Source organism: Peromyscus eremicus, chromosome 1, assembly GCF_949786415.1.
Source record: "Peromyscus eremicus chromosome 1, PerEre_H2_v1, whole genome shotgun sequence".
Lineage (NCBI taxonomy): Eukaryota > Metazoa > Chordata > Mammalia > Rodentia > Cricetidae > Peromyscus > Peromyscus eremicus.
In genome coordinates, this window is record NC_081416.1 from 102468867 (window position 1) to 102613045 (window position 144179).

A 144179-nucleotide genomic window follows, 5' to 3' on the forward strand; every position below is an offset into this window, starting at 1 on the left:
ATGGGCACTGAATACATGTGTGTTTACAGTAATTCTTTAAACGATGCACATTTTGTTGTTGTTTGGTTTTTGCCAAGTGCTTTGATATATATTTAAACTAAAAATGTTTTTTACAAAGAAAAGACAGCAAATGGAAGTCTATAATGGTAAAGGGGTATCCTATCTGCAATTTACTTTCAAATGGCTCATGAGGAATCATAATTTCATGAGAAAGGGGGGAAAAACAGAAAAGAAGGGAGAAAAAAGACACACTCCATGTAGCATATTTTCATTTCCTTTTATTGAAGGAAATAGAAACTTGTGCTGCTGAGGCAATAGTACCTCTGAGCATGACAAAGTAGTCAGTGGGGCTGACATGACAAGCCACAATGCTGGCCAAGCATCCTACCACAGTGGGAGAACCAAAACCACAAAGAAAGCAGGAGGTAGCAAATATCCCCAACACCCAGAGAAAGCATGTCCATTTGCAGAGAGCTTGGTCATGCATTTAAAAAGAGGGTCCCCTTGTCACTAGTAGCACATCATCTCAGATTTGGAGACCTTTTCTTTTGACTGAAATAGTTAAGCTACCGGAAGATCTGAGTTCATCTTTCAGCTCCTTATCCCAGGTAGAAACAGAGGCTGAGATCTTGAAATACCACATAGTATAGCTGGACAGGTGCTGAAGCCCAGCCACATGCTAAAAGTAGCTGCACTTGCCCTCTCACTTCTCACTCTGCTCTTCCTCAGCATGTGCTCTAGGAATCTCTCAATGCTATAAATAAGATTTATAACAGAATGCAGGCAGCAGCCTAGGGGATGCAGGGAATCAAAAGCTGCTACATAGCTAAGACCATTTCACTAGAAATAGCACAGGGAACACTACTGGATCATGGTTCTCCCAAACAGCTGCTAGAAGCACACAGAGAAAAACATGGCAGTTCTCCCATGTCAGGATCAGCTGCACCAAGGTCTGGTTCAGGAAACAGAGCCACTTCATGTCCCTGGCAGATTATCAGGCCCCATGGCATTCCAAAGCTGTTACGGTTTTCAGATACAATGAAGTGTTTGGGCAATTTGGTCACAGAAAGAAAGCACTAAAGAAATTTCAACTGATTGCAAATTGATAATGCTATCAAACCATAAATTTATGTAGTCAAGAATTGCTTGTGAGGGGTAAGGAAGGGGATGGTTGAGATCTCTGTTTCGTAGAAACAGGTTTATTCAGGTAACCCTTGCTCGTAAGTCACCTCCCCATGCCCACGAACTGGAAGGGGTTCCTATTTAGAAACAGCCAGTGCTGGATAGGTCATCCAGTCTGCAGTTCTCGTCAGTGCTTGACACATGGTTTCCAAGGATCGAAGTCTTGAGAGCACTAGATCAGGAAATGGGAGAAGCAAGGCCAGGAGAGGAGGACATGAGGGGTGGGAGTTCCCGAAACAAGTGTTTCTTTCCTAGAAGGCTTGGCACGATGATGCTGGGGTGAGCGTGGTTTCAGTGACTGTTCTTGGTTGCCTCCTTTGCTGCCGCAATCAGTGGCGTGAGGCTGGAGAGGGGCTTGGCAATCTTCAGGAACTGATGCTGGAAGGAGAAAAAGCAAAAAGAATACGATTATTTACCATTCTTACTTAGCAACCATTTTAAGACAATAAGGGCATCATGTCAGATCATCCTCAAACTGAAGGAAAAAATGTACTGTGTGTGTGTGTGTGTGTGTGTGTGTGTGTGTGTGTGTGTGTGTATGCATGCATGCCATGATGTGTGTGTGTGTGTGTGTGTGTGCATGCATGCCATGATGTGTGTGTGTGTGTGTGCATGCATGCCATGATGTGTGTGTGTGTGTGTGTGTGTATGCATGCATGCCATGATATGTGTGTGTGTGTGTGTGTGTGTGTGTGTGTGTGTGTGTGTGTGTGTGAGAGAGAGAGAGAGAGAGACAAGACAACTTACCAGATCAGTTCTCTTCACTATTACAGTAGAGGGTAAATGACCTCAGGCTGTCAGAGCTGGCAGCAGGTACTCATACCCAGTAAGCTATCACACTAAGTACACAAGTTTTACTTACAATAGTCAATACTTAGAAAAAATCCAAAGGAAGAGTTAATAGTTTTATGTTCATATGACATTATACAGAATAGTAACACAGTAACTGACACACTAAAAGCAGGATGAATCCATAGACCCCCTTTTTTTTTTTTTTTTTTTTTGAGATAGGGTTTCTCTGTGTAACAGCTCTGGCTGTCCTGGAATGCGCTCTATAGACCACGTTGGCCTCAAACTCACAGAGATCTGCTTCCCTCTGCTAGGATTAAAGGTGTAAACCTCCAGGCCCAGCTCTTATCCATAGAGATTCTGAGTGAGAGAAGTAAGGCAAAAAGAGTTCATTTTGCATGATTTTGTTTTTTCCTAGGTAAAATTAAACTATTGGTAACTATTATTTCTGGAGAAGACACTGAGGTTTAGTTTTAAAACTACAGCCTCAGCCTATTAGCCAGGACTATAAGCATACACCATACCTAGCTGAGAATCTCTTGTTAAATCCTTGACTCCAGCAAGGCTAAGTGTTCCAGTAAGGATTTCAGTAGTCTGGTCCTTTCCAAAATTACTTTTACTAAAATAGACTTTGAGCCATGCTTTCAACTAAAAAAATACCAAAAAATACTAAATAAATCATTTAAGAGAAAATACCATATGAAAATGTTATCGAAAACAATTCTTTATGTAACACAGAGTCTCTTACCTAAAATGGCGGGTTGTTTCTGTTTTTTTGTTTTGTTTTTTACAATTGTCTTGAGGATATAGACTGTTTCTTCCATTTGATAATAAATATCAGAGCTACATTTCTTTTTCTGAGCAAATGTGATATTTACAATTATCTAACATATCTGGTTCTTCTACCATGCTTATAATAACTTTAATTAGTATTATTATATATATGTACAGACACATACATAGAGGCATATACATATATCTTCTTGGCTGAAAGTTGATTCAACTCTTATTGGGATAAATACAGGATATACAGAGGAACTGAGAACTATGAATGATCTTGGCTAAAGCTTGAAGCTATGAATCCCATATTGGGATTCTACATTTCTGTCTCATCCTATATATTTCTGTCCATATGTGTATTCTCACAGGAGAAACAGATGTGAACCTTGGTGATTTAAGATTCTGAAAAGTCTAGGTTTTGAATATTTACCAGATAACAATGACAAGTTAAAGAGCTAGGGTTGAGGGCCTATTTTTCTGACTCTTCTGCAGTAAGAAAGCAGTATCATCCAATACTCAACTAAGAAGCCTCCATTTAATTCTCTCAACAAAGTAAACTAAGTAAGCCCTATAAACCTTCCAGCTCTGACATGTTTTGAATCTATAGAAGCAGTGATCAAGAGCATGTACACTTGGGAGGCAAACAGACATGCTGAAACCCTACATCCTCTATTTGTCTACGGTATAATCATACTAGTAAATTTCCTCACCTGCAAAAATGGTAATAACCAATCCTGTAATTCACAAGGTTGCTGTGAAAAACAGGTATGTCTTACTGCTGAGTACAGACAGAATGGGACAGTCACTATAATGCACTTATTATTTAGTAACACTGCTGTATCAGGAAGAAAACTCCAGAGGGCACTTTTAATAGCTACACTTTGGTACCTAATTAAGAATGTTTTCAATAACAACAGACTTAGCACAGTATTGGTACATTTCCCAATGCCTATGGTTTCCAGCACACAAATCACATGAAAGGCAAAAAGGATTCTACATTGTACCTGTGTTTAAGGAGCCTTTTCATCCCAAAGGATCCTAAAAATAATGGCTTATACTTGGCAGAACCCAGATCCCATACCTAATAGACCAGTGCTCTGAACAGTAGCCTCAATTACAAACAGATGTTAAAAATGTAGGTAAGTAAACATCTCTATTCAACTCTATAAATATTTTCTGAGCACTAATTCTCAGTCAGATGCCCACATAAGAAGAAATCCAGAGAATAATAAAAGAGTTTACAGTAGAGTGGTCAAGCCAGAGAGGTTCATACGTAACTAATACAGGGCGGTGTGCTAAGGTCCCGTTTTGTCTATTCTGCTCAGTCATGCTCTGGCCTAGTGACACACAGTAACTGATTAATCTGCAGATATATACTGTCACCTCCATAAAGCTGAATGTGATACTTCCTAATAAATTAACAGTTTGCAGTTCAGTAAAATGACAAGAAATAAGAAATTGTATTAAAATAAATGCTAACTATAAATGATATCACTTGTTAACAGTAGTTTTTGAAACCATATAAACTAAGTTGTGACTGCAGGATAAAGCACTTTTTATAAAAGACTTGGTAAATCCAACTCTGGGTTTCACTACACCCTTCTAGAGTCTCACTCCAAGCAAACAGAGTATTGCTGCCACCATCTGAAGTTTGCAGTAATGAGACTGTGAAGACTCCAAAACTGCACTATCCCCCAGACCAGCGGTTCTCAATCGGGGGTCCCATATCAGATATCTACATTATGATTCATAACAGTACAAAATTACAGTTATGAAGTAGTAATGAAATAATTTTATGGTTGGGGGGTCACCACAACATGAGGAACTGTATTAAAGAATCGAAGCATTAGGAAGGTTGAGAACCACTGCCCCAGATCGCTGTTTCTTTGTATTGTTTACATGTATCCCTGTAAAATGTAACTTGTACAAAATTAAACTTCTCAGAGAGCTACTTCTCAAGACCCAAATTTAATAGGCTAATTTAGGCAAAATAAAAGACGTCTGAAAGACAGAAAACACTTCAAGAGAAGCTCAGAAAGTAGACTTTGAGTGGAGCCTAGGAAAATGTGTAAGGTTTAAATAGACTGAGGAAGAAACTAAGGGATAACCTTAAGCAAAGGCCCAGGAGTGACGGTCAGGGAGTTAGAAATACAAAGTGCGACAGTAGGAGAGAAGTCTTTGGTAAGCAACCTCAAAGACAAAAATAAGGTACAAAGGCTTAGCTAGTGCTTCTTTCAATTAGGCGGCTCCCTGCAGAAGGACAGTTACCTGCAGTAGCTCTTTAGCTGAACCTCTCTTCTCCACATCCATCTCAAGACAGCGGTTCAAAAAGTCCCGGAAAATAGCCGACAGCTTCTCTGGGTTCTGAAGCTCTGGGGTCCCATTGGTGGCAATGAGGTACAAGGCCTGGCAATACAAATGAAGAATCGTGTTGCTTTCACTGAGGCTCTCTCTCTTGGTCTCAAGACTTATCGTCTAAAAAAGTACAGCCAGCTGTGGTATGCTCTAGGACACAATGAGGCAGCTGGGATGTTCTGCAGAGAATATACTAACCCAAGGATCAAGTTTAACATTTCAAGGCCATGTGACCATGTATATGCACCTAATATACAACTTCTTTGCTAATAAAACAGTGTTTCGCTGGGCGATGGTGGCGCACACCTTTAATCCCAGCACTCGGGAGGCAGAGCCAGGCAGATCTCTGTGAGTTCAGGCCAGCCTGGTCTACAGAGTGAGTTCCAGGACAGCCAGGACTACATAGAGAAACCCTGTCTTGAAAAACACCAAAAACAAACAAACAAACCAAAACAAACCCCAAAAAACAAAACAATGTTTCATATATCCACAAAAATAAAGAGTACATTTACAAAGTACTTTGTACACTTCTGAGGTGTTATAATCTAAGGGTTTATTCTTTTTCTTGATTACAGATATAAAGGGTTTATTATTTACTGAGCATGGTAAGTTAAACATCTCTTTAGTTGCTGGCAGAAATTGCTGCTGACACCTTCACTGAACTCAGTCACCCAAGAAGACTATAAAAAAGCATCAACTGCTTTTCTGCTGCTTCCCTGCCCCAACATGAAGCAACTCTTGAAAAATAAGAAAAACATATGTTTTTATAAGCACCAAGCTCTTTGATTACAAGGTTCGTTCTCTCTCTCACTCTCATTTTTTGAGACAAGGTTTCTCTGTGTAGCTGTGGCTGACCTGGAACTCAGTCTCTAGACAAGGCTGGCCTCAAACTCACAGAGATCCGCCTGCCTCTGCCTCCTAAGTGCTGGGATTAAAGACATGTGCCACCACACTCAGCTGCACTGTCTCATTTTTAATGACCACAGTAACTCTGAGTAAGAGGCAGGGCAAATGACTGTCCCCTTTCACACATAAGACTATACACCTGTTGCACTCAGTGTTCACCTGTACTCATTCTAATCCCAGTCTTATTTCCATCATACCACACTGATCACCTTCATATCCCAGGCAGAGGAGGATGTGTTACATATGGAGTCAGAGGGCAAAGCTGGGACCAAAGGGTAGAAACTAAAGACAGTTTCATTTTGAAATAATGAAGCACTTTCCAGGAACTGGAGCTATCCAAGAGTGATATGAGCATGAGGTTAAGAGTGAATATCCCTTATAGGGGAATTCCTGCACTAGATAGGAGGATGGATGAAATGAGAAAATAAAAGCCATCAAAATCACCACTTCCTTGCATCTTTGTTGTATACTCTGCTTCCCTCTCCCATTACAAAACAGAAACACATCCATGCTCTAATCCTTTACTCTAGCTAGCTTCTCTTATCTAGTTAAGGACATCATTCTTACAGTTGCCATTTCTCTCTTGCAAATGGTCATTTTCTTTTCCCCACTAATTCATTTCCATTAGCAAATACACAACTTTTAGCCTACCTCTTCTCAACTCTACCTCAAGATATTGTTCCATTTCTCTGTGACTCTTCATAACAAAACTCATATAAGAGGAAAATATTTATAAATGCCATCTCAGTTTCCTCCTTTTCTGTTCTACAGGTTTATTCAAATTAAGTGTTTGTCCCTATCACTCTGCTAACTTGCCAGTAAGGCCCTGCTGGAGGAACACGTCACTAGAGGCGGGGCTTCAGGTCTTGCCCTCCTTGCAGTTTGTTGTGTCTGGTTCATGGGTGGTTCTAAATGGAAGCTCTCAGCATCCTGTTCCTGCTGTCATCCTGCCCCTTCCCTCCCATCGTGAACTCTTACCCCTGGAACCATAAGCACAAACTAACTCTTTTCTTCTATAAGTTGCCTTGGTCACAGCACTTTAATCACTGCAACAGAAAAGTAACCAATGCAAAGGTCACTTGAATTTCTCAGCAATTCAGGCTATAGTGACTGTTGATTCCAATTCATCTTGTCAAGATACCTTCCAAGTCTGCTTCTCACCTGCATTCCTACCAGTGTCATCCAAGCTCCCACTCTTGTCTGAACTATTATGTCAGTCCCTCACTGTATTTCCTGAAGAAGGAGCCAACATGATTCATTTCAGGCACAAACTGTATCCTACTACTATTACCTAGTTGAAAATCCTTTCCAGTGCTGCAAAATAAAAGCCAAGCTCTCACACTGGCCCACAAGTCTTAGCAGCAGGTCCTCTCTTATCCTTGACTCTTGACTACCAGTCTACTTTCTCCTCACTCCTTTCAGGGATATAATAGCTTCCTTGATTTTCCTTGGGGCTCAACAAACAAAAATCAAATCAAATTCTTGATACTTGGAAACTCTTGCCTAAGACTAAATCTTCATGTTTCTGCTAAAATAACTAGCAAGAGAAAACATCCCTTTAAATAAAACCTTCCTCATTACTTTTTCAATCGTTCTTATTCTACATTTTTTTCAACAGCAGTTACCATCTGTTACTATATAATATTTGGTATTATTATCAGAACAATATCTTGTATATAATAGGAACTCAGCCCTTCCTTCCTCCCCTCAACCCCACAATGCTAGGAATGAGCTCTAAAAATAAGCTATATCCCCTGACCCTGTTATATTTTATATTCATTTATTTTAAATTCAACAGTATCTAGTCATTGGGTTTATGTGTGTATTGCTTTTATTTATTTAGTGTGTGTACACGTGTATGTGAGCACATGTGGACCACACAGTATATGTGTGGGGATCAGAGGACAAATTGTAATAATTCGTTCTCTCTTTTTACCATGTAGGTCCCAGGGATTAAATTCAAGTCATCCGGCTTGGTAGTAGGAGCCTTAACTCACTAAGTCATCTCACCAGATCCCTTGGTTTTGTTTTTTGAGACAAGTTGGCCTCAAACTGGCAATCTTCTTATCTCAGTCTTGTGAGTCTAGGATTATAAGAATGTGTCACTATGCCCAGGTATACAGAGAAAGAGCCTGAATCCAGTTTCCTGGGATTAGAGACAACAGCCCAAATAATTTGAAAGAAGATGGGAACACTTACTCTCAAGGGGTTTTCATTGAGGTATGGGGGCTCCCCCTCAATCATTTCAATTGCCATGATACCCAGGGACCAGATGTCAACCTTGGGTCCATAGGCCTTCCGTGTTACAACTTCAGGTGCCATCCAATATGGAGTTCCGACCATGGTGCTCCTTTTGCTCTGCTCTGGAGTTATCTGTGCACAGAATCCAAAGTCAGCTAGAAACGGGGAGAGGAAAGACACACTTAGGATAGTCCATCAGTAAGTGCTGTGTACCCACACATGGCCATCAAGTTTTGCTCTCTGCAATCTGTCTCACCAAAGCAGGAATCACTTAACTGCTACCAGTCTACTCCTCATTCAACCATGAAGAGAAGTAGGAGGAATATACAGAACATCGCTAGCCTCAGCCTTCTCCTCAAACCAATTGGTCAAGGCGTTAAAGTCCAGTAGGTCATTTTGGCCTTAATTGCTTGGCCCTTTATACATAAAAAAAAAACATTTCCACACCTCAGAATCTTGTAATTAACTCCTTTTGTTATCTTCTGGACATAAGTCGCTGAATTAAACCCCAACCCCCAACACTGAAATATGGCCCTAATTTTATCAGCTCCTTACTCTACATGCTAACAAAATCCTCTCTCATAGACTGTCTACCCACTTATGACACAGTTTGTCTACGTAACTGGTTTCACACCTTTGTACAAAATGTATTTCTTTCACATTATACTGAAAGTACACATTTATTTAAATTGGTAGTACCCTGATAGCAAAGACTGTCTTCTTTGTATCTCTAAGAGGATTGGCATATAATAGATATTCAGCAATTGGTTACTGAATAAATAACTGAATGAGTGAAGTTACATAAAACTTTTTTTCTAATTCATGACAAGTCTCTCATATGAGACTGAAAATTCCTTGAAGACTGATAAAATGTACCCTCAGAGTCTATGAGAGAACCACAGAAGTAGGCATTCAGGGGGGAAGTGTTTCAATGTATAAAGGAATTGAGAAATAGTGAAAAAATACTGTAAGATAATACAGAGGAAAATAAATATCCCATAATATCTTATGAAATAACAAAGGCTCTTTGGTGAATGCTATAATTACTATTATTTAATTACCATCCCACCAGAGACACAGCCCCGCATGTAGAGAAGTGTTACCATTCCTAAGACTCCTACTTACTTAACTTGACGGAGCCATCCATTCCCAGCAGAATGTTGTCACTCTTGATGTCTCTGTGAATGACTTGGTTTGAATGTAGGAACTCCAAAGCTTGAAGACACTATTGAAGTAGTGAGCGCAGAATAAAGAAAGAAACATATAATTAGAAGTCTAACAATAATCTAACCTCCTCATTTTAAGATAAAGGAAGTAAGGCCCCACATAAAGAGGCAGAGCCAGCTATACAACCAAATCTTCTGTCTCCTAACTAAGCATTCTTTTAAAACTCCATGGGGCAGGGTGGGGTGTAGGAGGCTGTAGAGATGGCTCAGTGTCCACACTGGGCAGCTAACAACTGTCCGTCACTCCAACCTGAGGGGATCCTATGCCTTTGGCCTCCTTGGACATCTACATACATGTGCACCTAACCCTCCACCCCAAACACACACACAATTTAAATTTTAATTTAAAACTGCATGCTGCTTTCATCTTATAATTTTCCTTTAATCAAAAATATTCTATCAATATATTTCCATGTCTAGGAAAGGAGATACATGGAATTGATGTTTGCAGATGGTCTTATTTTGGGAAAGGAAGTCTGTACTATTTGGGACACATTGAATTTGACATCTCTATGAAACATGAAGACAAATGTTCAGTGGGCACCTGAATTTATTTTAAGTTCTATACAGAGATTGATATTTACAAAGACAGATTTTTTTTTTAAATTCACGCAATGTGATTTTAATTCAGACTCTGCATTTACCTCAGGGGGAAAAAATCTGCTTTCTGTATTATTTCTTGCAAATGTATGCAAAGTTTTGATTACAATGGAAATGGCCTCAAATTGGAGTTCAGTTGATCTGGGTTCAAACCCAGCTCTCCATTTCAATATGTGCATACATTTTTTTTAATTTTTATTTTGCAATACAATTCAGTTCCACATATCAGCCACAGACTCCCCCGTTTTCCCCCCTCTGCCCCCCCCATTCCCACCTCCCCCAGGGCAAAGCCCCCCCCCCCCCACTGAGATCAACCGGGCAAGCCTAGTCCAGGCAGGCCCAGTCCCCTCCTCCCAGGCCAAGCCAAGCAATCCCGCATAGGCCCCAGATTTCAAAGAGCCAACTCATGCAATGAGCACAGGACCCAAGGACCTCAACATAGATCCAGCTACTCTGAACCTGCTAGAAGAGAAAGTAGGAAGTAGTCTTGAGCACATTGGCATAGGAGATCACTTCCTAAATATAACACCAGTAGCACAGACACTGAGAAAAACTATCAATCAATGGGACCTCTTGAAACTGAGAAGCTTTTGTAGAGCAAAGGATACGGTCAAGGCAAAGCAACAGCCTAGAGAATGGGAAAAGATCTTCACCAACCCCACATCTGACAGAGAACTGATATCCAGAATACATAAGGAACTCAAGAAATTAGACATCAAAATGCCCAACAGTCCAATTAAGAAATGGGCTATAGAACTAAACAGAGAATTCTCAACAGAGGAAACTCAAATGGCTGAAAGACATTTAAGAAATTGCTCAACATCCCTAATCATCAGGGAAATGCAAATCAAAACGACTCTGAGATACCACCTTACGCCTGTCAGAATGGCTAAGATCAAAAACACTGAAGACACCTTATGCTGGAGAGGATGTGGAGCTAGGAGAACTCTCCTCCACTGCTGGTGGGAATGTAAGCTTGTACAACCACTTTGGAAATCAATATGGTGCTTTCTTAGAAAATTGGGAATCCATCTCCCCCAAGATCCAGCTATACCACTCTTAGGCATATACCCAAGGAATGCTCAATCACACCACAAGAGCACTTGTTCAGCTATGTTCATATCAGCATTGTTTGTAATAGCCAGAACCTGGAAACAACCTAGATGCCCTTCAACTGAAGAATGGATAAACAAAATGTGGTACATATACACAATGGAATACTACTCAGCAGAGAAAAACAATGACATCATGAAGTTTGCAGACAAATGGATGGATCTAGAAAAAAATCCTGAGTGAGGTAACCCAGACTCAGAAAGACAAACATGGTGTGTGCTCACTCATAGGAGGATACTAGATGTGGAACAAGGATGGCTGGACTGCTGCTCACATCACCACGGAGGCTACCTGGAAGGCAGGACCCCAGGAAGGACACGGGGATCGCCCAGTGACAGAGAAATGGAAGAGATCTACATGAACAGCCTGGACATGAGTGGGGGTAATGAAGGGCGAGGGTGGAGGGAAAGAGAGCTTGAGGGAGCGGGAGATCCCAGCTGGATCAACAACAGAGAGGGAGAACAAGGGATAGGAGACCATGGTAAATGAAGACCACATGAGAATAGGAAGAAACAAAGTGCTAGAGAGGCCCACAGAAATCCACAAAGATACCCCCACAACAGACTGCTGGCAATGGTCGAGAGACAGCCGGAACTAACCTACTCTGGTGATGGGATGGCCAAACACCCTAGAAACCCCATCCAACTACTGAGGGATCTGGATGCAGAGATCCACGGCTAGGCCCCGGGTGGAGCTCCTGGAGTCCAATTGGCGAGAATGAGGAGGGTTTATATGAGAGAATTGTTGAGACCAAGGTTGGATAAAGCACAGGGACAAATAGCCAAACGAATAGAAACACATGAACTATGAACCAATGGCTGAGGGGTCACCAACTGGATCAGGCCCTCTGAATGGGTGAGACAGTTGATTGGCTTGATCTGTTTGGGAGGCGTCCGGGCAGTGAGATTTTTTTTTTTTTTTTTTTTTTTTTAAGTACTGAGAAGTAAAAATATGGCCTCAAAAATACCAGGCATATATTCTCTCACTGACCCACACTGTCAGCACAATTTAAGGTTTAGTAATGATTACAACCAGTAAAGGATATGAGAAAAATTTAGAAAGGAAGAGAGACACAGAGAGAGAGAGAGAGAGAGAGGGAGAGACAGAGAGAGAGAGAGAGAGAGAGAGAGAGAGAGAGAGAGAGAGAGAGAGAGAGAGAGAGGAAGAAAAGGAACAAAACAAAACACCTATTGAGATGATTCCCCAACACATACACACAAACTTAAACACTTATATTTACCCAACAGAGTGAGTGGCAAATGGTACAATGAAAATGTCTGGTTCTGGGGAAGTGAGATGGCTCAGAGGGTTAAGGAGTTTGCCACCAAGCTTTATAACCTAAGCTAGATCCCTGGAATCTACAAGGTGGAGTTATCCTCTAACCTCCACATGTATACCGTGGCATGTACACATCTACATACATGCATGTGTACACACACATATACACATTTGCAAAAGAATTTTTTAAATAAAAGTAAGGCAGTATCTTAAAAAATTTTAAAGTAGGTTTATATATTTTATTTATGTGAGAGGGTTTTGCCAACACCTATGTATGTGCATCATGCTTAGTGCTTGTGGAGGTCAGAAGAAGGCATCACTATTAGACTTTAAGAATAATAATAATACCACCTATTTATATAATGTTTAAATTTCTGGCCCTGTTTCTCGTGGCTTTGGTGCAGTTCTTGGGATCAAACTCAGAGCCTAATGTATACTACACTACTCAGCTTATCTACACTCTAAAGTTCCCAAGTGCTTAAAAGAAAAAAATCCATATCCTTTAACAGTCACTTCATAAATATGCTGAAAAATGGTGAATTATATACTTCAAGGGGATGAATTATATAGCATATGAATTATATCTCAGTAAGCTGTTTCCAAAGTGGTAATGATCTCTATTATATTTTAAGAATAACAATACCACTTACTTAACACTTATACTTTCTTGTCAAGTTTTCTGTTGGTACAGTTCTGGGGATCAAACTCAGGGCTTGTGCAAAGATGTCATTTATTTATTTTTACTGGGGGTGAGGTCTATGTGTGCACTCAGGTCACCAGGCTTTCACTTCAAGGGTAGAGGTGAAAACAAGTTAAATAATATAATGATTTTTGACCCTCCCAAGGACAGCTACATCTACACAACTATCCATCATACCTGTAGTATTAAAATTTCATAGGAAGAATGTGATGAGGAGGGCTTCTTGGGAAGAGTTTGTTTATTTATTTATTTATTGGTTTTTCAAGACAAAGTTTCCCTGTGTAACAGCTCTGGCTCTCCTGGAACTTACTTTATAGGTCAGGCTGGCTTTGAACTCACAGAGATCTGCCTGCCTCTGCCTCCCAAGTGCTGGGATTAAAGGCATGTGCCACCACTACCTGACTGGGAAGAGTTATTTTTAAAAGATTATAAAATAGTGCATTAGTAGTAGAGCAAATGAAATCAGAACTCCTAGGAATCACAGGTTGGAATTAATTTAACTGTAGAGATTCTATATTGCAATGTTGCTAATGCATTTCTTTCTCATTAACATTGGCAAAATACGCACTCTATAATTTCATCCATATGCCTCTAGGTTTTCCACCATCAGACACTAATCACACTCATCCCCATAAATTTTTTAATCTCACCCTTTCTTCAATATCCTAACTTTTCTACTCTTGAGTATTAGAAAATCTCAGTCTCTCAGTGCTGGGCATGATGGCACTTGCTTTTAATCCCAGCACTCGGGAGGCAGAGGCAGGCAAATCCCTGAGTTCGAGGCCAGTCGGATCTACCGAGCAAGTTCCAGGACAACCAGGGCTACACAGAGAAACTGTCTCAAAAAACCGAAAAACAAAACAAAACAAACTTCAGTATCTCAAGGGCAAAACAGTAGTATCTTCAACATTTCTGTTTATTCCCATCACCATCGTTCTCACTTGGAAATGTGAAAATGTGCCTATCTTCTGCAGATAATGTTTCAGTGGAAACCTTCTGGAAAGCTTATTACAGCATTATAGACCCCTAGATATTTAACTGTAACAAGGAAGGAGAATATCTACTTAGGCCTTTCCTTTCCGGCTTGTTTTGTCTGGAGTTATGATTGCTATTGGTCTGCTTGAGACAGGGTCTCTTGTATCCGAAGCTGGCCTGGAACTTGCTATGTAACCAGAGATGATCTTAAACCTCTGATCTTCTCACCTCCACCTCCCCAGTGCTGGGATTACAGGCATATGCCACCATCTCAGGTTTTCTGCCTGGAGTCAGTTTATTCTAGAATTCTGCTGGCTTACCTCTACATGTCATTCAGATGCATATTCAAACCAAGGGTGGAACCTTCTCTGACTACCTATCTGAAGCATGTCATTACCTTCTTACCAGCTTTATTTCCTTCACAGTACACAAAGCAGGGAGGCAGGAAAAAATGGTTCAAATGTATGTCCAAATAAAAGAGATGAAGAGAAATAGTATGTGTTAGAACAACTATAATCACAGATTCAAAGTATAAATGACTGTTTTAGTATGTACATCTAGTTTTTCTATCATGGTCGGAACAGTTAGCTTTAAAGAACATGATTACAGAAATTATAAAATACAACCATACAATATGAATAATAAGTGCCAGAACTAACTTCTCCCATTTCGACAGAGCCCAGACTAAAGCCTCTTTATTGTGTGAACTTTCAAGGACAATAATATGAAGTCACTTCCTGTTTGACCCTTGGCCTTACCTCTCGGCATACAGCTGCTATCTGGCCTTCATCCATACAGGTTTCTGTCACCACATCTGTCAAAGAGCCTCCAGCCAAGTATTCCATGACAACCCATAGCTCATCTCCCACAAGGTAACTGCAGGAAAACAGGTACAGGGCAAGAAGGACTAGTTAGAATATATTAAGCCACTGCAGGGTTTCAAAACCAAGGAACTAGGATATAAAGGAAACTATCTCAGGCAGATTAAGAGTCTAGGGTTCCTTACTCCAGGAAAAATCAAAATTTGGAGGACAGCCGGGCGGTGGTGGCGCACGCCTTTAATCCCAGCACTCGGGAGGCAGAGGCAGGCGGATCTCTGCGAGTTCGAGGCCAGCCTGGGCTACCAAGTGAGTCCCAGGAAAGGCGCAAAGCTACACAGAGAAACCCTGTCTCAAAAAACCAAAAAAAAAAAAAAAATTGGAGGACAGAATCAGTAATTTTAAATCACCTGAAGATATGCCTGGGAAAAAACAAAACATACATGGTCTGTGAAGTCCCAAACACTAAAACTAAGAACACCATGTTGAAATATAAAATCCTATTTCATTGCAATACCAAAGGATACCTCCTAAAATTAGAGAGACTAGCATTATTCCCACAGCTATAAAGTATTCAGGAAGTATCCACACATGTGAAAAGGATGGGATTTGGAAGCCATACTATCATCAAAAGAGGGCCACAAGATCTCCTTGAGAGTTCTACTAGATCTGAGATCCACAAGGTAAACTGAGTCTAGTTCAAGAGCCTAGCCCCAGGGTCCAGCACAGTAGATACCAATATTTACTGAATAAATCCATAAGTAAGATAATATGTATGTTAAACGTATATTATTATAATATATATTAAGTGAAAGGATGGTGATAGGTCTTCAAAAGCTGTAAAATGTACACAAGGTTACTAGGCTGACAATGACTTTTATGTTGAGTTTCTAGGATTCCAGCTTCTTCTAATAAACCAAGGCTGTGGTTTGGTAGCCTGGGACATTATAAACTGACCTTAGTTAGAACTGAATTTGACTCAAGAGAACAGATCTCTCAGACCCACTACATGATAAATAAAAAGGTAACTTAATCCATCTGGTCAACTCACTGTAGACAAAAGAAAAGAGGCTAAATGACTTGCATTAACCTTCTGCAAAGAAACTATGCTGGAAAAACCATGTGTTGGCTTAAGGTATGAGATCTGTCATCTTTTCTTCATCCTGGTAATGGGTCTCTTACTTGGTAGACGGGAAAACTTGAAAGATTTTTTAGACTTATCTCAAACAAAGATATGACTTCAGTTTTGTTCTTTTGTAACTTTCTTCTGGTGATGCTGGGAAGCAAACTCAGAGCCTCACACATGCTGGCCAAGCATCCTTCTATTACTGGGCCACATCTCCACCCAATGGTGTTGTTTTCTTTTGAAGGTGATGAAGAATAAATAGGACAAGTTAAAAATGGCAGTGCATGTCTTAATCCTAGCAGTCAGGAGGTAGAGGCTGGTAAGCGAAAATGTTCTGTATTTTCAGTTCAATGCAAGTTTATATAAGGCGGGGGGTAATCAATTTCAGTTAACCACAAACTTACTAGTAGTTAACAATGAAACAACAGGCATGGGGTGGGCAACAAATGGATGCACTTTTGTTAAGTTTAGAAAAACAGAGTCCCATTTTCTCCATGGCGGTCAGATTTCAAAACAACACCAAGACTGGAGTGAGCATCATGTTTTAAGAGTTTATAGACAACAAAGAGTTATTCAGGAGGGTGAGCAGGATGAAGAAATGTTTGGAATATAGAATGAAATAAAGACATCAGGCAGGAAGAGGCAAACTTCCCTAAATCAGAAAGCACAGTAAAAGAATCAGTTGTTAGAAGCTAGGGGTGGTGGGGTTAACCATCACCCAGGAGGATTTTCCAGCAATCAAGGAGCTCAGCATAGAAAATACTTAGATGGAAGCAGTTCCAAGTGCTGGCTTCATTTTCTCATCTAACACATCAGTCTCAAAGGCCTGAAACTTCTGACAGGACCCACCCACTCCATACCTGTCCAGATAGTTCACAATATTTGGGTTTTTGTTTTCCCTCATGACCAGGATCTCATTAATAATCAGCTCTTTCTTCGGCTGCTGCTGAAGATTCATCTGTTTAATGGCCACCTGAAATACCAGTACATTCAATGTACACCAAGGGTCACACAACATTTACTAAGCATACATTCAGCACTATACCTTAAGTACAAAGGAAACAATGAAGAATTAAGGACATGGCCTTAGCCTTAAAGTAATTAATAACTTATCAATGTTAAACAAATGGTTTTCAAAGGGAATTCTCTCAACCGGTAGCATTTAACATCACCTCAAAGACTGTTGGAAAAAAATGTTCTCAGGTACCACTACAAACTTACTGAAATAAAAAACTGTTTTAATAAGCCCCTGTGCTATTCTGACATATCAAAATTTGATACCTCAATATAAAAAATATTCTAAAGAATCATTAGAGAGAGTTGGTACTACCTACTATCCTAGCACCCAGAAGGCTAAGATACGAGAACTGTACAGTGGTGACCAGCCTGGCTTCATAGTTAAACTGTCTTTTAAAAAATGGTAATAAAAAACAAAAGGAGCTATGAGAAGTTCAAAGAAGTTAATTAAAAAATAAAATAATAATATGTTCTGAATATGGGACTGGAGAAATGTCTTAGCAGTTAAGAACATGTTCTGCTCTTACAGGGTTCTCCAAGCATTCACATTAGGCAGCTCACAACCACCTATAACTCCAGTTCCATGGGATCTGATGTCCTATTCTGACCTCTGCAGGCACCTGTAGTTATATGCACATTACACCACCACCACCACCACCACCACACACATACACATATGGCATGGAAAGATAAATCAGAGATTACCAGGTTAAGAAATATTAAGAAAGGGGACAAGATTTCTAATGCCTCCATGTGAAAAAGAGCTTCATGGGTTCTTTGTTTATATAAATAAAACAAAATCCCACTTAACCACTTAATACAAATAATAAGGTATACTTTAGATCCCTAGGTATTAGGTACTCTTCTAAAGTGTTCACAAATTTGTTATCTTTCTTTCTTTCTTTCTTTTTTTTTTTTTTTTTTTTTGGAGTCAGGGTCTCAGTATGTAGTCCTGACTCTGACTTGCCTAGAACTCACTATGTAGACCAGGCTGGCCTCAAACTCTCCCAACTGCTGGACTTAAAAGGCATGTGTGACCACACCTAGCCAAATTTGCTATCTCATTTAATCTGAAGTATCTTGTATATAACTTTTTCAACAAATGAGGAAATTGTGATTCAGAGAGGATACGTGACTTGCATGCACAGTAATTCAGTAGTAAAAATCAGAAACAGACTCTTCAAAGGCTATTTCATTTGGGTCAGTGACACAGGTCAGCAGGTAATGGGATCCATTTAGTAGATGGAAAGAAGCAATTCCTGCAAGTTTTCCTCTGACCTACACGTGCTGAGGCATGTACACATACACATACATATAAAAGGTACTTTGTTTTAATTTATACTGCTAATACAGACTAGTCCCCCAACCCCATACACACTGGGTAACTCTCTTCCCATTTGAAAGCAAAAATGGCTCATTTGCCTAGAAATATTCCTCATCTTGACATCCAAGTTTCTCAATGTTATTTCCCACTGCACTCTACTACATGTTCCATGTTCTCCCTGCCTCTGTTTAAGATCACGTCTGTCTGGAATAGACTGTACCAATTTTACACAGTCAGAAGCTTTGTATCATGGCAAAGGAAACTTCATCCTCAAACTTTGTGTGTGTGTGTGTGTGTGTGTGTGTGTGTGTGTGTGTGTATTTTTCCCTTTTTAGAAAGCCCTGTAAGATCATGTTATTCCTAGTACTTTGTATGAAGAATCAGGTATATGTGTGTGCATGAATATATCTAGACATTTCAGAGCTTAACTAAAAGCCTCAAAACCCCAATGTCAAGCACAGGGATCAACAAATATAGCTGGTTCTTAGAGAGAAAGAGAAGCAGTAAGTTCTTTGTTTTGAACACACACACATACACACACACACACACACACACACACACACACACAAACACTACTACTACATTCCATACACTGTTTGCTAAATACTTATTCCCTAGAGATAGTTTCTTTTTTCTTGCTTAATAGACAAGAATATGGCCATCTAATAGAACTTCTTTTTAGAAGCAGCAGTAAGAATGAAGGATGCAGGCTGGAGTATTGGCTCAGGGGTTAAGATCACTGAAGAACCGGTTCAATTCCCAGCAGCCACATGGCAGCTCATAATTATCTAGCCCCAGTTTCAATGGACCCACTGCCTTCTGAGCTCCTCGGGCACACACAAGGTGTATGGACACACATGCGGGATAAACACCTATACATATAAAAATAAGTAAAAATTAAAAAAAAAATGAATGATGCAAACATTTTGAAGTCAAATACTACTTCAAGTCAATAAAGTCTTCTTAAGAGGCTCAGCTAATTATTAAGAATAAAAATAATTCATATGGGCCATCAAGATGGGTCAGTGGATCAAGGTTCTTGTAGCCGATTCTGGCAACCTATGTTTGATTCCTGGAACCCACATGACAAAAGGAAAAGAACAAACTCCCTCAAGCTATCCTCTGACATCCTCACATGTGCCATGGAGGACATGGTCATCATGGTCATGTGCATGCATTCCCACCCACCCCACCCACACATACACTCACATTCTATCTTACACACACATAAGTATAATAAAAAAAAATTTTTTTTAATGACTTTGTTAAGCATTTTGACCTCTTCCATTTCTAACCCTAAATGAATTGTTTGGAAATGGGTTTCCTAGCAGGTCAGGCCTTAGGTCTCACTGCATCTTCCCATAATGGCTGAGGAGTACCTTTTCCTAAGGGCTGGAAAGAGACACATTAATCTACTGTAGATATGAAGTAAGGCTTTACAACTAGGACTGGGGCCTTAAGGTTCCCTTTGGAGCTCCTTAGACCATCCTGGAGGATGAGCTAGTGCCTTGTGAACCTCCCAGTGGTCATCAGAAGCAGCAGCAAGGCAGAAGGCCAGCAGAGGCTAGGATAAGACACTGAGGGTCTCTTTTAGTCACTACTGATGGGACTAGAGCTCTGGCTAAATGCCTTGACCTAATAAAACCCTGTCCATCCAGGACAGGCAATACCACTCCTATAAAAGAAAAAAAATTGGACTGGAACCTAAAAGCTCTAAGCTTTAGGCTTGACTGTCAATTTCTGAATTTGACTAATCACCAGTTTTATGACCCTAAATCTCTTTATAAATATACTGAAAATAATAACTCAGCCATGATTCACCTACTCAAAATATGTTTTGAGTACTAAAAAAACAGACATGTCACTCACACGTAAGTAAAAGATTTAAGTAATAAAGGAAGCCAGCAATGAATATGATAAGTATAGTAGTCACACTTCTGACAAGTACCTGGCACAGAACAGCAAGAATGATGACTGTACTTCCTGCTGTACTTACCTATCTAAGCCAAACCTAACAACCCTTCAAAGTAATGTGCTGCATTTTTAGGTACAGATGCTGAAGCTAAGGCTTGAAAGAAAACTGCCTATGATCATAATCAACGCTCACAGACCAGTATAACTCCAAAAGCTCTTCTAATATGTTCTTTCTATTACACACATTAACATTAAAAATAAGCTTGAAAAATGACTGATCTCTAACAGGGAGATTTCCCAGCACTAACATGCTAACTTGTCTATATGTGACAGACAAAAGCTCCCCTCTTCCAGCTAGATAACACCCCCACAATCATTCACAATGACTTAGAGCATCACTCTAGCCTCACTACAGATTTATATTCCCTTGGGCAGGAAATGAGGCCTTCCTGACCACACTGCATTAGCCTCTCTAATGGATTTGCTTCCATTCATAGTTTTTTAACCACAAGACAAGCACACGGCAAAGTCAAGTTTCTCTTTCCTGTGGCCCGCTTTCTCTTTCCTGTGAGAACACAGGCATCTCCAAGACTTCCAGGAACACAATCACCCGTCTGTCTCCCATCAAAGGTTACAAGGCCTAAGAGGACAGAAACATGGTAAAAGGAGGTCTCTAATACCTAACCTTAGCTCCTCTGCTGTGACTCTGCAGCCCAAACTACACAGGATTTAATTCTAACTCAGACCCCTGATAGAAAAAGATCAAATGGTTCACCCAAGGTAGCAAAAATAACTTTAGGCATGCATCCATGTCTTTAAATTTTCAATTAATTGTTAACTATAATAATGATTTTATTTATTTTTAAGATTTTATTTTTAATTATGTGTATTATGTTTGTGTCTTTGTGTGGGTTTGTGCACATGAGTGTACTGCTTGCTGAGGCCGGAGGAAGGTGTTGGATACCCTATTCATGGAGGTACAGGCCCTTGTAAGCCACCCAACTGAGGGTACTGGGAACTGAACTTGAATCTTTTGCAAAAACAGCAAGTGCTCTTAACTACTGCACCATCTCTCCAGTTCCCATACTGGTGATTTTAAAAATTTATTTACTCTCACACAACATCAGTATTTGGCTTTTACACCTCTAAAAAGTTAACTAGAACCCAATAAAACCTATACTATCCCTCAAAGATACCAGATTCTGATAACCAAAAATATATAAGTAGATCAAAGCAGCCTCTCTCAGAGAAGCAAAATTTTATTTTCACTCAAAGAAGTTCCTCTCTCAGTTTCTGAGCTCCAATACTTTTATAACTAAAAATTTCTCCCAGGTAGCTACTAACCATAACCCACCTGTCAGCATTTCTGTTTTGTAAACAATCAAAGGTAGTCTACAAGGAACCTCCAATTACTTGATATTCCCTTCATGGATTCCTTTTGCTGATCTTGGATCAGTGGGCTTTAGCAATAAGGTCAGCATTCTGATGGCTTAATAAAATAAGGACAAAGAGGAACCTCCAAATAAACAAGGCCTCCAATGTCCAGTGGGATCTGAAGCATAGAGTTCGAAGTTACTAGATTAGAAGCTGACAGCCATAGGTTTAAATCTCCCATAACTAGGCAGTTCAGTAAGATCTCTCCAGCTATCCACCTTCTTTATACTTATACCTCTGACTTTATTCTTTCTCCTTGAACAATATTGCCATCTGGAAGTTGTTCTCACATTCTATCACTAAGTTCTGTCAAGTTACCTGCTAACCATTTCTCAAATCTACTTACTTCTACAGCTACATCTCTCATGGGGAATTATAAAACCATCTCTTGGCTTACACGGTCCATCCTTCCTCCTCTGACCTGCTCTCCATCCTGATCGTTGGTAGCTTTTGCAAAAGTTTTAAGTCTCATCATATTCATCTCCTATTTGAGCCTACCATGGTACAGAAAGAAACCAGAAATGTCCCACTGAGCCAAAGAGAGAGAGAGAGAAAGGTAGGAATAGGGGCGATAAAATTAACTGCAAATGAAATTAAAAACAAACACTTTAGGTGTAGAAGTCCACCAGCTGGTGATGAGTACTTACCTCCTGCCCTGTGGCTACGTCCATTGCAGTATACACTGTGCCTGAAGCACTGAGAGGAAGATAAGGGAGGCAGGAAAATAAACACAGATGGTCAGTGAGGTAGTATTGGTCCATGCAGCTTTGCACACAACCTGGAACTATGTGAACAAAAGCAGCCAAGGTAAATCCTCCCTCTGCAACCTCCCACTCTCACATTTGAAAGGCAGTGTGTGGTAGTAAAGAAGGAAGGCCTTAACCAATCTAGAACTTCTGCTTTGTCTGATCTCAAGCAACTTATGACTCTGAGCTTTACTCAGACACATATGTCAGAGTTTAGTTCATAAAATGCAAAAGTGTTCAAAGACATTCATTTCTTAAACCTGTTTGCCCCCCTCTTCTCTGCTCCCCTTGTGAACTTGCTTTCATTTCTTATACTTTCAACTGGGAGTGACAGGATGGGAAAAGGAGACCAAGGAGAAGTTCAGAATGAAATGTGGGGAGAGACGGCTTATATATATTTATTAAAATATAGACTTTTAGAGTATCAGTAATGTTCTCTTTATTGACCTGGATGCATCTTACATTCATGTATGTACTTTTTGAAAATTAATTGAGCAATATACTTATGCGTGTTATCTTCTTTTAAAATTTACATTAAAAACTACAACTAGAGCTTGTTTTTGGTGGCATCTGCCTGTAATTCTGTAAGTCAGTGAACCAAGGGAGGAGGATGGGCAAGACACTAAAAAAAAGTGGTAGCAAGGACTGATATTCAGCTTTTAAGATTCTTTTCCACAGTTAATCTTTAAAAAGTATAACTGATTTTTAAAAACTATGAAAACTTGGTCAACTCACACTGAATAGCCTGAAATAATCTTGAAGTATCCTTCCTCTCCTTATTATAGGATACCTTGACACTTTTTAAAAATCACACTTTTCAGCCGGGCGGTGGTGGCGCACGCCTTTAATCCCAGCACTCGGGAGGCAGAGCCAGGCGGATCTCTGTGAGTTCGAGGCCAGGCTGGATTACCAAGTGAGTTCCAGGAAAGGCGCAAAGCTACACAGAGAAACCCTGTCTCAAAAAAAACCGTAAAAAAGAAAAAAAAAATCACACTTTTCAATCACAACTGATCAAAAGGGTTTCATATTCTATGGTTGAAATGAAATGCATTTTTAGTTTTTTCAAAAATAAAATGATACTGCACATACTTTTCCAAATATATGTACTTCCAGATTATTTCTACCTCACCCTCAAAGTAAGACTAGCTCCACGAAAGACATATGAACATGTAGGTACTTATATACACACTCAAACAAAGAGACGGGGTAAGTGAGAGAGATGCTGAAAATAATGCTGCATGATGCTGTCTCTCTGAAATAACTAAAGCCCTCATCTTGTGCCTAAAATCACAAACCTTGTATATGCCTAGGTAATCTGCAACACATATTTGTAGGTATACACAACATATGTCACATATATAAAATACAATTTGTAGACATTTTTAATTCTGGTCTTTTATAAGATGTTCCCAGCAAATCCTGAAGTTATGCTTCCCATAAAAGTCATGTTAATTCAAGAAGAAAAGACAGCTGGACGTATGTGGTATTGTATTCCCCCAAATATTGTGCATGCTAATAAACTTATCTGGGGTCAGAGACAGAACAGCCACAATATTAAACATAAAGGATAGGCAGTAGTAGCACACGCCTTTAATCCTAGTATTCCAGAGGCAGAAATCCATGTGTTCAAGGATATAGACAGGCATGGTGACTCATCATGCCTTTAATCCCAGAAAGCAAGCCTTCAATCTCAGGGAGTGGTGGTAGAAAGCAGAAAGGTATATAAGGCGTGAGGACCAGAAACTAGCAGCATTTGGCTGGTTAAGTGTTCAGGCTTCTAGCAAAACAGTTCAGCTGAGACCCATTCTGGATGAGGACTCAGAGGCCTCCAGTCTGAGGAAACAAGACCAGCTGAGGATCCGGCAAGGTGAGGTAGCTGTGGCTTGTTCTGGTTCTCTGATCTTCCAGTTCACCCCAATACCTGGCTCAGGTTTGATTTTATTAATAAGAACTTTTAAGATTCCTGCTACAGCCGGGCGGTGGCGCACGCCTTTAATCCCAGCACTCAGGAGGCAGAGGCAGGCGGATCTCTGTGAGTTCGAGGCCAGCCTGGTCTCCAAAGCGAGTTCCAGGAAAGGTGCAAAGCTACACAGAGAAACTCTGTCTCAAAAAACCAAAAAAAAAAAAAAAAAACCCAAAAAAAAGATTCCTGCTACAGACGTATGCCTCCAGCTAGGAACTATGGTCACCAGCTCCCTAAACACCACCCCTTGACAGCCTAGCTACATGCGTGTAAAGTATAATTATAAGATATTGGCTCTCAAATGAGGACTAGATATGTTCAATGTAGCTATTTCTTCACTACCTAACCATCTTTACCTAGAGATCTTTAGTTACAGAATGTGTGTCTATTTTCCTGACCCTAGCCCTCTTTATTCCTGCCAATTTACACCACTCTTTTTAAAAAATAATGTTTAGATTTTATCTGTATTTTTATTTTGCCTACATGTATGTATGTGCACCATGTGTGTGTCTGGTGCCTGGGGAAGTCAGAAGTAGAAATGAGACTCCCTGTAACTAGAATTATGGATGGTTGTAAGCTACCTTGTGGGTGATAGGAACCAAACCTAGGTCTTCTGCAAGAACAAAAATACACTTAGCAACTGAGCTATCTCTCCAGCTACCATATATATACCATCCTTAAAGGACAAACATGTTCAAGTCTCAGAGACTAAACATTTGAGATTATATCTTTCATGTTTACAAAGTTTTAGAAAGCTACATGAGCAGATCTAAGATCAGACACTTAACGGTCTTTAGGTCCTAAAAAGGAAGCAAGCCTAAATTATAACAGTACCAACCAATGCATCAAACTGGTGTGACATTTTTAAATTATGAAATACAACATTAACAAAGGTGCTTAATAAATATTTCATTCTTGCCTTAACCTTAGCAGGCCTGTGAAATAAAGCAGAGAACATTTCCTAGATGTTATACATTTAATTCTTTAAAGGCATGTTTCAGAGGAGAAATGCCCTTAATCCACAATCCTCCAAATTTACAGATAAAGAAGCTCAAACCCAGAGGAATCCGACTAGCTGAAATTTGCCCGTGTACCTTTTTGCTACATTCTTTTCTTTTCTTTTTCTTTTTTCTTTTTTTTTTTGTCTTTTTGGTTTTTTTGAGACAGGGTTTCTCTGTGTAGCTTTGGAGCCTGTCCTGGATCTCACTCTGTAGACCAGCTGGCCTCGAACTCACAGAGATCTGCCTGCCTCTGCCTCTGCCTCCCAAATGCTGGGATTAAAGGTGTGCGCCACCACCGCCAGGTGCTACATTCTTAATAACTCAATTTAATTACCTAAAAACAAAAATGCCATCTATATTACTGAGGTAAGCAAAATAATTTCTTCTCAATATGTAAGCTATCTTTTTCTACCAGCTTGGACTCACAAAGGCAAGGAAATATCAGCGGAAAAGCCACTTGGATCAGGAAAAATGGCATCTGCTCAGCCAAAAGTTACTTTTACATATTGAAACTCAATGTAAATAACAAACTATAAAATGATACGCAAAATGTCACCCCATCCCCATATTTTACAATTCTTTAACATATTTTCAGAAATTTCTGTTAGCCTAAGAAAATTAAGACAAAAAAATTCAATTAATTAGTAACAATGCTTTTGTTCCACTGAGAGCCAACTATGAGCCAAACTTAATTTTTTCAGTTTCTTTTAAATTTCATGTGGTTTTTTTGGGCATATTCATAGAAACCTCATTATTTTCACTTTTCATATAGAGGTACAATTTACCAAAATTTTCCTGCATTAAGTTATATGTGTATAATTTGATTTTTACATATGTACACAACTTCCGTTCACCACTAAGCTTCTTGCAGCATTTGCTCTTTCAAAGATTTTTTTTTTTTTTTTTATGTGCACTGATGTTTTGCCATTGGTGCTGGGTCTCTTTGAACTGGATTTATAGACAGTTGCTAGCTTCCATGTGGGTGCTGGGAATTGAACCCCGGTCCTCTGGAAGAGCAGTCAGTACTCTTAACCTCCGAGCCATCTCTCCGGCCCCAACATTCCCTCTTTCTTTGTCCCACTTGACCTCCTCCCAGATGAAAGGTGACTTCTACACTATAACTCTTTTGTGTCTTTCTATCTCCAGCTGACTTGAGATCCTTGAAGGCAGAGATTGTACCTGATTCATAGCCATATTCATACTCCTCAACACACAACAAAACTCAGTTAAAGATTTGCTGAGTTCAATACACCGAGAGGACAGCATACGGTTGTAGAGATGAAATAGAGAGTAAAACTCATGAATTTTGTCATCCACCTAGAAAAATAGGTCCCATCCCATTATTAGGAAGTCTATAGAACTGAGTCTTAAATTTCATATTAGTGATTATAGGTCTCAGAACTAGGGCAAACAGGGTTAATATGGAAAATCAGTTATAGTTTGGGAAGCTGGTTTCATGCTAAGAAAATAGGTGACTCGTTTATTCTTGAGGCAGGGGTACTTTAGTATGGCCAAATACTATGGTATTTTAGTATAGCACATCTCTCATATAAAGCATAATTCTGCAAAATCTGGAAGTCATTCTAATATAACAGATAGGTGAGGCAAAGTAAAGAAAGAGAACAAGGTTGATGAGAGGCAAAAAAAACCAAGTAAATTCATATATGCCAGTACATACAATTTTAAGTCATTTCTCCAAGGAAACAGAACGCCCCTACTAACCCTTGTCCAATCTTCTCAAACCGTGTATACTTCTTCTTAGGATCGCCCACACTCACTATGCTCCCTTTGAAAGAAACAGAGACCATGAATCATTTTTGTTCCAGATCAAGATACACAAGAGAGCCCATGATCCTCTTAAATCCCTAAGTTGACAAGTTTTAAAGAACTGTGTCCAGTTCCCCTCAAAGCATCCTAACCAGGCATTAACTTTCCCTCAGTAAATCTCAACCAAAAGTTTTATTTATTCCTCCTCTCCTCTGGTTTTTTTTTTGGGGGGGGGGGGTTGTTTTGTTTTGGTTTTTTTGAGACAGGGTTTCTCTGTGTAGCCCTGGCTATCCTGGAACTCCCTTTGTAGACCTGGCTGGCCTCAAACTCACAGAGATCTGCTTGCCTCAACCTCCTGAGTGTTGAGACTAAAGGCGTGCACCACCACTACCTGGCTACAACCAAAAGTTTTATATCCTTGATTGTGTTTATTCATAGTAATTTACTCCATTTCTGAACTTCTAAGAGCCATTCATTCATTTTAAAATTAACTCATTAAACATTTATTCATTTGTTACATACCAGACTAAATGCTGAGTGCTAGAAATAAAGAGGAAGACGAGGTACACTTAAGACAGTCACTCCTCTCAAGAAGCATCGCTGTAAGGATGCTGTAAGGATAGGGAATAGAGAAAGAGGCAGAGAAACAGACTGCAAAGGCTCCAGAAAGGCCCTATCTAAGCTGACTTTTATAAGTACAACTCAGCTACGTTAAGAAAGCCAAGAGAGTTCTGTAGCAGGAGATAGTTTAAATAAAAAACACAGAAGGATGAGAGAGCCCATGGGTCTCACAGCAGTATTCTAGAAGCAGGGAACTGTGGCCCACAGAGGAAGATACTTCCTCAAAGTCATATAGTAAACTGGAGGCAGAGCTAACATTCAGAGTTTGGTTTTTAGTCTCTCAATCCAATTAGCTTTTCCACCGATATCTCAATCACTAGGATCTGGTACTTCTCACATACAATATTATGTCCTTTAATTTAAAACAAATCAGGGGGGCTGAAGAGATGGCTCTGTGGTTAAGAGCACTGGCTACTCTTCCAGGGGACCCAGGTTCAATTCCCAGAGCCCACATGGCAGCTCACAACTGTCTGTGGCTCCAGGTTCAGGGGATCTGACACCCTCACACCCATGTACATAAAATAAATTTTTTTTAAAAAGCAGGTATTAGTATCACTATTTAAAAGATGTGAGGGGGAAGAAGGCTCAAAGAATAGCAGGAAATTGTCTAAGCCAGTCTGCTTTCTATAATGCATTGTATTACTATGAGGGGACATTCTGGTTTAGGGAACAAGAGAACATAGGATTAAACAGATACCAGGAAGTAGCTTTTACTTCATCATAGGAGGGCCCTCGAAAGGGCAATTCTTAAGACAGTGAACTAAACAAACAAACAAACAAACAAATTTTAAAAAAAGGTCAAACAAAAATTAGGAAAATTATTAGGAAGAAATAGAAGTTGCTAAACTCAAGAGCCAGAAGCCTCAGCTTTAGAAAGCAGCATGAACGTTCGTTCAGGCTTGATCAAACCAGTTGTGTCAACCCCTTTCTCAATGATTCCTCCAAGGGGGGAAAATCAACCTATACCTGACTGCAGGAGGCAATCCGCTCTATTTACAAAATCACAGCTTCATCTAACCTCAGTTGCACCTCTTTGCAGCTCGATGATCTGGGACAGGGTATTTAGAATCTTTGGGTCTTAAAAACCTAAAGTTCAGAAATGAAGATTACCATGGGTATCTTCACAGAGTTACTATAATAAAATTTAAAAATTCAAGAAAGTATCTTTTTTGCTTGTCATTTTTTACATGGTGCAGGCTCATAAAACATGGTTTCTCTTTCCTAATTTTTCTACATCCACGATGGCAAAGCTGTCTTCTCCTAGGTCAATAGCAAGCATCAACGAGAGCACTCTTTTCTACCAAGTATAATCAATACCTCAATCTTTCTCCATGTAGTATTCTAGACTACTCACTAAACAGCAGCTATTTGTCATATCTATAAACCACAAAGTGAGCTGTCCACATTCTCTCTTGTTATGTCCCTATCCTAAGGTAGTGTATGTACACCCAGAACTGGTGAAACATAGAAGGGGTGAAAGTTCAGATGATGAGCAGTACAGCCCATAGTTCTGGTACGACACAGAGCCAACCAGGCACACAGCCTAAACCTAAGATCCAGATCTTTGTAGTAGCATTCCACCTCAATGACTGACAAGTCACAGACCAAAGGAAGGTTCAAAAAAACTATAAAGTGCTTACGTAATTTCTCTAAGATCTCCTCATCAGACATTTTAGGCTTCTTCTTCTGCTTTTCAGTATTCCGGGTCAAAGCATCTGGTGGAGCGGTGTTATTCTCAGTAGGTGAAATGGGAGATGTAGCCACATCCCGAGTTGGAGTAACAGGAAGTGGTTCAATCACAGATCGTGTATATACCTGCATAATCAATGGGAAATTTTGGAAACAAAGCCTTTTGTTAGCATAGTGGAATCTTTTCTAAATGTTCTAGTTAGAACATCCCCAGGAACCTCCCCCTTCCCAGCTCAGTCTTTCTCTTATATGTCAAAATCTGTATTATTCTTCCTCTGAGCCCCAGCCCATTTGCCTTGGGTAAAATGACCTTCCTTGCTCTCACAGTACAAGAAGGGTTAGTGACGGCCTTAGCGCCAAAATCACTCCAAAAGGGCTAGACAACTCTCAGTAAAAATTTGGAGGAGATTCTATCATTAGATGTAAACCTCCCTCACCCATGATACTCTGTTTTTCTAAGATGAAATGAACTCTTTTGTGTAGCCCTTGAATACTTTCCAACATTATTTTCTATGGAGTTAATGAGCTGTTGAGCTCCTACTAAGAACTCTTATGCTTCAAGAGGCAATAGGGTATAGTAACTTAAAACAAACTTGGGAACGTGACAGCCTGGGCTTAAATCTCAGCTCTCATTACTACCCGAATGACTTCAGTCAGGTTATTTCACTTCTCTGTGCTTCAGTTTCCTTGTCTATAAAAGGGTGAGAATACCTACCTTATTCAGCAACAGATCAACATGTGTGAATGAACAGAGCCATGCACAGCAGATATTAAGCATTTAAACTTTAGCTTTTAAAGACAATGTTTTTTCTGTTCACTAGTTTAACAAATATTTGCTGAGAATCTATGGTAAGCCTAGCTCTGTACAAAACACTGCCCTACTCATTCTGAAGAAGGCAATGAGAAAGTAACTGCTACAAAAGCAAAAGAGAGAAATGCTATCCAGAAAGGAGCCACTACATACTACTAAGGTTAAGAAGAAGTACCCCCAGGTTATACTTCCTTTTCCAGGAGATGCTCTCAGTATTTATCAGATTTTTATCATTAAAGAAATCCTAATTATTTTTTGATCCTCTATAGAGTCTATCAAGATAGAGAACATAGAGTATTCCTCCTTGAGTCCTCTAACTGACTACTTACCTAGTAAAAAACAAGCATTCAGAAAGTGTTTCTACAGAATCAAGTAATAAATGGATCAGCTCTTTCAATTAGACTGACTTTCTGACTACTCTAGTAAAATAATTCCTCCATTTTTACTCTTGTACCTGTAGAACAATTATATCCCAGGTATATAAACCTTAAACCTTCTCTGCTTCTCTCTCTATGGTTCCTTGAGAAAGATATCCTATCTGTTCCCTCTATAACATTATCCTTAACTGGCTCCCAGTATAGGTCTATACACACAAAATGTGGTATCTGTGCCACTGTGGAATGTAATCTGGACTTGGTTTAATTATCTGCTTTCAAACCCTGGCTTTTGCTTACTAAGTGACTGTGGATAAATCAATTTACCTCACCATATCCCACCTGGTTCTTCTATAAATTAGCAATATACTTTTCAGAGAAGAATGTTAAGAAAAGCAAATTTATCAATCTATTCTTTCATTCAATATTTACTGCCTTCTTTATGATCCCTGTACCAAAAACTATATTAGGCACTAAAAAGATAGATAACATGATAGACAGACAGACAGACAGACAGATGTCCTCTACTTTAGAGGCATTATAGGTTTAGAGAGAAAACAGTTTTAAATAAATATGCCTGCAAACCACAAACAGGACATATCAATGGGAAAATACTGACAGCTCACTGATTTAGGCTACTTCCTTAAGGTAAATTTGTGACCTATAGACAAGGAAACCCAACAGATTCTATTTATAAGTTCTTAGGCTAAGAGGTAGGTCATCTGATTGAATTTCCTACACAGCATCTTCCATTAGTCATTCAATCAACACAGAGCTTAAGTCCTAGATGGTTCTTTCATTATGGAGTTCTCCTCATAATAAAAAGCTGAAACAAACATTAGTAGAGTGTTTCAGAGTATCATCTGATGGGAGATCACTGCTCAATGATACTAAATCAAATAAAAGGCAAAAGTACAGACTCTGCAAAGTGCAGGAGGAGAGACTGTGGCTATTCTAAAATGCAGGAACCTCAAAGGAAGTTAAATGAGAAATCACTACCAATATCCGGCATCAAAATGCACTCCTAACGTCCAGCATATTAATAGCACTAATGTATTTATAAACTCCCTTGGGTCTTTCAGCATCATCAAAGATGCTAGAGAGGCTGAACCCTGCATATTTAACACAAAAGAAAAAAATCTTTGTCAGATAATTTGCTGCTTTCTATGTAATTCTGGAAGTAAAATGTGTCAATTCTATATATCTTCCTGTCATATCTGTAAAGAATAAGATAAGTAAACCGAGGTTAGATTGTTATAAATATCAATTACCTAGGGAATTTTAGGAATAGCTGAAATAACAAATATACTACTTCTCTTTAATCATGTAGAAAATACCTTCAAAACAGGTGGTTCAGTTGGGCACAGTAGCACATGCCTGTAATCTTAGCACTTGGGTGAGTGAGGTAGGAGGAACACTATGAATCAAGGCCACCCTGTACTACATAGTGAGACCCTGTGTAGCATGAATCTTAAAAGTTCTTATTAATAAAATCAAACCTGAGGCCAGTTATTGGGGTGAACACTGGAAGGTCAGAGATACAGAACAAGCCACAGCTAACCTCACCTTGCCGGATCCTCAACTGGTGTTGTTTCCTCAGACTGGAGGCCTCTGGGTCCTCATCCAGAATGGGTCTCAGCTGAACTGTGCTGCTAGAAGCCTAAAAGCTTAACCAGCCAAATGCTTAACCAGCCAAATGCTTCCAGTTTCTGGTCCTCACGCCTTATATACCTTTCTGCTTTCTACCACCACTCCCTGGGATTAAAGGCTGCTTTCTGGGATTAAAGGCGTGAGTCACCATGCCTGGCTGTTTCCAATGCGGCCTTGAACTCACAGAGATCTAGAGGGATTTCTGTCTCTGGAATGCTAGGATTAAAGGCGTGTGCTAACATTTTCTAGCCTAAGTATCTTGTGGCTTTTCTATTCTCTGACCCCACATAAGTTTATTAAGGTACACAATATTTTGGGGAACACAATACCACCACATTTCCTCTCTTTTTGTATAAAATTAAAAAAGGCTTATAACTAATACAAGAAAAACTATCCAATAAGTATATACAATATATACAGCCAAAAATTACATTAATGATGTCTAGTCCATTAACATTTGACAGATTCAGATAAAAACTCCATTATATATATTAACAATGTCCAGTCCAGTAACATCTGATAAACTCAGACCAAATTTTTTTTTTTTTTTTTTTTTTTTTGGTTTTTCGAGACAGGGTTTCTCTCTGTAGCTTTGCGCCTTTCCTGGAACTCACTTGGTAGTCCAGGATGGCCTCGAACTCACAGAGATCCGTCTGGCTCTGCCTCCCGACAAAATTTTTTCATTACTTATCTTATTTAAAACAAGTAGCTCCTTTTTAAAAGTAGATTCCATAAACCCTGTCTCAAAACATGAGAGGAAAAGAAAGTCGTACAATGACTGTACCAGCTCCAAAGTCTACGGACCCCTATATTGGACTCCTGGCCTTAATACCACCATCTCCCCACTCTCTGTCACCCCTTATTTGAATGAATCATATATCCTTTCAGATTACAAGACTCACAGATTTTGTGTGTTCTGGGCGTGGAGCAATCACCGGAGGTGGAGTAGCATCATCATCATCATCTTCATCTTCTGACACTGGTGGCACTGCTGGGGTCTCAGACACAGTCTTCACATTCTATGCAGAAAAGACAAATTTATCTTGTCCAGTAGATATAGAACTTCAGATCCCAGGTCTGCTGGTTCTCTAGAAGGAACTCAGTTCTGACTCCCCATATGAAAGCCTCATTGGCCTCAAGACTCTCCACTTCCATGCAGTCAGCAGTCCTACAGCTTCCTTTTCTTTTAGCCATCACTATCCACCCCTTTGGGTGCTTCCTTTTCTCACCTAAAGCCTAACTGTGGAACAGCATGCCAGCTGACAGCTTCCCTGCCTGTCCCTATAATCAAATACTTGAAGAGAAGTTCAGTTTCTTCTTAGTCTATGAATTTTACTCTTTATAATGAGCAAAAAATAAATGTGGAGAAGAAAGTTTTCATTTTCTATGCTTTATCTTTGTAATTACCTGCTCTTCCTAATGCAGTAACTAGAAGTCTAAATAGCCACCCCCTCCAACTTTCTTCTTTCAAATTCCTGACCCTGTTATGTCATACAGTGTGAATGTGGGAGGCCCAGCCTCAATAAAGTACATCAGGATCTTTCATTCTAAAAAGGACAATGAGTTCCTTGCCAGGCTGGATGCTCTCTTTATCACTGAGCTTCTGTCCTGTCCCAGAATGAACTCCACTAGTACTACTAACTAGATTTGCTAATGATCTGTAGCAACTTGATTTTCCCATGCAAACTGAAATAGAGCTAGACAAAAATACAAGATTCAAGATAAGTGGATCTAAAACACAAGTTATTGTTTTGTTGTTATTGCTGGTTTTAATATTAGGACCAGAAAGGCAACAGGAATTGTCAGATATACTGACATAAATAATTTCAGACGTTTTCAGAGTCCCTAGAATACTGTGATGGATTCCGTTAAAATCAAAGGCATAAAATTTATGTGTAACTGGCCGGGCGTTGGTGGCGCACGCCTTTAATCCCAGCACTCGGGAGGCAGAGGCAGGTGGATCGCTATGAGTCTGAGGACAGCCTGGTCTACAAAGCGAGTTCCAGGAAAGGCGCAAAGCTACACAGAGAAACCCTGTCTTGAAAAACCATTAAAAAAAAAAAAAATTATGTGTAACTGCTCTTTAATCTTTGTTGATTACATTTTTAAATTTTAAGAATTCTTTTAGCCTTTGATTACTCCAACAATAATATATTTATGGCAGGTCTGATAAAATGTGAATTACAGAGAAATGGGTTTTGCTGTTTTTGTTGTTTGTTTGTTTTTTTTTTTTCCCTAGACAGGGTTTCTCTGTGTAGCTTTGGTGCCCATCCTGGATCTTGCTCTGTAGCCCAGGCTGACCTCGAACTAACAGAGATCCACCTGGCTCTGCCTCCTGAGTGCTGGGATTAAAGGCGTGCGCCACCACTGCCTGGCTCAGAGAAATGGTTTTACTGGCAAGTTTTTCTTTAGGATATTTAGGGGTGTGTGGGGGTGTGTGTGTGTAAAAGCATATGAGGTAGAAATTCTTCTCCTCTTGAGTATTATAAGAAACCTACTATTGGGATGCAGGAATTTAAAAATATTAAAAATATTTTCTTCACAGGAAGGAACTCATCATGCCTGGCACTGTAAACCTGGTCACAAGTCCCATGGTTCAGAAGGTCACAGACCATAGTAGTCTACTACCATTGTTTTGCTAAATGGACATATTGTCAAACTGCCTCCTAAATATTTATATGCATACTCATGGATTAGTATTACTCTTGACCATGACCAGAGACACTTCTCTCTGCAGTGGGTAACAGTTAAGGCAGAGACTCATAACTGGTCAGAGTGCTCAGTCCTAAATGGGACATCTACATCAACCTTCTACACTACCCAAGGCTCAAGGAACATGGCAGAAGAGAAGAGGTAGAAAGAATGTAACAGCCAGAGGATGGGAAGGAATGCTGGGAAATGCTGTCTTCTTAATACGACACGGCACCTGCATTCATGAGCTCACTGCAGCTCTAGTTACCAACACAAGATCTGCACAAGATAAAGCCAACAAGATCCATCAAACACCCCACCAAGCAGCACTAATGGCTCTTAGTGGGTTGAAAAAAAAAAAGGAAAAGATATAAAAATAGGAAGTGGACCTGTTGGGAGGTATCAGGGTGGCACTAGGAAGGAGGAACTGAGGGTGAGTATAGTCATGACATTGTATACAAAATGAAATTGTCAATAAATAAATAAAATATATTTAATAAAGTAACAAGTATTTTCACCAATTGTTGAGCTATGTTCCTCTTCACATCCGTGGTAGCAATCTTCTGACTAGGATTTTGTGTTCTCTCTCAGGTTCCCTAGCCACAGCAGTTTTTCTTAAGTTAAATGTCTGCTTTTTTTAGAAAATACCTAATTTTAACCTAGACACAAAGGTAAGAGGGAAGCTACCCTTGTTTACTTTTTTAAATGACCCAGGACTATCCCCTCAACCCCTCACCCCACACTTTTCCCCTAAAGCTCCTTTTTCTCTTCCTAGGGGTTCTCTCTTACTCCCTAACTAGGTCTGTGGAACCAAGGCTGGCTTGAGCTTTTGCTCTTCTTGCCTCATCTCTGTCCTGGGATTTCAGGCATGTGTCATGCACCTGGCTTCCAATTACTTGAAGCTGTGGCTGCTTCTGATCTCCTCCTAACAGGCTTTGCATCTTTTATGAATTTTTACAGTGGCTAAGTTATGACCTGCTTTTTGTTTTGGAATACTGTTCCTTTTCAAATATATCTTTGGGCTAACAAGAGGTGAGAACATGAATTCAGTTCTTTTTTCTTTTTTTAGTTAAATTCAGTTCATTCCCCCCCCAAGCTTATTTTAGAGAAATATTTCTAAGACATAGCTTAGACTAAAATGCACATCCAACTATACATATCTTTTATTTAAAGCAGTTACTTAATTCTAGCACAAACTCAAATTTCTCTTGCTTTATATACTGGACCTTTGATAAACCCTTAATAAAAAGACTTTTGTTACACTATCCCTCAGACAGGAAAGCACTGCCCATTTCTTATTACCTACGTTTAGCTGGCATTATGTTATAAATCCTTTTTGTATGTTCTGATTTATCACTAACTTGTGAGACTAAGAGCAAAGCCCTTCCTTACCAGCCCTTAACTTCTCAGCACTCAAAGAATCTATCACACAATACATATTCTCTTGTTTAAGATGGGGTCAGGCTATGTAGCCCACACTAGCTTGGAACTTATGACCCTCCTGCTTCAGCCTCCTGAATAAGATTACATATTTGCACCACCACACCTGGCTGGTATGAATTCTATAAATATGAATCAGTCACAAATATATTTTATGATAAATATATCATAACATCTTGATAAGAATGTTTCAAGCTGAAAGATCTACAAGACCATGTTTGTTAAAGGAGCAAACCTTTAGGACCTAGCGTGTACACTTCCCTCAACTATCAGAAAGAACACATCACAAATCAAACATGACCACAAAGCACAGTATTCTTGCAATCCTTTCCTTTGGCCCATATCTCCTCCTTAGTTTGCCATTAAGATTTTTCTCAAGGTCTAGCATGGTTCACATTCATTTTTGTGTTGCCTGTGCTTTGGCACAAAGAAAATGCTGAGGAAATACTTATGAAATGAGTAAATGCATGAGTGTTCAGGAGAATGGAATTTTTTTTACTGACTTATACTACTATACTAACTCAACAGTAGGAAGGAATTAATAATCTTTCTGTGCCACATTTTCTTAAACTATAACATGGAGAGTAATTCTGCTTGATTATTTCATAAATGAAATGAAACAATGTGTACAAAACCAATATAGAAATCAATATGCTACCATGATAAAATCATATCCTCAACTAATGTGCAACTAATAAGGAAATATAGAACAGCGTGTTACAGAGGAAATGCTCTCAATTACAGGGAAATGCCCTTGACAGTCTGAGTGGTTCTAATTGTAGATACTAAACCAAGCAGGTGTGATCCTCTCAGCCATATGGCATGAGCCCCAGGGCTCTTCTCCCACACTAATAACATGGCTGCTGCTTTACTGTAGTCACCTTTATAAGACCTTCTTATGTCTTTCTCTGTTCCCTGACACAGAAGAAAAAAAGAAAAAAAGGCCTGGAGTGGTGAGATTCAAGGGTTCTAGTTTTCCTTTCTTTTATCTTCTATCTTTCTTCCTTCCTTCCTTCCTTCCTTCCTTCCTTCCTTTCTTTCTTTCCTTTCTTTCTTTCTTTTAAGACAGGGTTTCTCTGTGTAGCCTTGGCTGTCCTGAAACTCACTCTGAATCCAGGCTGTCCTAGAACTCACAGTGATCTGCCCACCTCTGCCTCCCAAGTGCTGGGATTAAAGTGCACCACTACCTTGGATTCTAGTTCTTATATAGTTTTGTATGTTTGTTTGTTTTTTGACACAGGGTCTCATGTCACCTAGGCCAGTCTAATTACCATGTAGCCAAGGATAACCCTGAACTTCTGGTCCTCCTGCCTCTACCTCCCAAGTGCTGGGATTATAGGCTTATACCACAACTTGTTTCTAATATGGTTCTTATTAAAGAGTCTTCAGGAAGGTTTGTTTTTCTGCCCAGGAAATGAGGACAACAGTATCTCCTTCCCATGGTAATTGTGAGGATTAATTATGCTAAAGAGGAGGATTTTAACACAGTGTCTGGCACAGAGTAGCCACTCAATAATAGATAACAGCCACTCTTCTTACAAAAGCATAAAGACATTTGACCCACGGGTTACAGCTCCACTTTGTTTGGGCCCTTTCTTCAAGAATTTACTGATCAATAATTCATTTGCAAATACTTTTCCTGTCTTTTAATCACATCTCTTCCATTTGATGCAAAGCAGCATGGACGAGAGGAAAGCAGGGCAGAGTAGGAATCAAATGTGTATCACAACGAACCTTTCTCTGTTTCAGTTTTATCAACTGTAAAGCAAGGATTATAATCTGCTTCATTACACTGCTGTGAAAAATAAAAGAGACAGTGAATAAGAAAGGACCCAACACACTGCCAAGCACCAAGCTGGCAAACTCTTCTGTTTATAATTGCCAACAGTAGAAATGACTCTGACTGCTGGCAGCAAGGTTTGACAGTGGCTCAGCACTGGGTTATATATTATTATTCTCCTCTTTAAAATTCTTTAAGCTTTTCATTTACCTTTTACACAAAGCCAAACTCCTACATGACTTGGCCTATTTTACCATGCCTCCTCACCGCCAACCTCTCTTCCGGCACATTTTTACATTCCAGACATATCAAACTACTAGCAGTTCCCAGAATACACATACCTTGTGAACTTCTTTCTCTGTGTATGTAATTTTCTGTCTGAAATATCTTCATCTCTCTAATCCTCACTCTAAATAACTCATTCAGCATAGACTTTAGCATTGAGATGCTTTCACCGACACATCCGATCTTTCATTCAATAAATGTTTAGCAAATGTCAGAATTTGCTGAGTACCAAAGACAAAGCAATTAAAAAGACAGACATAGCTTCTGACCTCGTGAGGTTTATAGCATATTGAACTGTAACTGCATGTGCCTTCATATCCTCTATAAGACTAGGAGGTGTAAGTCTAGGACAATGTCTGACTGCTCCACACGCGACCTGGCAGAGAATAGAGGCTTCTGTAAATGTTTAATAAATCGATATGGCATGAACACCTTTGTTTTATTTTCTGCAGTTCTGGGGATTGAATCTACAGCCTCTCACATGATAAGCAAGTACTCTACCATTCATCTATATCCCCAGCCATCTTTTAAGTTTTTTCTTTGAAATAGTGTTTCTGTAAGTAGCTCAGACAGGCCTTGAACTCATTCTACAGCCCAAGCTGGACTTAAACTTTCAATTCTTCTGCCTCAGTCTGTCAAGTAGCTGGGATTAAAAGGCTTGGCCACCAACCCTGGCTATAAACAGTTTTCTATAAGAGATAACACCCCGTATAAAGAATAGTATTCTCTTATATGTCTCACAGCTTATTATTTATATGACCAAATATTACTAGTCTTTATATGACAAAGATATCAGCATTTCATTTTTTAATTCATAACTGCCATGAAAAATTCAACTTTTAAAACGAGGGACACAGAGGTACTTTTTAAGGTCATCTAGGTATACTTCCCAGCCAATTCCTCAGTGATTCCTTTCACAATCCTTTAAGTTATAGAACACCACTACAACCTCAGAGAGGAGAATGATGCACTTAAATAAACAGAATCTGTTCCCTCCAGGTAGTAGGCCTTACTGATGAAAGAGAAGAGATCCTTTTCAAAACACATCCAGTTAAGGAAAAAAATATATCATTCTCATTTTACTGTTGAAAAATCTGAACCACAGAAAGGCAAACTGGGTTTCCCAATGTTCAATCCTGCAAATGAAACAGCCTAAAAGCTACATCTTCTGGTTTCAAGGTTAGGATTTCTATAACACTGTAAAGCTGGAAGAGCTATACTGTCAAATAGGGACAACACTGTTCATCATTCCAGTTCCTTTACTGTAGAAAGAGAATCTAAATCATGGCAGTGACTAAGATGAGTGTCTCCAAGGCCAGGCTCTGTCTCTACCACACTATCTTGAACCTCACTTTCATACCCACTTATGGCAGAATGGAGGAAACACAAACTTACCAAAGTGTTAGAAGAATTATAATCTTCAGCTGACTTATCTGTACAAAGAAGAGAGACAAGAGACTTAGTAAACAAGTATAGTTAATCCTTTTCTGAGTGCTAAGGAAACGATCTGGCCAAGCACTTGCCAGGTCCAGAGAATGCTAATAGTGTAACTTGTCCTGTGAGCAGAAGCCATGGCAAGCACATATACCTAACAGGTCTCTTTCAACCTTCACTATGGCTCTGGGTATTATTATTATATTCACTTTAACAGAGTTTATAATTGAGAGAAGTTAAGTAATTTGCCCAGTGTACACACAGGTTAAACAGATGATTTAAACCTGAATTCTGATCTAATTCTAAATATCATGCTCTACTAGTATCCACATCATGAGTTTTCAATGGCCAAGAAACTGTCCTACAGTCTGAGATAAAGGCAAGGAATCCATGCTATGTTCCTGAGTCATTCACATAAAATCATGACCAATCTACAGCTTCAGCTTTCAGAAAGGATCTTTCAGAGGCTAGGAACTAGCTCAGTCAGTAAGGTGTTTGCTGTGCAAATACAAGGATGTAAACAAACAAAACTGAGTGTGAAGATACATGATTATAATCCTAGTACTGGAGAAACAGAGACTGATAGGTCCCTGGCCAATCTACTAGATGAATTCCAGGTCAGTGAGAGACCTTGTCTCAAAAACACAGAGAGAGTGCCTGAAGAATGATACCCAAGGTTGTCCTGTGCACAAGTACATTTGTGTAATATAGGATCAGCATTCATTCAAGACATTTCACAGTCTGATGGACTTTGAGTGGTATATAAAACAACTGTCATCTTATAACCAATAATATCTCAGACTTGATGAAATAGAGACCCATAAGAAATTTTAACAAAAAGAAAAGAAGAAATATAAAGACCAGGGTTGTCTTTGATTTGTTTCTTTAAATCCTAAGAATTTACTTGCCAGTTCATCACCAATGGGATCAGGAAAACATTCTAACAAATCTGACATATTTGTCATCAAGAACCCAGACCAAAGAACATCCAAGATCCCAATTCTATCACATAAAAATAGCCCAGTAAGGCTCTTTGTCTCTACAGCAAATAAAGAATCCATAAAGTAGAAAGTAAAGCAATCTATGACAATATTTTCTTAAAGCAAACCTTGTTCGCTGGAGAGACTGCTCAGCAGTTAAAAGTATTTCTACTCCTGCTGATGACCTAGGTTTAGTTCCCAGTACCCCAAGGTGGTTCACAATCAGCTTTAACTCCAGTTCCAGGGGATCTGGATTTCTAGCCTCTCCAGGCACCACACATGAATATGGTGTACAAACATACAGCAAAACTCACACACATAAAATAAAATTTTATCTATAAACATAACAAAAACAGTAACAAAAAACCTAAATGGCTAAACTCTAAAGAAATCAATCCAAGGCATAATTTAAACAATTTGCTTTGCTGTTCCAGAAAACAAAATGGTATCAGCCGAGCAGAACAAAACTATACCTTACTGTACTTCCTCCAACCTTAAACACTCCTAGCTCTTTTGAGATCTAGGAATATGGTTATAAACTGCCTCTGATACCATGTAAAAACAAGTAACTTGGGTTGGCCTGATGGTTCAGCAGGTAAAGACACTTGTCACTCAAACCTGATGACCTGAGTTCAATTCATAGAACCCACGTGGTAGAAGAGAATGAACTATAAGTTAGCCTCTGATCACACTCGTGCTAAGGCATGCAAACCTGTACGCATGCACATATATGAATGAATAATATTTTAAATAAACATTTCTCCTTTTAAAAAATCTGTACAGGCTCCAAAGCTACACAAAGAAACCCTGTCTTGAAAAAACAAACCAACAAACAGAAAGACTCTGTATAATTTCTATAGATCAAAATTGAATTTTTAAAGCACAGAATGAAAAGAATAGAAAGTATTTCCAAACCCTTTACTTTACAAATGAAGGAACTATAGTTCAAAAACCCAAAGATACTGGTTCAAGGTCATATAAATTTGTGTCAAAGTAGAGCTAAACTTTGGGTGGGATATCAATTTAGTCTACTTTCTCTCTAACATTAACTGGTTATAGAAAATCAAATGTCACAGAAAACTTAACCAAAATAATAAAAGGGACTAGAGAGTTGTGTGGATTATTGAGAGCAGAGTGTTTAGAGGCCTAATTTAAAAACACATTTCCAAAGCACTCAAGAGGTAGAGGCAGGGAAATCTCTCTGAGGTTGAGGACAGCAATGACTATATAATGAGACCCTGTCTCAAAAAAAAGTTAACTAAAATAAAAATAAGAAACATATCACTTGCATCATAATGAGCAAGTTGTAATTTCTTTAAAGCTAATTAACTTGAGTCTATAAAATGGGGTTAATAAGTCTTTGCCCTGACAATCCCTATATGCCACATAAGAATCATAGGAGATAAGTTACAGGAGAGCATACACAAATTGATATGGTATCAGCTTAATTAACAATATGGGAGAAGAGGAAACAGAAAAAAGGAATAGATCATATTAAAAATAAACTGTGTCAAATATAAAATTTTGCCTAGAGTTAACCCTTGTCTTTAACAACCAGAAAATTTAAAATCCTACATTAGTGCACATACACGTGTCTATGTTAATGCACAAAAGTAAAAGTATGTACATTTATCTGTGGAATACAGTAACTATAATTTAAATATGCATGCATAGATGACTGTATATGAAATTACCTGAATGTGTATAGCTATACACATATTCACTTGTAAATATTTAAAGGGACTATAATTTCAACCATATACAAGTCCACAGCGGCAATGATCCATATGCATACATGCAGCTTCCTTATGTTTATATACAAGGACATAAAAAACAGCTTCCAACATGATATCTCTGTAATAAACTCCTGAAACATAAGTTCTAATTTCCTGACTACTCAGCAACCTCTCACTCCAGTTCTTCCTCGGAATGATCTAATCCTTCAATGGAAGAAGAGACAGACAGACCCAGTGGGGACATATGAGAGAAGGAAATGCTGCTGGGAAGACGCATGGCTTCTCCTGAGTACCACTGTGGCAGCATGAGTGAAGCTGCAGTCCATCATCCAACCATCTGTACCCTTTGATATGAGCCAGACACTAGCTGGGGAAATCGTCCTTCAAAGTCAGCTAGTTCATCCTGACTCTTACCTTCTCCAACAATTCTGCTTTTGAAGGAGGCTGCAGAAACAAAGAGCACCAGACTAAGAAGTAAGAGACTAGGCCTGGCACTAATTTAGGCACACTACGAAGATCTTCTCTGTGTTTCATATCTGCAAACAGTGAGGAATTGGTATATATATATATATATGTGTGTGTGTGTGTGTGTGTGTGTGTGTGTGTGTGTGTGTGTGTATATATATATATATATATATGCTTCTAAGTCTAATGTTCTATTTTTCCCCTTGTTTTTGTTGTGTTGTGTTTTTATGGTTTATTTGATTTTTGAGACAAAGTTGCCACATAGACAAGGTTGGCCTTGAACTTGCTAAGTTGCAAAGAATGACATTTAACTCCTAATCCTCCTATATCACATCTACCTGGGATTACAAAAATGCATCACAATGCCCAGCTTTGCTTTCAACGCTCTTAAGATGCTATAAAGAAGACAAGAAGTTTTGAGGACTGGAGAGATGGCTCAGTGGTTAAGGGCACTTGACTGTTCTTCCAGAGGTCCTGAGTTCAATTCCCAGCAACCACATGGTGGCTCACAAGCATCCATAATAGGATCTGACTGCCTCGTCTTGTGTGCATGAAGACAGATCACACAAATACATGAATAAATAAATAAATCTTTAAAAGAGAAGAAGAAGATAAGTTTCCAGAAATACAAGCTTTTTATAAGTTAGCCTAGAAAAAGAAAAATATCTCTGCTATGGAAGGGCATACTCCAAATAAAATTACTAGAGGCAACTAGTAATTCAAAAGACATGGGGCTAGGAGTAAGAAAACCTGGGTTCTAATCCCAATTCCACCACTAAAAACATCTAAAAAACATAATCCCCTACACAGAAAGTACATATAAAGAACATTTATAATTACTACTGACCTGATTTCCACTCAAATGATAAAATTTAGTCCTTTATGCAGGATATGACGGCTCATATCTGTAATCCCAACACTCTGAAGGCTGATGCTAAAGGATTACCATGAGTTCTAAGCCCAAACCAGCCTGAGCTAGCTCAAAAGTTTCTTAAAGGAGAAACTGGGCTTACAACTTAAAAGCTACTCATTAATGTTATTAAGTAATGATATCAGAAATAATGACAATGACAACTAAATGCCTATGCTTTATAACTATAAAGAAGTCTATGTTCCTTTTATATAATTCCCTGCTTTTTTAAAACTAACATATACAGGGTCTAGTGAGATAACTTTGTGGGTAAAGATACTTGCCACCAAGTCTGACGACCTGTGTTCAAATTCAAGAACTCACACAGTGTAAAGAGAGAGCTGACTCCTGAAAGTTGTCTTTTGATCTCCATATGCTCACCATGGCATACATGCCCCCACCCCACACAAAACACATACTATAAAAATAACATATGTAACTTCAGAAAAAAAAACAAAGAAGTTGTGTTGGTTTGATTAGGTATAGCCCCTATAGACTAATGTGTTTGAATGCTTGGCCATAGGGAGCGGCACTATTAGGAGGTGTTGTGGCCTTGTTGTAGGTGTGGTCTTGTTGGAAGGAAGTGTGCTTCCACTGTGGGAGCCAGCTCTGAGGTCTCCTATGCTCAAGCTATGCCCAATGTGACACAGTCTCCTTCTGCTACCTGTGGATCAAGATGTAGAACTCTCAGCTCCTACCCAGCATCATGTCTGCCTGCACGCCACTAAGTCACACCATCATGATAATGGACTAAACCTTTAAAATTGTAAGCAAGCCCAAATTAAATGTTTTTCCTTTATAAGAGTTATTGTGGTCACGGTGTCTCTTCACAGCAATAAAACAACTAAGATAGAAGTCTTCATCTCAGTTGTCATTTCCAAACATATCATACTGTTGGCACTTTCTTTTTTATTGCTAACTAACATGCATATGGGAGCTTCTCTTGCTGTGATCACCATGGACACAATCTTCATACCTGTAAAACTCATGTACTTCTGACTATTGGAGGTCTTCTTAGAGTTATAAAATTCCAACACATCCAGAACAGCCTGTGGGTTTTTCTTCTGCTCTGACTTGGTGATATTTGATGTTTGAAGCAAGCGGGCCCACTGTTCTGGCATCCCCTAAGAAAAAAACATTAAAAGTTTTCAGGAAGACGTGGATACTGGGACCCTGAAAGAATATCATATCAAACCTCGATGTCTGCTAGCAGATAAAAATAAGCCTATTAATTATCCCTTTCCCTAGTCCCTCAAGATTTACACAAGCTCCTTTTATGTATCTTCCTTAAGAGGTCTACTCCATTTCCAGGCTTTACCTCCTTCAGAGCAGGGACCAAGTCTGATTTACTCCTGCATTTAGTGCCCCACCTAGAGCTTGCTGTCATGGGGCCTCTTAAGAGAGATCTGTTTGGGTTGGTTGATGTAGCTCAGTGGTAAAGCCTTTGCACAGCATGTGCAGGGCCTTGTTTTCAATCCCAAATACTGCAAACAAACACACAAACCAAGGAAATTAAAAGAGAAATTTGAGATTAGGAAAGTGTTCTTGAAAAGTCTCTAGCAGAGAAAGAAGCTTTAGGAAGACAAGAAAGGACTGAACCACTAACATACAGCCCAAACTCTCAGACTGACACAAGGACTTACCGTAAACTCCCCTGTGACAGCATCAAAACCAACATGAATGGTATGCTCAAAATCTGAAGGAAGAGAAATCTCTGGCCGCTCCTTCTCCTTCTTTTTATTTGCTACAAAATAAAATTTAAAAAAGAGGGATATTATTCCGTTTCTAGGCTTATTTTAGCTTTTCAGTGCCTGTGAAGTTCTATATAGTATGCATATATATTTAAAGAGCCCAAAAGGCTATAATGTGAGGAGATGGTAAAAGATCTAGAATCCATGTCATTTTTGCCTCTTCCTCACCAAAATATATAGTTCTGGATCTTTGCTTTCTCATCGAAATGATGAGATGGACAAGATGATCTTAAGGGCCCATCTAGCCTCTACATTTCACAATAGTCTATGTAACAAGGAAGATAAGTACTCTCAAAGTACTGTAACTAGACTGTTTGAATAGGTATTTCACATATATTATCTCGCATAATTACAAGCCTGAGAGTCAACTTTCATTTGTAGACTAGGAGATTGTGGCACAGATCTGCCTAGTCTAGTCATTATGCAAGTGAAATAAAAGCCAAGGTCCTTACATTCTTCTACTCTACTACTGCTGAAGAACTGCAAATTGATTTAAGAAAATGTACTCGGATACAATGAGAAATAACATCAAGAACTTACCATGTATATACACTATACATAGTTTTCCTTTATTGTTACAATTTTATAAGCTAAATACTACTACTACCTGCTTATAGATCAGAACACAGAGTAATTTACCAATATAACTAACAAGGGGTGGGATTTGAACCAAGGTCTGTCCTAAAGATTGTTTTCTTCAGTAATTTCATAAGAACTTCTTGTCTCCATGCCAGTTGCTAAGGGTTAGACTATTTATATACTTGGCAATTTCCCTTCCAGAGCAGCTGCTTTGAGAAGGAGAAGGCTAAGGGTTATACCACGGCCCCGAATGAACAGTCACTTATGACATAATTGCATTTGTCTACTCAAAGCTAGAATGTATAGGACATGTGGCAGGGCTTTGGAAGTGCTTTATGTCAAATGGCTTTCTGTTTCTAAATTCCTTCTAAGATAATCCCTTAAAAGGTTTTAGAGAAATACAATTATATTGCTTTATTTAGATTTGAACATGTAATATTTATTTATACATATTATGATTTATAAATTATTTCCACTGTATATTAATAAAGTATATAATATAACATCACAGACATGGCTGTTAAGTCCAGAAGGAATTATGGTAGTAAGGATCCAGAGGAAGGGTAGCTCACAGAACAAGTAGTTTATAGAAAAGAGTGCCAGAGAAATGAAACCATGTAACTCATAAGGAGGGCAGGGTTAATTCTGAAATAGCTCTACCTCTGCCAGCCACTCTTTTCTCTAACTACAGCCTCTGAATACACCTCACAAGCTCCCACCCCCTACTTATTGCTCACTTTTTCTTCTACAGTAAGTAGAGAGGTGGAGTTTGTGACCTTAGGCTGTTGGACCCCCAGGAGCATAGATTTTCTTTATCTGCTGTTTAGTTCCTCAATCCCAAAATCATAGTACATGTCTAGTAAGAGATTATCACAGTTGGTTGGCTTTCTGGTAGGTGTAAAGCAGGAAAAATCCTGAGCACACTGTTGACTCCCCTAGGCCTCTGCTTATTCTGTTTGTTTCTGGAATGTCCTGCCCTGTCTCTACTTAGCTAGTAGCTACATAATACAGCTATAAAATATTGGATTCCTCTCCTCTGGAATTAAAAACAAAATGAGGGTGGTTCCCATCAACACAGTAATGAAGGCATCAGACAGTACAATTTAGTAATAAAAAAGATGAAAAGAATAAGAAAAAAAAAGAAAGAAAGAAACCCAGGAGAATTTAATTTTCTTACTATTATGTGAATCAATTAAAATATATGGTTTTATAAGGTAAAGAACCTTAAAAACATGAGTTATCATTACTACTAGCAACTACTGAAGTAAGATTTCTCAATAAGATGATCAAGATAGAGAATTTAAATATGACTAAAGACAGAAAGAACACCGACCTACCTTGATTTCATGTAAGTAGAGATCTTAGGTTTGAGGAAATAACATAGAAAAAGACCTTGTAACCTCACCCATCCTCCTATCTCTGGTTTAGTCCACCTGGGCTTAGGAAAGCAGCTGATCACAAAATTCCATGTTTTACCACAGACATTAAAGTTTTAGCAAGGGCCATTAGATCTATTTTTAAATTATTTTTAAACAGCACCTCTCATTGGTTCAACTGAACTAATCTGAGCAAAAGGCAGTAAAACATTCTAAACTTAAGAAAGACAAACACTGATGTAGTTAACTTTACTAACCTCTTCCCAAGCTCAGAGAATTTCACTTTGTTCATAAAAACGTAGCCAGAAAGAGATTTCAAACTAAATGCCATAAGACTTCTTGGAATAAACCAAAGGCTCCAAATCCTAACCACAGGAACCAGGCTTTCCCACATGGAATCCTGCAACTCAGCACTACCTATTACAAGCCTTCAATTATAGCTTCTCCTTCCAATCATTTATGCATCCATCAAGTGCAAACTGAGGCCATCCTGGAGGTCAGCATTAGGTAATGCCCACAGACACCACCCACTGCCAGCTCTAATCTAAACCACTACTGTAATGTAAAGAACATTTCATTCTCGTTTCCCTGAGAGACACAACACTGCATCTCTAGAAATTCTGCCTCCAACATATGGGTAGGAGCAGATACACATTTCTTAGAAGCACCATGTATGAGGTCAATACGCAATCAGTGTTGAGACAACTAACAGTAGTATGATGCAATAGACACTTAGGAAGACTTTAGTTCTATACATATTCCTCTCACTTTCCACCAATGAAAGCTTGGTCACTGTTTACTATTCTTTAGGGTTCAGCTTCCTTATTGGAAATAAGTTGTGGGCATTGGATATGGGCATCAACCAAAAGAATGAATTAGATTTCATTAAAATAAGCTAACCTCTTATCTGTATGGTTTTATAGTTTAGAAAATACTTTTACAGTCATAACATAGAGTAGTATACAAGTGCTTACTACTGACATAAGATGAGCATGAATTATGTTACTCCCATTTTGCAGATGACTCTATAATTAAGATATTTAAAATAATAAATGATAGAGTTATGTGGGAGCAGACCTCAATACAGGTTATTGGGAGTTCATTTCTAGAATAGTTCTCTATGCAGCTTGTATCAATTTTCAAATGCTATATGAAGGCAGAGCATGGCAAAGACTGCTAGCACTGTCATAGATCCTGCAGTTGAGTAACAGATTGCTAACTGAACTAACATTCCAAACTAAACAGAAGAAACTTGGCCATTTTTTCATCTTAATGTATATATTAATAACAGTTAACAAGGGTCTTAAAGCAGGAGTTAAACCAATGTGCTAAGGGAATCTACAGAAAACACATAGCTAGAAAATAAAATGCAGGCTATTCAGTCATCTTTCAAGAACTTCTTGTAACTGCTTTCAACCGACAAAGATGCAGACTTGATCTTGAGGATAAGATTTATTTTCAGACCAAATTTGGCCTAAGGGTACTCAGTCAGATTTCCAGAAGAACCTCCAGGTCTACAGCTCTATAAAATAGAAATAGTTCACAATGGCCTGGTTTCTTTCTACCTACATAGACAAGCCTGATCCAATGGCATTGTGCAATATCTCATCTATATAAATATAGAGTTGCAGAGCTAAAAGAAACTGGCTCTGGCTCTCTCATTTTTTACATGGAAGCACTGACATCTACAGAGAAGTCACTGACATAAATCTGACAGGCAACTTGTGGAAGAAGCAAGACTACAACCCAGGTATCTAGATTCTTGGCACATAAAACTACTCCTTCAGTTGCGATGATGTATGAAGGTGCTGCTTCTATCCTGTTGTTCTAGATGGGAATCTTCTTTAAAAACAAACAAAAGGGGTTGGGGTGGCAGTTCAGTGGGTAAGAGTGCTGGCTATGTAAGAATGCGGATCTGAGTTAAAATCCCTAGAACCCATGTCAAAAGCAAGGTATGCCCGTGTGCATCTGTAATCCCATCATTGTTAGGGGGACAGAAACAGATGATTGCTGGGGCTTGCTAACTGCCTGCCTAGCTCCAAGTTCAGCAACAGAACCTTTCTTACAGGGAATAAGGTGGAATGTGATTGATTAGGATGCCCTCCTCTGATGAGACAGGAGCATGAGCATACTATCCACACATGCTATACAGCACACACACTACATGTATGCCACACACATGCACCAGCTCTATTGATACATAAGCAATCTGAGAAAAAGAAAATTCCAAACAGAGGTATTTCAAAAGTCCTTAGGTTTTATGATTTCATAAACATTTTAAAAAGTTAAAAAGAAAAGAAACAGATACATACAAATGTCTACAATTTGTCTGATACCTGGCAAGAACAAAATTATTCTTAGAATTTTGTTCAAATATAATACTAAACAATAAATCAAATTTTCATTTGGCTTTAGCCACTTTAGGAAGGCAAGACTTGGGGAATAGTTAACAAGAAAATAAAAGGTACTGACGGAGAATTAAGTCAGGGAAGGCCAGATCTTTCATCTAGACTATTAGGAGGGGAAAAGATGCTCTGCTTTGTCTTTTCTTCTTAAAGCACAAAAATTATGAAAGTAAATTAGGTACTGTACTTTTATCTCCAGGTAAGATGGATCGGTAAAATCGGTCCTTCTTTTTCTTCTCCTCTGGGTTTGGAGGCAGAGGTTTGGAGCCGTGGTTCAGGGTCCCAGTGTCTTTGCTGCCAGCTCCAATCATAGTGCTGGTGTTTCTCATGGGAGGGGCTGGGGGTTTGTCCTGGATGTCTAAGCCGTTATTTGACATTGTCACCACCACCAGCAGCAGCTACTAGAATCAAAAGAAAGAACATGGTAACATTCTTAATATTTATTAGCGCAATAATATATAAATATATTTATTTATTAAATACCTATTTAAATGTTTTAAATTTCAAATTATACAGCCCTTCTGCTACTAGCCATGAACACTGCTAGCCTATTTAGTCAGTAACCCAGATGTAAGTCCCTACCGTGAGCCAAACACTGCTAAAAATTCACCAAGATTTTGCTTTTCTCTGCGTTCTCTTATCTCAGAGCCTATACAAAAAAAGAAGTACACTTACACTATAGTTGAAAAGCAGACCTGGACCAGGCAAAAACTCAGTGGGAAATCCAGTAATACTAGATGTAGTGAAATCCCATAGCCTCTTTGGTTCCATTCATTCATCTACATGAAGATTAACTATAAATAGTGGTTCTCAACTTTCCTAATGCTGCGACCCTTTAATACAGTTCTTCATGGTGTGGCGAACCCACCATCATAAAATTATTTTGTTGCTATTTCATAACCGTAACTTTGCTACTGTTATGACTCATAATGTAAATATCTGATATGCAAGATATCTGATATGTGACCCACAGGTTGAGAACCACTGAACTAAAACATCCTGCAGCGTTCCATGTATTGAGTTTGCTGACATCTAATTTTATAACTTTAGACAAGTTACTCTTTCCCTGTATAGATGAGACTATTGCCAACTGTCAGTGAAACTTCTGTTTTTATAGCTAGTTTCACCAGGACCAAACAATATTCCTCCATTTACATATTACCCATACCCTCTTTCAGGTTGCACTGGCAAACACGATCATATGCCCACAAACTTACAGTACTTATACTTCTTGGTCCTTCACAAGAAAGGTACTACACTTGTGCCAGTTCTTCTGGACATCCCTCCTCCAAAATTCTACCTGATTCTAAATATACACTATTCAAGGCAGCAACCATCCTGCTTAACTTACTAGCATTTTCCTATGCTTTTGGAAAACAGAGTAAAATTTACAAGAGGAAAATCTCCAATGATATGCTAACAAGGGGTTTTAATGAAAACAAGTATTATTACCTTAAAATATGTTCTAGTTCTTGACAATAGATAGATATGAATGTGTCCAGAGTTTATATTGTCTCCTTATTAATGCAAGTAGTGGTAGAAATTTTATCTTTAATCACAACTACTTAGAATATAGTCTCCCTGGAGTAAGATGCAACAGTGCTTTAGAAATTAAAAGCTTCCCAAAAAAACTCCATAAAAATCACCAGTCACTTTTAGAAATTGATTGTCAGGGCCTAACACCCATAAGCCTTGATTTAGTATGCCTGGGTTAAGACTATTATTTCAAAATAGTTCTGTATTTTGAAAATAAATAGCCTCAATGTCAGCCAGATTTGCATACCACTGCTTCAGAAATCAATTCTTTAAAATGCAATAAATTTCCCATTCTAAAAATTAAAAAGATTAAGACATAGAAAGAACTCTGATAAAATACTATATTCAATAAAAGTAATGGTTTTCATAAATTTATAAAATTCTGTAATAGTCTTTTTAATATTCTCTAGTAAAGGGAAAATCTGATTTCTTCCACCCAGATTTTTTTCCTCAATGGCTTCTCCAGGGGCCATCCAAAGAAATCTACTATTTTGTATTTTAAACTCCTTCACTGACATGTCAGAATAAAAGCTAATGCTGTTTAGCTTCTTCAAGAGGCCTGCTCTTATTTGAGCAGGCCCATTCATCAGTCACACTACCACTCCTTCTAATTCCTCTTACAATTTCAATTTCTTTCAATATGCCATCATTTTCACACCTCTGTCCCTTCACACGTGATGCTTCATCTGCCTATTTTCCCTATCAAACAGTGAACTCACCCATCCTTGGAGGATTAATTCTGTTATTTCTTCTATGGCACCTTCAGAAAATATTTTGAACTCCAAAAAGTTAGGTCCAAGGCAATGGGTTTATTTCCAGGTTATCATATTTCTTTGTATTGTTATAATTATTTACAGATATATCTTTCCCAGGAGCCATTCTGTCATCTGTGCAGACCAACAGTGCCTTACCTTTTTAACTTACGGTAGATACATGTTAATTAATACAGTTTATAGGAAGAGATATGTACTGCCTTGAAAAGAATTTATTAGTACAAATGAAATTCAAAGTCTTTATAGTATGACATCAATTGGTCTTACAAACTAAGGCTATACACAGTCTACATTCAATTTATGCCTCAGAAATCTCTGAACTTGCCAAGCTGGCTTGCTTGCTTGCTTCCTTCCTTCCTTTTGTTCTGTCTTTCTTTCAAGTGCTAGGGACATAATTCTGGGCATTATCACCAATCTACACTGCCTGCTAGCTCATCAAATATTCTTTTTTGTTTTGTTTTTTGAGACAGGGTCTCACTATGTAGCTCTGGCTGTCCTGGAACTCACTCTGTAAACCAGGGGACCTCAAACTCACAGAGATCCACCTGCCTCTGCCTCCTGAGTGCTGGGATTAAAGGTGTGCACCACCACACCTGGCCCTCACCAAATACTCTTACACACACTGAAGAGAGAGAGAAAAGGAGCATGGAACAGGGAGATGTCAGGCTCTGTGTCAATGATTTCTCTCTTGATTAATTAAAATCTTATTTAACTTTTTAAAGTCAAACTCAACTGGATTTTTTTAAAATTCATCTTGGCCAACCTTTGGTCCTTTTCGAACAAACAATATCAAAATAAGTAAGGATACTTCTGCTAATCCAAACTGACTATCTGGGTAACTTTTTAAATGTATTTCTTCTATTTTCACTTCCCAGATATGACTGCCTTTGCCTTCTCTTCCAGCTCTAACTCAGGTTCCTCAGCTCTTCCAAGAAAGCCTTCAGTGTCATAGTTGGCAATGCCCTCCTTCTCCAGGCTGCCAGTTCCAAAATTATACTCCCACAGCTACCTACTACCCAAAACAGGCTCTCCCTGGCCTCCAGACTTTCAACCAGCAGCTTCATTTAATGTAACTCCCATTTAGGCCATAGGCCAGGATTATGCCAGGAAAGCATCACCAACCATCTTGATACATACTTTTTTCATGTTTAGTCACTTTATCATGTTTAAGAGAATTCTTAGCAGGTAGATTAACCAAAACTCTATTGGAATCTAATGTTTAAAACCTTGAACCGCATGATGCCAGCTTGGGTCGTCCTGCCTATACTGGAAACCTTCAGCAGTAGGATATCTATAATCTCAAAAGGCAGCCTAGTCTACCTTTGTTCACTTCATTTAAAGAGTTCTCACATAAGTTCTGTCTCTCTCATTCTGCACTACAACTATCTGTTTGCACACTTGCCTCCCCCTTCATCACCCTCAGCTAGTCTTGACACTATGGACCCCTTAAGAACAAAGTTCATATCTTACATAGTTTTCAGTCCCTTACTCCATCCCTGGCAAAGAATGAGTAATTAAAAAAGGGATTAGCTTGAACTGTTTAGGAGGCACCCAGGCAGTGGGACTGGGACCTGTGCATGAGCTGGCTGTTTGGAACCTGGGGCTTATGCAGGGACACTTCGCTCAGCCTGGGAGGAGGGAGCTGGACCTGCCTGGACTGAATCTACCAGGTTGAGCTGAATCCCCAGGGGAGTCTTTGCCCTGGAGGAGATGGGAATGGGGGATGGGATGGGAGGAAGGGGGGTGGCGGGAGGGGGAAGGACAGGGGAATCCGTGGCTGATATGTAAAATTTAATTAAATTATAAAATAATAAAAAAAGGGATAGTGAACATAAGAACGAACAAATATAAGATCAAGTAAAATAAACAAGAATAAGTATTCCTTTCCACACTTGAACATCATCTTTTAGAGCTATTCAGAAAACCTCCCCCACAGAATTTTAAGTATTTGAAATAACCTTTCAAGACATTCAAAACTTTCTTTTCAAAACTAAACATTCCTAGTACCTTCAAACTATATTCATTCACAAAAACTGTGCTTTCTTAACCACTGCCCTCTGAGCTTACTTGGGCTTAGGTTTTGGCAGTACTTTCCAGTTTCCCTCCAGCCCTCCAATCAGCCCTTTCCTACTATTTCTCCAAGAGTCTTATCTGTCTTTATAGCCACTTCCAGCACCTGGGGAAGTGAGGAGGAGATCCCAAGGGAAACCTGCTAACTAGACTAGCCAGGATGGTGAGCTCCAGACTTATGGAGAGACCTCAGTAATAAAGTCGAGAATGACCAAGGAAAAAAACTCAAGGTCAATCGCTGGCTTCCACATGTGTATGTACTTGCATACATGTGTCAGCACACATAAGAACATGTATACACACATGCATACACCTGTAATCCCAGCACAGAAACAAGAGAACTGAAGGTCTGAGGTCAGGCTATGTTACATAGCAAGACTCTATCACAAAGAAAGGAAGGGAGGGAGGAGAGAGGGAATATTAATTGAAAATAAAATCTTTTTTTTTTTAAAGAAAAAATATAACTAAAGTGGGACATAGCAGAACACTGTAGGCCTGCTATGTTCTGTCTCACACATAGGCAGAAAAATGGCCTTTTCTAAGCAGTTTTTAGATCTGGACAGTAAATTCCCCATGTTAAAATAAATTTTAAAAAAAAACACTGTTGATTAAAGAACAAGGCTATAGAGAAACTACAATAAGAAAAGAGGTGTTCCCTAAAGGAAAAGCCAGCTGTTATCCATCTGCACTGAGAAATTTGGGATGTCTTGAGTTCACAACATGGGACCTGGAGTTTAGGACAGTCCTTTACATTTCCCAAGTGAATTGCTGAAATCCTATGAAAGTGTTTCCCTAGAGAACCAACTGGTTTAATTACTTTTACATACAACATTTCAGCCATTATTTGGAACAAGTATTTTAATAATCACTAACATCAGATCATACTTCAGAGTTTATAAAATCTTGGAAACCTACTTGCTAGGTATCACTTTTCTCATTCTAGACTCTGTTAGGTACTGGAAATAGAACAGTGAATAAATCCAAAGAAGCATAGTTTCAGAGATGTTGCCAGTCACCCCACAATACCACATAGTGGGCACAAGAGGCAGGGACCTGAAAAAAAATGCTTGTGTGATCACTGTACCACACTGTTACCTCTAGAAGCAAAGGGATAAGCTACACAACGTCTAATTTGCTTTAACTTTTAAAACAACTTCATTACATTTATTTATTATGTGTTTGCATGCTCATGCACTGTATGCGTGGGGATGTCAGAGGGAAGGTGTAGGAGTCAGTTGTCTCTTTCACCATGTGAAATTAAACTCTGGAAATTAAACTCAGAGCAGCATCAGACTTGAGAAGTGCCTTTCCCCACTGAGCCATTTCGCCCATCCTCTAATATACTTCCTAGATAATCCCTCAGATCATAATTTAAAATAAAAGGAGAGTGGCGAGACGTTGCTCAGTGGCAGAATAGCATGAAAGTGCTGAGTTCAATTCCCAGCACTGTACAAAAAAAAAAAAAAAAAGAAAAGAAAAAGAAAAATTGTTAGGTGTTTACAATAAATTATTCAACACAATGAAGGAGGGATAGGAAGAAGAAATAAAGCCTACTCCACATACTAACTACATTTCTAACTTTGAACAACCCAGAGCAGCTGCACACTGGCATGGCCAACACTCAGGCCTGAGGAATACTGTATGCCCTTGGTGCCTGCTTATTAGAATCTGATCTTTAATTAAATCGTGCCAAGAGGTTTGCTTTGGCAGGACCCTGGAATGCCGCAGCCTTGAATTTGCTGAGGGATGTCCTTCTGATGCGTCAAAGGCACCCCCCTCTGCAGCCTTCCGCCAGCCACTCGCTCTAGTATAGCAACAAGAAAGCAGCTGCTGGGGCAGCAGGAAGAAAACTGTAGGTGCTTTTGAGCTGTTATGAAAGCTACTTTAATTCCTGATCCTCCGCCGACTCTTGAGTAAAACACAAACAAGACTACCTAGTTTAGAGTTCAGAACTAAAACATAAAAGCTGTTTAAAAGAGACAGTGCCTAGCATGCTGCCTGGCACAAAAAGATGTCCCACAAATAAACTTGTTTCTTCCTCATCCATTTTCCTAGTTTCACCCTAACCATTCCCCAACGCCATCATTCTATCAATGCATTTTCATGTCCCCACCTTTACCTACACTGTTCTATCTGCCCAAGATGTCTCAGGGAGTCTGCCTAGCAAACTCCTGCTCATTCCTCAAGGCCCAACTGAACTCACTTCCTCTAAGAAACTTGCCTCTTCCCTCAAACTTTAATTGCATTTTATACATACTTTCATGAAGCAATGTCAAAGTTTCACCTGCACTGCTTGTGGTCCACTAGGCAAGGAATAACTCGAGGGATAAAACTTTGATGAATCTCTATGTCTCTAGGCCTCTACCCAGCACAGACATGGAGTACCTCAAGTAATGAGCAACAGCCCACTTCCTAAGGCAATCTGGCTTGGTAGAAAACATACAGAAACTGGAAGGCTTCTGAAGGGTCAGCCAATTCCAAACCAAAAGGAATCTGAAACCTATCAGGGTATATAATTTACCTAAACTTACTAAATTAAATACTGACATGGGCATGACTAATTTCTTAATTATTTTGATTCTCTTAAAAGTATTCTTTAGACACTAATTATAATTTGAGACAGTGCTATACTGAGAGGCTTCCCAAAGTTAAGAGGAATACGAAAGGCAACAAAGATGTGGAAATGGAAAAGATTTGGGAGTAAAAGACTGAATTCACTTAGTCTTGCCCTGTGCTTATGTACTTAGACACACACACACACACACACACACACACACACACACACACACCCCTCCTGTGCTCACTCCTAACACCCCCTATTGATTCAAACTCTTCTATTTCTGACTGGAACTTTCCATTTGCTGTTGGCTAGCTCTCCTTTGCATGCTAGCCTTAAAAGAAACCTGAAGAGACTCTTCTAACAGCCACTGCAACCCCCACTCCCACCTCCACCCCCCAAAACTGGAGGCTGTCTGTTCTCTCACACTTATCCTACAGACTTTATCCTTAATTTTCGGTGCTATTTGCAAAGCATCTCTTTACCTCTGTCTAGAGAAAAGGCTGTGTTTTGTGAGGCCCCTCTGCTGGCTGCTATCACACTTACTGCTCACTTCCGCATCACTCTCACTCAGTTCCCGATTGTCTGTTTCTTCACCCCTCTCTTAGGTTGTCATTGTAGCTGAATGACTTCAACAGCCACAGTAATGACCCTGTCAACACCACTCCATTTTCTTACTTCAGGTCCAGTTTAGCAATACCCATGTGATCACACCCAGAGTCTGATCAAATATTTATCAACTCAAACATTATAAGTAAATCATACACCCTCTAAAAACACAAGCGCTAACTAGTTCAAGACTTTCCACTAAAATTCTGGAACTTCACCTTGACTTCTCTCCTTGTCTAGTCAGTCTCTCAAAATTACCCAAACCCAGAAGCTTAGAGAGTAAAGGTACTTGCTGCCAAGTCTAATGACTTCAGTTTGATCCCTGTGACCCACATGATTCATTCACACGCATAATCACACAACCATACACACACACACACACACACACACACACACACACACACACACACCTGCCTGTCTTTCCCTCCCTTTCCAAAATTCCAGTTCAGATAGTTGAATTCAACTCTCTCCCAAACGTCTCTAGACTGAAGTAGCAATGTCTAAGAACACTATAAAATCTGGTTAGCTGCTTTCATTTCAAAGTTATGATTATTTTCCTGTATGACACTATATGATTTCCCACTCCTCTCTAAGTGGATATCTTATTTTTAATAAAACAGAAATCTCCGTAGGAAAACTATTTTCCACCCCCAAAACTACATGCCTCCTTACACATACAACCATATTCTTCTTGCTCCCAGTTACACTGAAGTCCTGATGTCATTCCTTCCCTCAAAAATGATTTTCTTTTCCATATACTCTTTACTTGCCAGACTTCCTCCCTAAAACGACCTTTCAATCACACCAAGCTTTCTGTGTGATATAGTCAGTCATATGATATGCTGTTATTTAACAAATAATTGTGCATTTACAATGTATTAGTACTAATCTAGTTGGGTAAAACAAAATTCCTATGTTCGTGGAAATTATGTGTCTAGTAAGAGATGCAGACAAAAAATAAGCAATTCAATAAAACAGTGCCAAGTATAAATGTGCGTGTATGGGGGCAGGGTTGATCAGGACAGAATTGTTGAGGAATAAACACTTAAGCCTTGAATAGCTCAATGGTTAAGAAATGAGTGACAGCCAGGTGGTGGAGGCACATGATTTTAATCCCAGCACTCAGGAGGCAGAGGCAGGTGGATCTCTGAGTTCAAGGCCAGCCTGGTCTACAGAGTAGTTCCAGGACAGTCAGGGCTACACAGAGAAGCTCTGTCGGGGGAGGGGGGGAGGGATGAATGAGAAAAGAAGGAAGGAAGGAACGAAGGAGGGAGGGAGGGAGAGAGGGAGGAAGGAAGAGAGAGAAAGAAATGAGATGACGGGTTTTAGTAGCATCCAGAAGATGACCATTCTAAGCAGATAGAACCACAAATACAAATATAGAATATGGAACTATATATACTGGGCACCAGAACAGCAAAAAGACCAACAAGATTAAAGTTTAATTAATAAAGAAAAAATAGGTCAAGACACTGAGATTGAGTGATTAAGGCTACAAATTCTGTGATAGAATGATTGCCTGTTTGTTCACAGCCCTGGGTTTGAGCCCCAACACCAGACAGAAAGAGTGGGGAGATGGAGACAGAGGCAGAGAAACAGAAAGAAAGATTAGCGATATAGTCAGATTGTGCAGGGCCTTCTAAGCCACAGTAAGAATCTGGATAGTACAGCAACTGGAGGAAAGCACTGGGTTTTAAAGCAGTGATCTGATTCGTAATTTAGACAGACCACTCTAGTCAGAGTAGAACAGATTACAGGGGAAAATAAAGGAGAAACCATTAAGAAGTTACAAAAATCAAGGTAAGAACTCACGGCTACATATACAAACACTATACAGTATCCTATGTGTGCGTACATACTCTCCTCTGACACCAACATCCTCTTCCAAACACCACTTATGTTTTTGCTTGCCCTCAGAAGCAGAGCTTCTCAAAAGAATTAAAGAATTATCTATCAATATTTAAAGCACTATCTCTACTACCTTCCCTTTTGTGCCAAGTGGCATCCTTCCTATTTCACCAAAAGTATTCTTGTCAAGATTGCCAATCATTTCCATCTTGAAAAAACAAATGATCATTTTTCTGTCCCGTCCTTGCTCAATTTCTCATCAGCAGTCAATATAATTAACCTCAGTTCTCTTTTAAATACTCTTTCTTGGATTCTCTTACCCTTCTATCTTACTGCCTTCTCTTCTCCCCTCTGTATACTCTTCCTTCTGTATCTTTCACACATCCAAGACTCCGGGCCCTTTATTCATACAAAACACTCTCCCCAAGATGACCTCACCCAGCCCAAAGGCCTTACATAACACCCTTATTGTTCATGACACCCAAGTTTTACCTTTTAACCAAAAAGCTCTCTTTCAGATTAATAACTTTATCTGGCAGTCAATTCTACCTACACTTCTGGTAAGTTGCAGGTACTGGCAAGAATTGCAGATAGTCACAGACCATTAAAGTTAACATGACCAAAAGGTATTCTTGGTTATCACAGCAACTATCACAAATTTTAATTATATTCATTTATTATACATCTCCTTAATAATCAGTAGCAACTAAATATGCTATTTACTAACATATACATAGTAACTAACAGCTGACTTTTAGATGTACTAGACTCTGACTCTGACTCTGCCCTCAAATGAATGCACAGCCTAATGGGAGGAGACTATGCAAAATTAACCTAACACTACAACAAGGACAAGTACTCCACTGAATGCATGCTGCACAAATCCAGAAGAGAGGCCCTAACAGCCAAGGAAGACTTTCTTAAGAGGTGACTTTAGAGTTTATTTTTGCAGGATACAAATAACTATTATCAACTGTGTAATTTTTATTTTTTTTATTTTTTATTTTGTTTTGGTTTTTCGAGACAGGGTTTCTCTGTGTAGTTTTGCGCCTTTCCTGGAACTCACTCTGTAGTCCAGGCTGGGCTCAAACTCACAGAGATCCGCCTGGCTCTGCCTCCCGAGTGCTGGGATTAAAGGCATGCACCACCACCGCTCGGCACAAATTTTATTTTTAAAAATTTATTTATTTTGATGTGCACTGGTGTATTGCCTGCATGTATATCTGCATGAGGATGCTAGATCCCCTGGACCTGGAGTTACAGACAGTTGTGAGCTGCCATGTGGGTACTAGGAATTGAACCCGAGTCTTTTGGAAGATAAGCCAATGTGTTTAATTACTGTGCCATCTCTCCAGCCCTATATTTTTTATTTTTTTATAAAATTACTTTTAAGCTTTATAATAAACTCTTCAGTGTTAATACAAATTATCTTTCATTTTATATATGAAACTTAGATTAACAAGCAAGTAATCAGTAATTACTAAAACAAAGAATTTGTCTGTTTATCACAAAGAATCACTAAAAATACAATCTTTTATATGGGCCTCCTACCATCTCTCTGATCTGAAAAAAAGACTTGATTACCAGTTGGCCTCCATTTTTGAGCATGGAGTTCAACTATCAGTCCTGAAAGCCTTCTCTATGTACCCCTCTTTTTCTTGTATTCACCAAGAATGAGACTCAAATGCGAGACTACTCGTGGCATCCTTAGGCTTCTGTGCTACAGCATCTGAGCGTCTTCTCAGTGTTTGAAGAGTGCATCCAGGAACACTAGAAATAACATGGGTCTATCGTGGTACAGAGTCTTCTCCTGCACTCATTGCTTCACCAGAGCCTCATCAACCCTACACGGTGTTACATTTCTAGTTTACACAAGTGAGTGATGTAACATCTACCTATCTGGTCTCTGGACTCTATCTTGTGCCAGAAATTGAATTGAAGAAAACGGGGAAGACAAAGGGGAGAGAGGGATCAAATAACTCAGGAAGGGTACTCAGCAGTGAGTCACTTAAATGGCCTGGAGCCAGAAATGAACAGGGACAAAGTCTGTTTCCTTCCAAGGTACTGAGAATTTGTTTTGCATGGCACAATCCTACCACACGTAAATTTGTTTTCTATCTCAGTAATATCTACACTCTAGTTCCAAAGACAGAAAAAACAAGAAAACTCTTTATACACAACATGCACATAATGTCACGAGATAACATGGTCTAAGCAAATTCCTATCACCATTACAGAAGACTTGAGTTTACAATCCAGCCCTGCCACTGATCTGTTGAACCTTTGTCTTCCTCCACTGCATCATCATAGCTCCCTGTGCTTCACTCTACACTACCACATCCCTTACCTGCAACAGAAGGCAGCAAATGAATCTAACTCCCACTGTTTTACCCAGCAACCAACACCGTAACTAACATGGTAGAGATGACTGAGAAAAAACTTCTTTTTAAAATCACATCTATTTATTTATGTGTGTGTGCTGGGGTAGTGGTGAGTGCATGCCATGGCTCAAGTATCTAGATGACTTGTAGGAGCTGGTTCTCCCCTTCCACCATATGGGACCTGGGAAAAGAACTCAGGTCATCACGCTTGGCGGCAAGCACCCTTACCTGCTGAACCATCTCACCAGCCAGAAAGAACAATTAATAATGGATGGATACCACATTGAAATCTTTTGTATATGTGTGCGCGCACACACACAATTCATATTCTAGATAGTGTCGATAAAACAATAATCCTGCCGGGCGGTGGTGGCGCACGCCTATAATCCCAGCACTCGGGAGGCAGAGCCAGGTGGATCTCTGTGAGTTCGAGGCCAGCCTGGGCTACCAAGCAAGTTCCAGGAAAGGCGCAAAACTACACAGGAAAACCCTGTCTCGAAAACACCAGAAAAAAAAAAAAGAAAAGAAAAAGAAACAACAATCCTGTCATTCTCATCTCTGTTCCCCTCTTATTCTCCCACTTTAGGGCACTGCCCAAGGGGGGTAAAATACAGAGCAAAAATAAACCACTCCAAAGAGCCCTAAGTCAGAAGAGAAAAGAATTAGCCTATATGGTCCCGTTACACATCCTATAATCTTTCCCTCCACACCCCAAATAACCACTATCTTTTTTTTTTTTTTTTTTTTTTTTTTTTTTTTTGGTTTTTCGAGACAGGGTTTCTCTGTGTAGCTTTGCGCTGTAGCTAGAGTTTTCCTGCCTGGCCCACATCAGGGCAAATCTCTCTCACCTGCCAGTCCCACAGCCTCAGACCCAACCAAGTAAACACAGAGACTTACATTGGTTACAAACTGTATGGCCGTGGCAGGCTTCTTGCTAACTGTTCTTACAGCTTCAATTAATCCATTTCCATTAATCTATACCTTGCCACATGGCTCGTGGCTTACCGGCATCTTCACATGCTGTTTGTCATCGTGGAGGCTGGCAGTGTCTCTCTGACTCAGCCTTCTACTTCCCAGCTTTATTCTCCTCTTTGTCCCGCCTACACTTCCTGCCTAGCCAATGGCCAATCAGTGTTTTATTTATTGACTAATAAGCAACACATGTGACATACAGAACATTCCCACAGCACTGCGCCTTTCCTGGAACTCACTTGGTAGCCCAGGATGGCCTCGAACTCACAGAGATCCGCCTGCCTCTGCCTCCCGAGTGCTGGGATTAAAGGCATGCACCACCACCGCCCGGCAATAACCACTATCTTGATGTCAAAGCCACCTTCCTCTTCAAAAGAACACTCTCTTGCCCCAAGATTCCACCTTCTTCTCTTCCTCCCACTACGCTATCTGTTCCTCTGTGCCCCCCCCCTCTCTCTCTCTCACACACACACACACACACACACACACACACACACACACACGTCAACAACCTCCTTTTCTTCCAATCAGCAGACCTCTGGGCTGCCAACTGGTAACTGGCTATCCCCCAGCCCCTCATCTAAATGAGGGACTCTACGTAAAGTCTCTTATCTAGCTGTATTTGTACTTGTTCTCCAGCTCCAGCCTTCAAGCTCTTGACTTTCTACTGTGCTTTTTCCCTATGCCCACGTTCTGCCATGGCTAAAGGGAAAAGATGGGGAACAGAACCAGGAAGAACGACTGCATATTGGGAGGCACCAAACACAGCTTGAGGGCTGTAAGGAGAGAGCTTGGCACTTAAAGAAAATAGAGTTTAAGTGAAAAACAAGGAAGCTAGAATGCTTGGACCTTACAAACATCACAGCAAAGGTCCCAAACCAGCAACCTACTCCCAGTGAGAAAGCACAATCAAAAATTCTAAAAGGAAAAGAAGAGAGTCTAACCAAGAGGGAGAGGATCCAGGGGAGAAAAGAAAAGACAAAAAAGAAAAACTGGTTATGGAGGCGGAAGAGACGAGAAGTGGAAAGCATGAGGACAAGGAAAGGAAGAAAGGAAAACGGTGAGGTGGGAAAACGGGGGAGGGGCAGGCAAGGAAAAAGGACCAGGAGGAGGGAGAGGAAGGCTTGCCAGAGGAAATGCATAGCTTTTTTGAAACTGAAATGAGAAAGAAGGTCTACAATAATCAAGGTACATTAGTATTTGTATTTCTTGGTGCCAAACAATGAGGAATTACAGTGATTAAGACATTACACAATCTCAAGCTCTGTCATTTACTTAGCAGATCAACAACAGGGCTCCAGAGAAGACAGCCTAGTTTACAGCAATGGTCTAAGTACCAAAGAACTGACCAGTTCAGAGAAAAAGAGTAACAGACTGACACCGTTTCCTCTCAACCCCACCTACAGTCAGCACACCTACACTTGCCCCCAACATGAGCACCAGTATTTTCAGCCCGTCTTGCCCTGAAGTCACTGGCTCTCAACAGACCAGCAAAATGTACACCGAAGACTGGCTCCTCGGTCTCTATCCAGCTTACTTTTGCAAGGTAACCTGACAGCCTAGGGAAGCCCCAGTTACAAACAACGGTAAACCCTTCTCCACAAATAAGGAAACTGAGGCTCCCAGAGGCTGCTGCCTAAGCAGGAACAGCTCCAGGGGGCTCCTATCTTCCCTGCATCTCCTACCAGGGAACAGTACCTCTGGTCCCAGTAAGCTGGCAGCTAAACCACAGCACAGAAAAGCATCACCCAGGCCACCAAGCAGAAGCATGCTTACAAAGGAGAGGGGGCCCCTGAGGCTCACAGTTCCCCAAAAATCCAGCTTCCCCTTCATAACCTTCCCTAGCCAGATCTCTAATTCCAGTACAGGCCTAGCCCTGAATGGGCTTATCTCAAGGTTCCACCCTCAGGCCCCTTCCCTCATTAAGAGTCCCATAAGGTAAGTGGAATGTAATGTTCTTCCCATTCTACCCCGGAAGGCAGCAAGACACCCCCTCCTCCTACCCTCGCTAAGCCCAGCTATGCCAGGCCCAGGAAAGGCCAGCATTACCTGGCGGGGAGTATAGGGCCCAGCATCTCTGATGATCTTGTGTATCTGTCGCAGAGCCGCACCTCTCCCTGTTCAGCAGTTGGGACAAAGCCCAGGCTGAACCAGCCCGACAAGCTGGATTCGGCCGGGCGCAGCAGCGCAGCTACCCAGCTCCGGAGGAGCAGCACACTCCGGCCCTCGTAGGGCGGCAGCAAAGACAGAGTGGCTCAGTGAAGGGGCGGGGAGGGAGGGAGGAACAGAGAAAGGGAGGGGAAGGGGGCGGGGAGAGCACTCCCCGCCCCCTTCTTTCTGAAGAGGTGCTGAGGGGCGGGAAACAGCTACATTCCCACCATTCTGGTTGTCTCTGCTGTTCTCCCAACTCAGGCTCCAACAAGAGGTGCCAGGCAGGTCTTCTAGAGCCGCCAGAGTCCTCCTGAGCACCAGGGTCAAGAAGAAAACCAGAGGTCCTCTGTGCTTTAGTTTGCAGTCAGGTACTGAGGGAGTCTTTCCTAGACCTCCTCAAATCAGATTCTTTGTTGTTGTTACATTTTGTTTGTTTGTTTGTTTGTTTAATTTGGTTTAGTTCTATGAAACAATGTGTCAACCCAGGCTGGTTTAGAACTCATTTATGGACCCTGAACTCCTGATAATTCTGTCTCAGCCTCCTAAGTGCTGGAATTACAGTTATATAATCACTGCCCAGACTTAAAGTAGTTTTAAGATGGTCATTCACCTTCATACCCTGTCCATTCTAATTTATACAGGATGAATGACAGAAAAGGAGAGAAAAAGAGAAGGAAAGAATCTGACATGGTCTTTATAGTTTTCACACACACATACAAAATTCAAAATGGATCATAGATCTAAATTCAAGACTATAAAAATGTCTATAGTATAATGCAGTAGAAAATCTTGACTGTAGTTGTTTGTTTGTTTTTTACCCTTTGGGGGCCCACAACCCAGCTCCCAAATAAATACATGGAGACTTATTCTTACTTATGAATGCCCGGCCTTAGCTTGGCTTGTTTCTAGCCAGCTTTTCTAACTTAAATTATCCCATTTCTCTTTAACTATATTTTGTCTCCCTAGATTTCTCCTCCTATTTATTCTCTCTGCCTGGCTGCCCCACCTATTTCTCTCACCTGCTTATCTATTGGCCATTCAGCTCTTAATTAGACCAATCAGGTGTTTTAGGCAACATAAAAGACTGCAACACATCACTGCATCATTAAACAAATATTCCACAGCATAAACAAATGTAATACATCTTAAATTACTATTCCACAACACTTGATCTTGATTTAGCAATGGTTTTTTAGATACATCATCAAAGACACAATCCATTTAAGAAACACTACACAAGTTGAACTTGATTGAAACATGAAACTGTTCTTCAAAAAACAATGCTAAAAAATGAAAAGACACCGGGCAGCAGTGACGCACACCTTTAATCCCAGCACTCAGGAGGCAGAGGCAGGTAGATCTCTGTGAGTTCAAGGCCAGCCTGGGCTACAGAATGAGTTCCAGGAAAGGCTCCAAAGCTACACAGAGAAACCCTGTCTTGAATATCAAAAACAAAACAAAACAAAAATGAAAAGACAAGACACAGACAAGAAAAAGACATTTGCAAGATATATGTACATAATGTACTTTATGTACATATTCAAAGTATATAAAGGATTTGTATCCAAAATACACAAGGAATTCTTTAAATTTAGCAGTAAGAAAACAATTCAATTCAAAAAAAATGGGGGAGCAGCTGGGGACTGTAGCTCAATGTTAGAACATTTGACTGAAATGCACAAGGCCTTAGGTTCGATCGCACGATGAGGGGTGAGTGGGGTGGAGATCCACCAACTATGGAGCTAAGGTTGCACTGGCAATATTTTAGCACCAGTGAGATGCCTCAGTGGGTAAAAACACTGGCTTCAGAAGCCTGATGACCTAAGTTCAATCCCCAGAACCCACTTAAATGTAGAAAGAGAGAACTGACTCCACAAAACTGTCCTCTGACTTCCACATGCATGACATGACATGTGCATGCCACACCACAAAATAAACAAATAAATAGGTATGTAGATAAAAAAATAAATAAATGAGAACACGGTTATTCGCGTACTGGTAGAGTACTTAGGAAGCTGAAGCAGGTGGATCATGAGAGTTCCAGCACAATGAGTTCCAGGCTACATGGTAAGACCCTATCTTAAAAAACAGGTAGAGGCAAAAGATCTGAACAAAAGGTTTACCAAAGACAATAATCATACAAAAAGATACTCAACATAGTAAGTCATTAGGGAACTGCAAATTTAAACAATGATGTGATACTACTATTAATTCCTACCTAAGACAATATTAAAGTCACAAATACTGACAACAATGCTGAAGATGATGTAAAACAACAGGAACTCTTATTGCTGCTGAAATACAAAATGGTCAATCATTTTAGAAGACAACTTGGCAGTTTCTTACAAAGCTAAATATAGGCTTAGTAAGCAATTCAGCAATTGAACAGTTAGGTATTTACCCAAATGAAAATTGATTGCAGCCCACCCAAAAAAGTCCCCCTAGTTCATATAAGAGCCCCAAACTGGAAGCAATCAAGACATTGTTTAATTAGTAAATGAATGAACTATGATAAGTCCATACAATAGCATACGCAAAAAGGAAACTATCAAGCTACAAATGGATATGACAAAACCTTAAACGCAGGTTGCTAAGTGAAAGAAGCCATTCAGAAAAAGCACTGCATGATTCCAACTACATGATATCCTAGAAAAGGCAAACTACAAAAACAGTAAAAGTGTGGGAAGAGAAAGCTTAACAAATACATAAGTAAAGCATGGGACATTTTTAGAATAAAGAGTCTCACACCACTGTAATAATAAATACATGGTATAATGCATTTTTCAAAACCTACAAAACTACACAACAGAAAGAGCAAACTAATTCAAACTACAGACTTCAGTCAATAATAATGTATTCAATACTGGTTCAACCAACTGTATTGTAAAATTCTCATAATAAAGGAAACTAAAAGCTGGAGAGGGCTCAATGAATATTCCGCTAAATTTTTTAATAAATCTATAACTGCACTGAAAATGATTATAAAAGAGAAAATACTAAGAAAAAACAAAGACATGGATAAGATGTGCTTTTTTTTTTTTAACAAAACTCATTTGACATAAAATGACTGTCGATTGCTGTAAGTATCTAAATACCTCTCAATTTCTCTGCTTATCTCACTACAGACTGTGAACAGTGCAAACTATACTTTGAGTGGTGGCATTTTAGGGCAACTTCCACTAAACACAGAGCTGTTTGCAATAACCCCAAGGGATTATTCTTAAATACAATCTACTATTACCTCCTTTAACTATACTTAGTACTTCTAATAATTCAAAAGCTACATTAAAGTGTTAGCCACTGCAATGCCTTTGGATGACATTGAACTTAGGTAGCTCAAGCCACCATTCTCATAAGAATAGCATAATGCTAAGTCTCCTTCAGCCCAATTCGTTGAGACTTAAATGCAGAATTTAACAGTCCTCCTCTTAAATTTCATCTTGTCAGCTTCAGGGCATCTATTCAGTCTGTCATCTAGCACATTGGCTTTCCCTTCTAGTCATTACCATCTGCAAATCTACAAAAATATTAATTATGCAGTTTTTTGAAATATTTATTAAACAGTCATCATGAACTCTTTTTTGTCTCTCTGCAGTACTGGGAAATGAACTCAGGGCTCTCAGACCCAATGCCAGACAAACCTTTTACCAATGAAATACACTCCTATCCCTTCTTTTTCCTTTTTTTCTGTCTTCTTACTTTTTCAGACAGAATGACACTAAGTTGTTCAGGCTATCTTTGAATTCACTCTGTAGCTCAGGCAAGCCTTGAAAATTTGTGGTTTTCCTACCTCAACCTCCCCAGTAGCTAGGATTATATGCCTGAAGCACTATACCCAAGTCCATCAAGTGCTCTTGCATTATCTAGATTTTACAGATTAAAAATGATGAAGAAATTACCTACATCTAAAGGAAATCACCAACAGAGGTCGACATATGTAGGACAACTAAAAAGTAACCCAGGTAAAGTGACACACCTATTATCCCTGCCATTTGGAAGTGGAGGTAGGAGGATCTGTAATTCAAAGTTATCCTCATCTACAAAGCAACTTAGGCCAGCCTGAGCTACATGAGACCCTATCTTTAAAAAAAAAAGACACAAGAAGGCCAGGCATGGTAAGATACAACTTTAATCCCAGCAGTTTGAGTTTCAGACCAGCCAGGACTACACGGCTACAGAGTGAGATCTTAACAAAACAAAAACAAAAATACCCACAAGCATATAAACAGACTAAAAAGTGATATACTAGACAACCAAACATGTAGAGTGAAGTAAAAGAAACAAAAAAGTCTATCACATAGTATGAAAAGACCAAATTCAGGTATCTTCTGTTCAGCCTTCAATTCTGAAAAATTATTGATAAAACATACTATTTTTATAGATAACCAGCACAGGCAATCAAATGTCATCATTGCCCCCTTTCACTTTGCCCCCTCTCACTTTCAGTACTGATATAAGAAACTGGCTCCCTTCCCATTAAGGGTAGGAGGAAAGGGGAAATTATGTAATTACATTTTAATTTTTAAAGATAAGAAAAAAAATACAATATTTATTGACCCTTTAAAGAAAAACTTAGCTCCTCTGATGACACACAAACTTGTGGAATTGAGGCAAGCTGATGAGTACAACGGCTTTACTTATTACTGAAGACTAACAACAGCTATGATCAAAGATGAAAAGAGATGTCAGGTGTGGTGGTGCACACCTACAATTCTAGCACTCAGGATGCACAGATAGGTGAATCACTGCAAGACCAAGGTTAGTCAGTGATACAGAGTGACATCCTGTCTCTAAAATAAGGAGGAAAGGAAGGGGAAAAGGTAGAACTGAAGGAGGAGAAGGGATTTAGAGATGAGGCTATATATTTGAAAAAAGAAATTAAATCAACAAGGTAACATGTGACTTACTGAAATCTACATGAGTTAGTAGTTCTGTGTAGTAACTTCCTTACATTTATTATATAGCCCTTTGATTTACAAAGTAAATAATTGACAAATTATAAACTGTGGACCTTGGACAGCAATATTTTGTCTGTGAAGTCTTCTTACACCTGACTAGGCCCTTTTAGGTCACATATCTGGCCTATGTAGGCATATGAGCATGTACCACTTGCTAACTCTATTATAAAAGCAAATGATCAATAATACCAATTAGAAAAATTGGTTTTGTTTAGAAACCAAAGCTTTCAATTTACTTGTTTATGTACTTAACTAGTGCTTACTATGACTGGAATAGCCATAGGGTTTGAATTGGTTTTGTTTTGCAACCACAAACAATTTTCAACATTTGCTGAATGGAAATTGTAATCTTCTAAAACCACGACTAAATGTATGAGAAAGTCAGTTAACAATGGTAATTCTGGTGTAAAATAACCATGTAATGTGTCATTCTTTCTTGAAGTAATTAGATGGCAAGGCCTACTAAGGACACTTCTGAAATGAGGTAGAGTATAAAATAAATAGTGGCTCTCAAAATACTTTAAGCAGTATGGAAGCACAAGACCAAAAACCACACAAACTGGAGGCATTATGCTACCAATTTTAAAACTATATTATAAAACTTTGTATGATGGCACACGCCTATAATCCCAGCAATCAGGAAGCTGTGTGGTGGCACACAACCATAATCCCAACACATGGAAGGTGGAGGCAGGAGGACCATCAATGACATCCCTGGCTATACAGTAGGTTTGGGGTCAGCTTCAGATTCAAGAAACCATCAATAAATAAACAAGCAAAAGGAGACCAATGAAAAAAGTAAAATCTATTTGGCAACAGCCAGTCACAGAGTTACATAAATTAACAACAAAGCCAAGAAGAGCGGAGAAGGGAAACACAAATTACATTTGGAAAATGAGGAAAAGCCTCCTGGAAAAGGCAGTATTTTGGCTGAGTGTTTATCACAGCTTGGATCTAGAATTTACCCAACGGTCCCTGTGTTTGAGGCCTGGTCCCCAGCTTGGTGCTATTGGGATGCAGTGAGACTTAGAAAAGGTAGGACCTAGTAGGATCTCTTAATGGCATGAGAGATGTGCTCTTGAAGGAGATAATGGGATCCCAGTCCATTTTTTCTTCCTCGCTTATGCTTCCTAGCCATGAAGAGAATGGCTTTGCTCTACAATGCACTCCCTGGCATGGTGTGCTCCCTCACCACAGGTTCAAAAGGAACAAAACTTCAAAACTCTAAGCCAAGATAAACTTTTCTCTTTAGAAATTATTTCAGGTATATGTTAAAGGAAAGCTGACCATCCAGTATTAATGAAGAGGTAGAATTTTCATAGACAAAGGTACTGAGATTATCTATAAGACCCCAAAGAGAAGAGCATGACCTGTTTAGGAAATAGTCTGATCATTCATGGAAACAATAGTGTCATCATTCAGTCACCATTCAAGAATATGTTCTATACACCAGATACAGTGCTATGTATGCAAAGATCACAAGACCTAGTTCTTACTCTCCAGCAGCAAATAATTGTTAGGACAGGAGACAAAACAGTGTCATCAGGTATACCATGTCCAAAGTCTCTTCCTCTTTCAGTTATCTCTCTACTGCAATAAGAGGCATCTTTGTTCTTTTAGTTACTATGTTGATGTTCTCATTGCTGCAACCAAATACCTGACAAGAAGCAACTTAGAGGAGGAAGGCCTTATTTTAGCTCACAGTTTCAAAATGCAGGCGGCATGGAAGCTAGGGCTCCAGCCTTGGCTGTCAGAGCTTGCAGCTGGTCCCATCTCAGAGAACAGTCACATTGCAGCAGCAAACAGGAAGCACTAAACCTTGTGGAAGAGCATACTGGTAGTATAATATGCTGAAGAGGTGGAGGGAAGAGGATCATAAGGCTGAAACCAGGGCCAGGCTATAAACTGTAAACCTGCCCCTAGTGACCTATCTCAGCTAGGCCTCATCTCTTAAAGGTTCCACAACCTCCCAAAACAGTGCTACCAGCTGAGAACCAAGGGTCCACTGAGGCTATGGGAAATATTTCATATTCAATTCATGAATTTACTAAGCCAAAAGTCTGATTCATCTATGACCCCACTTTTACTATATAAAATCCAACCCTATCAACTAATGCTGAGAACAGAAGAAACAGTCTTCCTTGGGGAAGAGCACATCAATTGGTGGGCCCTGAAAACATACATACAGGTAACATTAAACAGACTGAGCAGGTTGTATTTTTTGTCAGGAAGAACCTAAAAAACTGGACTAAGAAAGAATTGTGCAAAAAATGTCATAAGTAGTTTTTTCCTCATTGTGTCATAGAAGTCACCTTGTGCCCTCTTACCAAAGAGCAGAAAGTGAGGAATAAAGGAATGGAGAATTCTGCAAAACTATTGCAATAATCACAGGATCAAGTAATGAAATAGAAAGTCTCTGAAGTTATAACCATCAGGAAAGATGCAGCAACAAAATGCTTTCTGACCCATTACTGTCCATTTTGCCTGTTCTTAGGCACCACTGAAATATCATCATTACCTCTATGATGGCTTCCCCTCAAACAGAACAGTTACTTCTATTTATGGTCCTTAGAAAAGTCTACCCAAGGAATCATTCTGACTTACTAAATGTCTTGTTAATACTTTTTCTCACCTCTAGGTTAAAAAGACACTTCATCTCTTCATTTAATACTCTACCCCCGGCCCAGAATTTGGCAGCTCCAGTAAAACACAGACACTACCATGCATTACTATGGAATGATACAGACTACAAATACTTTTTTTTCCTCAGGCAGGTTGTCTTAGGGTTTCACTGCTGTAAATAGATACCATGTACACAGCAACTCTTATAAAGAAAACCGTTTACTTGGAGCTGGCTTACAATTCAGAGGTTTAGTCCATTATCATCATGGTCAGAAGCATGGTGGCAAGGTTCTGGTGAGGTAGCTGAGAGTTCTACATCTGGATCAGCAGGCAGCAGGAAGAGAAAGTGAGCTACTAGGTCTGGCTTGAGCTTCTGAAATCTCAAAGCCCACCCCAGTGACACACTTCCTCCAACAAGGTCACACCTACTTCAACAAGGCCACATCTTCAATAATGTCACTCCCTATGAATCCATGGGAGCCATTTTCATTCACACTACCACATAGGTTCTTGTTATGTAACCCAAGCTGACCTTAAACTCTCAATCCTCCACTTCTCAGGTGCTGAGATTACAGGCATGCTCCACCACAGCTGGCAAAACAGTAATGCATAACCAGTAGAACATGCCCTTCACATTTTTAATTTTGATCTTTCACAGGTTATTATGTAGTATGACATCTTGTGCTGTCCAAGGCAACATGTGATCACAAGAATAAACAACTGATATTGTACAGTGCACTGTGATGCTAATCTATTATATTCAGTAAGTTTGATGCATTAATATGTTTTTTGGGGGGTTGGTTTTGTTGTTGTTGTTGTTTTATTTTTGGTTTTCAAGAAAGGGTTTCATTCTGTAACAGTTCTGGCTGTTCTGGAACTTGATTTGTAAACCAGGCTGGCCTCAAACTCACAGAAATCCACCTGCCTCTGCCTCTCAAGTGCTGGGACTAAAGATGTGTGCCACCACCACTTGGCTAAATGTGCTTTTAGTTTACAATGTTTTCTATTTAAAATGGCTTTATGGTGGAGCAAGCCTGTAAATAAGTCCAAAACTCAGGAGTTCAGAGTCATCCTTGGCTACATGAGTTTGAGAACTTTTTAGATTACATGATGCCCTGCCCCCCAAAAGACAAACAAACAAAGGCAAAGATGAAGAAAGGGAAAGAGGGAGGGAAGGAACTCAGCAGATGGCTTCTGCTTTGCAAGCCTGAGAACCTGAGTTCAGATTCCCAGAACTCACATGAGAAAAGATGGATGCAGTAGCATGATGCAGTAGCATACACATCTGTAAACCCAGGATGACCCAACAGGGAAAATGAGATAGAGAGACAAAGGAATTCAGAAGCTCACTAGCCAGCTAACCTGTCCTGTGCAACAGTAAACAAGAGAGGCCATATCTCAAAACAAAGTGAAATGGGGACTGACAACTGAGGTTGTCCTCTGACCTCCACAGCATACACACACACACACACCCCAAAAAGATCTGAAATAAATAAATACAATTTGATGGCTTTAATGGCGACATATGCCCTTCACTTTAAGTTGAAGAGCATCTATACGCTTTCCCAGCCTCCCTTAAGGTCTAATGTGCTCATATGACACAGTTCTAGCCAGGAAGCTTTTTAAGAATTCACAGGAAATGGTTATTTTTCATTGTAAAATAGGACATAGAAGTGGTGCTAGTTCCTCCTTTGCCTCATTCTGCCTCTCCCTAGTTCTTCCTTCCTCAAACATGCTTTGTGGAGTTCCAAGATGTCACAGCACAAGGCCTAAAACAAATACTCTCCAGTTAGCGAAGTAAAGAAAGACAAAACATCTGTTTTCCAAGTGCGGGCGTATCTGAGCCCATTCCAGCCATCAATCACCTTCCACCTTGAGTAAAGAAATTTAATTTTTACATTTCAGATTACTGTTAGGTTTCCTACTAGATACAGCTGAAAATACTGCTGATGTAAAATACAGAAAAATACAGAAAAATCATGAGAAAAAAATTATTCTTAGTAGTCAGAAACACCAATTCCTTATTAACCATTTGTCCCTTACTTATTACTGTTATTATTATTGTTTGTCACCACTGGTCCCTAACCATAAGTGAATTCTTCTTATTACCACTAGATTACAGAAGTTATGAGTAAATATGAAAGGACTAATAAACACACTTTATAATTTTTTATACTCCCAATAAGTCCTTTTAAAAAATTTCAGAAAAATAAACATTAACACCTATTTTTAAAATGACTTTCAGGATATTTATGCATATAAAATACATATAACATATTTATATGTAACATAAAATATTACTCAGGTAATAAAAAGAAAACTGTAGCATACTACCAACATCTCATGCTAAAACCAGCCATTACAATTCAGGGCCAAATTCTGCTCTGAAGAGACTGGAAGTCAAGCCAAACACTCACTGATGATAAAGCAAACAGTGTTCTGTTAAGAGACAAATATTGTCCACTAAAGCAGGAGCTGGGAATTGTTTTGCAAATAGTCAAATATTTTAGGCTTTGAAGGTTGTATCATCTCTGTCTCAACTACTCAACTCTACTTTCTTAGCATAAAGGTAGCCACAAACAATATATAAATGAACAATGTAGCTGTAATTCAATAAAACTTTTACTACAAAACCAGGAAACATGTCAGATGTGTCCCAGAGGCAGCAGCCAAGGATTCTTTAAGTACTAGGCCTAGATGATTAAGTAGAACATGAACTTACTTATATTGGGTGGCTCACAAGCTACAGAATGAAGGGAGAAAAGGGCTTGAAGCTAAACTTTCAGGACAAAGCACAAAGTTGCACTGAAGAACTAGTCCAGTGAAGAAATTGCTGCAGCTCCTTCAGCTCATTAGATGCCAGAATTAGTTCCACAGCTTCATCTTCACTACCACAGCCACAAGCACTGATGCCAGAAATGTAACCTTACAAGTAATGCTCCTGCCTCAACCTCTAGAAGAAATTTAGCACCCATTACTTTCTCACTTAGGTCTTCAAGTTCTAAATGTGTGGTGTAGGCATATTATACTAATAAAACCTAGGTCACTGCACACACACACACACACACACACACACACACACACACACGAATAAATGAACATATATTTTTAAAATTAAAAACTCCACTTTAGGGGCTGGGAAGCTGACTCAGTAAAGTGTTGATGTAAAACACAAATGCAGCACCATATACGCATCTGTAATCACAGCACTAGAGGCTGGTGAGGGACAGAGACAGGTAGATCCCTGGAGCTCACTGGCCAATCAATCTAGTCAAATGAAGAGCTCTACCTTAAGTGGGAGACAGTCTATTTAAGATAGACACCAATTAAGGGAGATTCAACAACTACCTCTGACCTCCACACTCACTCAAGCGCATGTCCATTTATACACACAAATGTACAGGCACATACACACACATTAGCTTTATTATCTCCACTTTACAAATGAGAAAAACAAGACACAGAAAGCTTAACACTTGACAGAGACAATAAACCCAATAACACCACAGCTTGAAATAGAATCTGCTCCATCATCTTATATAGATTTATATGCTACTTCCCAATTTCTAAAACCAAGCTTTATTCCTCTTTACATTCAAATATCACCAGGAAGCCATCTTGAATAAAGAACATATTCTTATTCCTTAGGATGAATCATAATAAAAGCTAGCCATGTAGTAAATATAAACATCTTGACTCCATTCCTGTGGAGACAGAAATTTCCTAATCTCAATTTTAAAATTATTTAATAATAATAATAAAAACTTGACTGAGAGGCCAGGCATCGTGGTGTATGCCTTTAATCCCAGCACTCAGGAGGCAGAGGCAGGTGGATCTCTGTGAGTTTAAAGCCAGCTTTGTTTCCTCAGTAAGTTCCAGACCAGCCAGGAGTTAAGACCCTGTCCAAAAAAAAAAAAAAAAAAAAAAAGTGGTAATACAAATGTGAACAATCCTTTCTTTTTTTTTTTTTTTTTTTTTTTTTTTGGTTTTTCAAGACCGGGTTTCTCTGTTTAGTCCTTGCTGTCCTGGAACTCACTTTGTAGACCAGGCTGGCCTTGAACTCAGAGAGAACAATCCATTCTTTACTAATCACTGCTATTATCACAAACCATCAACTAATAGACAGATCCAAAAGGTCCCAACTTGGGATAGAAAAGATAAAGGCCTAAAGGAATGGATTCACAAATCAGAGAGGTTCAACATGCTGCTATGGTTTGAACAAGTGAGTAAACCAATAAACCCTAAAAACGCAGTTCTCTCTATCTTCTTTCCCAGACAACTCCACTGGCCTACAAGAAACTCAGCCTAGATTGTTTCCTTTCTCCATACAGGTCCCATACAAACCAGAACAATGCCAACTAAGTCACTGGGAAAGTCTAAAGCCCTCCTTTACCTTAATGCCTCTGCAGACAGACTGAATGGTAGACATGCTTTCAGGTGTGTCACATGGTGACATAATGTGCACCTTCAGGCAAAGTGGGACAGACATCCTTGGTTTTGCAGCTTAAAATACCCATATGCTTGTGGCCAGGAATTCTCTTCTTTAGGATGATAGTGTGGGAGGGGGGTGTAAAGGATGCATTTAGAATTTACAAAGGTAGGGAATAGTGTGAATATGTAATCTCGGAAGGAGCTCTGGCACAAGATAGACATTTAGACCCTGTAGTGCCCAGGGTCTAAACCTGTTCCTGTACTTAGAGCTTCTCATAGCTTGGTGAGGGATAAGAATGGTTTTCAAATGAAAGCATCTGCTGGATGCAGTGCCTGTATTGCGCACACTGAAGGAGCAGCCAAGTAATCAGAGGCAACACAGATGTGCAGAATTAATCACAAAAACATGAAGAATGTAGAAAGTACTTCAGCACACATGTGAAACAGGACATTAATTCTGACTACGAAAAGTAGAAAGGCTTTATCAAGTATTTCCTTCCCCTCAGAATATCCTCCTTGTAGTACTAAGATTCAAATTAGCCAGACAAAATAGTCTGTGATAATTTCAAAGAAAAGTTTGATGAAAAGTAAAACAGTGATGAGGATCTGAAGCACAGGAGTTGCTGTGGATAGTGAATGAGTTATTACTCTAGGATCACACAGCCACATAATAATGTTAAGAGTAAGGCTGAGGCTAGACTCTAAGCCCCTTATTTCAATAGTTCTAAACCTATGGGTTGCAATCCCTTTGGGGGTCAAATGACTCTTTCACAGAGATTGCCTAAGACCATCGGAAAACACAGATATTTGCATTACAATTCATAACAGTAGCAAAATTACAGTTATGAAGTAGCAACAAAAATAATTTTATGGTTGGGGTCACCACAAACATGAGGAGCTATATTAAAGAGTTAAAGCATTAGGAAGGTTGAGAATCACTGCTTATTCCCTTTATGCTATATAGAGCTTATGGGATACTAAGAAAAATCCTTTTGTAAAGATGATAAGCTTAAACATCTGGTACTGACTAAACATCAGGGTTATATAGAAGAAAAGAGCAGGTGATACAGCTTCAACTGAGTCAAAGAATCTTCTAAACTAGTTTTTTGGTGAGCTTTACAAGATACTAGTTTCTTTTGGCATTTGGTGAGGAAGAACTTAGCAAGAGGTTCTCCTATTTCAGTAGAAAAAAGATTCACCTATTAGGTACAAAGCCTGATGACCCTAAACTTCCCTTCTACACTGGGACATAGCTCTGTCATTCTAAAGATCCTTGTTCTCATTTCAGTCCAGTCCTTTGAGTGTCCAAACAATGAGTGACTAAATTAGTCTCAGACCTACTGTCTCCTCCAGTGTTCAGAAATGTTTAGGCTGTGGAGACAACCTAGAACTGTCAACAAGAGCAAATTTTATCCTTCCTTAAAAAGGACCCATATTACCCACAATGTCAAGACCTTTTTTCCAAAGGGAGAGCGCACCAGAGGGAAAGATCTCTTTAACAAAAGGAAATAAAATAAAATAGAAAAAACACAGACTTTGAAGTTGAATCCAGTTTTGATTCCTGACTCTGTCCTTTGAGCTGGTTATGTGTTTCTCTGATCTGGACATTTTAGTCTTTCAAATGAGGATAAATAACTATTGTGAAGTGTCGAAAAAATCATGTTTAAAATATGAAGAATACAGTGAAGACCTGAAATATTCAAGTCCCCAACTGCCACATAAGGAGCCAGGTCTATGACTCCAGGGATGAAGGGAGGAAGGAAGGACGACTGCTGGGGCTTTCTGGCCAGTAGCCTAGCCAACAACAAGAACAAAACCAGGGTAGCCTCAGGTTTAGTAAGAGTCCTCTGCTGTGCAATAATCTTTTTGTACACTGTGAAGATTTGTCACTCAGACTGGCTGAAGAGCCAATAGCTAGGCAGGATTTTGGGGGCAGAGGACACTGGGAAGAAGGGCAGAGACGCCAGGAGTCACCAGCAGATGAAGAGGAAGCAGCATGGCAGTACAGAGTAAAGGTAACTGAGCCTTTAGAATAAAGATATGGGTTAGCGTAAGCTTTTGGTGGAGTTGGGTCTCTGTCAGCGATGCTGTCCGGGGGCTCAGTGTCCAGGACAGTGCCGTGTGGTGTGCCAGTAGCCTGCCCTCGCCACACATCTGGGCACCAGTCTTCGTCCATCGACCTCGGTGTCTTCCTTCCTCCCTTTGCTAGCAGCGGTTTGGTTCTCATCTTTGGAACCACACATTTAGGAACTCAAGCCTGGGACAATGGTGTGAATTACTTGTATCATCATTCCAGTTCTGCTCTGGATCTTCAAAAAATTCCTGAAGTCATATATATGCCCTCTGGTTTCCCCTGTTGTCAGCAGTATATGGCCTAAAAAAGCTATACAAGAATCCAACGCTAAAAATACAGGCAAAGTAGACTGCAAGGGTGCAGATACCATTGGATTACCCACAAAAGGACCAACAGAAGTCTCTGATAAAAATAAAGACTAGTGTGGTTTTTCTGAAAGCCCCTAGCTGTTTCAAATGGACCCAATAATATGAAGCACCTTCTTTGTCTCTTGCCTTTTTTCTCTGAGACCAAGATTCTAGATAAGCAGTTTAGCTAGCTTATCTAGACATGGTATTTATATTTAAAGTGTAAGTAGTTATATTTAATGACCTCACCCTGAGTTTCTGTTTCATTAAGGTAGCTTTCATTTCTGTTATTCCATTTTACTAATATGAATAAATAGAAGGTTTATGTGAGCAGACACCCAGAACTTGAAGTCCTTGGGCCTTTGCATTGATTCTCATGATTCTGACTGCTGTTTTCACTTCCTGTGGGCTCTTGTGACTTGAGTGGGATGAGTCTTACTGTAAAACAGTCGATGGAATGAAGTGTGAAAGATGTAATTACTGTCCAGCATAGTGGAGAGCTGATCCTTAGGAATAGTTATTGCTCCAAGTTAACTGGAAAAAGAAGGAACTAGGGGAAGCTTCTTTTAAATGTAACATCAACATCAATGTCAATCAAATAAGTTCTAATTCTGCTGTACTTCTATTCCTACAAATGCATTAAACATTCAGTTTAACTTGTTAAAAAAAAAGATATGGGTTAAGTTGTAAGAGCTAGTTAGTAACAAGTCTAAGCTATCGTCTGAGCTTTCATAAACAATAAGAAGTCTCCATGTGGTTATTTGGGAGCTGGCTGGTGGGACAAAAAGGGTCCTACTACAGTCCTTGTCTCATAGGAATATAGCAGAGCAAAAAAGAGTATCTGACATCCTCATGTGGCCTCCATGCATGCACCTACATATGTATACCTATAACACACAAACAAAGATTACATATTGTATGACTTCACTTACAGGCAATGTCAAAAGTAAATCAAATCTACAAAAATAAAAGAGACTGAGAGTGAATGCTAATGGGTTTCTCATAAGATGGCCAAATATTCTAAAACTAGGTTGTAGTATTGGTTGTACTAACAACTCTGAATAAACTAAAATAACACTGAATTGTATATGCTTTATATGAATTTTATGGTATGTGAATTCTATTTAATAAAGCTGTTAGAGGTTGGGGATATGGCTCAGTTGGTAGAGTACTTACTTGCCTAGCATACATGTGTGGTGATATTGTATTCCCCAAAATATTGTGTACCCTAATAAACTTATCTGGGGTCAGAGAACAAAACAGCCACTAGATATAGAAGCCAGAAAATGGTGGCACAAATGCCTTTAATCCTAGCATTCTAGAGGCAGAGATTTGTCTGGATCTCTGTGAGTTCAAAGCCACACTGGAAACAGCCAGGCATGGTAACAAGAGCCTTTAATCCCAGGAAGTGATAGCCAGAAGCAGAAAGGTATTTAAGGTGTGAGGACAAGGAACTAGAGCTGGTTAAGCTTTTAGGCTTTTAGCAGCAGTTCAGCTGAGATCCATTTGGATGAGGACTCAAAGGCTTCCAGTCTGAGGAAACAGGATCAGCTGAGGAATTGGCGAGGTGAGGTAGCTGTAGCCTGTTCTGTCTCTCTGATCTTCCAGCATTGACCCCAATACCTAGCTCGGGTTTGTTTTTATTAACAAGACCTTCTAACAATTCATGTTACATACATGAATGAAATCCTGGGTTCCATCCTCAGAACTGCACAAAACCATACTTGATGACATATTCTTAAAATCCCAGCACTTACAAAGTAGAGGCAAGAGGATCAGAAACTCAAAGTCATTCTGGTCTAGAGAGTTGAGGCCACCCTGGACTCTAGGAGATCCTATCTCAAAAAATAAACAAAAATAAAATAAAGCTATTTAACATAACACAGACAAAGCTGTGGTAAAGAAGCAAAACACCTACTGGACTTAACAAGTAGGCCTCGGTTAAAAGCCCTGACTCTACCACTCACTGCCTATATAATCATGACTTCTCATTGGACCTCAGCTTCTTTACCTGTAAAATATGGATATAAAAGGAACTCATACTTTTACAAAATAGCTAGACGATTGGGTCAAACAAACAAACAAATATGAAAATACTTTACATACAGTTAAATTATCTGAGACACTTATTTTTCTTGATAGGCATTCCTTGCCACTAGTATCAATAACCAAAACCACTGAAACTAACAGACAAAAACATTTTCCTTATTTTACTTAAGTAGCTTTGTGATTTTTCTCCATAAGCTAGAGAAAATGGGCAGCTCTCCAAATTTACTATGAAGAGTAAGAAAGCTTTAAGTGTATGTATAGAGGTACTCAGCCCTGACCACATTCCCCCTTGCCAACAAAAAAGGTTACCCTTTACCCAGGTGTGGTGGTGAGTGTCTTTAATCCCAGCATTTAGAAGGTGGAGGCAGGCAGATCTTTGTGAGTTAGAGGCTAGCCTGGTCAACACGGCAAGTTCCAGACCAGCCAAGGGTACACGTCTATCTTTTTTAAAAAAGCCTTCTTCCCTATAAACTAACTTTCTATTTTAGCTGGTAAGCTTTGACCACCATGTCATCACTGAAATAGGAAGCAGTTGTCAAGAATAGTAGCTGTAACATGACTTCTAGTTCTGGGTTGGCAGAAACAGCACAGCCACCCTGGTTCTTCAGAGACATTTATTCAGTGGTCACAGACTATATAAAAGGACATTATTTATGAGCAAACAAAAATGGAAAAGAGAAAAAGAACAGCTGTTTAGCACTTTTGTTAAAGGAAGAAAACTAAGGAACTTGATAAGGCAACAGCACGAAATCATTTAGCCCTAGTCATGACAAGTATACAAAAAACAAGCAGCATTCGGTTTATAAAGAATTCAGGGCCTGAGGACAGAAAAAAATCAGAACTTATCCGAAACTACTATCAAAATGCTACATAATCTTGACTAAATCAACCTCTGTCAATCACTTTCCTTCCCATGTGCTTTCTGACAATTCAGTATTTTCACAAATAAGACAACTACTGTATGCAAAAGTCTATGTTTAACAAAACCATCTCTATGCTCATGGACTTTACAAGACAGAATACTCAAGCTGGATATTTTAAAAAATGAAATAAACACTCCAATTATAATATAATTGCAACCTGTGTTCCACAGCCAATGCAAATCGGTAAGATGTAGAAATTTTACCAACAAATCCCAGATTACAAACCAGAAGTAGCTTCTCTCAGCTCACCTTCTAACACAAACAGGGGCTCAGTATTTCTTTGTCACCTTACTACCCAGTTCAGCTGAAGGCATTATGGTCGATCCTTAAAGACAAGACAGACAAGCCAGCTCCAGCAACTCCATGTACCTACACAGCCCTCTTTTCTCTGTTTCTGTTTTGTTTTGTTTTTCTGAGACAGGGTTTCTCTGTGGAACCCTGACTTTCCTGGAACTCAATCTGTAGACCAGGCTGGCCTCGAACTCAGAGATCAGCACTTTAATCCAGAATGCTGGAATTAAAGGCATATGCCATAATCTCCCACTTCTTTCTCACTTTCTTAAACCACAAAATGGAGATAATACTGATACTTCCCAGTATTGTTTGGAGTTTTTTTTAAAAAATGGAGAAAAGTACTCTGAAAAGCTCACAAACAAAAAATGTTTTATTAGGTAAACAAGACTAAAGCCTTAAAAAGAAAGAAATCAAGCCTTTACCCCAGCGTGTTATCAATGCTTAGCAACAGATATCCAATAAAATGTATAAACCCATGACAATATCAGAACTACCTCACGGTAGTTAAACAGTATAAGGGTTAAATCAAATAATATACAGGTAAGGGACTTAAAGCAGTCCCTAACAACATATACTTGTAACAACATTAGCACCTATTAATTCATTTAACCTTTCTTTCTCTCCATTTTCTGATCTATAAAACTGTGATAACAGTACTTAACTCAAAATTATTAAAACAAGCTATTTTACTCAAGGCTTAGAACAGTGGCTGGCACATTTTATATTATATAGAATATTATAGGAGATCATATCAATATTAGCTTTATCTTCTAGCTATCCTCATAACTTACATACAAAAAGTACTGAGTCTCAGTTACAGTTGATTTTTCCCCCACAATGACATTTAGCGTTATCTAGACATTTCTGATCAGGGTGACTTTGTGGGGTAAGGAGTGTATTAGCTTCTAGTAGACAGATGACAAGGGCATTGCTAAACATCTTATAACAGAACTGGGGTGATGGCTCATTGTGAAAAGAGCTTTCCACACAAGTACAAGGACCTAAGTTCAGATCCCCAACACCCAGGTAAGGGCAAGACATAGTAGCACAAACCTGTAATCCCAGAACTGGGTAAACACAGACAGAGAAACCCCTATAGTTTACTGGTTCTAGGTTCAGTGAAAGACCTTGTCTCAAAAAATAAGATGGGTGGGGCTGGAGAGATGTTCAGCCATTATGAGTACTTGTTGCTCTTGCGGAGAGGATCCAGGTTCAATTCCCAGCACCCACATATTCCCAGCACAACCATCCATAACCCCAATCCACGGGTTCCAACAAAGACACACACACCTGGTAAACATACAGGCAAGCAAATAAAACACCGTAAGTTTTTGTTTGTCTGTTTTTGGTTTTTGGTTTTTTTAATAAGAAGAGGGGAGAGCAATGGAGGAAGATAGCCGAAGTTGACCGCGGGCCTCCATGTACACACACACAATAAGGACACCTATGCACACACATGAATCTACCACATACACACATACAGAAACATACATACATGCACACGATTTTTATATTCATAAGACTGCGTCACATTCACCCAACAGAGAATTCTATTAGCTGAAATAACAAATCCTGAGGCTGAGAAATGAATATAGTTAAACACAACTGTAAAACCCAGCACTTAGAAGACAGACGAATCATGAGTTCAAGGTCTATATATAAAATAAGTCAAACAGAAGTTCTACCTGCTGCACATCTGTGAACTGTTTTAACACATGAATCTTTGTTCTAGACTTTATTAAATGGGCATAAACATTTTTAGAGCTGCCTTTACCAAAACTCAGAATGGGCAGGAAATTTACAAAAGAACAGAGACCAGTGGGAAAACAGCTATTCTTTTCTCCTGTGCCAGGCTTTTGCTTTTTCCAGGAGCTAACACCAAGATGTGTCTCAGATACTTTGCGAATATTCTCTCTTCTCTTCCCCCTCCTCCTCTCTCCACCACTGAACAGGTTTAAAATCAAGATCTAGTTCCATCATCAAAGGACGGGCACTAGTGGCCTCTTTTCCTCATATTCAGAGTTGCCCTTGAGCTCCAGTCTGGGCTGTGGACCAGAAAAGCTTCCCTACTTACCCAGGGGTCGATTTCATGCAGAACTACACCTACTGCTATTCCTTCTCAAGGTTAGGCAGATATTTTGCTTGAAAAGTTTAGCTTGGGTTGGACAATGTGAACTCATTTCCTTTTCCCAGCTTACAGGAATGAACTGGGCTCAGGGAGGGGCCAAAGGCAAGTTGTAACAGCTTACTTTGGACTTTCTCCCCAGGAAGTGGCTTTGAAGAGAAAAAAAAAGACTGTGGGTATCTTAGGGAGAGAAAATATGGAGAATGGGCTTTAGAGAGTAATCAACCAACACATACAGGTATTTCAAGAACAAATGCCTCACTACAGGGGGCAGGGGGCTATTAAGCGAGTGCTCATTATGTGCCATTCACTGTCATAGCTTACTTCACTCAATATTCACAAGCAGTTTCTGAGGTATATTTACCCTAATTTCAGAGATGAAGACAGTGAGGGTTAGGGAGGTAGTTAACTTGCCTTAGGTCACGCATACAGTAAGTTTCAGGTGAAATGTATTCCTATACTTTTTAGGCACCAGAAAGGTAGGCTGCTGTGATAATTAATTTCATGTGCCAACCTGACTGGCCACAGGCTGCCCAGATTAAACATTATATTATTGGTGTGTATGTGGGTGTTTCAAGATGACATTAACATCTGAATCACTGGGCTCAGCAGAGTGCCCTCTGCACGGTGGATTGGCACTGTCCAATCCTTTCAGGGCCTGCAGGGAACAAAAGGTGAATGAAGGGGGAACTCACCCCTTTTGTTTCCTGCCTGCCAGCCTGAAAGATGTGTCTTCTCTTCTTCTAGGTCTCAGAAAAGGATTTACATCAGCTGCCTTAATTCACAGGCCTTCAGACTCAGACATAAATGTCTGCTTTTCCTAGGTTTCTAGCTTGAAAATAGCATCCTCCATAATTGCAAGAGTCAAAGCCTTATAATAAAGATTTGAGACAGAATGTCCACTAATACTCTTTCAACTACTTTCCTGAACTATTGAAGGGGGTTTTTATTTTTTCTGAGGCATATCTCACTAGGTATCCAGGATGGTCTAGAGTTTACTATGAAGCTCAGGCTGACCTCAAACTCACCGAAATCCTCCTGTCTCAGCCTCCTGAGTGCTTGGGACCATAGGCATACCTAGTGGAGTGTTTTTCATTTATTTATAATAAAATCTTTTGGTTTCTCTGGGAACTTTTTGTTGCTGTTGTTTCTGGAGACAGGGTCTCTCTGTATAGCCCTGGCTGTCCTGGAACTCACTATATAGACCAGGCTGGCCTCAAACTCAGAAATCTGTTTGCCTCTTCTTCCCAGGTGCTGAGATTAAAGGTGTGTGCCACCACTCCTGATTTCCACTGGAAAATTTTTAATGCATAGTTTTAAGCAACAATTTAGCCTTACATAGGCTTATTTGAGGTTTCATTCTAATATTTCCTCATATATGGCTATCTAGCATATAATTCTTATATACTTGTTTCTGATCATCTCCCAAATCCTTAAAATTTAATGTTACCAAAAATCTTAACCTTACTTAGGCATTGATTCACTTAGGTCTGCCATGTGATCAAGGTCACAGAGTTATGAGAGCTACTTAGCCCCAGCTCTTCCCACTTTTAATGAGAATCTCTAACATCTTAAAGAAAAAGGAAAAAGCACTTTCTCCTGGGGTTATTAGGATAAACTTAATGTGGGAAGTTTTAGTCTTTATAAAGATGATAGGATCTCAGTACAGTGGGGGAAGGGAAATACAGTCTGCATGCAGAGGTCAGAGGACAACTCAAGTCACCAGGCTTCTTGGCAGCAAGCAACTTTACCTGCTGAGCCATCTTATCTACCTAATACTTAACTTTTAAAAGACAATTTCTACCTTTTTTGAACATTTATTCTGCTTGCTGTATGTATTACATAGCAAGCAATTCCAGAAGCCTTGTCTTAGCTATGTGTAAATCAAATTTGTTCCAGACTCTGTGACAAAACAAAACTGAGCATGGTGGCTAAACTCTGTAATCACAGCACCTGAGGGGAAAAAAGCCAACCTGGGCTACAGACAGACTACACGGTGAAACTCTGCCTGAAAAAAAAATCAAGAGAGAGAAAAAGAAGGGGAGAGAAGGATGGAGGGAAGAAGGGAAGAAGAAAGGGGTGAATTGGGCAATCTTTTCCCTAAACTAGAGTTTCCTAAACTGTTTTGACACCAACCTACAATAAGAAAACATTTTATATTGAGTTCTAGTACACACCTATGCATGCACATGTACACACACAGATCTAAATGTAAAACTACAACAAAGCTTCATAAAATAATCTTTGCTCATTTGGGAGTAGGGGATGCATACAGGATCTCAGTAGCTCTGTCTGTGAAACTCCTGATTTTTTTTTTTTTTTTTTTGGTTTTTCCAGATAGGGTTTCTTTGTAGTTTTAGAGCCTGTCCTGGAGCTCACTCTGTAGACCAGGCTGGCCTTGAACTCACAGAGATCCACCTGCCTCTGCCTCCTCAGTGCTGGGATTAAGGCATGCGCCACCACTGCCCGGCGAAACTCCTGATTCTTGGGTGTTAGAATTAAAGCACTACAGTTGGCCTTGCTTTATATATATATTTATAGTATAGTATATATAAAAATATATATATATAAATATATAAATATATACTATAATATAAGTATAAATAACTATATAAGTATAAATATAACTATAATTTTATAATTATATAAAATAACTATATAAGTATAAATATATACTATACTATAAATATATATATATGTCTTTTAAAAGTTAAGTATTAGGTAGATAAGATGGCTCAGCAGGTAAAGTTGCTTGCTGCCAAGAAGCCTGGTGACTTGAGTTGTCCTCTGACCTCTGCATGCAGACTGTATTTCCCTTCCCCCACTGTACTGAGATCCTATCATCTTTATAAAGACTAAAACTTCCCACATTAAGTTTATCCTAATAACCCCAGGAGAAAGTGCTTTTTCCTTTTTCTTTAAGATGTTAGAGATTCTCATTAAAAGTGGGAAGAGCTGGGGCTAAGTAGCTCTCATAACTCTGTGACCTTGATCACATGGCAGACCTAAGTGAATCAATGCCTAAGTAAGGTTAAGATTTTTGGTAACATTAAATTTTAAGGATTTGGGAGATGATCAGAAACAAGTATATAAAGGCATGCGCCACCACTGCATGGTGAAACTCCTGATTCTTGGGTGTTAGAATTACAGCACTACAATATATATATCTATATATATTCCTGATGGGTTCTTAAAACCAATCTAGCATTTTAAATCTACAATTTAACAGTTATATTTAATAGTTTGAAACAACACTAACCTTGAGAAACTCACAGATCAAAAAAGATGAAAAGGCATGAACAACAACAAAAATAATTACAATAGTATGTCTAGTATTCTGTTCCAATCTAAGATCCAAGCCAGGTCTGCTGTCCAGATCAAATGTCAAAATTCTTTCAGTACAGCACAGTGCCAATGCATGTAGTAATTTCTATAATGAGGCACACTTCCATGAGAAATAAAAAAAAGTAAGCCGGACAGTAGTGGCACACACCTTTAATCCCAGCACATGGGAGGCAGAAGCAGTATCTCTGAGGCAAGCCTGGTCTATAGGCTACATAGAGAAACTCTGTCTGGGGGCAGGGGGGGAGCGTGGATAAGGGGACAAAGGGGGAAAGAAGTCAAGTGACTGGGAAAAGTAAAGTTCCCTGACATATGACTGGGAAGTTCCCATGTTTTTGCAGAAGTTAAAATACAGTATTTTGTTTATGTCTAAAGCAGTCTAGAAACTCTATTGTGATCCATAAATGCTTGTGGGTGAAATTCTTAACCTTCTCTCCTAAAGTTGAAAAACAGCTTGACGTTTTTAGGATGAAATCTACCTTAGATGGTGTTCTGTTTTGGTGGTGCTGTTTTGTTTTGCTTTGTTCTGCTGTTTTGCAGTACTGGGAATTGAACTCAGGGACTTACACATGCTAAACAAGTGCTCTGAGCTATATCCCCAGCCCTGTTGTGTTTTAATAGAACTTGTCGTTCATTCCTAATAGAAGTCTCAAGGCACACAGGCCACATGGTGCTGAAAGATAGTTTCTCTACAAGAACTGTCCAAGGAAAGAAATCCAAGAATTGCTACTGTAAGCCAGAATTCTAGCCGTTATATCAGAGAATTTCTATACGGCCTTGAGTTATTCATCTACAAAACAGTAGTAAAACTACACAATCAGTAAGCATCTTTATTATTAAGTTGAGGAGGAAAAAACATGAAAAAATAAATTTAGGTAAAACAATCTGTGCAAAGACAAGGATGATCTGAGGTTCTAGAACTAAACTTCTTGATCTCTACATTGCATGATACTTTCAGCTGGAGGCAGAACGGAAAAGTCTCAACCAATGGCCTGCTTAACAAGCATCAGTTCATCTGTCTGAGCCTGTGTTCTCATGTGAGAAGCCAGTGATCAGAAGCCATGGTGGTATAAACTTTCATATTCAGAGACAGAGACAAAATTCCCAGCCATGAAAATGACCACCAATCACAGTACAGTTCTCTGTGGAGAACGTAAGCAGATGCTGGGAACTATGTGGTAACTATCCTACAAAAAGTAATCCCAACATAAGGTAAAGGCTGTGCCAAATGCCTAATTGGGAGTTTTTTTGGGTTTTTTTGGTTTTTTTTTTTTGGTTTTTCGAGACAGGGTTTCTCTGTATAGCTTTGCGCCTTTCCTGGGACTCACTTGGTAGCCCAGGCTGGCCTCGAACTCACAGAGATCCGCCTGGTTCTGCCTCCCGAGTGCTGGGATTAAAGGCGTGCGCCACCACTGCCCGGCTCTAATTGGGAGTTTTAAAATTCTCCACACAATAGTTGAAGGACTAGCCTTTAATAGACAATGCTGGGGATAGGGAAAGACCTAAAGAGTTTTCTGATCCTTTGCATTCCTCTCTTTTGTACTCCCAGGGCATCATGGTTATACTTGTCTTCTCTTTTCAGGGCTCTTTTTTTAAATTATAGGAGAAGAGGGTTAAACTGTCAAGGAAAAGAGCCAGGTATATCTGCAGGTAAGTACCTAGAGCCACACCAGAGAAAACATCTAAACAGAGTAGGAAGATAATACAGTAGGCAGCCGCTGGCCTCTCAGGATCCACAGATGACTAACCCTCAAAACAGAAGTTAGGAACCTAGTATGGATATTTACTAGCTCCAAACACCCATACCACTCTAAACTACCCTAGTCACTGGAGAATGAGGTATTATGAGCTGAGCTGCTTGGTGCCTCTACTAGATGACCTTGAGCCATTCACTGCTTCACTCGGGGCCTGAACAATTCCAAAAACAAACTGCCAATTCAAACTGGAAATGAATGTATCTGACAAGACTACATTTTATCAAGTACTAATTTTGCTACTCCAGCATAAAGTATCTTTAAATTTTTAATTAGCATGTATCCAAAAGTCTCAAAGGTATATGAATGAAAATAGCGAATATTTTACACCTAGTAAGCATTTAGTGTGGGAATAAGTGCAGTGCAGTACCTCATTTTCACCTTTAATCTTCACAGCAATTCCCAGGTTACAAACTGAACAAACTTCTCAAAGTTACACAGGTAAACAGAAGACATGGAATTTCTCCTAGCTCTACTGATTCTAAGTCTAATCCTCCTTCCACCAAACTAGTATTTTCTAGGCTTCTAATGAAGAGGCCTAACTTAACATTAGTGCAGCCATGACAGGCTACAGACTAACAATACTGGGATTAGGCCTCACCATTACAATAACCAGGAAAAGCTACAAACTGTACCCTGTGGGGAACCAATCAGAATTGAGACAAACAAGTACTAAATGCTCTAGAACATAAAGGATAGCTTATATCACTTGTATATAGGTTGCCAGTTTCCTCGCAACAACGCCAGTACCAATCCCTGTTTGACAAGACTTCTGTTGCCCCACTCCTGCCCAATCAGGAGTTCAACCCCCATCTGAATCCAGAATTCCCCTACACCCCCAACCTTTACTCCTTAAAAACCCTGCCTCCACTAATCTCGAGGCTCTCCCTGACCCAACCGCTCTGTTAGAACAGATGGAGAGCCCAAGTGCAAGCATGAAATAAAGGCTCTTTGCTTTTGCATACGAACTCAGACTCCTGATGGTCTCTGGAAAGGGGGGGGGGGGGGGTGTTTCTCATGATGCTGGCATAACATTATTCCAGAAAGAATGTTTACCTGAAAAGTAAGAAAACAGAATGGGGAAGGGGATAACAGCTTAGTTTTACTCAGCTGTTTTCTATAGTAAGGGAAATAACAGTAAGCACCGGAGCCATAAAAAATAAGAGATCTCAGCTGAGGGCAGTGGTGGTACACACCTTTAATCCCATTAATCCCAGCAGAGCTAGGTGTATCTCTGAGTTTGAGAACAGCCTGGTCTATAGAGCTAGTTTCAGGACAGCCAGGGTGTTACAGAGAAAGCCTGTCTCAAACCTCCACCCCCCAAAAAAAGAAAAGAAAAAAGAGATCTAAACAGTTAAAAGCAAGTGTCAACTGAATTCCTCCCTCTTTTGCCCTCCCCTCCCCTACTCCACCTGGAAGGCCTGTTCCATGTCCTCTGTCTTTCCAAGAAGATCTTTATCCCTCAAGACCTAGATTCCCTGAAGAAGCTATATCACTTTAGGGGCAGGAGATACATCCATTGGCAACTAATGCCTGTATCAACAAACACTGTTTAAAATACATTTTTTAAAAGTCTAGGTTTCTTAGGAGTCATCTAGGTGCATTGTTCTATTACTGTATCTTCAAAAATACAGAAAAGAGGGTAACCTCACATCCTTTAGGCTCTTTGCCCATGGCATCAAAAAACCAATCCCTTTCTTCTGAGAACTTTAAGACTGTTAGTCACTACAGCAATCCATTTCCAAGCTTTTTTTTTAAAGCCTCAAAGTTTCTTTCTAATCAGATCTTACAATATCCTCAACATTTAAACAAGCAAAAGTAGAACTACTGTGTCTGAAATGGAGATGGGTAAGTCCACTTCCTCAGCTTCTTCCCACTTCCCAAATTTACCCAGTAACCTGTGAGAGTCTACTGCAAAGCCCTGGCGCTCTAGCTTAATGTCTTGAAGTCAGAGAGAGACTGTGACTTAGACTCACACTGTGAATCAATGCCAAACTGCAATGCAAACCCACACTGACTTCAAGGTCAGTCAGTCTCCATCTCCTCACACTTCTCCTTTAGGATGATCAGAAGATGATGAATGAAACCAGTTTTTAAAAATACCAATTACTGAAGAAAAGTACAGTTCCCTCAGCTAATTTTCTCTACAGTCAAAAAAAAGTTAAAATACTTGTACAAAAGATTTCACCAGACAGTACCAAAGAGCAAAAAAATCGTTGATGCTCCCAACTCCCACTAGTGTCCTGTTTGTTGTTTGTAGAAAGAGGCATAACTGTGTTATTAACTAAGAAAGATCCTCAGTAGATAAATGAGACCCAGGAGGCTTCTGAAGGAGTCCCTGCTCCTTGCATCCCCAGAAACCATCTCTTAAAGACATACAGGAATTCTCTTCATATCTACCAAGCCTAGAAAATGGATCAGAATTGGTGCTTGCTTATAAAGGCTCGCTCGCCGGGCGGTGGTGGCGCACGCCCTTAATCCCAGCACTCGGGAGGCAGAGCCAGGAGGATCTCTGTGAGTTCGAGGCCAGCCTGGGCTACCAAGTGAGTTCCAGGAGAGGCGCAAACCTACACAGAGAACCCTGTCTCGAAAAACCAAAAAAATAAATAAAAATAAAAATAAATAAATAAATAAATAAAGGCTCGCTCCTTTATAAATGTTGTAGATAGCCTGGGTCTCAATGTCAAAAGTAATCTTCACCCACCCAGACAAGGGTTGGCCTGTGTGACTACAATACAACCGAAGTGATGGCATGCCACTGCCAAAGCTAGATAGATGATAACAGGCACTAGGCTTCCGTCTTGATTGTTCTCTTCTCTTTCAGATCACTTCTTTAGGGAAACCAGCTTCATTTACTATCATCTCATTCATTCTCATGGTGAAGCTTTTGCAACTCTGGATACAAATCCAATTTCATCTTTCCTTTAACTTCTTTTGAAGTTTGCTTCTAATTCAAGTTGGCAGATTAGAAATGTATTTACCCATGCTTCCTCCCCAAAGTCATGCTAAAATAACAGCTTAAAATATACATAAGGTAAAAACCTCAATGACGACAACATCAGACAGTAAGGGACTTCAGCAAATATTTAGAGTACAGATAACAAATGGAAGAGTTATGACTCAAGAACAATTGAAGTTATAGTCTAGAATATTATCAGGTCTCTAAGATGCAGAGTCTCTCCCTGCACAGACAATGGGAATACATAACCTAGAATCACTACATTAAAACACATGAAGAAAAAGGCCTAGAAAACAGAAGGAAAAGGCCTAGAAAGTAGAAAGCATTTGTTCAAACCCACAGAGTGAGCCCAGATGTTTTTTTTCTTACCTTTCTATACAACATTACTTAGTCCTCTTAAGAGACTGCAGACTGAATCAATAACCCATGCCACAAAACAAGGAGGCAGAGCTATGTCTCAAGGCCTACCTTTTAACAACCAATTTCACAAAGGTGCTTAATATCTGGACTCTTTGGTGAGAACTCAAGCTGCTGGGATAAGAGCCCCATGTTCCAATTGTCTGATGATTCTACAGCACTGAAAATGTAGGTTATTGACACCTGACGAAAGAAAGAAAGAAAGAAAGAGAGAGAGAGAGAGAGAGAGAGAGAGAGAGAGAGAGAAAGAGAGAAAGAGAGAAAGAGAAATGAAAAGGTTTCGGGGCAAAACAGAAGTACATACTGTTTCAAGTCAAAGTTGAGTTCATCTACCTTGCCCTTGGTAGTGAGAAGCAGCTTTTCATCTTTTTAGAACAGAACATGCTCAAAGGTTAGCAGTGTTATATCTGCTAATCAGCTAAACAATCATTTCAAAATGCCAAATTATAGGATCGCCCACAATTCCAATTAGGACATTATAAATATTCCAGGGCAATTTCTTAATATGGCTATTAAGTGTGTGCTGTGCCTATGTGTCCCTCCATTCCAACTTGCTCCCATTTGAACTCCTGTCTATCACTGCATTAAATAAAACTATACACTCAATTTCTTTATTTGTGTTATCCATGGGAAGAAGGCTGAATTGGGAATCACAAGGAGAGTTCTAATTACAGTTCAAGCATGGAGTCAGCAAACTCAGCTTATCCGTTATGATGTTGTAAATCACTTTTATCTCTCTGGGCTTCAATGACATCATATATAAAAGGGATATAACATTCATGTCAGAGACCATTGTGAATATTAAATGAAAATATTTATTGGGAGCTTACCAGCAATAAGGCTCTCAGCTTATGGTATTTCCTCATTATTGAGCTCCTGGTACACAGTAGTACCTCTAACCTTAGAAGGATTGATGGTTGTAAGAAAATGTTTAGGGGCAGACAGGGTATGAGAATGATTACAAGAGAGTGGAGTATAAAATACACAGTACAATAAATGCTGTCACTTAAGAGGAAACGTCCCTTCTGTTAGTGGAGAAATTAACCCAGGGAGCTCAAAAGAGAAGCTCTTATTCTATGGTAAGAAGCTTTGGCTTTCTCTTCCTCTTTGGGGACAAGACTTGACTTGATGGGCTTTGGTGCAACCAGGTTTGAGGAAGGTGCTTCACTTCCTGGGGCCTTACAAAACTCAACCTCAAAAGGGAACACAAGTGTACACAGAAACAGTTAAAAAGCAAAAAAATGAAATGAGTAAATGAAAAAACAAAGCAGGCAATGAACTTGAAAGCAAACTAAACAGTGTGCTAAAGCGAGGCAAAGGAGCTGTAGAACATCTCTGTTACCATGGTAACGGAGGAAGTAAGCAAGAGCATTATCTAATTATCTGAGTTCTCAAGGCCAAAGAGAACATCCAGTTATCATTTATATACATAAGAAGAATGAAACCAGAGAGGGCACTGAGCAGAGAAAGCCGGACCTGAAACAATAGGACACTTCACAGTTCAGATAGACTCTTTTTCATCTTGAATTTTTGGAAGATTATTCAATGAAGGAAGTATTATTTTTTCCTAACGAAACTTTTTCTGTGAGAAGTGGTGATGGTGGTAGTGCCGGCTATAAAGCACTTGCCAGACTACCCAAGGGACCAACCCTGAAGCTATACCCTCTCCTTTGAGACTGATCTTACTAAATTGCCCAGACTGGCTTGAAACTCCTAAAGTCCATCAAACCTCTTGCCTCAGCCTCCTGAGTAGGTGAGACTATAAATATGCATCACTTTGCCCAGATAAGATTTTTTTCTTAATTATTTAAGTGTGTGTGTATGTATGTGTGAGTGTGTGTGTGTGTACACATATGCTACAGCCTGCATTAGAGATCAGAGAACAACTTTCAGGAATTAATTCTCTCTTCCACCTAGTTGAGACGGTTTCTCTTCTTTCTATTGCTAAAGTGTATACTCCATGCTAGCTGGCCCATGAGCTTCCAGTTGATCCTCCTGTTTCTACCTCCCATCTTGAAACAGGAGTGCTGGAATTACAGATGGTACCTATCTTCTTACATGAGATCCAGGATCCAGAAATGAACTCAGGTCATCAGGCTTAGATATGATTCCACTGAGCCGTCTTCCTGGCCCCTAGCTAAGATCTTTAAAGTGTATGCTTGTGATGTTTATGCTAGTTATCATTGTAGATTTTTCTGGAGTAAATAATGCTTTCCTTTCTGGTACCATAGTTTATAACAATAGATGACAGAGATAGATAGGTTAGATAGACTACATAATACATACATACATACATAGAGATAGATGATAGACAGGCAGACAGATATAGAAGATGATAGATAGATAGATAGATAGATAGATAGATAGATAGATAGATAGATAGATAGAGATATAGATGATAGATAGAAATAGATGATAGACAGACAGTTCACCCTAAGGAGCAAAGAATGTAGCTCAGTTGGCAGTGACTGCCTAGAATTACAAAGCTCAACATCCCATAAACTAATTGGTGGTACATGCCTATAATCCTAACACTAGAGAGATTGAGACAGAAGAATCAGTGAGATAAAGGCCAGCCTGAGCTACATAAGATCCTGTCTCCAAATAAACAAAAATTCATGGTGAAGACTTATGCTTCCTCAGGTAAATGACGTGGACTAGTGTACTTAACAGCTTTAGTCAACTTGACACAGCTAGAGTTATCTGGAAAGAGGGGACCTCAACTAAGAAAATGCCTCCATCAAACTGGACTGTAGGCAAGTCTGTGGGATATTTTCTTGATTAATGATTGATGTAGGACAGTTCACTGTGAAGAGTGCCATCCCTGGGACAAGTGGCCCTGGATACTATAAAAAAGGAAGCTCAGCCAGGTGGTGGCGGTGAATGCCTTTATACAACACTCAGGAAGAGGCAAGGCAGGCAGATCTCTGAATTTTCAGACAGCCAGGATTACACAGAGAAACCCTGTATTGAAAAACAAAAGCAAAAACAAAACCAAAGAGAGGAAGGAAGGAAAAAAGGAAGGAAGGAAGGAAGGAAGGAAGGAAGGAAGGAAGGAAGGAAGGAGGAAAGGGGAGGGAAGGGAAGGGAAGGAAAGGGAAGGGGGAAAGGAAAGGAAAAGGAAAAAGGGAGAAGAAAGGAAAGGAAAAAAAAGGAAGGAAGCAAACTGAGAAAGCTGTGGAGAGCAAGCCAGTAAGAATTCCTTGATGGCCTCTGCTTCAGCTCCTGCTTCCAGTTTCCTGCTTTGACTTCCCTTCATGATGGACTGTAAACTGTAAAATGAAATAAACCATTTTCTGCCAAGTAGTTCTTGGTCATGGTATTTACACAGCACTAAATATCAAACTAGAACAATTAGGCAACTGTCAATATTCTCATCCCAAATGCACTACTCTTTTAAGTCTTTGACTCTGCAATGTATCAATCATCCAATAAAAAACACTATGTATCAACCTCTATCCTGAGAAGAGCAAACACAAATTTGAACCAGACAAAATTCCTGACTTCACAAGTGCCCATTCTGGTAAGATTCATAGGCAAGCAGTCATAACAAAATGGATTCAGGAACTGGAAAAGCATTTGCTGGTCTTCCAGATGATCCAAGTTCAGTTCCCAACAGCCATGTAGAATGGCTCATAACTGCCTATAACTCTAGGTGCAGGTGAATCCAATACCCTCTTCTGGCCATCTCTGGCACCCATACACACATGGCATATACTCACAGAAGCATATACACAAAATTTTTTAAATTAGTCTTAAGAAGTGGTTCAAATCCCGCATTTACCCTTTACCAGCTAAAGTAAATAACTGCTTTTATCTAAATTCCAGACTCCTCATTTGTGAAACTGAATCAATATGATATGAATATGATCAATCTAACTTAAAATGTTATTTGTAAGTACTTGAGGGAATAATATATTTAAATCACCCATGAGAATGTCAACTCCAAAGAGTGAAGATCTAACTAATAAGTATAAGACTCCATGTTTGATGCCCCACCATACACACATACCCCCCAAAAAGTCTGATCCATAATGTATAGTACATACATATTTACTCAATTGATGGCTTATGTGAGACTATCTCGGGAAGGGAGAAGAGAAGAACAGCATCTCAGCATTGTGTTTTCTCATCATCAAGGACCCTCCAAGGAAAAGTTGTTTGCCTGAAAGTGAGATTTCATGTTCTGAAGCTCTCACGCATTAGAACCACAAACTCTTCCCTAGGGTTAACAAACAGAAAGAGGAACCTGGCAGGTCACATACAGTGACTATGAATGAAGTAAAGAGCTATATGGCCTAGCTAGGATAGCAATGGAAAATGGCCATCAGAATTCAGCCAAAAACCCAAGACCCCAAACCCTGTATTTCTTCAGGTTGAAGACTATGAAAGCCTGATTAAACACAAATATCTATGCAACATGGAGGGTGAGAGATTAGGGCCCCACCAGGATTAATGAAACCCTCAAGTCCTAGATGTTCTCTACTTCAGCATTCCTTCAAAAAAAAAAAAAAACACCAATAAAAATACACCAGCATATCCACTGTGGGTCAGGTATTTGACAAAGGACATAGACATGGTTCCAACTTTTGAGACATTTACAGTCACAATGCTTTTCATTTGATTTCATTTCAATTCACAAAGATTTCTCCACTAAAGTCCTGACATGAGCTCTTCAGTGAGCCACAGACACAAATAACACAAAGAAGCAATACTTTTCCTTTCTCTATTCTCCTTCCCAAGTTTATCAGCTCCTAAAATAACGCTCCCTCTTTCTCAATCCATTTACCATAAAACCTATTATTACAGTTGAGTGTATTTGTTCATACCATAATCCCAGGATTTGGGAGGTAGAGTCATTGTGAATTTAAAGCCAACTTCAGCTACATAGTGAGTTCAAGCCAATGTGAGCTACAAATTCTCCCACCCCAACCCACCCTACCCCAAAGGAAAACATTATCTAATGGCCCTTCTCACGGAACAAGAGCCCTGACTATAGGCCACTAGAGTTTAGAATAGAAACTTAACAGCCAAACACATCCTTACTCCTTGTACAGCCACTCCAGAACTATGCTCAACAAAAGTAGAGGCGTGCAGCGGTTATCAGTGATAAAATGCTTGAAGAGCATGGACAAGGTCTTGGCTTTGATCCCCAGCACTGTGAAAACAATCAAAGGTCAGGGAGACAGCTCGGTAGACAAAGCACTAACCGTGCACACCTGACAACCTGAGCTTGGTAAAAGCTGGATGCTGAGGCAGGCATTTATAACCCCAGCACTCCACAGCAAAATAGGAGGTAAAGACAGAATCATCCAGAAACTTAGAGGCTAGCTAGCCCAGTGTATGGCAATACAGCAGTAAAAACAAGGGGCCTTCTTTCAAACAAGACAGAGGCTGAAAATCAGCTCCACAAGTCATCTTATCTCTCTGAATTCAATGCACATGCATCCTCCCCCCACAAAAAAAAAAAAAACCCACAAATAAATAAATAATATAAAGCCATAGAAAAACAAGTACTTTAAGATTTTAAAAGAGTAATTCTGGGAAAACAGAACTGTCTCCTAAGAAGTTCTCCAATACTACCACATGCCAGGTACCATTTTGAATGCTTTTTTATAGATTTAATAAAACATTACTCCCAAAATATGGTATCTTTGTCATTTGAGAAGACAGAGTAATCAAGAAGGTCAGACATACCTTTCTTTATCTTCTCCTAAGATCCTAATTCAAGAGGTAATCCCCACATGGAATTCCCAAAGGAAAGAACCTCTTCATCTCTGAAGACACATGGATATAAAGAAGAACCCAAACAAATAATCTTTGCAAAGTTTCCCCTAATTTACTAGCATTAGATCATATACTTTATCCAATAATTCAACCCTACTCACCTCTTCAACAAACCTAAATATAAAAATATACGAGTGTACCTATTTTGAGGGATCTTCATTTCCTTCTAATGGTTCATATCACCTAAAACTTGTACTAAAGTCTATATGATTTTCTTGTATTGATCTGCCTTTTGTTATGGAAGCTTCTCTATGAACCCAGCAATAGGAAAAAAATACATTGCTTTTCCCTACATTTACTCATACTAATGTCCTAAAAATGATCTTACAAGACAGGTACTATTGTTCAAAGAGAACTTGGAGGAAAAACCAAGTTCGGAAAAAAATTAGGAGACATTCTCAAAATCAGACACTAATGGGGAGCAAGCTGAAATGTATTAACAAATTGACCACCTCCACTCTAACCGGCCCTTCCACTGCACTTCACACTGTAATGCAGTAACAGCCTTGTGGGGCAGTTTCAAGAGGGAGCAGCATAATCCCATTTTACAATGGAGGAAACTGGGAAAGAAGTAATACTACTGTCTCAAACAGATCAGTAAGTGGCAGAACTACGACTTACATGCACAGATCTTCAAATCTGTGCTCTTTCTGCTCTCGCTCACATTTCCTCTTATACCATGCCTTGAAGGAGTCTAATAGAAATGTACTCAACAAGGAGGCACAAGTGCCAAAAGGTGGTCTTAACCCCAACTTCTTATGTAACAGTAAGTCAATAGTTTTTCTTCTCTTAGCCCTAGTTTTTTCATCCATAAAATTAATGTTTGATTAGTTAGCCCCCAAAGTCTGGAAATCTAAGTTTTAATTAGTACCAATAAGTTTACAAGAAGCAGTTTATTTGGTTTCCTTTCCACATAAAGTTACATTCTAAAAGGAAAATAACAATAGTAATTTTACTTAAAAGTGATGTGCTCAGCACTACATTTTACTATTAATACAGGAAATTACCCATTTAATTTCATGCCTTTTGTTTTCCTCTCCCAACATCCTAATGGCCATATTCTGTTTATTTAAAGATAGTTTAAAGCTGAATGAGAGAAAGAGCCCAGGATGAAAATCTGATCTCATGCCTCCAAAATCTTGAGTTCAGCCTTACCCCTATTATATTCTGTCTCCTTCATCAAACAAGTCCTCAGATATACACTATCCACTTTATATTTCACAACTTTATAAAGTACACATTCAAGATCCCTCATGAATTGGTCCCTTATCTACATTACAATATTGAAACTACCTAACAGCTACTCCTGTCTTCCTTCTTCTTAAGTGAAGTCCTCATGTTTTATCATCCCTCAAAGGTAGTAAGCATATAATCTGAATCACTTGGAAAATTGATTAAAAAAAAAATTTAGGCCCCACATTTAGAGGGTTTTTTTGTTTTTTTGTTTGTTTGTTTGTTTTTTGTTTTAAGACAAGGTTCCTCTGTGTAACAGTCCTGGCTGTCCTGGAACTCACTTTATAAACCAGGCTAGCCTCGAACCCACAGAGATTCACCTGTCTCTGCCTCCCAAGTGCTGGGATTAAAGGCATGCACCACCCCCATCTAGCTCATTTAGAGTTTTTTACTTAGGTCTGGGATGTGGCTCAAAAATTTGTAATTTGCCAAGCATGATGGACCACACTTATAATCTGAACACTCCAGAGGCAAGGGTAGAAGGAGTTAGTTCTTCAATAGTGATTAAGTTTAACCAATCAGCATGTGCTATGTCCCTGGAAATTTATAATTCAGAGATAGGCAAGTACAATTTGACTCTTTAGAAGATGGGGAGGGGGGCTTTAGGAGGCTGAAGAGATGGCTCAGTAGTTAAGAGCACTTCTTACAGAGGCTCCCAGTTCAATTCCCAGCACCAGACCAAATTAGTGGCTAGATTGCAAATATTCATAATCTCTACATTCTCTCTCTCTCTCTCTCTCTCTCTCTCTCTCTCTCTCTCTCTCTCTCTCTCTCTCTTCCTCCTCCTCCTCCTCCTCCCCTCCTCTCTCACACACATCCATTAGTGAACAAAACAAATTATCTTCCCAATAGCTCCATCAGCCAGTTTACTACACCAACATAGGGACAAAGGTAACATAAGCATGATGATATAAACTTCAACATGATTTATAAAAAATTTAAATAAGATTCTGTACTAATAGAATTTCAGATTTAGTACTAGAAAAATGCACTAGCACCTGAATACTCTCTATAACCAATCTGTAAACTAGTTTTCTCAAACCTATTTCAATCTCCTTCTAGGTACTACATAGTTGGGAAAATAAATTAGATTATCTACACTCTCTTATAAGTATGATTTAGCCGGTGGTGGTGGCACACGCCTTTAATCCCAGCACTCGTCCGGAGGCAGAGCCAGGCGGATTTTTGTGAGTTCAAAGCCAGCCTGGTCTACAGAGCGAGATCCAGGAAAGGCACAAAGCTACACAGAGAAATCCTGTTTCGAAAAACAAAAACAAAAACAAAAACAAAAACAAAAAAATATATATATATATAAATATATATATGATTTAGGTTTTGCCAAGTAGATACTCTCAAACTAGATACCAATTTCAAACTAGATTAGATAAAGGGTAAGATTGGACACAGAACATCCTTTTGTGGGAACAAATTGCAGCAGAGACAGCACAATTCTAGATCTAGCTGTCATAGCAACAGCTTCCAGCAAAAACTGCCATCCTTGGGAGCTCAGTTCTTTAATGCAATCTGAAGAATTGGTTCAAATAAATTCAACCTGGACACTTTTCTTCAGATTTCTTTCTTCAGAGTTGACAATTAAACTCAGGGCCTTGAGTATGCCAGGCACATGCTCTATCGCTGAGCTGCATCCTTGGCAATCACAAGGAGTTTGTAGACCTCCTCTCATAACCTATAATGAATCCATGTTGCTTAAAGTTGCTAAAATTGACTCTGTTACTGCCTCTATTAATTTGTAAGGGCTCTGATAAACAGCCCCACATTAAAATAACATATAATACATATTATCATATTCCCATAATACCTAGCCCATATCTTTGCATCAACTCTTTAGTGTAATGTCCTCCCTCGTAATCAGCCAACCTACATAAAAGGAAAGCGCTCACAGAAGAAAAAGAAGAAAAGAGACTTGGAAAAAGTGAGAGAGCACTGAAGAAATGACCAGTGTCATTGTGCAGAGGAGAGACAGGAAGTAAGGTTAGCTCAGGTATAAAGAACAACCAAACACAGTGCCAGGCAGTGGTGACACACGCCTTTAATCCCAGCACTCGGGAGGCAGAGCCAGGCAGATCTCTGTGAGTTCGAGGCCAGCCTGGTCTACAGAGCAAGATCCAGGACAGGCACCAAAACAACACGGAGAAACCCTGTCTCGAAAAAACCAAAAAAAAAAAAAAAAAAAAAAAGAACAACCTTCATAAAGGCAATAAGGCACCCCATGCCACTGAGGATTACATCTACAAATTCACTTTTAGAGTTTGGAATGATTCCACAGCATATACTAGTTTTTTGCTTAATAAATTAAAGTTGAATCCAAATGATCTTTATAACTAATTGTTAATATTTACTAAATCTTCAAAACTGTACAAAAAATACCATACTATGAGCTATGGGGAAGATTCTTACAACAAAGATCACAGTTTTTCACTTTTTTGAGGGATAGACTGTGGGGGTGTTGGTTGTTTTTGTTTTCGCTTTTGTTTTTTTTTTGAAATAGAGACTCAAGTAGCCCTAGCTGGCCTGGAACTCACTATGTAGTTAAAGATGACTTTGAACTCCTGATTCTCCTGCCTCCACATCCAAAGTACAGGGATTACAGCACTACCGCCTCATTCTTGAAGGCTTACAATGATACATGAAATGATCAGACATAACATAATTTATTTTGTGTGCATATGTATGTATGTTGGCACACAGGTGCCACAGCATACACGTGGAAGTTGAAGGACAAGTCATGGGAGCTGGTTTTCTCATGTGGATCCTGGGGATAAACTCAGTTTTGGGGGTTGGCAGCAAGTACCCATTGAGCCATCTCACCAGCCCAAACCTTTTTAAAAAGTACAAATTCATATAAAGAACTGTAAAGAAAAGAAAAAAATTACGGTACCAATGACAATGCAGTATCTAAACCTTGATGTTATTTGGAAAACACTCATTCAAAAAATTTCACTGAGCTGGGCATGGTGGCCTAAGCCTTTAATCCTAGAACTTGGGAGACAGAAGCAGATGGGATCTCTATGAGTTCAAGGCCAGCCTGGTCTACATAATGAATTCCAGGCCAACAAAGGATACATACACCTTGTCTCAAAGAAAAAGGAGGAGGAGGGAGAGAAAGAAAAAAATAAGTATGTATTAAACATCTATGATTACAGCCGGGCGTTGGTTGCGCACGCCTTTAATCCCAGCACTCGGGAGGCAGAGCCAGGCGGATCTCTGTGAGTTCGAGGCCAGCCTGGGCTACCAAGTGAGTTCCAGGAAAGGCGCAAAGCTACACAGAGAAACCCTGTCTCGAAAAACCAAAAAAAAAAAAAAATCTATGATTACACTAAAAACTGTTCTATAAAATGATAGGGATATAACTCAGTTGGTAGAAGGCCTGCCTAGCATGCATGAGGCCCTGGCTTTAATCTCCAGAATCATATAACCTGAGCATAGTGTTACTTACCTGTAATCTCAGCATTTGAAGTTAAAGGCAGGAAGATCCTTGGTTACATACACAGTGAGTTCAAGAATGGCCCAGGTTATATGAAACTATTGTCTCAAAAAAAATTATTTTTTCTAGGTGCTAAGGATACTTCAGGGTAGCAAGCAGATAAGGTCCTGGATTTCATAAGGCTTGAATCCTAACTGAAGAATTAAGAAGAAAGGTTTCAAGCACATAGCTGCTTCTTTAACCTGGAATGATGGCCAAGCATCTGTTGAGCATTTGTTATGTGTCAAAATCTGCTAAGTGTTATATAATATAATTACTACATTATGTAATCCTAATGCAAACCTATAAGCAGCTTTGGTCAGTACAATTTTAAGGGTAAAGAAATTGAAACTACTGAGTTTAGCACTCCCATAACACATAGCAGGAAATGGCAGCATCACAGCCTTAAGAGTTAGGTAAGGGGGAGAAGATTAACTGCTATACAATACAGAGAGGATAAAATTTAAATCAGACATCTTTGTTAAAGTATGAGATAATGAAAATAATTTGGCAGAAGCGCTTTTTGGTTTCTTGTTTTGTTGTGTTTTCTTATCTTTCTTCTTAAATAAAATGAGGAGTTAAGATCCCAGATCTAAACAGCATGTTCAGCTTATGGTTTCTATGGTTTCAAAAACAATATGAAAATATTTTCAGGTGTCTAGTCCAACTGTTAGTGAAAAGATATTCTGAAGGTTATGGAGCTCTTACCCACCGACTGGGACCATGTGTGTCCATGGCTTCATTAAGGGGCACATTAGCATTACATTAATTGGGAGAAACAGCTGTAGCACAAACCTCCAGCAGCAGATAAAAGGCCAACGGCATAGAGAACAAAGGGAGAGCAGGAAAGCAATGATTGGCTGACCTGGCACCGGCTGGGTCAGTCAAGGCATTTGGTCCCTTTGCATTGCTAAATTCTCATGAATGTGGCTATCCAGGCCGCAGCCCAAAGCCTTTCTCATTTCCATCTCAATCTCCAGCAAGAATTACAATGAGACCAAGAGCTACTAAAGCAAGAGAACAGATTCTGAATATTAAAGCACATACTAGGCAGGAACAAAAAGAAGAATAAGAGGTTTTCCATTTGGACCTAACAACATTTAACAGCCAAAGTCTACCATACTTCTGCCATACAGGCCCTGGACCATATAGTACCAAATCCCTTCAGTTGTTTCTCACTTCTTCCTAGATCACTATGCACTTATCAGGCATCACAGGAATATAACCAATAAAGACTATCCCAGTCTCAGAGAACTATACCTAACAGAACCATCAAACTCTAGAGGGCTTCTTGTTATCCAAGGGACAACGAGTACCCAAAAAACAAAATCACTTAAAGTTAACCAGAATTTCTAGTATACCTCCCTCCCCTGCCAAAAAAAAGAAAACAAAAAAAAAGAAAGAAAGAAAAAGGAAAAGTAAACTGATTGGAAGAAAGGGGTTTTAATAATCTGTCAAAATAAATCAAAATCAATTTTTCATCACCATTACTAAAATTTAAGTTATAATTGCCACTAACAAAAATCTTAAAGAACATCTGTCATTTCACATTTAATTTCCAAAATATGTAGATAAGATCAATTTTGTAAAAATATTTAAGATCTTCACCATTTTCTCCCAGGTTCCTTTTCATCTTTTGTTACTTAAATAGATGTCTTCTGAATTCCTGTTGTCTTATTGCCCACATTAACCTTCCTTCAAGCTGTATTTAAATTTTTAGCTTAAACATACTAACTGTACACAATCTCTTCAACTTTAAAGTGGTCTAACCTTATCTAATTCTCACCTGTCAAGGGTTTCTGTGTGTGGCTCAAGCCATCTTCCAGAATTACTATATTTCAGCTTCACAAAATTCTTCAATTTCCATTTTAGAATCTGCCATATTATTAGATGATATTATATATATTAATATACTATTAATATATTGCCATTAAAAAAGCACATACTGACAAAAGGAGTGAGAACAGACCTAATGATGAGCAGAAAGGAATGCATGGATGCTGATTTTTTTAGAACAATTGAATTATTCTATATATCTAACAATAATACTAACACAGGCCTCCAACTTTTGGGCTCAAGCAATCCTCCTGCCTCTTTCAAGTAGCTGGGACTATTAAGTGCATATATGCCATAACACTCAGGAAAGGAAGTCTATTTAAAAATGTATTTTATTTACTTATTTTGTATGTATGTATGTGTGTGTGTCTTCAGGCTTGGCAGGAAGCATCTTTAAGTACTGAGTCATTTGGCTAGCCCAGGAGACTGTTTAAAAAAAGGAACTCAACAAGAATGGCAAAGGTTGAGGGGTCCCGCAATCTAAGAACAAAAAGGAAATTCTACAGCTATTAGCATCTCAGAATGAGAGACATCCAGGAATCACGAGCCTCTTGATGAAGGAACACACTAATAACAATGATGTGGCACTAGTTCAAAACAAAGAACATGAACTTGAATCTGACCAAGTTTCTGGGGATGTGACTCAGTGCTACAGCTCTTGTCTAACACGTGTGAGGTCCTGGTTAGAGAAGAGGGGGGGAAGAGGGTAGAAGAGGAAAGAGGGAAAGGAGGAGAGAGCAGAGTTGGACTTCTAAACCCAGCTATGCATTTGTATACAGAGGGGGTGCCAGAGCGATGGCTCAACAGTTAAGAGCATTGGCTACTCTTCCAGAGGACCCAGCTTTAATTCCCAGGCCCCACACGGAGGCTCATAATCATGTGTAACTCCAGTCCCAGGAGACCTGATGCCTTCTTCTGGCCTCCTCTGGTACTAGACACACAGGTGGTACACAGATATACATGCAAGCAAACTACATACATAAAATTAAATTAAAATAGTTTTAAAAATAAATACATATATAGGACCAAAGAAGTTGTTTTAACAATAGGATACAAAATCTGAAGTGAATAACCTACAGAATAATGTGGTTTCTTCAACAAATAAACTGAAAGGGTGGTGAAAGAGGTTGAGAGGTATGATGATGTGAATGAAAAATGTCCCCCATTTGAATGCTTGGTCCCCACTTGGTGGTGTTTGGTGACTCTTAAAGAGGTATGGCCTTCTTGGAGGAAGTGTGTCACTGAAGCAGGCTTTGAGAGTTCAAAGACTCTTGTGACTTCTAGTTTGCTCATTTGCTTCAAGTTTGCAGTTCTAAAAAGGAGTTCTCAGCTTCTTGCTCCTGCTTGCATGCCTGGGGCCTCCACTACACCATCGTGGACTCTAACCCTCTGGAACCATAAGCCCAAATAAACTTTCTTCTATAATTTGCCTTGTCCTTATTCATAGTGTTTCATCACAGCAACAGAAAAGGAACTAACACAAAGGGAAACTTAGAAATTATGATACATCAAGAAGATAAAAACATCATGCAAACATTATCTGGATTTTTGTGGGGGAGGGAGGTCGAGACAGGGTCTCACTATGTAAAACAGGCTGGCCTCTGCTCTCCATTGCTGGGATTAATGGCATCCATTGCCACACACATCTCCTTCTCTAGGTTTTTATTCAAACTATTTAAATTTCTAGTAGTAATAAGACATAGTTTGGAAAATAGAACTCTGGGTTTTTTGTTTTTTGTTTTGTTTTTTTTTTGGTTTTTCGAGACAGGGTTTCTCTGTGTAGCTTTGTGCCTTTCCTGGAACTCACTTGGTAGCCCAGGCTGGCCTCGAACTCACAGAGATCCTCCTGGCTCTGCCTCCCGAGTGCTGGGATTAAAGGCGTGCGCCACCACCGCCCGGCTCTGGGTTTTTTTTTTATAGTGCTGCTAAAACAGGATTTAGGATTTTTTTTTTTGGTTTGGTTTGGTTTTTTTGTAGTGCTGGGGACTGAACTTGGCATTCTACTTATGCCAGAGCCCCAGCCCCGGATCTTTTCGTTTTCTTTTTTTGTTTGTTTGTTTGTTTGTTTGTTTTCTTTTGTTTTGTATGTACATTGGTGTTTGGCCTGCATGTGTATCTGTATGAGGGAGTTGGATCCACTGAAACTTGAATTACAGGCAGTTGTGCTAGGGTGCTAGGAATTGAATCCTGGTCCTCTGCAAGAGCAGTCAATGCTCTTAACTGCTGAGCCATCTGTTACTTTTTTTTTTTTTTTTTTTGGTTTTTCGAGACAGGGTTTCTCTGTGTAGCTTTGCGCCTTTTCCTGGAACTCTCTTGGTAGCCCAGGCTGGCCTGGAACTCACAGAGATCCGCCTGGCTCTGCCTCCCGAGTGCTGGGATTAAAGGCGTGCGCCACCACCGCCCGGCCCATCTGTTACTTTTAACAGAAGAAAGTTAATAACATTAAGCCAGGTGTGGTAGTACCTGGCTATAATCCCAGCATTCTGGAAGCTAAGGCAGGAGAATCTAGATTGTAAAGTTGTAAAGCCAAATGGAAACACACAGATACCTTGGCAAAAAGGGGGTGGGGAGAGTAAAGTACTTTAAAGAAACAAACACCCCAAAACTAATATAAAAGAACTTCCAATTTTGAAGTCCTGCCTTGGGATAAAAGTCCTGGCCCTCAGAATATAACCGCAAATGCAGCTGTAAGGTTCATATCTAGCACATGTGCAACCAAACAAAACAAAACAAACTGCCACCTAGAAGGTCATCATGCTGACAAGTACAAAGGCCTCAATAGTATGTTAACTCCTCAACTCAAATGAAGTAAAGAACTATCCAGAATGGCAAAATAGCTGGAGGTGGCCTTGAAATGTTTTTACTCCTAGATGTCATCAGGAAAATCTTCAACTTTTACTCATGTCAGAGGTATTTGTACCAAACAGTCATCTATTTAGCAACCTCTATCATATTTTAGACAAATATTAAAATATTTTTTTTAAAGCAGTGTGAACACAGATTAAGGAGAAGTAAGAAAGAACTCCCAAGCGCGGGAGGAGCTCCAAAGGAGAAATACACAAGAATTCTTTGATGTTTGTTGAGCTGGAGAAAAATTAAACTCATGTTCTTACTCAAGAAGTCACGTGGGCTCCAGTGTATGCCGCCTCCACTTTCATTTACTCAATCACAACATGGTATTAAACACCAACTCTACACCAGGCTCCAGCACAACAGTTAACAGAAAAGGAACCCTACTTTCATTTTCAGGAAATGTCAAGTGCCTGCTGTAATTCAGCACTTGAGAGGTAAAGACAGAAGGATCAAGGAGTTCAAGGTCATCTTTGGCTACACAGACAGTTCAAGGCAGCTTAAGCTACACAAGACCCTGTCTCAAAAAAACAGATAAACAACAACAACAAAAAAACCTACCTCATTCTCTTTTAAGTAGTCATGCTTTAAAGAGACTGAGTCCCAGGAACCGGGCGGTGGTGGCGCACACCTTTAATCCCAGCACTTGGGAGGCAGAGGCAGGCGGATCTCTGTGAGTTCGAGGCCAGCCTGGTCTACAGAGTGAGTTCCAGGGAAGGCACAAAGCTACACAGAGAAACCCTGTCTCAAGGAAAAAAAAAAAGACTGAGTCCTTGGAGCTTAGGTTCCAGCAGAGCAGACAGCCATTAATCAAATAAAACCACCGAATAGCATATGAGTATGTTCTGTGAAAACAAACAACATGAATCCTAAAAATGTCTAATGGTAAAATACTAATGTTTATAACTTATTTTGAAATGCTTCAAAATAATATAGATATGAATAGTTTGGGAGATGGACAGGCATGCAATAGGCAAATACAGTGAAATAACATAGAATTTAAGTAATAGGTTAGATATACAGGAGCTGTATGTAACCGTTTCCTCTAAGATTGAAACACTCCATCCTGCAAGAAGCTCCTTAAACCAGAAGGTAAACTACTCAAAATGGATTCAGGAAGTCCCTGAAACTAAGCAGATTCATTAGATCCCTCCCTGCCAGAGTATGCAATAAAAGCTGAGAGACCCCTCAGACAAAAGGAAGCTGAGCAGCAAAAGGAATCTGAGCTGTAAAGAAGACTCTGAGATCAGACCAGCTGCCTGGAAGAAGCAGAAACCAGCCAAGCTGCTGGGAAGAGGTTCAGACCAGAGTCTCTTGGAAATGACACTCTCCAACCTGTTGAGCTGCCTGCAGACTGTGCAGTGTGCTCCAGATTTCCCAGCTTTTGTGAGCTGTCACCCATGCTGGGTGGGCCTTGGTGATGGGGGCCTGGGGTCTTTGAGTCATTTCTGCTCCTGTAAGTCAACTCTCTCCCACACTGCTGTAAGTAACTATAAGGGTTTTCCTAACACAACAGCATCTTAGCAGTCAGGAGCCAAAGAATACCACAGTCACACCACAAGAAACAAACCTCACACAAGCAATTCATTAGAGAGAAACCCAGAATGGCTGCTGCCTCTGACTGGGAACAGAGACAACTGAGGGCTGGATGGAGGGAAAGGCTTTTATAGGGTTTTTGGAACATGTACAGTGAGCTTAATAGGAAAGTACTGAACAACAGGAAGCTCTGGGTCAAGCCAGGGGCAAGGTGTTTTTCCTTTGGCCTAGGTCTTAGGTTTGGGGTCAAGTCACGGGGAGAGTGTTCTTTCCTTGGCCCAGGTGCTTGGGGTGAAGTCAGGGGCAGGGTGTTCTTTCCTTGGCCCTTTACCTTACAGGAACACCAATAAAATTCACTGGATAATCAAGTTGGACTTTAGTGGTAATGTACTTTGTTCTCTGTGGAATCCCTATCTAAGGTGAGGAAACATGTTATGTCTCCCCAGGAAAAGTTTTGTGTCATACAACAGGAGCTCATGAACATATGTATACATGAACATACACATATGTATGCCTTTACAAGTCCGTATGTGTGAGTAAAATCTCTACACTGCTAAAGAAACCTCGACTTTCAAAAGTATATCATTGTAGATTTTTCCACTGTGTCTACCTGGCTTTTTATTGACTTTTATGTAACCACCTAATAGGTAACATCTTCAGTTATTCAAGCAAAGTCTGTTCTGAGGAGCTGGGAGTATAGCTCAGTGGTAGAGCAAGCAATTGAAACCCTGGGCCCAATTACTTGGACTAAAGAAAATTACTGGTCACAAGACAAATCCCTCAGATTCTGGGCTAATCAAATTCCAGGGGAGACGTTAAATGAAAAAAATACAGAGAACAAAACAGTAATTCTCCAAGTGACAGGAAGAATCAAGAATTTGTCCAATTATACCAAATACCTCAACACCTACGCCCCAATCTGAATTTTTTTTTCCAGTTTGTTTTGTTTTCTCTCTTTTTTTAAACACAGGATCTCTCTGTGTAGCCCTAGCTGGTCTGGAACTTGTATACCAAGCTGGCCTTAAATTCACAGATACCCATTTGTCTTTGCTTCCCAAATGCTCAAAAAAAAGGCAAATAAATTTAACAAATAAATAAAATAAATATTCATAAAATGAAAACAAAGGGGACTTAGGTAAAGATACTAAAATTGGAAGAGTAATTAGCTGACAATATTTTAGCTTATTGGATCCTGGTTAGCAACTCCAATGGGGGAGGGAAGAGCTTGGAGATTAAGGAGAATTCTAAGAAATGTCCACAGACTATGAGACAAAGGAACTTTAAGCCGAGAGTGATAGCCCATGCCAATAATCCCAGCACTTGAGAGATAAAGCAAGAAGATTGTGAATACATGAAACCCTGTCTCAAAATAAAGTAAAATATAAGTACAAAATCATTTAATATTTTTATGGAAAAATAAAAGCTCCAACCACAAAGTCCCAAATAAGAGCCAATACCAGCCAAGCCCTTTGTAGCTTACAAACTGCACATACTCATGCTGCTTTCCTGATCCTCGAGCTTCAAATTTTAGCTATGCCATATGTAGCCATAGGCAACTCAATTAACCTCCCTGTTTTCTCTTCTATAAAATAAGGATGAAACAGCACCTGTCCTAACTAATCCAGAGAACTGTCAAAGAACACAGTGAAGTCATAGAGTGAACGTACCTTTGTGTATCACACCAAAGGCATTTCATCATCTGGGTCCTGTCTCTCTCGCTGCCCTCACCATTCCCCATCTACGGCTCTATCTTCCACACATACTAAACTACTCAGGACTCCCAAAAAAAGCTTTTTAGTTTTCTGACCCTCCTAACTCTTGTCTCTCTTTCTCCCTTTCCACAACTTCTGTACTCCTAACCTCTGCCCGCAGTTGAGACCTCATCTACAGTATCACTCCTTTAACACAGCTTGCCAAGCCTCCCCATTTCAAGTGGAGCAGATGCCCTTCTCATGTCACATAGCACCTGCACATATCTTAATGTGTCATTTTTGTCTCAAGGGAACGTAACTGTCCATATACTGGTCTGTTTTCCCCTAGACAATGCCTATTACAGAATGTGATTAGCAAATGAGTGAACTTCAAATAGCAATAAATCACTCATTTTTATGTAACAAGTACTTAAGATATTTACAGCAGATAATAATATACTGTTATTGTGACCAGGTTTGCATATTAAAATCATCTATAAACATTTAAAATAGAGTTAACTAAGATATATTAACACAATTACTGGGTAGAGGCATAAGGATCAGAAATTCAAAGCCATCTCTGCTACACAGCTAGAGGCCACCATGGGCCACATTAGACCCCCATCTTTAAAACATACACACACACACACACACACACACACACACACACACACCAAGAGAGTTAAAGTAAACTTAAGACAGACTGCTGTTTTAATTAATCTTGAGAAGTAATTCAAACATAATCAAAATTAAAAACCTTTACCTCACATAAATTCTAAGTACATCACCCTAATATCTTACAGATCAAAATCTTGCAATTCATTTACACAAACATTAATTTAACTTTCACAACAACTATGTGAGCTAAGAGTTTCTTCTCTTTTCTAAATGAAGACCTAGAGATTTAAGTAAGTATCTAAGTTGCCTTTTGTGTAACTTCAGATTTGGTGCTCTCCTTTTGATATCCAATTCCTTCCTATGAAGCAACAGATGTTGTGGTAACACACAAAGAACTACGGAGACAAAGGTGTAAATCAGGAAGACACAGCCTCAGCTTTGTGGGAACAGGGCAGGAAAAAGGAGAGCTGAGTCTGAAGATCCAGTCTGTACAGACAGAAGACGGTGGAAGCACACAGACACTGGCATCATCATTTATCATAACAAAAGACTCAAAAGGCAGATTCTATACAGAGAACAAACATTCTTGTCACCCCCTCTTGGAACTTACTCAGCTTGAAAGGGAAAGGGAAACTTGACAGAGCTGTAGCAGAACGGAAAGAATGAAAGTCGCTCCATAAATAAGAATGGGTTCCCAAGGCTATATGCAAATTACTTAACCCTGACTCCATGAATAAGAGCCAAGACATAATGCACTTTTATAACTTCAGACTTGGATCAATTTTAGAGAATTAATCAATACCACACAAAATCATATTAATGAGGGGCTGGAGAGACTGCTCAGAGGTTAAGAGAACTTAACCTGGGTTCGGTTCCTAGCACCCCCACAGGAACTCACAGTAAGCTGTACTCTACTGCTAGGCAATCAGAATCCCTCTTCCGGCCTTTTCCAGGCACCAGGCACACCTATGGTGCACAGGCAGGCAAAACACTTATAAATGTAAAATAAAAATAATTTCTTTTTGTTTTTCAAGAAGGGTTTCTCTGTGTAGTTTTGGTCCCTGTCCTGGAACTCGTTCTGTAGACCAGGCTGGCCTCGAACTCACAGAGATCTGCCTGGCTCTGCCTCCCGAGTACTTGGTTTAAAAGCGTGCACCACCTCTACCACCACCACCACCACCACCACACTAAAAATAAATATTTAAAACAAAGAAAAAAACTATTTAAAAACACTGATTTGCCTTTTAAAAATAATAAATCATAGTAATGAGGAATTAAAAAACCTCTAGTTCTTCCTAGACTTATTACTTCAAGATCCTTGACTAGAAATAATCTGGTTGGTTGGCTGTGACAGGGTCTCTTGTCACCAGGCTGACCTCAAACTCATTATGTAGCCAAAGATGACCCTGAACTTCTGATCCTCTCCCACTCTGAAGTGCTGTAAATTACAGGCATACAGCATCATACCTGGCTCTGTGTGGTGCTGGGGATCAAACCCAGGTTTTCATATGTGCTGGGCAAGCACTCTACCAACTGAGTGCCAGCCCACAAAGGATAACCTAGAGGGTCATAAAACATGCATGGCATCAAAAACAGAAACATGAAAAATTATTTAAAAAAAAAAAGAGGGGTTCTAAGAAAGAAGAGAAAGTTATTTCTGAAAAAAGGCTTAAGACAAGGGCAGTGCATAACATTAATAAATATATGAGACAGGAGAAGAAATGCTATATTCAAGCTGCTAACATAAATTTTTTTCTATTTCATAAAATTTATGCTATCATAAAATTTTCAGCAATTTTTTTTCTCTAGCTCAAACTGTGTTCTTTGGTTAGGATTTTCTTAAGGGTAAGAAACCAAAACTAGGAAGCAACCTAAAAGGATGTTCCTAGTGTCCCAGAGTCTAGATGGATAGAGTTCAAAAGTCAATACGACGGTGGCAAAAGTGAGGTACCATACCTAGCATTTCAAAATGTGCTTCACATCAATAGTCAGGTATTTGCTGATGATGTGCTTTTTAAGCAAATCAACATTTCTATGACCCTCGGTCTCCTAACTCATAAAATGGGAATACAGGGCTACTGTGAAAACTGAAGAAAATGGCACCCAGGAAAAACCTTTTTCCCACATGAATGATGAACTGTACATGATTGTAAATCTGTCTTTATCACTCTTCCTAATGCACAAAAAAAAGGCAGGCTAAATGAAGAGATTTTTGTTTTAACTCTAACAGCAATATATTTGTAAAGTATTCCTATACCCCGACGCATAAAAATGCAAGCAGCCTGGAAACTGAAAGTAGCCCATGGCTGCTGGGGTCAGGTGGATGTGGACTGGAATTGAGGCTTGTCATTTACATGCAGCAAATCTTTGAACGAGTTTGTTTCCTTTACCACTATAAGCCCTCTGCTTCTTTATCTCTGAGATACCAGCAATTATCATACATGGTTATTCTGAGGGTTGGGGGAAAAAAAAAAAAAAAAAAACATTTCCCACTTGCTATAATTTAAAAATACTGGCCACCACTCCCAGCTTCAAAATGATTTCTGAAGTATGTTTATTAAAATGATACTTGCTTAATAACCTATCTGTAAATTGAGGGGGGCACAAAGCAGCTTTCTTTCACCTTTACCATCAAATCTCTCTATTTATCCACTCATTTCAATACTGCCCTAAGGGCTTGGGCTATACCCTATATACTGCTGAATATCTACCCCAGAAAATGGCAGAGTTGAACCCAATTACTGTTTATAAGGTAAAGGATGAATCAATGAAGCCACTCTTCCCAAAGGGTGTTAGGAAAGGGGAAAACTGGGTATCCTGTGTTAGGCTAAGAAGACAGTGACAAGAACACTGGGCTCATGAGATAACTCAGTAAAGTGCTTTCCATACAAGCAAGAGGACTTGAACTCCGATTCCCAGCACCTCTGTAACAAACTGGGAGCAGTGGGATACCTATAATCCCAGAACTGGGGAGTCAGTCAAAAGGATGTCCAGGGTTTGCTGGCCAGCCGATCTAACTGAATTCTTAAGCTTCAAGTCAGTGAGAGACCCAAGTCTCAAAGAATACAGTAGAGAGGCAATTGAAGAAGACATTCAGCAGACTTATGGCTCCACAAATGCACACACCTACCTACTAACACACAAGAAACTAATACATACATACACACAAAAAAAGAAAGTGAAACAAAACACTTCTAGAGGTTCATAAGGAAGAGAAATTGTTGTGTGGAATCAAATAAGCCTTTATACAGTTTTAAACATCACTAGAAAAAGACAAAAACCACTTGAGACAGTTCAAGTTCAGACTCAAAAGTTTGAGAGCTCATGTTAGACTTACAAAACCAAGTTGCAAAGTCTCAAGAAAGAATCCTGGCGTAGAATATTTCAAAAGTTTTCAGGTCATGGCTAAAACAATATTCTAAGTGGGAAAACCCTGTAGGTTTTTCCTATTGTAGAAAGGCAGCAAAGTCAGGCATATGCCTGTAAGCTCAGCACTCAAGAAGCTGAGACAGGAAGGCTGGCACAAGTTTACAGCCAGTCTGGGCTACATAGCCAGACCCGTTTCATGTAATACTAAAAATTAAAAATAACAAAACACAGGGAGGGGAGGAAGGTAACTAGGGTGGCCAAAGCTAAAACGAATACCCCAAATTCTTCTGGATTTGCAAACTGGAATGTGATTACTCTTCACTCAAACTATTCTTCAACCAAACCCCAATGTAGCAGCTGGCAGTAAACAGCAGGACTAAATCATATTGTTCATCCAACAAATATTTGAGCGTCTGTGCTAGCTGTGGTTAGTCACTCTTCTAGGCACTGAGCTAAAGCAATGAACTTGAACAGAAAAACTTCCAGCCCTCAAGAAGCTTTCATTCTAGTGGCAAGAGATAGATTGGAGGCAGGGGGTATAAACAGAAGGGAATGTCAGGGTCTAAATACTATAAGGAAGAAAAAGAGGGAGAGGGGGAGGGAAGGAGGGAAAAATGGAGGACATCGTGCTGGTTTTACCAAAAAATAGATCTCTGTAGTGATTTCCCCACCTTACTAAGCATCAGGGTCATGTGGAAGGCCTAATAAAGCAGATATTTCTGGGCTCCAACCCTGATTTTTTTATTTTGTAGGTTTGGGATGAGACTCACTAATATACTGACAAATTCTCAGATTATGCTGACACTGCTGGTCCAGGGACCATACTCTTGACAACTAATTGTTCCATCCAAAAGATGAGGTAACCTAGCTCATGAGCCTTACAGGACTTGTTTCTTTTATTCATTCACATAGTTACTCACTCAAACACATATTCAAAGTACCAGGAATATTTCTAGACACTAAATCTAAATATATCCTGACCTCAAATAATTCACAGACAGAGACAGGCCTAGTAGACAGGCCTCTAAACCCAGCTACTCAGAAATTAGAAGCAGGATTCCAAGTTCAAGGAATGCCTAAGCTATACATGAAGTTCAAAGGCCAACCTGAGCAACTTAGGTAGGTCCTGCCTTGGTCCTGTCTCAAAATAAAATGTAGAGCCAAGGAGATGGGTCAACAGGTTAAAAAAAAAAAAAGTCACTGCTTTAATGAGTATGCCTGATGACCTTAAGTTTTGCCCCTGAAACCCACTGTGAAAAGAGAGACTGAATCAACTCCTTAAAGCTGTCCTCTGACCTCCACAAAATAACAATAAATAAAATTTCAAAATATATAGGGCTGGGGCTATAGAGACAGCTCAGAGGTTAAGAGCACTGACTGCTCTTCCAGAGGGCCTGAGTTCAATTCCCAGCAACCACATGGTGGCTGACAACCATCTGTAATGAGATCTGGTGCTCTCTTCTGGCCTGCAGACAGAATACTATGTACATAATAAATAAATAAATCTTTAAGAAAAAATTAAATATATATATATATGGCTGACAAGACAGTTCATCAAGAAAGGGTGCACGCCTCCAAGCCTGATAAATTGAATTTGATCCCCAGGAAGAAGAGAACCAATTCCCAAAAGTTGCCCTCTGATCTTCATTCAAGCCATACCTCTGCATGCATGCACTCATTACACAATAAATAAATAAACAGATAGATTTTTTAAAAAAGATTCACTCAAAGGGTGGTGGTGGCACATGCCTTTAATCCCAGCACTTGGAAGGCAGAGGCAGGCAGACCCTTGGTGAGTTTGAGGCCAGCCTGGTCTACAGATCGAGTTCCAGGACAGTCAGAGCTACACACAGAGAAACCCTGTCTTGAAAAAGAAAAAAAAAAAAAAAAAGATTCCCAAGCAGCTGAACCTAGTGGTCTCCCAGTTAGGAAACTAAGAAAGGAGAATCACAAGTCATTGCCTGAGCTACAGAATGAGTCTAAGGCCAGTCCTGTCTCAAAATTTTAAAATGTTCAGTGTGAGAGGGGTTGGGTAGGTAGCTGAGCAGTAGAACACTTGATCCCTAGTGCCACAGAAAGAGATGAGGGGAAGGGGGGAGGAAAGAAGGACAGCAAAAGAGAAAGAAGAAGCTAAAGGGAAAAGGTGCAGACTCCAACTGCAACTGATTACCAAGAGGACTATAGAGGAGCAGCTTATTCCAAAAGAGGAAAAGGAGAGAAGAGGGACTATTTCTCAGAGATTCAACCAAGAACTCTTCTACAGGCAAGTAAGGGGTAGAAAGGGGCACTCCAGGCAAAGCAGCACACAGAAAAGAAATTAGAAAAAGGGGCTGGGACACGATACAAGGTTTAAGGCTGCAAAAGCAGGTAATGGTCTGGACTCCAGGAGTTTCTTATTTCATCCTAAAAAGTCTGATCCTTCAACTGTGAAAAGAGACGGGTGGGGAGTAGGAAGCACTGATACGACCAGTTTTGTTTTACAAAGACCCCTCAAGGTGCACAGCTTCCTGCAAACCTAGGACAAGGCCTCAAAACAGGTTCTCAGAAAATATATATTGAACTGGATGAGCTTTATATCAAGTGCACGCATAGATAAGGGGCCAGTCACTTTCCCTAAGGACTTGCTTTGGCCAGGACAAGACTTGTAAGACAGGTCCAGCAACCTCAATTACTGCACAACTGGAGTCCCCCAGAGGGCTTTCATTGTTTACCTGTCTACCTCATCCACTAAACTTTTGAGCTCTTGGTCTGGTGAGCAAAGACTGCCGGTATTGATGCACTTGAAATCCACAGACCTTAGCAGGCAACTTGAAACATTGTAGCACTCCAGATTCTTGTAGTAATGTTAGATAAACAGATGAATAAATAAATAAATTGATCAGGTCAAGCCATGCATTCATGTAGTAGGTAAGAGTGTGAATAAGCTTCAGGGAATGTTGCAGGGTCTGAATTGCCAAAACTTTTTGAGAAGTAGTGTCTAGTTGAGGTGGGTTGTGTTCGAGTGTACCTGATTTAGAATTTCCAAATAGAATGTGTTACAAGTACAGACAGAAGAAATCTCTGTGGACCTCTAGGAGCCCCAACGGGAAGAAGTCTGTTCTACCGGGAAGGAGGCAGAATGGATGCCAGCAAAGGCTTCACAGTGGGGAGTACTCTTCAGTGGAATCTTGAAAGCTGAGTAGATGACTGCTAGCTAGCTTCTTATTTCTGAAAACTAATAGCAAACTCTAGGAACTTTAAGGCTGGAAGAGATCTGTTCAAGGTCACACAGGAGGAGGTGATACCTAATGAGGGATCTCTGTACTGCTGTTTTCCTCCTGACAGGGTTGAGCGACCCTTAAACATAGGGACAAAAGTTCTTCGCAAGAACAATTCTTAAAAGTAGTAATTTGATTATTAACCTTTTCTAGAAACATTGTAAAGCGTAAGATAATTATCCAAGGGGTTTAACATAAGGAACCTAGGTTACAAGATCTTTTTTTTTAAAGTCACCCAATAATTGTCGAGTATTCTTCCAAAACACTCACAGTATTGTTTACCGTTAAAAGATCCCAAGATAGTGATGGTTGGAATAATTCTGCTTTTTGAAATGGAAAAAAAAAAAAAAACTATGATTCTCATTCTCCTTTCCAAGTCTGTGCGGAACTTCCCAAGTTACGGGGTACTCCTGGGGTGGGGGAGGGGCGGCACAAGTCATTTACTACCAGCCTTTATTTTTCAAGACGATGAACCCGAAAAGTGATTCCCAAACCGGGACCGATCACGGAGACTAAGACGGCACTGCTTTACTAAACGTCTGCGTCGCGGGCCAGTTTCAGCGTCCCAGGACCCCGAAGTTCCGGAGGGAGTCAGTCCGGCACCCGGACCTGTGGGCCCTCCCCCGCCAGTGCCCGCCCGCGGGGTCCCCCAGTGTCCCGACTGCGGGAACCCGCGGTCGCACTGGAGCTGGCACAAGGGGCCTTTGTTGGCCCGGAGGGAGCGGTCGGTCGGCCTCGCGGGGCGGAGCCCGCCTCTGCTCACCTGGCGCCCCTGCCCCCGCGGCTTCCCCAGCCCCGCGCCCTCGGCCGGACGCCGCGATGCGGGGAGCACCGGGCGGGGGGCCCGCTCTCACCTTCTGCGCTCGCTCCGCTCCTCCTCCTCCTCCTCCTCCTGGCGGCGGCCGAGCCCGGAGAGAGCGCGGGAGTGTGCGCGGGCGGCCGCCCCGCGTTCTCCTCACACCGCTCCCGCCGGGTTCCCTCAGGCCCGGGGTCCGGAGGGCGGGCCGCTGCGGGCCGCGGGGAGCAGGAGGCGCGCCGGGACTGCGAGGGGGCGGGGTGCGCTCGCTGAGGGGAGCGTTCTCGGAGGAGACTGTGGCGAGCGCGGGCTCTGAGGGGGGCAGACGCGACTGCGAAGGGCCGGTGATCGCGGAGGGGACCCCGTGCAGCCTGAGGGTGAAGTGGGACGGGAGGGTGTGGGCGAGCGGTGAGGGGCGCCCACCGTGCGGCCGTACCTTCGGCCCCAGCCGCAGCCTTGCTATTGTATGCAGCCCGGCTGGCTGCCGCCGCGCCCTGCAGCCCCGCCCAGGCCCCGCCTCCTTCGGCTCGGCCCCGCCCCCTCCGTCGGGCCTCCGCCCCCCGCAGGTGGGAGGGGGCGGGAGCGCCGTACAGACCCACGTGAACCGGGCCAACACGGCCGGGGGGAGAGGCCCAGCGCTGGGATGACGTCATCAGCGCTTGACGCCAAAGGCCGAGGATCACCTGGCTGCCATGTGACGTCATTGGGGCCGGGCTTCCGCTAGGAGCCCGGACGGTCTCCCGCTTTGAACCGGCGTGTTTCCTTGAAATTTGGGGTGCTGTGTTAAGATGGTTAGGGTGTAGTCAGAGTGGAACGCCGGTAGCCCCACCGCATCTCCGAGCTCTCCAAGAGCTGAATGTGTGAAAACTGTCGGATCTCGGGTTAGCCCCGAGCCAGACGTCTACTTTTCTGTCTGTCTTGGGGTTGGAAGTCTGAGCAGGGTAAGGATGGGAGAAGAAATAGCGGAGATGTTTGAGCTATATTGAATTCACACGGGGGAAAAATAGGCTCTTTTTCCCGCTTTTCTCCCATCACCGAGGCTACTTCTGACGCAAACCTTTCTCCTGAGCTCGAATTCTGTATTTCTCAATACTTGTAAAACAGCATTTTTTACTTGCATATCCTGCTGTACCTCAGATTCGGTACGTTCAAAACCAAGACCGTATTACTCTTGAGCCGAAACTCAGAGCCTTATTTCACACCCCAGATGTTCAAGTTAAGACTTCAAATTCCTAACCCATAACTTCTTCATAATAAATAATACCTGGCTATCCTAACTTGGCCTCCCTAAGCTTCAGCTTTACAATAATAATAATAGCAGTAATAGTAATAATAATAATAGCTGCAGTTTAGCACGCATTGTCCTTGAAAATAATGGGTATTTCTGGTATCCTTTTCCGTTCCTGTTCTCAGCAAATGAACCACCATCCAGCAGCCCTCTAAGCTAGATCCTCATTCTCAACATTCATTTCAAATTGTGCTTCCGGCTTGTAAACTGCAAAAAAGTTGTCAAGCCCTTGCCCTTCTCTCTATTCACCACCATCACCTAGGCAACAGAAGCAACCTTTAGTCTCTCAAAATCTAACCCATTATGCTCTCTGGTTTCCAGAGCAGCTTTATAAAGCTTCAAAACTAATGCTCTCCTTCCCTTGTTTAAACAGTCTGAGAGACTTTATTGCTTCTAGGATAAAGTCCAAACTTGAACACAGCACATAGAGACTGGCTGCTTATATCCTTTCTGGCTTCATCTTACACTCTACCTTTGCTCCGGCCGCATCAGAACACTACCTAACATTTTTTCAACTTTCTTCTTCCTATCAAGGAGTCCTTCCTTATCTGACTGAATGACACCTATTCATTCTACAAAATGAAACTCGAATATCACATCAATTTAGGAACTTGACTAATATTTCTAAGGTTCCCTGAACTTAACAATATCAAAAGCCTTCCACATCTATCTATTTTCTTCTTCCTCCCCCCCCCCCCCCACTTTCTGGATTCTTGCCTGGCTGGCCTAGAATTTGTGACCGTCAACCTGCCTCAACCTCCCAAGTGCACCACCTCGTCTAGCCCTTTTCTCCCAAGCAGAACAGGGTCTAGTAACTGTAATTGTACACCTGACTCCATCAGTTCCACAAGTCATATCCTATCTGTATCTCTCACACTTGGAGCAGTGCTTGTTACCTAGCATCAGCTGACCTGTTAAAAATATATTTAGTGGCCTGAGGTGGCATAGACCTTAAATCCTAGCATTCAAAGGGCAGGGGCAGGCAAATCTCTGAGATCCAGAGACCATATATCAAAAAAATGTATTTAATAAATGCTTACTGTGTGCTACTTCTGAGCACTTCATTAACACTATCTCCCTAAACAAACCTCTAACAACCCTTTGAGGTTTCATACCGTTCCCCTTGCCCTTGATGGAGAAACTGAGGCATATGCACAGAGCATAATTTATCCTAGGATCACAACCCAGGACATTTATCCTAATCTACACTATCTTTACACTGTCTCAAGCAGGAGCTCTTCCAAACTGTTAATACTCTGTCCACTGGGAACAGTAAGTCGTTCCCTCCATGACAAAGTGCTTTGCAGATGGGAGTAAATAAGGATTTTTGAGATAGGAACTGCTCTGCTCCCGAAAGCAGATTTCAAAATATACAAGAAAACAAGTCTCCCTTTGGATCCTCCAGAAAGGAACTCAGCCCTCCCTGCACCTCGGTTTCAACCCACACACATCCATTTCGCACTTCTGAACCACATCGCTGTGAAATAGTGAGTGTGTATTGTTTTAGGCCACTGCACATGGACTAATTTGTTCCCCAGTCAAAAGAAATTAATCTCTCATCAAGAGTAGGGCTCCTCTATGTTAGTAAAGTGGAAGGGGTGGTTGCTAGAGGTAGACACACACCCTAATGTGTCTACCCCAATTGTTAGATATCACTTGCTATGTGGTCCCTAAAACCCTGCTGAAGCAAATAGTCAAGACATCTCTAGCACCCTATTGCACTGTGTTTCTTTGTTTGTTTTTGAGACAGGGTCTTGGTATATACCTCAGAGCCCCAAAGTCAAGATCCTCCTGCCTCAGCACACTGAGTTCTGGGACTACAGGCATGGCACTTCACACGCAGCTCTTCATTCAGGACATAACTTTTAACATAGTCTGCTCTCCCAGGAGCCAAAAAAGAAGGGGTTTATTATTTTTCAGTCTTCCATGGAAATTTTCTGGATTTCACATTATGTCCTGGATTGATAGGTGAGTGAATGACCTGAACCTGAAATTTCTTCAAGACTCTCAAGATTGCTAACAAAACATAACCAACTAGGTGATTTGTGACACTGTCCCTATATCACTTGAGGACTAGAGCACTATTTCTCAGCAAGGCTGAGATTTCTCTGTGGAAATCTGGTACATACATAGGCTACTGTGTGATAAAATCTCTATTATTTAATATTTAATTTATCTGAGTAGGAAAGCGTTTGTGCTGGCTAGTTTTATGTCAACTTGACATAACTGGAATCATCTGAGAGGAGGGGAAAAACAGTTGAGAAAATGCCTCCAGAGACCTGGCTGTAAGTAGGGCATTTTCTTAATTAGTGATCCATTATGGGGCGATGGGGGCTGGGTGGGGGGACAAGTCCACTGGGGATTGGGCTACCCCTGGGCAGGTGGTCCTGAGTTCTAAAATAAGGCAGGCTGAGCAAGCCATGGGGCTCAAGTCAGTAAGCAGCACTCCTCCATGGCCTCTATATCAGCTCCTGCCTCCAGGTTCCTGCCCTGACTTCCTTCAGTGATGGACTATGATGTGGAAGTGTAAGCTACCCTTTCCTCCTCAACTTGCTTTTGGTCCTTGTATTTCATCACAGTAGTAGGAACCCTAACTAGGACAGCTTTAATTCTTCTTTCTTCTTAAAAGGACAAATGAATAGAAGATTGAGAATCCCCGTGTTAGGCTAGGACAATGACAGGACTTCTTTTTCCTTTTTATAACATTTACTTATTTATTTGTGGGGGAGGGTCACATATGCCATAGTGAGTGTGTGGAAGCCAGAGGACAACTTTCTGGAGTCAGTTCTCTCCTTCTACCATGTGGCTTCCATACAACAATTCAGGTCATCAGGCTTGGTGGCAAGCAGGTTTCCCCACCATACCTTCTTGTCGATACCTATGACATGATTCAATTCTTCCTTCTACTTGTACTTCCAGTCTGGCATCAGGCAAAGAGCCTTAGCCCTTATGATGACACAGTGTGCCAGGGACTTTATCACTACTCAGCTATCAACAATGAGACCCTTATTGCCATCTGATCAGTGACTATTAAGTTCCAGAATTGCATCCTAAGAGTAGAGTCATTTTGGCTATCAATTATCTAAGCTTGGGTTTCCAAAATACCAGAGCCTGCGATAAATACTTGGAAACAACACTATTCACTTAGGAGGTGATCCCAGAAAACGGGAGTGGTGTGGGAAAGAGGGAAAGCCAATGGGGAGTGTGTGGGAACCTTGGAGAAGCATGCAGAGGGCTTCCTGGAAGAGACCACTTGAAAGAGGAACCTTATCTACTGCAGGAATTCCTCATCACCTGAGGGCTGGCCCCAGGCTTGTTGATGCCCCTAGACTTAACGGCTTTGTTTGCAGGTCCATCCTACAATCTGCTATGAGAGAAGTCCCTGCAGGAGAGTGAGGCAGGTGTGTGGTGGACATTAGGTCAACCTCACAGGGAAGAGAGAGTGGGAACTGGCCAAGGCTGCAGCTGAAATCAGACATGGGCTCAGGGACTGCCATACAGGAAGTGTCTGCCAAAAACCGCTTAGGTTTCATTAATAGGTTCATCTTATAAACCAAGTTTTGTAGATAATGCCAAACTCATTTACACTCCTATCTGGAAGGTATGTGAATTTTAATTACTCCACAACCTCAACCACTTGGGATTAGCAATCTTTACTATTTTATTTATTACAGGCAGTACATAGTGTGATTGTGTGTTCTTGCTTTAATTTTTTTTTTTTTTTTTTGATTGCTAAGGTAGCTGAATCCCTGTGCATAAGTTTATGGCTGTTTGGTTATGCTTTTTTTTGTTTGTTTTGTTTTTTGTTGTTTTGTTTTTTGAGACAGGGTTTCTCTGTGTAGTTTTGGTGCCTGCCCTGGATCTTTCTCTATAGACCAGGCTAGCCTCGAACTCACAGAGATTCGCCTGGCTCTGCCTCCCGAGTGCTGAGATCAAAGGTGTGTGCCACTGCTTCCCGGCCCGTATTTTTCTTTTTTCTTTCTTTCTTTTTTTTTTTTAAGATTTATTTATTATGTACACAGAAGAGGGTGCCAGATCTCATTACAGATGGTTGTGAGCCACCACATGGGTGCTGGGAATTGAACTCAGGACCATCTGGAAGAGCAGTCGGTGCTCTTAACCTCTGAGCCATCTCTCCAGCCCCTTGGGTATGTTTTTTGATGGTTGTTTGATTGGCTATTTGGCTGATTGGATTTGAGGTAGGGTCTCACTTTGAGATCTGGCTGGCCAGGAATTTGCTCTCTAGACCAGCTGGCCTTGAACACAAAGATCCACCTGCCTCTGCCTCTCAAGTGCTGGGATCAAAGATGTGTGCTACCGTACTTGACTATTTTTTGAAGCTGGGTTTCATGAAGCCCAGGCTGGCCTCAGACTTACTATGTAGTTGAAGCTGACATTGAACTCCTGGTCTTCCTGGTGCCCAGCTGGGGTATACTCCTTAGTAAAGTATCTATTTGAATCTTTGGTTCAAATTTTTTAAACTATCAGTATTGAGATAGAACTTGCATAAAACAAAGTACATGCATTTTAAATGTTTTGCCTTATGAGTGATAAATGTTTATCTTCATAAACACCCACAAAGCCCATCTGACTCAGAAAGTTCCCTTATGCCCCTTTGCAGTCAATCTCCTACCCCCCACCCTCCACCCCTGCAAAGGAAGATCAGTTTACTGTTACTGTGAGTCAGTTGTGCCCGCTCTAAGATTTCATTCTGTAAAGATTTCTTTGCATCCGGTTCTTTCATAACATTTTTGCCATGTGGGGGCTTGAACACAGGGCCTCATGCATTGTAGGCAAACACTCTACCATGAACTACGTCACTAGCCTTTGTGTTTTTGAGATGAGCCATGTTCTGCCAGTTACCCTCCCCTTTGTACTACTGAACAGTATTCCATTCTACATATTTATCACAATCTGTTCATCCACTTAGCTCTCAATAGACATTTCAAATATCTGGCTACAGTGAAGCTACAATGATTTTTCAAGTACATATGTCTTACAGTTTATTGGGTAAACCTCTAACAGTAGTATAGGCATGTTGTAGGATAAGCACCTACTTAACTGTACAAGCCACACTGGTCTTCAAACTGGTAGAATTTAGTGCGCTTTTGATGGATTCCCGTCATTCCTTGCTTTTGGGTGTGAGATGTCCCAGCCTCTGCTCTTCCTCTACTTTCTGTGACCTGCTGCTTAAACTGCCATTTCTTGAAAAGGCTCTGATGCTTTTCAGTGAAGAATGGTGTTTTCTTATCAAAGCCCAGGTGAGCTCATTATAAAGGATACAGCTGTTCCTGGGTCTTCTCTGTGGACCACCCAGGGTCCGGCCAGATGGCTAGGCTGATAAGGGCACTTGCTGCCAAGCCTGACAACCTGAGTTCAATTCTAGAACCCACATGAGAAAAGGAGAGTATCAACTCCTAAAAGTTGTTCCCTGACCTTCACATGTGTGCTGTGGGAAGTATGCACACACTCACATGCACACCAAAATAAATAAGTAACTAAAACTACAGTCACTCTGGTCTTTAAGAAGCATGCTTCTGTGGGTCCTGAGGCTGCAAGGGTTTCTGCAACAACCTGAGGGAGCTTGGAACCCTTTGAAGACAGTGCAGCTTATGGGACTCGTGAAAAGGAATCTACTGAAGTCATCACCCAAGCCCTGACCCACAGAAACCATAAGAATAAGCAAACGTGTCTCAAGATGCGTTTGTGGTGGTTTGTAACTAACAGAAGCTACACAGGAGAGCAGGGAGGGAAGAACTTCCTAATAATGTCTTCCCTTTCTTCCTCCTTCCTCTTTCCATAAAGGCAGATGTGGGATCTGGAGCTGAAGCAGCCATCCTCAAACTATGAGGAAAAGGCCAAGAAAATCACAAAGATCTTCAACTGAACGTTGAGTCATCAACCTAGATCAGCCGCCACCTGCCTCCAGCTGTCCTGTGAAGGGAAAGAGAGGCAGGTTAGTTCAGTTTTGACGTGCGTGAGCTGTGGTTTCTCAGGACCTTGTTACTTGTAGTTGGATGCTGTTCTTCAGCGGTACAGTGTGTTCTGAGAGTTTCCAGTGTGGGCTTCACTTTGTTCGATTTTGACAGCTTCGTTCACTGCTGCTCCTGGAACGTGGCCAGTACCCTGCTAGGTCTACCATCATGGGACTGTTAATATTCACTCTAGGAGATGGAGTAAGAGGGTCACAAGAAACTCACAGGCCCCTCCCCTGGATTCCAATCACCACGCCCTCTGGCCCCTGCTGCACTTATTCTTCGCCGTGCTAAAGTAGATGAGGGAGAAAACAGAGGGCTGGGACTTTTCCGGGAGGCGCTAAGGCTTCAACTCCAGGCGGCTCATTTGTCCGCCAGGCTGGCCTTGTTTTGGTCTCTTGGCTGGTTCCGTGTTTAGAATGGATGGTTGTTTCTTCTACTTCCCCCCGGGAAAGCCACAAAACTGTGAAATGGTGTCACTACTGTGGAAAACTACAGGAATGTTTCCTTCAAAAATTAAAAATGGCTGGGCGGTGGTGGCGCACGCCTTTAATCCCAGCACTCGGGAGGCAGAGCCAGGCGGATCTCTGTGAGTTCAAGGCCAGCCTGGTTTCCAAAGCGAGTTCCAGGAAAGGCGCAAAGCTACACAGAGAAACCCTGTCTCAAAAAAACCAAAAAAAAAAAAAAAAAAAAAAAAAAAAAAAAAAAAAAAAATTAAAAATGAAGCTGGACAGTGGTGGCGCACGCCTTTAATCCCAGCACTCAGGAGGCAGAGGCAGGTGGATTTCTGTGAGTTTGAGGCCAGCTCGGTCTACAGGGCTAGTTCCAGGACAGCCAAGGCAACACAGAGAAACCCCTTCTCAAAAAAAAAAACAAAAACAAAAACAAAAACAAAAAAAAACACCAATTTTTTTTTTTTTTTTAATGAGGCTGGATTGGGGTTGGAGAGACAGCTCAGGGATAAACAGCACATAGTGCTCTTGCAGAAGGTCTCAAGTCCAGAACATGCTCAGAGCAAGCTGGTTATCTACACTACAGCCAAAACCTCATGCTCTGGATTCAGCAAAAGACTCTGCCTCAAAATATAATGCAGAGAACAATACTGAAGATACTCAGTGTCAACCCCCCAGCTTCCATGCACACATGTGTGAATGCACACACATGTTCACATGTACCCTCATGCACGTGAACACACACACACACAAGTACACCACACACACACACACACACACATACATACCAAAAAACTTTTTTAAAAAATGAGCTGTGGTGGCCCTGTACTTTAAATTCCATTACTTAGGGGACTGAGGTGGTAGGATCAATGTGAGGGCAGCCTCGGTACACAGGGTGTTCTAGGCCAGTGTAGGCTGTAATATTAGACCCTGTCTCAAAACCAAATTTTTAAATAAGATTACCATATGACCCAGGCATTCTACTTCTAAGAGCTGCAAGCAGTGTCTCAGGGTGACATCTGTATGCCCATGATCACAGTAACCCAAAGATGTCTGTAGTGGTTTGAATGAGAATGGCTCCCATAGGCCCCTATGTTTGAATGGTGGTCCCCAGTTAGTGGAACTGTTTGGGAAGGATTAGGAGGTGTGGCCTTGTTGGAGGAGGTGTGTCACTTTGAAACTTCAAAGCCCATGCCAGGTCCAGCCTCTCTCGGCCTCAAACTTGTGGATAAGATGTAAGCTCCAGCACCATGCCTGCTCGCCTGCTGCCTGCCATGCTCCCCACCATGGTGCTAGACTCACCCTCTGAAACTATGAGCAACCGCCCCCCCATCAAATGCTTTCTTTTATATGTTGCCTTGGTCATGGTGTCTCTTCACAGCAGTCAAACAGTAACTAAGACAGTATCCATCCAAAGTATCTGCCCAAGTACCCATCAAAGGATGACTGAAGAAGCAATGTGCCCTATAACACACTCTAGAATATTTATTACTCAGCCTTAAAAAGGAAGGGTGGCAAGATAGCTTTGTGGGTAAAAGTGCTTTCCATCAGGCTGGGTAACCTGAGTTTGATCCCCAGAACCCACATGGTGGAAAGAGGAGATCTTGGCTCCCAAAAGTTATCCTCTGACTTCTACATATGTGTGGTGGCATGCACAGTGCCCCCCCATAGACGCATACATGCAAAACAAACATAAATAAATGTAATAAACATTTTTAAATAATTTTTAAAGGAAGGAAAGGAAGGAAATCTTGACATATGCTACAATATGAGTGAACCTTGGCAATATTATACTATGTGAAATAAGTCAGCCCAAAAAAAGATAAATTCTACGTGATTTCACTGATGCAAGGTAGTCAGACTCCTAGGGACAGGAGAACAGTGGATAGCTGGAAGGAAGGAGACAGGGAGCTTTAATGGACACGCAGTTTCAGTGTTAAAGGTAATAGAACCTCCACCTGTGAGTGGTGTGGCTCTGTCTCAATATGGACGCACTTGATATCACAGAGCTGGCTGCTGGAACCAGGAAGGTGTACCTTTTATCTTCCTTGTGTTTTACTACAGTTGTTGTTGTCCGTTTTGAGAGTGAATGAGTCTACAAGGTCTTTCCTGAGAGCAGGTTTCTTAGAGAGGAGTTGGGATAAATGACTGCACCAAGGCACTGCCCTCCCGCAGGGCAGTAGACCAGGAAGGAAGGGAAGACAGCACAGGAGCCGAGGCACCTGGCTTGTGCATGATATCCCCTCTCAGGCTGGCCTGGAACCTCAACAGCTTGAAGCAGGCCCTGGGAACAAAGCAGGGGAGGTCAGAGTGTCTATTGCTGTTTTTATTGTCATTGCTGAGGACCAAATCCAGAGCCTCATGCTGGGCAAGCAGTCTCACAGGGAGCCAGCACCCTAGCCCAACATCTTGAGTTTTTTGGGTTTTGTTTGTTTTGTTTTGTTTTGTTTTTCAAGACAGGGTTCCTCTGTGTAGCCTTGGCTGTCCTAGAACTCACTCTGTAGACCAGGCTGGGCTTGAATTCACAGAGATCCCCCTGCCTCTACCTCCCGAGTGCTGGATTAAAGGCGTGCACCACCACAGCCCAGACAACATCTTGTTTTTTTTTTTTAATTGATCTTTCTTTCTCTCTCTCTCTCTTTTTGTTTTTGTTGGTTGTTGTTTGTTTGTTTGTTTGTTTGTTTGTTTTATGAGACAGGGCCTCTCTATGTAGCCCTGGCTGTCCTGAAACTCTCTATATAGACCAGGCTAGCCTCAAACTCACAGAGATCCTCCTGAGTGCTGGAATTAAAGGCATGCACCACCATGCTCAGCTAGTATTTGTATCTTTTAAACTTTAAAACATATTTTATTATTTTTAAGTTATGTGTGTTTGTCTGTGTGTGAATATGCAAATGGGAGTACCGTGCCTGCCGCCTCTAGAAGAGGATGTGGGATCCCCTGGAGCTAAAGTCAGAGAGGGCTGTGAGCCACGGTGGATCCTGGCAACTGAATTCAGGTCCCCTGCAAGAGCAGTACTCGCTCTTAACCTCTGAGCCACCTTTCAAGTCCCTAAACTTCCTTTAAAGTTAGTATCTATTTTTAAACTAGAAATAATTTTGATGAAAAGGGTGGTTAAAAAACACTAGACTGGGGCTGGGGCAAATGGCTCGATAAAATTGCTTGCTGCACAAGTGTGAAGATCTGAGTTCAAATCTCCAGCATCCACATAAAAGCAAAGGGTAGTGGTATACATCTGTGGTGTTAATATTTACTCAATTTAAATCGTGTGTATGAGGAGTATGTACATGTCTTAGTGACTTTTCTGTTGCTATGACAAAGCACCATGACCAAGGCAACTCATAAAAGAAAGTTTGATTGAGCTTACTGTTTCAGAGGGTCACAGTCCATGGTGGCGGAAATAGCTGAGAGATCACATCTCGATAAACAAGTAGAAGGTAGAAAGAGAACACTGGGAATGGCCTCGGCTTTTGAAACCTCAAAGCTACCCCCCACCTCCGTGACACACCTCCTCCAACAAGGCCGCATCTACTAATCCTTCCCAAACAGTCTACCAAGACTTGGGACCGAGTTTTCAAACATATGAGCCTATGGGGGCCATTCTCATTCAAACCACCACAGTGCACATGAATGCAGATGCCCATGAAAGCCAGACATGTTGACTCCCCGTGGAACTGGAGTTACAGGCTGTTAATGAACTGCCTGACATGGGTTCTGGGAACCAAACTCAGGTCCTCTGCAAGAGCAGTGTGCACTTTTAACCTATGAGTCATCTTCCAGCCCCTGCCTGGCACATTCGTAACCCCAGAGTTAATGAGTTGGAAACAAGGGATCCTGGTGGGCTTGTTGACCAGTGAATCACTTGAAGGGGCTACCTTAGCGACACCTTCTGGCCTCCACATGTACACACATGGGTGTATGCATCTGTACATACATGTGCCCACATGTACATTTCACACGCTAAATAAATATGTAAACAAGCTATGCGGATTTTGCAAGAGTAGAAAATAAAAACATTAATTTTAAGTTTAACATACACTCTAAAAGTAAGAATTAAAACTGAAATGGATGATTTGAACCCAGAACCAGATCCTGCACCTGCCTTGCCTGGTTCTTCATAGAACCAAGTGGGAGAGGGGAAGTAGGGCTATACAGACCACAGAAGAAGGATTGGTCCCAATTATCATTGGCATTATTGCTCTGTGGGTTGTATGCTACTTATCTCTATACCTCAGTTCCAGCCCTTCACTCCCTGTGGAGCTGAATGCCAATGAGAATTGGGACCAATCCTTCTTACGTGGTCTATACAGCCCACTTTCCCTCTCTCTTCTACGAGGGAACCAGGCAAGGCAGGACACCAAGACCCAGGTGCTTCTACCAACTGCATTTTACCAACAGCAGCCACAGCTGGGCCTAGGGGAGGAACTGGGAAGGTAGTAGCAGCTGGATCAGAGGCTCTGAGGCCCTGCGTGTCATTTCTACCCTGTGATGTGTCCAATACAACAGCTGGAGCCAAGAATTCTGCTCATCAGTGTGTAGATCTGCTGCAAAGGGCAAAGCCGTCCAGGACATTAGCACGGGGAGAGCGAACAGGACTCTCGCTTGCTCCCTCCTGCGTTCCTCCTTGTCCGACGTCCCGCGCTACACTTGACTTTCTGACTTTGTGTGAGAGCGCACTCTGGTTTTCCACCAGAATACTCATCTTCACAATGGCAAGACTAGTTTTTTGTCTGATTGGGTTTTGAGACAAAGTCTTGCTGTATAGCCTCGGCTAGCCTTAAACTCTAGCCCTTCCTGTCTCAGCTCCCAAGTGCTGGGATGACAGATATGTTACCACGTCCAGGGCTTTCATTTCTCCTGCTATCTTTGATCAGGAATAACATTTGCCTATATATAATAGGAACAAGAACAAGTTTCAGTGAGTTGCTGTGAATCCTGAGCCCATATTGCTCTTTGAAACACTGAGTCGTCATATGTTGTCACCACACACACACACACACACACACACACACACACAGCGAGAGGAGTCGGGGAGAGAGAGAGAGATTTTAATTTTTAAATGATTTATTTATTTTTATTTCATGTGCATTGGTGTTTTGCCCACATGTATGTCTGTATGAGGGTGTGGTATCCTCTGGAGTTACAGATGGTTGTGAGATGCCATATAGGTGCTGGGATTTGAACCTGGGTCCTCTGGAAGAGCAGTCGGTGCTCTTAACTGCTGAGCCATCTCCAGCTCCAAGATTGGTTGATTTTTTTTAAATGAAGTCCAATAAAGGAAAAAAGAGTCAAGAGACGGGAAGAGAACCAGCACCTTCCTGTGTTCTGTAGCCCAAGAACATCAGCTGTTGGAGCAGAGACTGGAGTTCACCTGAGTCCAGGAGTTCAATGCCACTCTGGGCATCTGGAGACAGAGCTCAGTGGTAGAGCAGATGTCCAGCCTGCCCTGAGCCATCAAGACAGCCTAGTGGGTAAAGGTGCCTGATCCCAAGTCCAATCTGAGTTTGATCCCCAGGAGCCACATGTTAGACAGAGAACACTCTACTAAAAGTTGTCCTCTAACCTCCACATATGTACTGTAGCGTTAAAGTATGCTTGCACACACATTCACACACAGAAAAGTAAATAACATTTAAAAACTCAGTTGTTCCTTTTGCCACAGTGTTAAGTGAGAAGACCCTGTCTTTTTTTTTTTTTTTTTTTTTTTTTTGGTTTTTCGAGACAGGGTTTCTCTGTGTAGTTTTGCGCCTTTCCTGGAACTCACTTAGTAGAGCAGGCTGGCCTCGAACTCGCAGAGATCCACCTGCCTCTGCCTCCTGAGTGCTGGTATTAAAAGCGTGTGTCATCACCACCCAAGAAGACCCTGTCTTAAAAGGAAGGGGGGGGGGAGAGGAGAGGGGAGGAGAGGAGAGGGGAGGAGAGGGGAGGGGAGGGGGGGGGAAGGCAAATGAATAGAATAGATGGGATGAGCAGGGCAGAGCTCAAATAAGGATGCCAATGTATCTGGACCCAGGTATGTCTAACCAGGTCTTCTTGGTTTTTCCAGATTGGGTTAAACTTTGAAACTGGCAATTTTGAGAGAGCCGTGAGTGGTACAGTCCCCCTTCCCCTCCTTCCAGAAGCACTAAACCAAATTCCTGTCTTTGCTTCATGCAAAGCAGTTTCCAGCCCTCTTGGTGTCTATCCGATAAATCTTCGTCTGATCATTTCTCAGTGTCTTCACAAAGACAGCTTTCTCCTGGTGACATACATTGGTGCCAACCAATGATAAAGTTTTCAGGGTTGTGGAGATGGCTCAGTGGTTAAGAGTGCTGGCTGCTCTTCCAGAGGACCTGGGTTCAGTTCCCAGCACCCACATGATGGCTCACAACCATCCCTAATTCAAGTTCCTGAGGATACAACGCCCCCTTCTGGCCTCTGAGGGCACCAACCAAGTACTAAGTACGTAGACATATATGCAGGCAAAACACCCATACACATAAAATAAAAATAAATGAAAAAAATTTTAAAGATTAAGTTTTCTTTGTCACAAAATATTTACATAATGGAGAATGTAGTATATATAGGTACAATTTCTTATCCTTATGTTTTTTTAGTTTTCAGCCAACAAATATTTATGCCAAGTATATAGTTGACTACCAGTACTCTACATCAAGGATTTTCCTGTGCCATTAAAGACTTCATAAATGCCTATTCTTCTTAGCCAGCATAGAATATACAACCACAGAGTTTTGAAATGAACCTTTTATCATGAACACTTTGTTTCCAGGTTTCATGAATAATGGTAGACACATCGAGCTGTCTAAACATCTCATCATTTCCTTAGGACCGATTCTTGGCAGTAGAATTTCTAAAGGAATTTCAGATTTTACCGTAAAGAAAATACATGAAGAAATGTATCACATCCTACCTTAGGAGACTGTGTGTCCTCTCTGACCACTTGGACAGCAGCTGGAAGAGGCTTCACACTTCTTCTGATAACTGAACCATACACCCTCCTGTTTCTTTCCCTCCTTAGTTGCCCTAACTGGCCTTTAGATGGACCAACAACTGCCTTTCTCTGACATGCAGGAACCAGTCAACCCCTAAGACCAGGGCAGAGTGCTTGCTGGGACCTTCTGAAAAGAGAGTATGCAGGGTCACTTTAAGAGGGAGAGCTGCCAAGATAAGAAAGTCAGGACTAATCATGACCAAGTTTTCTTGTCAAAGTACTTCTTTTTTAACTTTCCTTTAACTAAGGAAATAAGCACGTGCAATTTATCACAGAAAAGGTTAACTTCCTGGGAAAAACAACAACATAGGTTTCTCAGATTTGGTGTGAGGCTGGGGATTATCTGGTTCCTGGAAAAGCAGCTGCGAGTTCTCTGGCTCTGTAATACTGCCTACAAATTCCTGGCTGACTCAGAATGAATCTGCTCCTGAGTCACTGAAGGAGGGGATTATTGATTCTCTCTAGGGACGCTAGTGAGGGCAATGGATGTTATCTTCCAATCTGAAAAGTGGGTTCTAAGACCCGTTGCTGGGGACCACTGTCCAAGAGACATATTGTTGACTCACAACCAGAATTTCTTAGCGGCCATATGGACCAAGGACAACTCATCTGCTCCAGGAGTGACCGCTCTATCTCAGAAGTGTCATGGTGCACACTGGAGGCCCCCTGTCCTGGAAGAGACTGTGGCGATTCATGTAGAAAGCAGGGAAGCAGTTCTCAGACTCTTTGACCCCAGGACTCCTCCACACTACAAATCCCGAAGTGTCCATGAGGGTTCTAGCATTCAGGAGTTACTGTATTAAAAGTTCAAGCCAAAAAAGCTTTTACATAGTTATTAACTTAATTTTTTTTTTAAATCTCCTATGCTGAGCGGCGGTGATGCACACCTTTAATCCCAGAACTCAGGAGGCAAAGCCAGGCAGATCTCTGTGAGTTTGAGGCCAGCTTGGTCTACAGAGCGAGATCCAGGACAGGTACCAAAACTACACAGAGAAACCTTGTCTCAAAAAAATAAAAATAAATAAATAAACAAACAAAAAAATAAAAATAAAGAAAATCTCCTACTACATCCTTTATAATTACTAATATGAAGTGGGTTTTGTACGTGCGTGAAAAGTACCTATTTTCTAAACCAAACAGAAAGAGAAAAAGAGCTAGTAGAATTGCTTGTGCTCTGAGAACTTTTCACTGTCTGGACTGTGAACTTGCAGCTGCATCCTTACATCTGCCTCCACACTTGGCCTGTTGCAAGTCTAATGAAAAAGAAAATGCATCCTTTTATGTGGAGCTGGAAAAGGAAGGGGTATTTTAACGGCCTTTCCAGACAAGTGTGGATATTCTTTTAACACTTCACTACAACTTGGCAGAGGGAGAGGGTGTTGGACTGTATTGTTGGTTTGGTTGATTTATCAGTGGTGGTGTTGTGATAGGAGCCTTCCATGTAGCCCAGGCTGGCTGGCGGCTCTCAGCCTTCCTGCCTCAGTCTCCCCACTGGCTGGGTTACCAGCTTGTTACTGTGGTACGACACACATCAGTAACCCGTTTAAACAGACTTCTCAGTTGCAATAAGGTACTCTTGGTAGTCTGCAACTCGGCTTCCTCAACTGCGTTGTTTCTATTCAAGTGTCATTGTGTGGTAGCACGTGATGCAGTTTCCTCCCTGTAAGGATGGAAATTGCTGTACGCCTATTCCTATTTTGTCTATCCATTCAGCTGTTGATGGGAGTGTTTCCATCCTTGAAATAATCAGAGATAAGAAATATGGAACATGTTGTGATGGGGCCCGAGAGGCCGCTCAGCTGCCAAGAGCAAGGCTTTCTACTGCTCTTGCAGAGGACCTGAGTTTGGTCCCCAGGACCCTGGACCAGTTGCTCACAATGCCTGTCACTCCAGCTCCGGGGGATATGATACCTTCTTCTGGCTCTCACGGGCATTTGCAATTATGTGTACATACATACATACCCCCACATCACATGATTTTTAAAAATTAAAAAATCAAATCTTAAAAATAAAGTGCTGTGATAGAAGTAAACGCAGTTCTGAGGGGACAGAGCAAAGGCAGAAGAGCCAGGCCGACCTTGACAGGGCTGCGAGACCTGTTGCCCAAGCAGAGACTAAAGGGTGCAGAGGACCTGGTCAGGAACAGGGTGGGAGGAATGGAGCAACTCAACTGTCAAGGTCTTGTGGGGGGCGGGGAGCCATGTTCCCTTCAGGTCTAGGCAGGAAAGGGCCATACAGGAAGCAGAGAAGCAGCCAGGAACTGGCCGTGCAGGACAGTTATGATGACAGACCAGGTACTGTGTCGAGTCTCTGCATTGAACCCAGGGCTTCAAATATGCTAGGCCCGCGTTCTACCACTGCCACACTCTCAGACCTCGGTGAGCGTAATTCATTTAAACATTACTGCAACCGTATAGCGGATAAAAATGAGCACGTCCTGCGTGCATACTGAGGGACAGACACGGCTCTCAGTGGTTCGAATGAAGCAATAAATTTAATCCCAGTGATGACATGAGGTTGGTACTATTATTCTCCCCATTTTAGAGATAAGGAAGTTAAGGCACAGAGAGGCTAAAACACCTTGTCCAAAGTCATGCTAGGAAGTTGGAACTTGAGCTCAGGTTTCAGCAGCTATACCCATCAATACTCTGCCTGAGGACAAGAGGAGGGATTTGAACTCTCACGTGGCAGGACCACTGGAGGGCTGTTGGCAGAAAGTAGGCAGTTCTGGTTTGCACTTTGTGATCATTCTAGATGCTGTGTGTATGGAAAACAGGCGATTGTCCTTGGGAGTGACAGCACCTACCTCAAAAAGGCTGCCACCATAACAAATGTGATGATGCCACACGGCCACCTTATAAAGTGAATGCTTATTGACTGCCTGGCTTTGTTTGGTTCAGTACCGAAGCAACTCATCCTTACAGGGGCATCATTCTCCCCCTTTACAGGATTTGGTGGTGCACTGGAAAAGAATGGGCATGTTGAGGCTGTGCACTAATAAATATGTTCTCTAGGGAGATAAGCTCCCTCATTTGTAGAATTTATTAATTCTTTCAGAAAAAAATACTTCTACTATAGTTGGTGCCAGAGGTTCAAGAGTTGAATAACTGGCCTGTAGGGTTGCAGGAAATTTAGCAGTTTGCTCTCCAACATCAATAACACACTGCTGAGTGACTGATTCACACACTAAACCTGGGAGAAGCTGAGGTTCTTGTTTACGATCTAAAGGTAGGCGATGGCTTAACACCGCCTTGTCTCTGTTTCTTCCCAGGTGTGGGGGTTTGAATAGAATGGCCCCCATAGGCTCATATATTTGAATGCCTTATCACCAGGGAGTGGCACTAATTGAAAGGATTAGGGAGGCATGACCTTGTTGGAGGAATTGCGTGGTCGCGGAGGTGGGCTTTGAGATTTCAGGCACCCAAATCAGGCCCAGTGGCTCTCTCTTTCTTCCTGCTGCCTGCGGATCCAGATGTAGAACTCTCAGCTCCTTCTCCAGCACCATGTCTGCCTTTACACTGTCATGCTTCCTACCACGATGATAATGGACTAACCCTCTGAGCTGTAAGCAAGTCCCAATTAAATGCTTTCTTTTGTAAAAGTTGCCATGGCCATGGTGTCTCTTCACAGCAATAGAACATTGACTAAGACACCAGGTAAAATAGTTCTTTATGAATGAGTGTGCAGGCTAGGGAAATAGCTCAGTTGACAGATTTTCACCTAGCGTGCAAGAAGCCCTAGGTCCAAATCCCAGCACCTCATAAACTGGGCATGATGATGCATGACTATATTCCTAGACCTGGGGAGATGGAGGGAGACAGATTAGGAGTTGAAGGTCATTGTTGGCTTCATAGCAAGTTCAAGACCAGCTAGGGATATATGAGAGACCCTGTCAAAAACAAATGATTTTAATGAACTGGTATCTATGGAACAGTGTCAATCTTACATCAATCAGATCCTAAAATTCATAAGTTTTTAAACTTTCGTTTCCACTAGTTCTCAGTTGATGACTGTGGCTACTACTGAGTTGTGACATTCATAAACAAAGAGTGAGATGTCACTGGACTTCGTTTACCAATGTCAAATTTCAGCAATTCCACTAAGAAGCCTTCGGGCCAGGGCAATCCTGGCAACCTCCGATTACCTCCTGCTGCTTAGATGCAGAGCAGGAATGGCCTTCGCTTGGGGAGCAGACTCAGCTAACCGAGCATCACATCCTGGCTATTGTCTTGGCTTGTTGTGATTTTACTTTTTTTTTCTTTGATTTACCTTTTTTTCTTTGAGAAGAAGTCTCACAATGTAGCCCAGGTTAGTCTGGAACTCATTATATAGACCAGGCTGGCCTCAAACTCAAAGAGACCTTCCTGTCTCTGCCTCTGAATGTTGAGATGATCTGTGTGAGCTAACACACCCAGCTCTCATTATGACTTTAAATTGATAGTATTCTTCTTGTTTGATTTTTAGTTACTGTTGGACTGGCTTCTTTTTTTGGTTCAGTTTGTTAAATTTTGCAGAACCCACTATGACACATGTTTTCACCAGTAACATTCTGTCCCTTAATTTTCTAATAAGTAAACTCTCAAGAGAAGCAAGCGCACACTGGCTCAGCTGTGACTCAGCTGTACCCTGCTGCGGAGATCAGTGTAAATATTATCTCTAAATTCTGTTTGTGTGGTAACACTTTTGTGGTGATGTTTGTAGCTACCAGGACAGTAGTGCTAGTTAACTCATAACACTATTTATAATTCATTTCCATGATATTACATGCTCTGCCGTTGCAGAATGATAAAATGGTGAGTTCAATTATATGTGCACTAATACACTGGTATCCTTATATGTGGAAACAAGAAACCTTCCACCCACCAACCAGGAGTGACATGTTGTAGTTGAAGACATGTGCTCTAGAATTACAATGATCCCTTGTATTCTAACTGTGTGATCTGAGGGGAGATGCCTCTGTTTTAGTTTCCTAAGGTTTAAATAAAGCAAAAATCCTACCCATCATACACTGGTGTTTTAAGGATTCATTGAGATAACAATATGCCTGGAACAAAGTAAATGATCATTACTGCTTTCCTGTTGCACGAATCCTAAACGGTCTTATAATAAAAACTTGGAGCCAGATATCAGGGTGAAAGCTGAAAGATCAGAGAAGCAGAGCAAACCACAGCCACCACCTCTTACCTCGCCAACTCCTCAGCCTGACAGAGCCTCTGTAAGACAGTGAATTCCTGTCTCCTGCCTCATGTTCCTTTTTGTGTCCAGCCATATCATTTCCTGTCTCAACCTTCCTAGGGCTGGAATTAAAGGTGTGTGATCCCATGTGCTGGAATTAAAGGTGTGTGCCACCACTGCCTGGCTGCTCCTCTTTTAGACTAGATTAATCTCATGTAGCCCACTGTGGCCTTGAACTCACAGAAATCCAGATGAATACCTGTCTCTGCCTCCCTAGTGCTAGGATTAAAGGTGTGTGCCACAACTGCCAGACCTCTGCGGCTAACTCTGTGGCTGGCTCTGTCCTCTGATCTTCAGGCAAGCTTTACTTCTTAGATTACAAATATCACCACACTTTCCCCTTCATGGTCTCCTGCCAGGGGAAATCCAAATGGCTTCTCCAGGATTCCACCAGATCCACAAATATCATTGCTTAGCACAACCTATCAAGCACCCAAGGCACATCTTTTCTAGAAAGTAAGAGTAGAATTTTTTAAAAACTAGACAATTTTGTAGGTTTGCAACTTCTTTTTAAAAAAATGTTTTATTGCATTGCGTATACACGTGTATGTGTGTACACATGTGCCATGGCATGCATGTGCAGGTCAGAGGACAAGCTGCAGGAGTGGCTTGGTAGCAGCTGCTTTTACCTTCTAAGCCAGCCTGTAACTTAACTCTTCATCCCAAGTCCAGAGCTGGGACCGCGCGATTCTGCTTGCTTGCCTGAGCAGTGTGGGAATGGACTCCAGAACCCCACACACGTTAGGCAAGCACTCCGCTACTGCACTACACCCCCAGCCCCAATAGTTAGTTCTGTTATTGTTGTTTCGAGATAAGGTCTAGCTCTGCAGCCCCAGACTGGTGTGAGACTCACCGTGTAGCCCAGGTTGGCCCTGAGCTCATCCTCTTCCTGCCCTCACCTCTTAAGCACTGAGGATATAGGCGTGTGCCACCAGGCCGACCTCCTGTGGTGATTCTGTTTTTAATTATTGTTAAGGAAATTCCTTGGTAGCTACACTATTAGAATCCTACCCATGGTACACAAGGATTCCAAGACTACTGTTTTCAATATAGGGTTTTTTTTAATTATAATAAGCAATTTCCTAAGTTAGTAAAGGCTAGCCAGGCAGATGTTATTATCAGTTCTTCTCAAGACCCTTCAGAGAAGAGTGGCCTAGACACACACGCTGAACTTTGGAGTCATCAGAACATGAGACTGGGTAAGCTCTGTGCCAGGGAGGAAGGACAGCAGAGTGCTTTCTACGTGAGGCTTCGTCCCAAGGGCTTTATGAGTCTGTGTAGACGCTCACCGGCTTACCATGGTGACATCCCAATCAACCCACTGGAAACCCAGTGAAAAATGAACTGGACACCCCTAACCTACCCAACACTCCAGCTTAGCCTTGCCCACCTCCAACATGCGCGAACTCTAACAAACTGCAACTGGGCACAATCACCAAAATACTAGGCCTGTGTTATAATAAAGAGCTGAAGATCTCAAGTCATTTATTGAATACCCGTATTTCAAAACTGCTGGCAAAATAGGAACTACAGAACAGCAAATGTAGTGCCCTGGCATTACAAGATAGTATTGGACGGCATTCTGCTGTCCTGGGAAAGATCCAAATTCAAAATTTGAAGTATAATGTTGTTTCTGGTGGTGTTTTGCTTTCACACCATCATGAAGCTGAAATATTCAAACTGTTGTAAATTGGAGACCGTCTATATTTATTATTTGTTTGTTTGTTTATTGTTGGAGACATAGTCTCACTCTGGAGCCCAACCTGACCTAGAATTCACTATATAGCTCAGTCTGTTCTCTCTCTCTCTCTCTCTCTCTCTCTCTCTCTCTCTCTCTCTCTCTCTCTCACACACACACACACACACACACACACACACACACACATTCGCGCACACTCACACTTTTCTTTCTTGAAGAAAACAAGTTTGTTTAGAACTCTGTAATGAGGACAGCCACTTTGGCAGCTTCCAGGAGTATTCTCACTGCCCACTGCTCCGCCTGCTCCCAGCTGCCTTTCTTCTTGTCTTGTCCTGATTTTACAGTAGCTTACCTGTGGGCCTGCAGTCTGAAACAGAGCAACGTGACTCCTGCCTCTTTGACTGAAGCTTGCCAGCCTGGCACAGGCTCCTTCCTGGACCTAGAAGGGCTGCATCAACGTGGCTGCATGACCATATGTTCCCACATACATTTCTGAAATCTTGCAAAGGTAAAATCGTTGCATCACAATCAATGGAGATCACTTTTGATTTCCACTGAAATGATTCTGCAGGTCAGATGGCACTGGAGTGAGTACAAATTTTCAAGCACCCTGCCAAGGGGAAGTGGAGTTGAGGATACCTTGAATTTTTATTGAGTTGAAGACTAAATATAAAGACATAGGCATACATGATACAGAGTTGTTGTTTCCTTTTTTCTTATTCCTCACTCTGTAGCCCAGCTTGTCCTGGGACTCACTACTGTGTAGTCCCAGGCTGGCCTCTAACTCACAGTGATAATCCTGTCTAATCTTCTGGAGTGCTGGGATTCCAGGCATAAGCCACCAAGCCTGGCTGAGGTGGATGTATTCTGTGGTCCCCAATAACTATTACATATAGTTACCACTAGTCATTCCAGGTTGGGGACAGCATCCAGGACCATTCACACTGCCCCTCGTACCAACAGAACCAGACAAGACGGTGCTAAGCCATTGGTACCAATGTTCAATCCTAGTGTACTGCTACTGTACCTGTCACAACAGGAATGTGGGCAGTGGAGACACAAAGACTGGCAATAATGGAGTCTCAAGTTAGCCTGTGGGAAATCCTTCTCACTCTTCCCGTCATCAGACATGTGAAATTGTAATGGGAGGAGTTGTAACCCACTGGCAGTGGGTGGAAACACACGTTTTCTTGTGTGGGAAGTAGAGTCAATAATGAAGCATTTTTCCGGGTTTAGGCCCTTGTCGTTTTTGTTTTAGATGAGGTGGGTTTTGTTTTGTTTTGCTTGTTTGTTAGCATTTTTCATAATGAGCAGAGAGGGAAACAACCATTGCATTTGGAAAACCTAAGAGCCAGATTGAAAGGACAGTCCTAAACTGGGCATGTGGCTCACAGCTGTAATTCTAGCCCTCCGGAGGCTGAGGCATGCATGTTGAATGAGCTTGGGCTATATTGTGAGCTCCAAGCTGGATCCAGGGTCAGAGCCTGTCTCCGAAATCAAAACCAAAACAAACAAACAAAAAGACAGTCCTAATTTTTAAACCTTTTTGTTTTGTGTTTTGTGTTTTGTTTTTTGTTTTTGTTTTTGTTTTTCAAGACAGGGTTTCTCTGTGTAGTTTTGGTGCCTGTCCTGGATCTCACTCTGTAGACCAGGCTGGCCTCGAACTCACAGAGATCTGCCTGGCTCTGCCTCCCAAGTGCTGGGATTAAAGGTGTGCGCTGCCGCCGTTTTAAGACAGGGTCCCATGTATTGTAAGCTAGCCTCCACCCACTATGTATAGCAGAGGATGACCCCGGGCTTCTTTCTGATCCTCATGCCTCTACATCCCAGGGGCTACCACACCTGATTTACATAATGCTGGACACCAAATCCAGGACAGGTACTCTACCAACTGAGCCACAGCCCACCTCAAACGTCTTTCTTGCAAAGATCAAGGAAGATCCTGTTGGGACAGTTGAGACCACCCAAAAGAAGAGTAAAGCAATTAAATGCTGGAAAGGGGGCTACAGGGATCATACCTGTTTTTCATGTTCACAACAAAGCCAGGTTTCACACACAGCCCCAAATCTACAATCACTGCAAACGCACCCTAGTAACACATCTAAAAACCGGCCTTGCTCAAAGCTGACCTACTCACTGCTTACAACTAAGCCTAGGCAAGGATCGACCAGGACCAGCATTTTCCCTTTTGTTATGGAGGACCTAACATTGGGCAGTCTGGACCAGATACTCTCTATCAGTTTGAATCCCTTATTTGTCTGGGGAGCCACCACTTGACTTGCTCACAGCTGTGTCTGTCTACGTCAAGCAGATGTCCTAATAAAAAAGGTCCAGACAGATGTTCACTGCTTCTGAACCCAAGAACCTGGCTCCAGTGACACACGCTGGCGGCCAGACCTCCTGTACATGGAAAGGGAGGCAGGAAGGCTGGGTGTGAAGGCTCGATGGTTCGCCTCTGCCATGAAGACATCATAACAAATGCCATAGCTGTTTGCCTCCAAACAACCTGCCCCTTTTTCCAGAGGGGTGAGGGAGCAGTGAGACAGGGTCCCAGTATGAAGACCAAGCTGGTTTCAGATTTGGAACAACACTGCTCCTAGCTCCTGAACGATAGGATTTCAGACTCGCATCACCACCCCTGGCTAAGCTTTCTGTTTT

The 144179-nt window shown here is 40.7% G+C and overlaps 1 protein-coding gene and 1 pseudogene across 3 annotated transcripts; one reads left to right on the top strand and one right to left on the bottom strand.

The window, feature by feature from the left end:
- Nucleotides 1–258: 258 nt before the first annotated feature.
- Nucleotides 259–120365, bottom strand: Pak1 (p21 (RAC1) activated kinase 1). Of its 3 annotated transcripts, none has more exons than XM_059270947.1 (15): nucleotides 119940–120365; nucleotides 50420–50630; nucleotides 45765–45865; nucleotides 45098–45245; nucleotides 39992–40029; nucleotides 33303–33419; nucleotides 29517–29691; nucleotides 27211–27274; nucleotides 22426–22474; nucleotides 16950–17062; nucleotides 14904–15021; nucleotides 9379–9478; nucleotides 8212–8408; nucleotides 5020–5157; nucleotides 259–1560 (listed from the first exon to the last, which is right to left on the bottom strand). In XM_059270947.1, the coding sequence occupies exons 2-15, from the start codon at nucleotides 50607–50609 to the stop codon at nucleotides 1474–1476; spliced, it is 1635 nt and encodes a 544-aa protein (XP_059126930.1). In that variant the 5' UTR covers nucleotides 50610–50630; nucleotides 119940–120365; the 3' UTR covers nucleotides 259–1473. The 3 variants fall into 3 exon arrangements, with proteins under 3 accessions (XP_059126930.1, XP_059126922.1, XP_059126939.1); XM_059270939.1 differs by having other exon boundaries at nucleotides 50420–50633; XM_059270956.1 differs by lacking the exon at nucleotides 119940–120365 and adding an exon at nucleotides 65028–65197.
- On the top strand, nucleotides 79406–79674 carry LOC131917253 (UPF0729 protein C18orf32 homolog; annotated as a pseudogene).
- Nucleotides 120366–144179: the final 23814 nt, after the last annotated feature.

What these genes read in the sequence shown, in the direction of transcription:
- Pak1 (XM_059270947.1), bottom strand. Translation starts at nt 50,609, where the DNA reads ATGTCAAATAACGGCTTAGACATCCAGGACAAACCCCCAGCCCCTCCC. An exon ending in TTTGAGAAGATTGGACAAGG is followed by an intron (nt 22,475 to 27,210) that starts GTTAGTAGGGGC and finishes TCTTCCTCTCAG; the next exon opens with TGCTTCAGGCACAGTGTATA. An exon ending in TAGCAGCTGTATGCCGAGAG is followed by an intron (nt 9,479 to 14,903) that starts GTAAGGCCAAGG and finishes CTACTTCAATAG; the next exon opens with TGTCTTCAAGCTTTGGAGTT.